Source organism: Gorilla gorilla, chromosome 10 (assembly GCF_029281585.2).
Source record: "Gorilla gorilla gorilla isolate KB3781 chromosome 10, NHGRI_mGorGor1-v2.1_pri, whole genome shotgun sequence".
Lineage (NCBI taxonomy): Eukaryota > Metazoa > Chordata > Mammalia > Primates > Hominidae > Gorilla > Gorilla gorilla.
The window spans coordinates 142784254-142928432 of record NC_073234.2 but is presented as its reverse complement, the minus strand read 5'-3'; the positions used below and the strand labels follow the sequence as shown (position 1 = coordinate 142928432).

The 144179-nt window shown below is 42.0% G+C and overlaps 1 protein-coding gene and 1 long non-coding RNA gene across 3 annotated transcripts; one reads left to right on the top strand and one right to left on the bottom strand.

Moving 5' to 3' along the window:
• Positions 1–12213: 12213 nt before the first annotated feature.
• Positions 12214–22611, bottom strand: LOC129525832 (uncharacterized). The gene is made up of 2 exons (XR_008670337.1): positions 22401–22611; positions 12214–12520 (listed from the first exon to the last, which is right to left on the bottom strand). It is a non-coding gene; the product is annotated as an uncharacterized lncRNA (long non-coding RNA).
• Positions 22612–70686: 48075 nt separating this feature from the next.
• LOC109023102 (transmembrane protein 132E-like) lies at positions 70687–119064 on the top strand. 2 transcript variants are annotated; one of them, XM_063694491.1, is made up of 6 exons: positions 89610–89696; positions 91961–92116; positions 107427–107570; positions 110873–112447; positions 117691–117787; positions 118599–119064. In XM_063694491.1, the coding sequence occupies exons 1-4, from the start codon at positions 89667–89669 to the stop codon at positions 110900–110902; spliced, it is 360 nt and encodes a 119-aa protein (XP_063550561.1). In that variant the 5' UTR covers positions 89610–89666; the 3' UTR covers positions 110903–112447; positions 117691–117787; positions 118599–119064. The 2 variants fall into 2 exon arrangements, 1 of the variants encoding a protein (XP_063550561.1); XR_008670185.1 differs by lacking the exons at positions 89610–89696; positions 91961–92116 and adding an exon at positions 70687–71058 and having other exon boundaries at positions 117691–119064.
• Positions 119065–144179: the final 25115 nt, after the last annotated feature.

The window sequence follows — 144179 nt, the reverse complement described above, 5'->3', positions numbered from 1 at the left end:
AAACAGTGGTTCACTTTACAGTAATTCTTAAAGAGGCCCAGGAGGATGTGCTTTGGTCTTTGTGAAGAAGATCACTTCCCAGTACAGTTCAAAACAATAGGCCAGGCAAGGTGGCTTACACCTGTAATCCCAGCACTTTGGGAGGCTGAGGCAGGCAGATCACCTGAGGTCAGGAGTTCGAGACCAGCCTTGCCAACATGATGAAACCCCTGTCTGTACTAAAAATACAAAAATTAGCAGGGCGTGATGGCGGGAGCCTGTAATCCCAGCTACTTGGGAGGCTGAGGCACAAGAGTTGCTGGAACCTGGGAGGCGGAAGTTGCAGCAAGCCGAGATTGCGCCACTGCACTCTAGTCTGGGTGACAAAGTGAGTCTCTATCTCAAAAAAAAACAAAAAACAAAAACAATAAAGCACAGGCAACTGGATTAAGAACATGGTTGATGAGTGGATGCATTGGTATTCTTTGTCCACCTTCCCTGTACAAAATGCATTGAAGTTACATAACTTATTAGATGTAAGGTAATACCATTGTATCAGTTAAATTGAATCAGCAGAGCAGCTATGAATATTATAGAATAAAATAATTACTATAAGTCTTTTACAATGGTGAGTGAAGCAAAAAAATAAGGGAATGGAATAGGTCATTGGAAGATCAGAGAAAGTTCACTAACAAGGCCTCTGGAATGATTGGGCTGTGAACTGGGACAAAGGAACTTCCAGGTGGATGTGGTGGAGGCTGGTGGGCATCCAGGAAGCCACACACACCCAGCTGCGGGAGTGAGACAAGGAAGGGGAGGTGGTGGAAACACCTGAAGAATGGCCACTTTTCTGCAGTGACTGCTTCTGCAGGTGTGCAGCTCAGCTGCCAGTGCTGAGTCTGGGGCTGTTTGTCAGTGGGGCTGGCCCTGGGGTGGAGATCTAAGTATGCATTTCATGGTGAGGTCAGGCTGGAACCCACTGCCACTTCTCTGTGTGTCTGTCACGTCTTCTAGCACTAATGAACTTTAGATACCAGTAGGCTGATCCTTCCTTTCTGTTTCACTCATCATGCCTGGATTCCTCTTCTGGCCAATTCCAACCTGGGAATTACAGGGAAGGGAGTTCCAGGAAAGATGATCCCAAAATTAATCAAGTTGACCATGTACAAATAGCCACTGTCATCATATAATCAAAGTTTAGAAACATGACATTTCAGTAAAATGTGAAACCTCTCCAGTGGAATATGTGGAGGGAGATGCTGCCTTTTAAATGAAATAAGGTAAACATGTAATGGATTTTTTTTTTTTTTTTTGGTGAGGATGAAATTATGGCATCGTATGGAGCTATATTTTAGCTGAATTCCCAGGATGCTCTGGAAGAGTAAGATGGAGTTTAGAGACACCTGATCAATTTCAGGAGCACAATATCAAGAAAACAGCAAGTACACCAACCAGGCTGCACAAATAATCACAATGAGTGAAGGATGTGCTTAGGTGCTGCACATCAGCTAAAGACCTTGCTTTCCATCAGGAGCTATCTCAGATAAATGCAGAAAACTGTCCCCAGACGCCTCGCTCCTGGAGCTCTCTATCTTTGTGAGACAGCTGGCATTGCAGGAATGTGAATCTCAGGGGGAAAAAGTAAAAAATAATAAGAAATATTTGATTTTGTTGCCAACTGCCAAGAATTCAGACTCAGGGAAGAAAACAATAGAAATTTTATGTGTGCACTGACATGAGGAAAAGGCCACGGCCTTCTGACAGATGGGCCATTTTAGCTTGTAAATAAGCACCAGGGTTTTTCTGTGTTTTAAAATACCATCAAGAGCTGTAACATGGGGTCGCGTGTGAGATTTCATGGGTCAGATTATATGGAAAATCATTAAAGAGGTCAGAAGTGGTCAGACTCCTTGGTTCAAAAAGAACTGGGGGTGATTGCAGAAAAATAACAATAATGAAAAGCCAGGAGATAGCCGAATACAACACTCACAGTTGTTGCTGAAAGTTCAAAAGGCAGTAATTGAGTTCGGGATAAAATAGGCTTCATTTTGTTGTAATAATGTTAAAAAACAACCACAAGAAGGATTTGCTCTTACTTCTATGTTTTTATTAGCTGTAGAACATGGGGAGAGATACCTAAACTGTTTTTTTTTTTTGTTTTTTTTTTTTGAGACAGAGTCTTGCCCTTTCGCCCAGGCTGGAGTGCAGTGGCGAGATCTCGGCTCACTGCAACCTCCGCTTCCCAAGTTCAAGCGATTCTCCTGTTTCAGCCTCCCAAGTACCTGGCATTGCAGGTGCTCACCACCACGCCTGGCTAATGTTTATATTTTTAGTAGAGATGGGGTTTCACCATGTTGGCCAGGCTGGTCTGGAACTCCTGGCCTCAAGTGATCCGCCCACCTCGGCCTCCCAAAGTGGCAGAATTACAGGCATGAGCCATGAGATACCTAAAATCTTTAAGCCTCATTTACTTCAGCTCTAAGACAGGAATACTACTATTACTATTTCATAAGGTAGACGTGAGCATGAAAGGAAATGATGATGCAAAGTGCATAAAAGAGTATGTGGCACAGAGTAAATGCTTATTAAATCTTGGAAAATACTATTATTATTTGAGCATTGTTCAGACAAATTCATGATGATTTGAGTATAAACTCCATAGCAACATTATCATTTTACTTAGATGTCAGAGTGAGTCTTTTATGTTTTATACAAGGTGTATTAATTTAACTTCTCCCTAGAAGTGGCAGCCAAGAAGGGATATGAACCACTAGAGATCTACTGGGAGAAACACCTATGAAGGATAAATGGAAGGGACCCAAGAAAGTGGAGAGACTCTTCAGAATGTGATGCAGGGCTGACTCCTGTGAAAGGTGGGGAGGCAGGACAGGGGACTGGACAGAAAGTAACACAGCAAAAAGGACAGGGAATCCTCAAGCCAAAGTCCCTGCAAAAGGAGTCTGTAGCTTGCAGAAAGGGGCCTGCCTTAGCACCGGGGCCATTGTCAGTCATGATCTAGGAGCAGGTCCAGGAAGCATGGTCTCTGCAGCTATGAGGGGGTGGCCTTCAATCAAGGAGGTGCTCACTGCCGCAGAGCTGAGCAGAGCATTTCCAGGCCTTCATGGCTCACCGCCTGTGCCACATGGGCCCACCTCTCCATGCACGCCCAGGAAGCAGCTCTGCCGTGGATTCGTAGGACTCTCCTACAGAGGGGAGTGGGACAACCACATCCCGCGTTCCTGCAGTTGGCCTCAGGATCAGATCAGTTCTCATCCTCTCACCCCCCCACCAGGTATGCTAACTGCCCCTCACCCTTAGTGCTCTTCCCAGATCTCAGCAGCCCACCTGGTGGCAGGACTTGAACTTTCCTTCTGGAAGCATCAGAGTTACTGCACATTTTCATTCCCAGTTAAAGTGGGACGAGGGAGAAGTAAGAGGCAACTCAGATGCACCACTGGGTCCCACACAGACTTCTCCCTATGCTTGTCTGGAAAAGCAGCCTCACCTCTTTCTGCCAATCAGGGTCAATGATGCTACTGGGATGGCAAATGTTCTTAACTCCAGGTCCCTGGACACAAAGGACCCAATGTGCTCTGATGGCATCTTCCCTTGTAGTCCCTGACACTCTCCCTGTGTTTCCCGGGGGAACAACGCATAGGAACAAGCTGCAGGTGAGGCACTGACACAAACATGCTGGCTCCACAAGGCTGAGTACACATGCCGCGATCACCCATCAGTGCCCTCAGACCTGCTCAAGCTGAGACCCAGATGTACCTTTTACTCCTTACGAAGGACAGAGGCTGGGCCCTTCAGAGCTGAACATTAGTTCTGACAGAACCCAACCAACCACCATGAACATTTCCGGACACATGGCCACTTGTTTCTGGTGGTCAGGGGTTCTGTCTACCAGGGCCCCACACAAGCTGCTTCTTTAAAAATGGACAGGATGCTGCTTGGGTGGTGGGGACTTGCTCCAGAACCCCAGGGGCCTGTGTTGTGACTCTCCTGTGGGAACTTCCCCCACGAGCACCTCCAACACTACAGAGTCCTCCTGGTGGTTTGGCTCAAGCATTAGGGCTGATGGCACCAACCCCTGTGCTAACTGCGGTGTTCTTTCCTGTTGTCTGCGCCCCTCAAAGCTGGCAGCTGTGCACATCACATGGTATGCGGGCTGCTGCAGTATTGGATGTAAAACCTGAAGAAGCCCACCAGACACTTCTCTTCCTTCCTTGTGGTATTGGATGCAGCAAGTTGTTGTTCAAGTCAGAGAGGAAATCCTGCAGGCCTGTGACCACTAGGCCCTGAGTCCTTGCACTCTCTGGTGCACAGGGGCCTTCCTAAGGTCTTCAGTACACTCATCCTGTGTTACTCAATTTGTTCAACCAGAACGATGTCATCAGTGCAAGGAATTCATGTGATATTCAATGGGAGGCACAGGAAGGCAAGAGGTCTGTGGACTCTGGGGAGTGTGAGCCTAGCCCCAAGGCAAGAATGTAAGTGGGCATTGTTGTCCATCCCACATGGATGCAAAGATTGTGTGTGTGTGTGTTCTGAGAGCCATGCCAAATCTACTGAATCTTGTAAGTTGAAGTTGAAATGGGAAGCCAAAGCTTCAGAGTGTGTGCCTGGCAGTACACTTCCCGCATCTGTGGGCATTTGTATCTTTAACTTCCTGTGTTGTCAAATTGCTCCCCGAAGTGCTTGTACCATTTGGCAAACTGCACTCAAGGTTAGAAGGTTTTTCAATGTTCTGAAATGGGAGGATTTTCCAGCAGCTTGTCCTTGTATATCTTAGTGTAGGGTGACATACTGCTGGCTTGGTTTTATAGATCTGCAGTTCATGTTTTGTTTTTCAGAGAAACACTCATCTTTATGGCTCACCATTTAATTTCCCTGCTATCAAGAGGCAGAATTAAGTTATTCCTCTTTTTAAAAGAATGACATAAGTAGGGAATAATGAATGCAAAATGCTGTAGTTAAACATCAGCAGATAGGCTGATGGATAGGCTGTCACTTAGATGATGCTATAAATGGAAAGAAAGTGATATTTAATCATTTGCAAAAAATAAAAACAGTGATGATGGATTTGGTGTACTTTGAGTGACTCACTAGGGCAAATTGTTATGTTCCAGTTAATAAAGAGAATAAAAAGGGCAAAGCAGAGAAAGTCTTTGCTTTCCAGAGCCCGCCAGGTCTCCTGTGCTGTTTAAACACATAAATAGTTGCTGATTCACTGTTATGGGCCAAATTGTGTCTTCCTAAAATTCCTAAGCTGAAGTCCTAACACCAAGTACCTCGGCATGGGACTATATTTGCAAACAGGGCCTATAATCAGGTAATTGAGGTAAAACTAGTATAGGATTGGTCTACTTATAAGAAGAGGAGAGTAGGGTGCAGACTCACACAGACAGAGGGACAGTCAGGCAATGACATAGGGAGAAGACAGCATCTGCGAGCTGCAGAACAATCAATCCCGCTGACACCTCAATTTTGGAATTGTAGCCTCAAAAACTGGAAAAAACAACTTTCTGTTGTATCAGCCAGTTGGTCTGTGGAACTTTGTTACGGCAGCTGGAGCAGGACAATACATTAGCATTAGTCAGACTGGAGCCTCTTTTATCTGGGTTGCAAATTGGTAACTCATGAACGTATTTTGATAGACCTGCCCAGTGTTGTTATTGCTGTTGTTTTGTTTTGTTTTAAATTTGGACTAACATTACAAAATCAGAGGTGGGTGTGGTGGTTCATGCCTGTAATCCCAGTGCTTTGGGAGGCTGGGATGGGAGGATCACTTGTGGTTAGGAATTCAAGACCAGCCTGGACAACCTAGCAAGACCCTGTCTCTACAAAAAAAAAAAAAAAAAGCCAGGTTTGTGGTGGTGTGCACCTGTGGTCCTAGCTGCAGGTGTGCACCTGTAGTCCTGGGGAGGCTGAGATGGGAAGATCACTTGAGCTAAGGAGGTTGAGGCTGCAGTGAGCTATGATTTCACCACTGCACTCTAGCCTGAGTGACAGAGAGAGACGGAGAGACCCTGTCTCAAAAAAAAAAAAAAAAAAAATCAGGAGATTTGAAATAAAAGATGAAAGTACAGATTTCAGGCTACACTTGAAAAATGAGAAGATCTGTCATATGGGGCAAGGCTTTGTGAATGGCCATGACTCCTGAAGTTGACATGTACCACTGTCTCCCTGACAACGGAGTTGGGTGTTAGTTGGCATGTATCACTGAGTATGCAGTGGCTTTATTTATTATTTATTATTATTATTATTATTATTTTTAGATGGAGTCTCGCTTTGTTACCAGGCTGGAGTGCAGTGGCAAGGTCTCGGCTCACTGCAACCTCCGACTCCCTGGTTCAAGCCATTCTCCTGCCTCAGCCTCCCGAATAGCTGAGATTACAGTCATGCGCCAGCACGCCCAGCTAATTTTTGTATTTTTTTTAGTAGAGGCGTTGTTTCACCATGTTGGCCAGGGTAGTCTCAATCTCCTGACCTCATGATCCACCTGCCTCGGCCTCCCAAAATGCTGGGATTACAGGCTTGAGCCACCGTGCCCAGCTGGCTTTTTAAATTTACAGGATAGGTGTGTTTTTTATCTCACCAATTATTAGCTATGTGTCCTTAAATGAATTACTTAAACTCCTTGGCCTCAAAGTTTTTCATCTTTGAAACAGGAAAAATATTGTACAAATGTGTACCATTCTTTTGTGGCTGCCAAAACAACCTGCCCCAAACTTGGTGGCTTAAAACAAGAGTAGTTCCCCATGGACTACTATGCAGCCATAAAAAGAATGAGATCATGTCTTTTGCAGGGATATGGGTGGAGCTGAAGGCCATTATACTTAGCAAACTAACACAGGAACAGAAAACCAAATACTGCATGTTTTCACATATAAGTGGGAGCTAAATGATGAGAGCACATGGACCCACATAGATGGAACAACACACACTGGGGCCTGTTGAAATGTGGAGGGTGGGAGGGGAGAGGGGATCAGGAAAAATAGCTAATGGATACTAGGCTTAATACCTGGATGATGAAATAGTCTGTATAACAAAGCCTTGTGACACAAGTTTACCTATACCTATATAACGAACCTGCCCATGAGTCCCTGAACTTAAAATAAAGTTCTAAAAACAGACACACTTGGGAGGCCGAGGAGGGCGGATCACGAGGTCAGGAGATCGAGACCATGCTGGCTAACACGGTGAAACCCCGTCTCTACTAAAAATACTAAAAATTAGCCGGGCGTGGTGGTGGGCGCCTGTAATCCCAGCTACTCGGGAGGCTGAGGCAGGAGAATGGCGTGAACCCAGGAGGCGGAGCTTGCAGTGAGCCGGGATAGCGCCACTGCACTCCAGCCTGGGCTAAAGAGTGAGACTCCGTCTCAAAAAAAAAAAAAAAAAAACAGACACACACACACACACACACACACACACACACACACACCTGACAGTAATCCTTTCTCTCACAGTTCTGGAGTCCAGAAGTTCAACCTCAGCTTCACTGCACCGAAATCAGGGTGTAGCCAGGACCATGCTCCCTCCGAAGGCTCTAGGGGAGAATTTGTTCTTCCTTCCTCCCTCTGCCAGGGTGTGGGCATTCCTTGGCTTGTGGCCACATCACTCCAATCTGCCTCAGAGGCTGCATGGCCTCCCCCTCTTCTACACATCAATCTCCCTCTGTCCCTTTCTTGTAAGCAGGCACGTGATGTCTCCCAGGGCCTGTGTTAGTTTCCTGAGGCTGCCGTACAAATTACCACATACTTGGTGCTTAAGACAAACTAAATCTATTTTCAGAAGTCTAGAGGTCAGAAGTCCAAACTCAAAATGTCCACAGGGCCACGTTTCTGCCGGAGGCTCTAGGGAAGTGTCCTTCCTTGCCTTTTCCGGTTTCTGTCAAAATTCTCTGCAGCTGCACCTCTCCAATCTCTGTCTCCACCTTCTCAGGGCCTTCTCCTCTTACGATAAGGACACTTACTGAATTTAGCATCCACCTAAGTGATCCCCAGATCAGCGCATCTCGAGATCCTTCACTTAATTACATCTGCAAAGACGCAATTTCCAAAGAAGGGCACATGCATAGGGTCCTGGGATTAGGATATGCAGATGGCTCCTTTAAAGCCATTATCTGCCTATTGCATTACCTGGTAGGGTTGGGTAGATTACACTATTTCACATATGCACACAAGATTACACTATTATACTATTTCATATATGTGCAGTGCACACAACAGTGTCTGACACTGTGGCTCGTAAGTATTGACTGAATATATATTGTTATCATGCACATCTGTCCCAAAAGTGGAGAGAAAATAGACAGAGTGATATTGTTTTAAGGTAAATGAGAAAGCACATTTTTCTGTAACACAGGATAATACTTTTATAAGATTAATATGCAAACAAAAGTTTTCATGTTGAAAGAAACAATTTAAAACACTTTTTGGAAATGAAACTTACGGCTGAGTGCAGTGGCTCATGCCTGTAATCTCAGCACAGTGGGAGGCCTAGGTGGGCAAATCACCTGAGGTCAGGAGTTCAAGACCAGCCTGGCCAATGTGGCAAAACCTCATCTCTACTAAAAATACAAAAATTAGCTGGATGTGGTGGTGCATGCCTGTAGTCGCAGCTACTCAGGAGGCTGAGGCATGAGAATCACTTAAACCCGGGAAGCAGAGGTTGGAATGAGCCGAGCTAATACCACTGCACTCTAGCCTGGGTGACAGAGCAAGACTCCATCTCCAAAAGAAACAAGAAAAAAGAAATGAACCTTAGTACCACTGTGACACACAGAAAAAATATGTGCTGAAAAATGTAATCAACAGATAAAAGCACTTAGATTTTAACAGAGTTTCTCTCTAACTGCAAATAGGCCGAGTCTTTCTTCTGTGGAAATGGACTTGTGTGTTACACCCGTGAATCTGTCTCGCTCTGTGAGGGTATCTGCTGGTCCTTTGAGGTGTCTGAGTCCTTTGCAACCCCCACCTGCCACTGGGCAGTGTCAGAAGCAGCCCAATGTGATCTGAGAAGAACTGACTCAGATCCAGGGAAAAAGGACTGTTTCAGAGGGAGATGTAGCCAGGGATTGGAAGGCAGAAAGCTGGAGTCGGTGGTGGCTCTTCCATCTCACATCAGTTGTATGAATTTACTCAGATAAAAGACTCCGATATCTCCTCTGTGGAAGAGATTCAAAAAATGGAGATTTTGTTGCAGGTTCAACAAGATTAAATGAAGTAACAAATAAAAAGCAACCCAGCCTTTGTAAACTTTGTTCTTTTTTAAAAAAATTACTGCATATTGACAAATCATTATTGTATGTATTTATGGGACACAAAGCAATGTTATTATCTAATTATTTGAGGTGGAGTCTCGCTCTGTCACCCAGCCTGGAATGCAGTGTCATGATCTCGGCTCACTGTGACCTCTGTCTCCCAGGTTCAAGGCTGAGCTCTTGCCTCAGCCTCCTCAGTAGCTGGGATTACAGGTACGCACCACGATGCCTGGCTAAATTTTGTAATTTTTAGTAGAGATGGGGTTTCACCATCTCTACTAAACTCGAACTCCTGACCTCAAGGGATCCACCTGCCTTGGCCTCCCAAAGTGCTGGGATTACAGGTGTGAGCCACCGCACCTGGCCGGATGTTGTAATATATGTATATAATATGGAATGATGGAATGGAGCTAATGGAATGGAGCTAATTAACATATTCATCAGCTCAAATACTTATCTTTAATTCTGAAGATTCTGTCTAACTGAAACTTTATGCCCTTTGACTCTCTCCTAGTCTGTCCCCCACTCCCTGCCAGCCTTTTGGCTACATTCCATTTTCCTTCTAGGAGTTCAGCTGTAGCCAAATTATAGAATCAACTTATATGTCCATCAGCAGATGAATGTTTAAGAAACAGTGGTATGTATGCACGATGTAATACTATTCAGCCTTTAAAAAGAGGGCAATTCTGTCATTTGTGACATGGGTGAACCTGGAGGACATTATACTAAGTGAAATAAACCAGGGACAGGGAAACAAATACCGCAGGTTCTCATTTATCTGTGAAATCTAAAATAAGCGTTGCTCTTCTTAATGGTTTCTTCTCTCAGCAGAAATCGACCCTAAAGACTTGGAAGATACTTGAATCCAAATGCAGAATGTTGCTTTTGGTTTTAATTTCTTCCTCATTTATGAAGGCAAAACTGATGTTTTAAAACTGAAGACACCCAATTAGGTAAATGAATATAGATCTTCAAAGAGAATCGCATGCCATATTTTGTTTTTTTTTTTCCCTTAGAAATCTCTTTGGGTTCTAATTTTACCTGCATCAAAGGCGACAATAAATTAAGCAGTCGCTTTGACAAAGGCCCAGACCACAACAGACTAAGCCTTCAGTAAACAATCTTCTCAAAAAGATAAACCAGGAGTTCTGTTTAGGAGTAAGGACCAAGAGTCTGACGAGGGACTTTTCCCCGTCTGAGTCGAACCAGAGGAGGGGTGTTTTTCCATGGTACCTTTTTCATAATCATGCATAAAATCAAAGTCTGTCTTGTAAAGGGAGCGGAGTTCCGAGCAATACAAATGCATATCTTTGTGTGACTATAATTTAAGTTTTGGCAGATGCTGTATGGACGTAACAAAGGAGATGAGGGGGGTCTGCGCTGGCCCCTGGTCTCCATTTGGCAATTCTGAAATACTGGATGATTCCTAAGAGTAGGTGGTGTGGTAAGGAATTTAACCATTTAATCTCCTCAGAAAGAGGTCTGACCTTGGTCCTCAGCTTCAGGAAGGTGATTTATGTCATGCCTGATAGGAGTGTCTTCATTTAGGGTAGCAACTAGACATACTGCTTAGGGTGGAGTTGCCACACCTGAAAGTCCTGGGGTCGGGGCTGAGTAAGACAGAAAGATTAGCCATGTGATTTAGGGTAGTGCTTTGGGTCATAAGCTGTTGGGTAACGTGGAGATTGAGTTCAATCAATCATGATGAAGCCCCAATAAAAACCCTGAATACTGAGGCTCAGGTGCCCTTACCTAGTTGGCCATACTTGTGAATATTGTCACACTTGATGGCAGGAGGGTAACATGTCCTGACTGCACAGGAAAGCACAGTGAAAGCTTCCTGGGAACCCTTCCAGACTTCATTCTACACACTTCTTCTTTACCTGATTCTGATCTGTGTTCTTTCCCTTTAATAAATAGTAACTGTGAGTCGAAGAGCTTCAGTGAGCTTTTAATCCTTCAAGCCAATTATTGAATCTGGGGATGGTTTTGAAAACTACCCAAGCTTACAGTTGGTGTCAGAAGATAGGATGATCCTAGGTGGGACTGTGATGCCCGTTAAACTTGATTTCTGGCTCAAAACTTTGCCATTTGCTAAACTCTGCGCATAGGCCAGTGGTAGATGTGGCTGTCTGGTTTCTTCTTAGCGTAGGCTACATCCAGATTTCCAAGTATAATTGTGAGTTAGTGATTATCTTACCTGCTGATCAGCACCTCAGATCTTGAAGGGCCTCCCTTGCTGAGAGAGTCACACTGAGAACACGGAGTCTCTGAGCAGCATTTTGGGGAGCTGTGTCTGCCTTGGGTGAGGCAGCTGGGGGTGCTGCTATTATTTTTCTTCTCGAAGGTTGAAAGTGGCCTTCTGTTGGCTACTCTTTTACTTACACATAGCAGGAGACCCAGGTGTGCAGTGGAGGACTGTTTCTTATGGCTCAAGAGAAGATCACCATTGTCAACTGTTGTGGGGAGAAGAGGGCTGGTTGTAATTTTCAGGTCTATAATTAAAACAGTTATGAGGCTTTCTTTGGTATTAATTTTGTTTGGTGCAGGGAGGGATTGTAGGATGGCCTCTTTCTCTGTGAACTCCAGTGAAGCCAGAGAACTTCATGAGGATGGGGAATATGGGATGGCATGTTGATTTGGTCTCTTCTGTGATTAAACATCAATCCCTGAAAGACTCTTAAGTGGCAGTTCTGGGATTTTTCCTGGGAAGAGCTGACATAATTCTCTATTACAGGGGGCTTTAGGGAGCTGGGTAATGACTACCTCTCTGGGTATTTTTTCCACTGTGGGTAATAATTCTTTCTTACGATGGAAAGTGAATTTATTTTACATTTAAATGAAAACAAGTTATAATTTGACATTTGAAATTAAAGCATATTTATCACTAAGGTGGTTACATTTTTCATTGTGAACAGATGCCATTAAAGTTTAATTTACCACTAAAACTGCAAGAAAAACATCTATTACCGTTAATAATGGTTGTCTTTATTCTATTTGTTTTCTCTGGTGCCTTGGTGACAATAAAATAGAAGATAATCATGCACTGTGAAATGGAGCTGAATTGGAAGGAACAGTGTTCATAAAAAGCATTTTTCCCCATGGGAGAATTGACTGAAGTTGTCATTCCATCAGCTGGAAAAGTTTCCTCTATTTGTGGTGTTGGCTGGCTTGGAGAAATAATATATTCTCTGTGCTATGATTCCTTTCTTCTTTTTTCCTTAAATAAGTGGCAAAGTAGTTATTTTCATTTGCATCTGTAAGTCTTGGGACCTGTAATCGAATGTAATCATTCCCATGATTGAAGTAGTATCTCATTTTAATACATTCTGTGCATTTGAAATCTTTTTAAAAAAATTACTTTACCTGTGCAATTTTAAAACTAACACAAGGTACCATATGAACCAGCAATTGCATTTTTGGTCATTTATTCCAGGGAAGTAAATGCCTACATGCACACAGAAACCTATATATGAAAATCAATAGCAGCTTTATTCATAAGATTCAGAAACTGACAGCAACCCAAATATCTTCTATATTGTGGAATACTATTCAATAATAAAAAGGAAATAATTATTGATGTACACCAAAAATGAGATAAATCTCCAGGTAATTATGTTGCGTGTAAAAAACCAATCCAAAAGCTTCCATACTGTATTATGCTTTTTATATGACATTTTTGAAGTGGTTGTCAGAGGTTAATTGTGACCATGTTGGAGAAGGTGGGCATGGCTGCAAAAGGGTGGCATCCTTTTGTGGCAATTAAATTTTGCTTGACTGTGGTGATGAGATTTTTCTTAACTATGGTGGCGAATACACAAATGTACACTTAAAAAAATCTCATAGAACTAAATACACAAAGACACACAAATGAGTATACGTAGAACTGGCAAAATTTGAATAATGTCAATGAATTGTATCGATTTTCACTTCATGGTGGTGGTATCTTACTATAATTATGCAAGATCATATCATTGCATTAAATTTCGTTAATGGTACATGGGGTCTCTCAACATTATTTCTCACAACATTGTATGAGTCTATAATTATCCCCCCCAAAAAATATATATATATAGCTACAAAATTGGGAAGCACAAAGTATAGAGAATTAATATCAATGTTTTATTCTAACCCCATTCAGTATCTTTATTCCATTAATATATATCATACTTGCGTCTCGGGAATGTTATCTCCAGACTTCTTGTTATGAAAAATAATAACTTATTTTGTTGTATAGAATGTGTTTAAAATTTTGTATTATGTTACTTGAAGGCCAGACTTCCTCATGGGTGCACCCTTCACGTGGTTCATTCCTCATAGTCCTCATTGAAATTGACAGCCTCTCTCCATTATAAAATGATTGCAGGATTTCGTGCCATAAAAAACCAAAAAAGTAATGAGTAACCCATGTCCCAAACTACCTGAATGTGTTTCTCATGTTGTGCTGTTCTCAGTATGTTCTTGAACATGAAAGTCGGCTATCTCCAGAATGAGTGATCTAAGACAGAGCGTGGCCAAGAAAGAGTGAGCCTAAGATGGAAGATGTGGTTCATACAACCTCGTTTTGGAAGTGACACCCTATCATCACTTCTGCCTTTTACTATTGGTCACACAGACCACCTCTGGCACAAGGCAGGAAAGGACTACCCAAGAGGCTGTGAGCATGGGGGGCCATCTTGGAGGCTGGTGCCCATGAAGTCAAGCATATGAAAGTGGATGTGTAACCTCTCCATGCCACACAATAGGACTCTCTGCCAGTGTAAACAAGAAGGAGGATTTTTATAAACAATGATTTTCAGAAAATACTGTTAAGTAAAAACATCTACCTTTTGTGTAAAGAAGGAATAGAAAATAAAAACCAATACATGTGTCTGCTTATCTTTACTAGAAAAAAAAATGCACAGAAAAATAAGTCAACCAAAATGAAATTGGTTACTTGAAAAAGTTGAGGCTGGAGTGGGCAGGTGGAATATGAGAGAGAGTGAGACAGTTTTATACTTTCTTGAATAAATTTTGACTTTTGGAAGCACAAAAAATTAATAAAGATGCAAGGGGGATAAAAACATTATAAAACTGAATATAAAATTAGCAGACTATGTATTTTATATGAATGCTATAACAACACTGAAGGGAATCAACCTAAACAAAACTAATCAGTATAACTTACGAACACAGTGTTTCACTATCCACTCACAATCTTTAATATGGTTAATAGGTTTGTTTCATGTTGCTGTTTTTGTTCTAATCTTCTGAGAACATTTTGGAGTATTACAGAATTGAACAGAGGAGTGAACATTGTTGTTGTCATTGGGAGTCAGGGTTTTCACTATGGAAGGAAGAACACACCGATATGGACATGGGAAAGAACCCTGTGGTAATGCACTGTAATTTGGATATTGTTATAAACTCATAATTTCCAAATATACATGTATCTGCAAGTATATAAGTACATGTGTAAGTATGTATGTAAAATATGTGTGAATGTGTATTTGCATGTATGTCTCTATAGATGTAAATAGGTATATTGATACATATATTTCCTTACTCTGTTCACAAAAAGGCCTAAAAAGCAAAGCTATGTCAGTATCAATACTCACACTTTACACTCTGCATTTGGTCTCAAATATAATTCTCCTCTGAGAAGAACTACACTTCCTCAGAGAAGTTGCTTATTACAGGGCTGGGCCAGGGTAGGTATAAGATAAGCTCAGAATAACATGCTGTACCTGAACATAAGAAAGTGTTCTTTGTAGATTCTGGATATTAGCCCTTTGTCAGATGAGTGTAAATGATGAGTTAATGGGTACAGCACACCAACACGGCACATGTATACATATGTAACAAACCTGGACATTGTGCACATGTACCCTAGAACTTAACGTATAATTAAAAAAAAAAAAGAAAATGCTGGAAAAAGTGGTGGATGCATGTCTCAAGAAAACAGGAACAAGCTTGAAGGGACTCTTACTGGCCAAATATAGGACAAATAACTTAATCAGTCTAGATAGGATAGATAAATAAGATAAAGATAGATAGATAGGTAGATGATAGATAGATAATAGATAAGACAGATGATTAGATTGATATATAAGATTGACAGAAGATAGATAAAATAGATGATGATAGATAGATAGAAGATAGAGAATAGAATAGAACGGAATGATGAATGGATGAATAGATAGATACGATAGATGATTAGATTGATAGATAAAATAGATAGAAGACATATAAGATAGATGACGATAGAATGATATAGATAGATTAGATTAGACCATAGAATAGAATAGAATAGAATAGAATAGAATAGAATAGAATAGAATAGAATAGAATAGGCCGGAAGCCACCATTCTCAGCAAACTAACACAGGAACAGATAAACAAACACCACATGTTCTCACTCATAAGTGGGAGTTGAACAAAGAGAACACATGGACACAGGGAGGGGAACATCACACACCGAGGCCTGTCAGGAGCTGGGGGCTATGGGAGGGAAAGCATTAGGACAAATACCTAATGCATGCGGGGCTTAAAACCTAGATGACGGGTTGATGGGTGCCACAAACCACCATGGCACATATATACCTGTGTAACACACCTGCACATTCTGCACATGTGCCCCAGAACTTAAAGTAAAATAAAATACTATATAAATTAAAAAAAAGAACAGATGGATGAATGGATGGATACATAAGATAGATTATCAGATTGATAGATAACAGAGACAGAAGATAGATTTGAAAGATAAGATAGATAATAGATAGATGATAGATAGGTAGGTAGATAGATAGATAGATAGATAGATAGATAGACAGATAGATAGATAGACAGATAGATAGATAGATAGACAGATAGATAGATCAGATAAAGAAGGGGGTGCTTTCTTCCAGCAGAATGCCAAAGGCCTTATGACAAAAGTGCAGAAAGTGCTCAAGTTAGATAAATAAGCATTTTGCAACCATCAGAGTAGCATCATATCAGGCAACAATGATCAATGTATGTGAAATCCAGGGAGAATTTTAATAAAGGGTATGATATTTGCCTGGTCATAAGGTGTCTCCTCACACATTTCTTATTAATTGGTAGCGGAATAGTGGTAATAAGAAGAGAAATTGGAGAACACCCTCCTTGACCAGGTTATCAAAATTAACAGCTTCCCTTAGGTCCAGATGAGTATCCTATCTGAAGGACCCAGCACAGCCTATAGAGTATTCGAGCCAGCAGTGCGTACCCTCAATTACATCTTGAGGGAAATCAGAAAAAAAACTCCAAAGAAGTGAACAGTTCAGTCATCTCAGTACCTCAGCTGTTTAAACCTTCCCATGTAGGCAACAGGAAAGACAAAGGCATGATAACTGAAAAAGCTCAGGGGACAATGCATTCCTGCCAAGCAGAAGTTTGTCTCTCGCTTAAGAAAATATGCTGGGAGGGCGTTGCCGGGAGACAGAAAGCAGCCCATTCGGGTTGATCTTACTGAACTTCCAGTATACTTGCCTGTATTTGAGGATGTTCTATTTCTTTTCCTGTATTTCTCTTGTACTAGAGGATGCGATATCTTAGTTAACGCTTATATCAGTCATGAAAGAAATTGCAGAATATCTCCAGGATAACAAATGAAATGTTAAAGACTATGCAATGATTCTTTATCCGTCTGGGAAGCTAACAAAGGACCTGGAAGTTTTATTTTTAAACATCTACACTGAACTGCATTCATTGAAACTTAAAATATACTTTATCTTTCCAAGAGTTAAACATATGGAATAAAGTGAAAGATGCCCTGTGTATAAAAAGAAGAAATGAACTGCTTGGGTTTAATAGAACACACCAGAAAATAAATCAATGATTCAAGAGAATTCTAGAGAGACTTCTCATTGGGGGTGGGGACGTTGGAAGGGAACTTGGAGAAAGTTTTGCACATTTTAGGAGTGGGAACAATAGGGCGGAGATAAATGGGGTAAGTGGAAAGATGAGAAAGGCAGGGCTAAGGGGAGAGAAGAAGAAGAACGTAGAATGTTGAGAATCACAAAATAATAGTGGCAAACACAATGTTGACAGCTGAAGGAACTAAATTGAAGTCAAGAACAAAATGCTGATGAAAATCAAGGCTGCCACTTAGTGTAACATTTGTGGGCATACAAGCTTGCACTCAGTGGCTACAATAAATCATTCGACTTTCTGCCCAGATGGAGAAAACACAGTGGTCCTTCCTAAAGGGGGTAAGAGAAATTGGCAACACTAGGTTTCTGCCTGGAGGATCAAAATTCTTACCAAAGAAAGGAAGTGTGTGTGTGTTTGGGGGTGGGGGGTCCTAATTTTATCTTTGCTCTTCTCTGAGTTTTCTAAAAGTTCACAGACTACTTTTATATATGGTTCTCCCAGGATAGACTTTTTTTTTTTTTTACAATATGCTAAATTCTTTAAAACACCAGATATCTGAGGCGATGGAATACCCCTTGAGGAGTGGGTTCCCAATTCATTAGTTGGTGTGAATACTTCCAGCCTCCTTGTGGTTGGCAGGGCTCTCAGCAGAAAGGTGATGAGTCCCTCTCATGGATGAGCTTTTGCTTAACAGTGCAGAGCTTTCCAGAACTCTCCCCAATAGTGATCATTCTAGGAATAGAGAAGAGAGGAACAGAGCACCCAGTTCCCCCACACTGGGTACACAGCACACAGTGAGAAATAAACCCTTGTCCCAAAGCCACCCGAATACTGTGTTTGCTGCTGTGGCACCCCTGAGCCCATTTCACTGACAAAAGGTGAAAAGAAACCAAATGTGCTTCTGGTTTTATAAAGGAAGCAGCTTTCCTGGGAAGATGGCCAGGATCAATCCCCAGACCATTACAGTTAAACCTGCATTTATTGATCACCAGCTGTATGCTCATAACTGTGCATTTTCACAAAGCTTCCAAAACAGGTCCCAGGAAACAGTCTAAAAACGCCTCCTTGCATGAAGGATTCAAGAGGCTGCCAGGGCACTCACTGTCAGGGCCCTGCTTCTGGGAGCCGGGGTCTAGGGGGGTCATCCTGCCTCCGCCCTCTGTGGGGCTTTGCCTGCCGAGGAGCCTTCAGCCCTAAAGGGAAGAGGGAGGTGCAGGGTTTTAGTTGTTTTAAATCTGCCTCATTACTCTCTTACAGGTTTCTTCTGAGTCCTGGGCTGTTCCTACCTGGCCACCCACCAGGCTGCATCAGGTTCTGCTTATTCCCAGGCCTCCTCCCTGCAGTCTCTCTGTGATCCCTGGAGGCAAAGACCGTGTCTTGTTCATCTCTGTGTCCTCAGAGGCTGGCATATGGCAGGGGCTTCAGAAAGACCTGTGGACCCCAAACCTTACATCTGAACTTTGTGAATTTTATTTGTATTCTATGGCAAGCAAAATGTATGTTTGCTAATTTTTATTAAAAAATCTCATTTCTCTTTTGGCTGGGAGTCCCTCTCTGGAGCTCTCCTGTCCTGCCTCCTTTGTGATTTTCTCCTTCCCAACCCTGGAGACACACACCCTCCCCTCCCCGCTGCAGGCAGGTCTGGCTGGAGACGGTCCTGGGTGGGCTCTGCTGCCTGCAACCTGCCCACCTGCCCTTCGAAAGCTCAGGCTCATTCTGTGGCTCAGGGGGGCTGTTTATTCACTTGCTCTGATGATAAAGCTGCATGTACAGCAAGTGACAGGAAGCTGATGGACGGGGAGTGACCCAGGAAACGTGTCTCAGCTCTTTCCTTCTCTCCATGTCCTTCTCAGGGATTCCTAGTTTCTCCCCTAAGACTTTTTTTCTACTGATTTTGCTTAGTTTGAGGATTTTCTTTCGAACTCATGTCTGCCAATTTAATTCCACCATTTTAGCTCCTAATTGGGGTGGAGGGTGAATCGGTCTCCTGTGCTCAGAGTTGGAATTGGGATCTGCATTCTGGGGTCCCTTGATCTCTTTATTAAGCACACCCAGCCCTTACAGCTCATCTGGGCACAATTAACGTCATCCAGAATGTTTGCATTTAGTTTGGGTGGGACTCTTGCAGGGGCCTGGGAAAAGAGAAAGAGTAAAATGCAATTCTTTATCTTCCGAGAGACCAATATGCAAGGAGAGGCTTAGAGAGAAGAAGGAACCACCAACCTGACTGGGCAGATGATTGTACAGTGATACAGAAGCTACCAGGCCTCTCCAGGGGCAGGACTGAAATTTCAAAGACCATCCTCAGGCAGAAGAAAGGGCGGAGCAAAGGCCCACGGACAAGCAAGGGCCAGGCAAGCATAATGCAAAGGCCCACAGGTGTGCACATTCAGGTGATCTTGATGCAAAGACCCACAGGTGTGCACGTCCAGGTAAGCATGATGCAAAGGTCTGCAGGTATGCACATTCAGGTGTGCTTGATGCACAGACCCGCAGGTGTACACATCCAGGTGGGTGTGATGGGAGCATCAGGAGCCAGGCCTGGATGGGCAGATGGGGATGAGGTTACCCAAGTGTCCTCCTAACAGAAACCAAAGCCCACTCTGCGCATGGTGTGGGGTGGGGGTTAAACAGAGCTGTGGCAGAACACAGGTTAGGGTGATCCCTCGTGGGTGTGAAGAATGGGAGGCAGAGGCCTGTCATGAGGCAGGGTGAGTAAGGTGTGACGACGGGGAGGAGAAGGTGGATTCCAGAGACGGGTCTGGCTAGAACCAGCAGGACTCAGGAACAGAGTCTGTGTAGGAGATGGAGCCAAGTACAAGGCAGTGGCGTCCCTGAGGCAAAAAAATGGGAGCCTTGGGATGGAGCCTGGGAAACAAGTCCTAATCACCTGTGTTTATTATAAAGTGTGGCTCAGCGGCTTGTGTCCAGGATGGAGTCAGTGGCCAGCCTGGTCCCCACCCCTGCCATAAACAACTAGGAGCCCAAACAGAAGCCAGGAAACAGCAGTTTTCAGACACTACGCAGGCAGCACAGGTCTGTGATTCCAGAGAGAAGGAAACAAACCAGGCTGGGACCCCAGGCAGCCAGCAGGGGTCATTTGGTTTGAGTGGGGCCTTGCAGGTCCTGGGGAGCTGAGAGCTGCACAATTCTCACAGCTCCCTCAGGGCTGGGGGATGGTCACATTCAAGCGGGCGGGTGGAGATCAGGTCACACATGTAGCCAGCTCAGGATCCCCGGAAATGAGACCCACGTCTATGGAGCAGCGTCCCTCGCACCTGCGTCCAAGGACAGCCCGGACTGGGAAGCCAATGGAGATGGCCCGCCTGCACTGCTGTCACACTGGCCAGCGTCGTCCGGGTCACCCACGTGGACACTCATCACTGGAGCACAAATGAGTGCAGAGGAGGTTGGGTCCTCCTGGTTGTCCAATGCCAAGTTCTTTCCAAGGAAACAGGTTTTCTTTGAAGGGGTAAAGCAGACTTTACTTTTTTTTTCTTCCTTTTACAGTGCAAGCTCTTTTCCTTCTCATGAGTGCAGAGGGGGTTGGGTGTCCTATACCTCCTGCGTGTCCAGTGCCAAGTTCTTTCCGGGAAAACAGGTTTCTTTGAAAGGGTAAGGCAGACTTTGTTTTTTTCCTTCCTTTGATAGTGCAAGTTCTTTTCCTTCTTATAAGCATAGAGAACTTCCCATCTTAGTGAGGTCGTTCTTTAGTGTAACATGTGTATGACTGTGTTCACAGGCTTCCTCCTGTCTGTCTGTGGTAATCAGAATTATGATAATAGTGGCCTAAGGCCCCTGATGCCCCAATCTCACGCCTGCTTCTGTTTCCTGCTCACACACCTCGGCACACCAGCCCCTCCTCGCTGTCCCCCAAACACACCATGGCATGCTCCTTACTGCCTGGGGCCCTCGTGCCTGCTACTCCCAGTGCCTGGAAAACACAGATATCCTCATAATTCCCTCCTCGTCTCCTTCTCATCTTCAAACCATTTTACACTGCGCACTTTGGTGGTATTAGGCACATTTACAATGTTGTGCAACCATCACACCTATCTAGTTCCAAAACATTCCATCACTCATAAGTAAATCCACGGCTCACAGCTATTATGCGGTCACTCCATCCTCCCACTACCCCAGCATCCACCAACTGCATTCCTTCTGGATGGATGTGCCTATTCTGCACATTTCCTATAAATAGAGTCATGGGACATAGGATCCTTCCTACTGACTTCTCTAACTCAGCGGGATATTTGCCAGGTTCCTCTACATTGTAGCCTGTGCCAGCACTTCATTATTTATCACGGCTGCCTCCCTTACAGAGCCAGAAGCCCCCTCCAGGAACTCTGGCCCTCCCTATCCCTTTCTCACTTTATTTTTTTTTCTCTGATGGTATCTGCTAATCTAATTATTTCACTACCTGCTCATGAGTCACTACCAGCTAATCTAATGATTTCAGTTACTTACCACGGTGAATGTCGAGTTTTGCCCCCTAGAATGCAAGCTTCACAGGAGCAAGAAACATTGCTTAATTCCACTGCTGCATCTTCAGTGCCCCAGACAGTGCTTGGTGCTCAGTGGGCACTCAATCAATATTTGTTGAACGAATGAATGATCAAATTATATTACTGAGTCTTGCCAAGTGCCTGGACTGATGTTATCTCCTTAGTAGCTAAGGAACCCTGGGTTGCTAAGGTCACGCAGGTAGCAGGAGGTAGACGCAGATATGAACCCAGGCAGAAATGCTCTGAATATTTCTGTTGTCGCTATGATGCTGCTCTGCCTCACTGTGAACTTGTGTTTTCCTCTCTGTGCATCCAAGCATGCATAATACAAAGGCCCACAGGTGTGCACATCCAGGTGAGCATGATGTAAATGCCCCACAGGTGTGCACATTCAGATAAGCTTGATGCAAAGGCCCACAGGTGTACATGTCCAGGTGAGCAGGATGCAAAGGCCCACAGGTGTGCATGTCTAGGTGAGTGTGATGGGAGCAGCAGGAGCTGCGCTTGACAGACAGGTGGGAATCAGGTGACTCGAGTGTCTTCCTAATGGAAAGCAAAGCCCACTCTGTGCATGGCGTGGGGTTGGGGTTAAACAGAGCTGTGGCAGGATGCAGGACAAGGTGGTGGCACAAATATTGATTGAGTGCTCCCGTGTGTGTGTGCATGTGTATGTTTGTATGAGTTCTAAACCTGCTTCCTCTCTTGAAGCTCTGCTCAGCCCACAGAAACCTTTCACTTCTCTGAAATCCTTCAGCCCTAATGCTGGCTAGGTACCGTGGCCTCCACTTTTGTGCTGTCTTGAAGCAGCATTCATTGCCCATGCAGGCACCATGCTCACTCAGCTGGACGGTTAGTTCCCTGGTGTAAGGAGGTGAGCTTTTTATGCTTCCTTTCTGCCCCAGAGGTATATGAGGATTGCTAGGAGAACAGCCCATGTTTTCAGATTGATTTCTGTGGATTTCATTTCCTCCTCTTCTTCCGGAAATAGAGCCTGAGAAAAATCAAAAAAACTCACTTGTGCAACTAAGACAGCTTACAAAAGCCACCACAATGGCATACTGAACCTCATCATCCCTAGATCTGGTGGTCTTTGTTCTTTGTTTTCTTTTCGTGCTGTGATCACACCTATGAGCACAGATGAGGGGCTTCATGGATGGGCAAATGCCCACCTCCTTCCAGAACAAGTCCCTCCCGTGCCTGGCTGGATCCAGAGAGCCCTCCTCAGACTCTGTGCTAATCGCTGCTTTCCACGTGGCCATGTCTATGTGGTCTCTACATGAGGAGGGGCTGAAACGGGGGCAGCTGGGAAGGCCACCTCACCTTCAAATAGAGGAACCCTCTGCTTCATATGGGGAACCATCGGCGTGTCATTGGCGCAAGTCTCTCTGGAGGACCTGAAAGTGTGAACTGCAGCCTCTCACTGTTATCCTGTCTGCTTGTCTAAGGCCTTGCTGACCAGGTCACATTTTCTAAAGCTACTGAGAGCAAATCTTTTTTTTTTTTCTTGAGATAGAGTCTCACTCTGTCACCAGGCCGGAGTACAGTGGTGTGGTCTTGGCTCACTGCAACCTCCGCCTCTCTGGTTCAAGCGATTCCCCTGCCTCAACCTCCTGAGTTGCTGGGACTACAGGCAAGCACCACCACGCCGGGTTAATTTTTTGTATTTTAGTAGAGACAGGGTTTCACCATGTTGGCCAGAATGGTCTCAATCTCCTGATCTCATGATCTGCCCGCCTCAGCCTCCCAAAGTGCTGGGATTATAGGCGTGAGCCACCACGCCTGGCCTTATTTTTTTATTAAGCCAAATACATCATCTCTCCTGCAGTTCAACGCATTTCACTCTTGAACAGTACTGTTCAGCCATTTGAGTATCTGTGGGCTTCCTCTTCTTAGCCCATAGCACAGAGTCAAAGGAGGAAATAAAACTGAGCCAATTCCAGACCACTGGGGCCAGCATCATCAGTGTGTATCACTGGGTTGAAGGGAAACCACTTCATTTGAGGACCAGCTACAGGCTGGTCACTCTCAAAGCATTGGCCAGGAAGGAGCTGTAAATTTACTCTCATAAAATCTAAACTTAGCCATTTTCTGTATCTTTTAATTCTTTCTTTTTTAAAGATCCTTCAACATAAAGGGTTTTTCTTTTCCTGAAAGTTTTTTAAGACTTTTAGAAATTCTGCTTCTTTAATTCTGTCTTCATAAAATGAATTTTCTCACACATCCTATAATTTTCATTAATAAAAAAAAGAAAAGGCACGTGGGTCATTGCCCCTGCAGAATAACCTGCATTATAAGACAGTTTACGCAAAGAACTTCCTAATGCATTTGAATAATAAAGATGTTCAGGAAGGTGATCTCAGTGAGAAATAATATCAAAGTTAGATTGGAATACTCAGCAGGGGAGGCACTGGCAGTACCCAGGAGAGCCAGAGCTGGGAGGCTTATGGACCTTCTTTAGGCGGGGCTGTGAGTCCTCCCTGAATTCAGGGAGATGCATTTGGAGGCTGTGAGTCTGATGGGAGGAGGAGATTATCTTAGTTAGGGTCAGTCCCACACATGCTCACTGTGGCCAGGGAGATCACAGGTACTGAGACTGGAGGGCTGGTGCTGGCCTGGGAGGAGGAGTTCCTCTCAATCAGGGTCAGACCCACACATGCTCGCTGTGGCCAGGCTAATCACAGGTAATCAGACTGGAGGGCTGGTGCTGGCCGGGGTACCCCTGCCCCTCTAACGGAGAGATGCCCTCAGCTTCAGCTGATGGTTGCCACAGAGGGATGTGGCGCCAGGACCACACCAACTTCTGTTGCTTGTTTCAAGAGAAGTCAGACATCTGGATTTGAGGTAGAATCTCTCAATTTTTAAATGTTGACACTTTAGAAACACCATACAGGGCAACAGAAAACACATCTTCATTCCAGTTTGCAAACTTCATCCGAGAACTGGTTATAAGCGGCCCTCTCTCATCATCTGCCAAAGGTACTTTGGACTCTGTTGTTTTCTTCTCTCATGAACCTCAAGTCTCATCCCAGTCCTTACGTCCAGGGTGTTTCCTCCCGGCGCTGCCAAGCCCACCTCGCCTTCTTCCTCTGCATCCCGCTGCTCTCCTCACTTTGAGTCAGGAAAGCTGCTCCCTGCCTCGTCCACCCGCGTCGGTCCTAGGCCTCACTGTGCTGTTCCTCTTGTCCCCCATATGTCCCCTCCTCTTCTGTCTGTGACACAAATCCCACCCACCCTTCAACCCCAGCCCAGTTCCAGCCTCTTCTGAAAAGTCCTCTTCCATTGAATTCTAAATTCATTTTGTCCTTATTATGTACGCAGTGTGGCTTGATTGAAAATACACTGGTCTCAAGTTCCCTTCACTGGTGTTTTACTGCGTACTCTCTTTAAGAAACAGAAACCCAACTCAAATGGCTTAATCCATAAAGGAAACAAATTAACTCACAAAAATCATTCAAGGTTACATCTAACCTTGGGCATAGCTGGATCTAGGTGCTACAATAATCTCATCAGGAATCTGCTTCTCTGTCTTCCAGTTTTGTGTTGGCTTCATTAGTTTCCATGGGAGTAGCAAGATGACTGTCAGCGCCTGTAGGCTTTTGTGCTATCGGTTCTGCAATCTTCGGAGAAAGGAAAACTTCTCTTTCCCAATGATTTCAGGAAGACCTCAGCTTAAATCTCATTGGCCCAGGCTTAGTCATGTGCCCATCCCTGAACCAATCACTGGGACCAACAGAATGGAATATGTTGATTGGCCTGGCTGGCTCACATGACAGTCCCTGTAATTGCAGATGGTGTCAGCTCCAGCTGAACCACATGGACCAAAGTGTGGAATGAATAAGTTCCCAATGCAAAAACTGGAATGCCGCTATAAGAAGAAAGGAATAAATGATGCTAAATTGGCTAAAATTAACCTAAATTTAAAAATTCCACCCTTTAGATTTTTCTAATCTCTTAGGTTTCATTTAGACTATTTGTGTTTGTGTGTGTGTTCGTGTGTATATCTACATGTATGTGTTCTGTGTGTATATCTACATTTTCTTAAGTAGCTATTGTTTACAAGGCCCTGTGCTGGACTGTGGGGCAGTGTGCTGAAAAAGACAGGTGCAGTTCTCATCCTCATGGACACATTTGGTGATGGAACTATAGAGAAAGAATTACCCAAATAATTAATTAGCCTTTCAGAGGTATTTTGAAGGAAAATACAGGAAATTTTAAGAGCACTAAACAGGGAGATAGGATGGTGAATAAGGGGCTAAAAATGACTTTTTTTTTTTGAAGAGGTTATCTGAGAATATCTGAATAACAAGTAGCCATCACCTGAGAAGAAAGGGTGAGGTGGGTAGCTGAACATTCTCTACATGTGACCACTAAACTCTGAGTGGATGTTGGCATGTCTACCAGCGTGATAGAGACTTATCAACACGTTTCCATAGAAATGCCTAAGGATGGTAACCACCAATGCAATTTGGTGTCTTTTCCCTGGAAGAAAACTTGATTGATCCACTGCTCATACAATTCTGTGTATTTACTTACATTAGTGTGGTCAGATTGTCATAACAAAATACCACAGACTGGGTGGCCTAAGTAACAGAAATTTCTTTTTCACAGCCCTAGAGACTGGTAAGTCCAAGATCAAGACGCGTCAAGATGGTTTTACCCTAAAGCCTCTTCTCTTGGCTTTTAGGTGGCCGCCATCTTGCTGTGTCCTCACTTGGCCTTTCCTTGACACAGGTTCAGAGAGAGAGGACTCTGATGTCTCTTTCTCTTCTTACAAGAGCATCAGTCTCTTTGGATTAGGGCCCCAACCTTATCAGCTCATTTCATCTTTATAACCTCCTCACAGGCCCTATCTCCAAATACAGTCACATTGGGGTTGAGGGCTTCAACGTATAAGTTGAGGGAGGGGGGACAGAAATATGCAGTTCATAGCAGTGCTATGCAATCATGTAGGGTTTTTTTTTCCCCCAGTTAAGCCATACACAAAACCTCATGCCAAAGACCTAAGGGTCCATGCTAATGAGTTGAAGAGCTAAGCTGAGGGATGGAGGTTGAGACCCAAAAACCTAGAAAGCTCGCTGGTCCCCAGGCTCATTGAAGCTTCCAACTGCCTTAAAGGTTGCAGGGTAAGAATTTATCTTCCAAATATTAAGTACACTAAAAGCAATTGAACTACTTCTTAGCTAAATGAAGCTTCTACTTGATACTTCTAATCCTCTCCTGACCCCGACTACTTTACTGAAATCCTACTTGTGAAGCAAATGGGTTTTCATAAGTGGCAGGATATTTTAAAAGTGCCATATTTGTAGTCCTCCATTAGCCAACCATCCCTCGAGACTGAGTAGGAATTCACATTGTGGTCTGAATTGCTACGTCCTTCTATTGCCACAATCGAAATGGATGGCAATAGGGGTGTGCTCACAGTGTGATGTGCTTTTCTTCTCCCTAAGCACGCCATTAGTTATTTATAGATTTCCCCCTCTTTGTGCTGATAACTTTTTACATTTTTCATTTATGAAATCAATTTTCTGTTGTACTTTTTCTGTTTAGAATTGTGATTGCCTGGACTGACTGTCTTTGGGAACCCATGACTGCACATTTGGAGAGAGATTAACAGAAGGAATATGCAGCCACTTGTCACAGAGTCCTTGGGATCTCAGCAATCCCTGGTTTGACAGGAAGCTCTGGAGTCATGACCTACCTCAAGTTTCTCATTGCTGGGAGAAATAGAATTACACAGATGGTGAGTGAAAGGCAGTTTATTCCTTTTATCCTTGTTCTAGGAAAGGCTCTGTTAATATCCATCCATTTAAAAGGTTGCCCCAAAGCTAATGGTAAATAATATCAACCTGAGAGCAACTAAAATCCTTCTCAGCCAGGGGTCACATCTGCTCGGAGCAGGACATCAGTGAGCCTTCAGCAGCTGTGAGATGAGATGACTGGACTCTGTGGGCTTTTCTCTGACTCAGTCTAGGATGTCAAATGTCTGCTTGGGACAGGCCACCTCCCTGTTTAGCTTTTGGCTTGGGAGATGGGTAGGAAGTAGCCATGGCTTTCTCTGGGTGTGTCCATAAGTGGTTTAAATGTTGCATGAGTTGAAACTGCTTTAAGTTCTCTCCAATACAGACTGTGGCTTGTCACTGCCTCAAGGGAAGTCTGTGCTTTTTAGCAAAGGTCCTTCCATGGGCTTGTCGGCTTCTCAGGGTCAGGGCGGTGTTGCCCTGGTATACACCGCATCTACCGCAGGGCCTGGCCCTAAGCAGGTGCTCAGTGCTACTGTTGAAGTGGTGACTTTCTAGTCTTCATGATTCCATCCAACTTCAGCATACATAGGCATCACTTGTGTGGCCTGGGGTGTACCCAGCAGCTTTGCAGGTTTGCGCTTTGTACAGGCGTTGCACTGGAATTGCTTTCAGTTACTCAGTTGCCCTGAGCATGAGATTTGGAATTGATTTCCAGACCAGACTGTAAGAATATTAACCCAATACCCAAATTAATAATCAGCCTTAAGCGTATGGGGTAATTGTTTATTTTGCTAAATAGCACAGAGAAGCTCTAGCTTAATTATAGTGATTTTGTTATGGAAAAGAGTGGTGATATTTCTGTATCACAGCAACTCATTTATGGAAATTTGATAATGTTTACTGACAGTCCTAGGTAGTGCCCTTTGGTGTGAAATTATTTTCTAATTTACTAACGTCATTGGCAAAAAAAACAAAAAACAAAACAAAACAAAAAACAAAACAATTCTTCCTTTTTTCTTTTTTTAGATAGGGTTTTACGCTGTCGTCCAGCTAGAGTGCAGTGATGCCATTATGGCTTACTGCAGCCTCAACCTCCTGGGCTCAGGGAATCGTCCCACCTCAGCCTCCCAAGTAGCTGGATCACAGGCACACACCATCATGACTGGCTAATTTTTGTATTTTTTGTAGAGATGAAGTTTCACCATGTTGCCCAGGCTGGAAAAAAGAACATTTTCAAACAAACACTCTTCTGGACATCACATATTTGTGCTATATATATGTATATATACACACACACACACACACGTACATATGCCAAAATGTGAATGGGTTTCAAAACTTGGCTGTAAGAAACATATTATCTTTGACACACTTGTGTTTCTCCAAATCATCCACAGTTGGGTTAAACCCAGCATCAAGAACCCCCAGTGTCAGGAGTCTCTCCCACAGGAGAGACTAACCTCAGGGTTTCGCTCAGAGGCTAAACCCACCAACAGTCAATGCTTGAGTCCCAGCTCTGACTCTAGGTAGCCAAGTGGCGTTGGGCAAATTATTTAACACTTCCAGTCCTCGTTATAATAATCTGTAAAATAAGTGAGTTCCTTTTTTTATTCAAATATTACTTGAGTGCCTCCTGTTTGCTAGGGACTGTTGAAGGTAATAGGAATACAGTAAGAAATAGAATTGGACACGATTCCTTATCAACAGGAGTTCCTATTCTAGTGGAGAAGGCAGACAGTAGGCACATACGTGAATGAAATAAGAGAATGTAATTGAGTGAACTGTTAGGATGCAAATAAGAATGCAATTGAGACAGCTGGTGTGGTGTGTGCATGGTGCCTCTGCCTGAGGGAGAGGCATCAGGGAACGTCTCTCTGAGGACGGTGCATTTGGGTGGAAACTAAATGAAGAGAAAGAGCGAGATCTACAAGCTTTGGTGGAGTGCTTGGCAGGCAGCAGGAAGAGCAGATACACGGCTATAGAGGCAGGAGCTTGGAGGTCCCTGAAAGTTCTAAAATCAGAGATTTGCGTACCAGGCATTACAAACCATATTCTGTGGTTGTTCCGCGTGGTGGATGTCATCTCAGATCTTCAGTTGTCCTGGGTCTGATTCTGGTGTCCTTCCAGAGGTTTAGTTTCTATCCCAAGTGCCTTACTATTGATTAAATATCACCCCTCCACCCCTCTTTGCTTCAGGCATTGTGTTTCCACCAAGTAAATTTCAACCTGGGGTGGCCCTGTCCAGCCCCTGCAGTTACCTGCTGTTCTTGACCAGTTAAGACACAGGCAGTAGGGGCAGGCACGGTGGCTCACACCTGTAATCCTAGTGCTTTGGGAGGCCAAGGTAGGAGGATCACTTGAAGACAGGAGTGTGAGACCAGCCTGGCCAAGAAAGCGAGACCCTGTCTCTATAACAAAAAAAGTCAGTAAATTTTTTAAAAGTTATGTGAAAATCCATGTAGTTGAGAAACAGGAAAATCCCTGTACTATCATCTAGTAGATTTCCATTTCTTACTCCCCTCCTAATGGTCAGAAACTGCCCGAGAAATATATGCAAGTTAAGGTTGTAATTCACCTATTATTTTCTGTGAGGTCTGATGATAAAATGTTTTGGCATTTCTAACAGTGTAGTTGTAATTGAAATGGATAATGATGATTAGGAGAAAAAGCAGCTATTACATAATCTATGCCTGGTAAATGCAAGGCACTAACTCTCTTATGGAATATATTACGCCTTTATGTGTCTTCCTGATATCTAGAAATAAACTACTCAGTGCTAATTTCCTACCCAACTTAACCATTGCTGAGGAATGAATGAAGAAGAGTGTCACAGTCTGGTCCCCATCATTCCTGGTCCTGGTGGGACGGGAGTGAACGTGAAGTTACCAGGTCATCCAGGCCGGTGCTTACCTGGTTTTACAGAGTAGCTCAGAGACCAGCTATAAAAACCTGTGGCTAGACTTGATTCAAAGCTACTCCCTCCCACCCTAGCTTACCACCTTTTAGCCCTTGAGCACATGATCAAGGTCACCTTCAAAGAGAGACCTTCCCTGACAACATGTCTAAAACAGTCCCTGTGGTGTTGGACACACATGTAAACAAATAAATGAAATACAAATGCTAAAACAAAGACAGCATGGTGGGCTAAAATAAAGGCATACCTAGCCTGCTTTTTCTTTTCTTTTGTTTTTTTTGAACAGTCTCACACTGTCACCTGGGCTGGAGTGTAGTGGTGCAACCTCCACACCCCAGGTTCAAGCGATTCTCCTGCCTCAGCCTCCCAAGTAGCTGGGATTACAGGTGCCTGCCACCATGCCTGGCTAATTTTTTGTATTTTTAGTAGAGACGGGGTTTCACTATGTTGGCCAGGCTGGTTTCAATTCCTGAACTCATGATCCACCTGCCTCAGTCTCCCAAAGTGCTAGGATTACAGGTGTGAGCCACTACACCTGGCCTTGGCCTACTTTTTCTACTGGATCAAGGAAGACTTGTAAGAGAAGCAGCTATATTTTCATTTGATAGTCTACAAATATTCGTTGAGCACTGTTTCAGGCACGTGTTACTACAAAGAAGATGCCCTCCATTCCAGACCTCAGTGGATGAGAATAGCAAATGTGCATTCTCAAGCTCTCAGGTGTGCAGTAGAGTGGGCTTGGTTGAGCTAGGCTGTGTGTCTCCACTTGGGGCTGCGCACTGGCCAGCTTGGCTTCTGGCTTGTATGGGTGTGGTTTAAGTCTGTTCTTAATCTCTCCATCCTCCTTGGACAGTCAGGCTGGCTATGCTGTGTTCTCCACATGGAAATGGCAGAAGCATAAGAGGCCAAGCCCAGCTATGTAAGACTAGTCCACACCTGGTTCTCATCATACTCACGTATCTCGTGGATTGACCAAACTTGTAGAAAACTTCTTCTTGCCTCCAGAACCCTGGCCTCCCTTTTCTTGGAGCATTTACTTTAGAAAACTTGTCACTGAAAATTGCTTCTTTGCCCCTTTCAGATGTACATTTTTTCAACAGCCTGTTGCCAGGTTTACAAACCTTGGATGTCTTTATTGAGGACCTGATAGCCATCCCTTTGGAAATGTAAAGATCAAGGAAAATCGTGCCCCCAGCTCCCTGCCTTGCGTGATGGTAGAAGCCCAGGTGCCCCAGGCCCCTAGCTTCAAGTTATAAAACTACCAACCTCCTGCCTGCAGATCCTGGGGAATTCTACTTTGCCTTTTGGGTAAAGCCAATTAGCAAACACAGATGGCCTAGAATGCAAAGACCACAGATTTTAAACTACTCTCCCGTTCTCTGTTGCAGGATAGTGGAATTCAGACTGAGTTTGGACCTCTTCCCTCTACGAATAAAGTCATCTCTGTTGGTATAACTTGAGAACAGTTTTTGTGTTGACATTTGCTAATATAACATTGGCTAAAAACACAAACACATGCTCAAAATGGGAAGAGATTAATTCTGCTCCAAGGGAAAGGGTGGTAAGTATTGGCTGAGCAACACTCCAGCCTCTCACGGGATAGCACCCACCCACCTATGTCTGTGGTACAGCAGTGATCAGGAAGGAAGGGTCTGTTCACCAGGAGCTCACCTTCTGAAGATGGGGGCAAGAAAGAAAATAAAAACCTAAATAAGATGATCTCAAATAGTGATGCTTCCTAGGAATACAACAAATAATGCAATCAGAAGTAAGCAGGGTTACAGGCCCGGGGCTGCTACAGATGCAGTAGTGACAGGAGGCCTCTTCTGCACTGGGGGCAAGGATAAGGAGGAGCTGGACAGGGAGAAGCCAGAGACGACAGGTAGAGCAGGAGCTCCAAGACAGGTCAGCTTGTGTGTTCTCAGAACAGGAAGGTCAGTGTGGCTAGGAGGGTAATAGTGATGCAGGATATTTATCTTGACCCCTTAATCAGACTTGCGACAGGGGTGCCCCATTTACTCAGCCAATTGTGCTCAGCCCCTTGAGGGAGGGAGCATGTGAGTGAGCGAGTGTGGGATCCAGCTGGCTGGCCGGCAGCTTTAAACACCAGCAGGTGTAAACTCCATGCAGGCCCTGGGGCAGCACCCAGGTGGGCATGCCTGTGATCCCTGAAGCCCCAGAGGGTGTGTTACAGTGCTCTCTGAGCTCCACTGTCCATAGGCAGCAATGTGTTATAAGCTCTGTGGGCCCTTTGCCGCATCACGTGGGGCAGCTGCCCTCCATCAGCAAGGACAAACAACCAGTGTGACAGCCCTTTTTGGGGACCCAAATACTTGTCCAGTGCCCAAGAAGAATGAGGTCATGCAGATGAATCGAAAGATGGTGAATATGGAGAATTTTCTTGAGTGATACAAGTGACTCTCAGTGGAGAGGAGAGCTGGAAAGGGGTCGGGATGGGCATGTAATCTTCCCCCAAAGCCTGGCCATCTCTGGCTGGTTCTTCTCAGAAGTCAAGTCATCAAGCTGTCTCTCCTCCAAAGTCCAGCCGTCCCTCTGAAATCAAGTTACCTCTCTCTGAAGTCAAGTCACCTCCCTCTCTACTGACTGAGTCTTGGGTCTTTATAGGCACAGGATTAGGGGTGGTGTGGGCCATGGGTAGTTTTGGAAAAGGCAACATTCAATTGGTAAAAAGACATTATTCAGAAAGAACTAATCAGGAAAGAGTGGGCAAACAGGAATAGGAGTTCTCACTTTAAGCCACAGGTTTCAGGCAACTTTTGACCTGAAGTTGGGGTTTTCACTGGGGACCAATCCCTGGCTGCCTAGAGTTTCTCTGCCTCCTGTTGCTGTCAATAATTACAACACCAAATAGGCAGGAAGAGGCCAGATTGTGTGCATTCTTGGAGAATACCTTGCAGGGCATACAGGTGTTTATTCTAAAATGCAATGGGATTTTGGGGTGCCATTTTAAACCAGGGAGTTAAACGTTGTAAGGAGAGTGAATAGTGGGGGTGTGGGGACAGAAGCAGAAGGAAAGTCAGGAAGGTTCTGTTGTCATCCCTGTAGAGATGAGAGGAGCTCAGGCCAGGGTGGGTCTAGGGGAGGAAGATTTCAACTCAAGTTTGGAGGTGTGTCCAAGAGGACATATGGGTAAATTAAAGGTAGAATATGAGCAAAGGGTAAAAATATAAAATCAAGTGTAATAATGGCAGTTAGAATATTTTATGAACTGAAAGCCTCCACTTCCATTGCTCTCGCAGCCTTTTGTGGGAGGTGAGGCTGGACTCCAGACCCTTGGAAGTCAGAGGTAAGAAACTCTGAAGATAACGCTTCAGCGTCAGCCACCTCTCCTGCCTCCATTTATCCAGGTTTCCTCCAAGGACTCAAGGCCCTAATGATGAGCACACATGGTCCTATAACTGCAATTGATCATGATCATTGTTTTTTCCACTCCAGTCTCTCTCCACCCTACCGTTGTGCTTTGTCTCATGGTGAGCAGCATGGGAATGGCTGGGCATAATTTTTGGTATCTGGATAAGGGAAAATTGGGTTAGAGATATGATAGGATATATCCATATCCATACCTATATACATGAATCTATATCAGCTATATAAGGTGGCATGTAGTTAGTGTGTAGTTAGGTTATTGTGAGCTGCTCTAATGTAGGGAGGCATCCAGGTTATTCTGAGTCACCATGCTGACTCATGGGGTGATGGGCTGTGTAGCTGCAGGGCTGGTGTTGTATACTCACACGAGTACACCCTGTGGTGCCTATCATAGGAAGAAAGTATAGGATTATGTGTGTGTGCACGTGTGCACCTGCGATCATGAATGCATTTTGGGGTAAGAGTGAGATATGAAGTGTGCAGAACCTCAGCTATTCCGTGGAAAATTCTTTCAAACCTTGCATCTCATGTATAAAGTAAATGTAATAAAGTTTTTCCAAAAAGGACAAGACATTTGCAAAATATTACCAAGGATGAGTTTCCAAGGTGAAAGAAAACAAATTTCCATCAGCGATGGTGGAGGCAAAAGTGAATTGTCCTTCTGTTATTTGCAGAAAATATATATTTTTAAAAGTTGTCATGTGAAGATATAATAATAGATTGCAGCAAAACAATGAAAGAACAGTATTATAAAGGTGCATCAGGTAGTTCTGTTATGGGAAAGGGATCTCGATCCAGACCCCAAGAGAAGGTTCTTGGATCTCACGCAAGAAAGAATTCAGGATGAATCCAGAGAGTAAGGTGAAAGCACATTCACTAAGAAAGTATAGTGGTGAAAGAACAGCTGCTCCGTAGCCAGAGTGGGGCATTCCTGAAAGTAAGGGGAGGAATGCATTCACCCTGGGTACAATACCCATTTATATAGGATAAAAAAGATTGTGGGGAGAGTGCTCTGCTACAAGGATTTGTGATAAAGGATTGATCTTCTTAATTACTATATTTTGCAAGAATCAATATTATTATCTTTAAAGAAAAATTAGGAGTGCATCTGTTCTCAAGATATTGGGATATCAGGACACTCCTAAGTCTGGGTCTGTTTAATAACCTTATCAATCTGTTTACTTAACCATATGTAGGGGTAGGTTGCCCCTCCACACCTGTGGGTCTTTCTCGTAAGGTGGAATGAGAGACTTAGGAAAGAAAAACACACAGAGACAAAGTATAGAGAAAGAAATAAGGGGACCCGGGGAACCAGCGTTCAGCATATCGGGGATCCCGCCAGCCTCTGAGTTCCCTTAGTATTTATTGATCATTCGTGGGTGTTTCTCGAAGGGGGGTTGTGTCAGGGTCACAAGACAATAGTGGGGAGAGGGTCAGCAGACAAAAGCGTGAACAAAGGTCTTTGCATCATAGACAATGTAAAGGATTAAGTGCTGTGCTTTTAGATATGCATACACATAAACATCTCAATGCTTTACAAAGCAGTATTGCTGCCCGCAGGTCCCACCTCCAGCCCTAAGGCGGTTTTTCCCTATCTCAGTAGATGGAGCATACAATAGGGTTTTATACCGAGACATTCCATTGCCCAGGGACAGGCAGGAGAGAGATGCCTTCCTCTTGTCTCAACTGCAAGAGGCATGCCTTCCTCTTATACTAATCCTCCTTAGCACAGACCCTTTACGGGTGTCGGGCTGGGGGACGGTCAGGTCTTTCCCTTCCCACGAGGCCATATTTCAGACTATCACATGGGGAGAAACCTTGGACAATACCTGGCTTTCCTAGGCAGAGGTCCCTGCGGCCTTCAGCAGTTTTTGTGTCCCTGGGTACTTGAGATTAGGGAGTGGTGATGACTCTTAAGGAGCGTGCTGCCTTCAAGCATCTGTTTAACAAAGCACATCTTGCACCGCCCTTAATCCATTTAACTCTGAGTTTGACACAGCACATGTTTCAGAGAGCACGGGGTTGGGGGTAAGGTTATAGATTAACAGAATCTCAAGGCAGAAGAATTTTTCTTAGTACAGAACAAAATGGAGTCTCCTATGTCTACTTCTTTCTACACAGACACAGTAACAATCTGATCTCTCTTGCTTTTCCCCACAACCGTAAACATCTAGAGGCTGGGAACACCTCACTTCCTGCAAATCCAGCTCAGCAAGCCCCAGCCTCATTTTCCAGCCCTCACTCAAGATAGAGTTGCCCTGGTTCGAACGCATCTGAAAGTTCACTGAAAATATTGCACTGTTAGTTTTCTAAAACTTGTAAACTGTTGTGACTTCTTTTTCAATTGTAAATAACAATTTTGGGCCTATGGGTGTGTTAGCATTTTTGCATTGTTTTGCTTTTTAAAAGAGCTCTTACCAACTGGGGGAGTGCTTTAACCCCCAGAGCCTGGGTCTTCCCTGTCCCTGGCTGTGTGTCCTGTTTGCAAGCTGAGCTCATGGGTAAAATGAGGTTTAGAGGGAGGATGAGAGGGAGTTCCCAGCTGAGAATCCCAGAGAACATCTCCAGTGGGAACCTCCTTTCTGAAGCTTCTCAGGGAAGCAGAGGTCAGTGGAATCAGCCACCAGGGTGAGGGATGAAACAGTCTGTCACCTCACATTTTATTTTCCTAATTTTTTTCCCACTTCATTCTTTAGTGATGGAGCAATGTCTAGTGTGGGGAGGTGAGATGTGCATAGAACAATCTTATTTAATTTGTTTCATGAAATGTACTGTCTGCTAAAGCTTAATAAAGTCAAATTTCTGAAAAGCAGGCTCATTAAAACTTCCAGAGTAATAGATGAATTTAATTACTTTGACTTAAAAGAAGGAGTACGTTTCTAGGTGGCAAATGAAGAGAATCCGGTCTCATACTCTTACACTTATCTGTTTCTGTTATGGAAATTAAGAGCATTAGACAACTAACAGCAGACCAATGCATATAAACCAGAGTTGTTGCCAGGAAAAATATAGTTAGAAGACTATTAACATTTTTTCTCCTTTTTTTTCCCCTCCAGTATTATGGAATAAATAAGTTAAAAGAGCCTTATCCTTCAAAGTAATTAAAATTCAGAATTACCTTTTTTGTTTCAGAAGTGTCTGATTTGATTACTTTTTTAATGTACATAAGTCTCTGAATATTTAGAATCTTGACTCCCACTTTCCCTCCTTTTCATTCTCACCCTCCCCCATCCCATTCACTCTACTGCTAACCTTGACTACTGCTAACCTTGACTACTGCTAACCTTGACTGCCAATGCTGATTCCCTGCTGGTTCTTAGGAATCACTCTGGCCAAAGATCATCCTCCAGGCTTCTCTCTGCTTCCAGCCTTTCTCCCTCCCTGGGACACAGGTGTGGCTCACAGCCAGGTGCATCTGCCCCTTGTCTGCCTCACAGAGCATCTACATAATGCATGGTCCAAAGTCCAGTCTTTGTGTCACTCAGGCTTTCCACACTAGAGGCACCAAACCCGGTTTCATTATGAGCCGTATCTCAGTGGCATCTCTAGCCAGTACTCAAGATAGGACAAAAAGAAATAGCAAAGAAAGTTGTAAAGAAAAGTCCCAAGTTAGTGTCATTTTGAAAATAAGGCTGGGTGCAAACCCAGACACCAAGGGTCACTGCCTCACTCGTGGGCTCACTGATGTGTTCATGGGTTAGAATAAGCACATGGTTTGGCTCCCTTGAACTTCTGAAGTGTACATTCTTCTCTGGGAGTCACTGTTCCCTGCTTCAGTAATCCTGTCTCCCCTGCACTTCCACAAGCGCTCATCCTCACAGAGATCAGGCTCAGGGGAGGAAGACCCCCTTGGCTGGCTGCACCTAAATTACCCAGGAGCCTCCCCTCCACCTGGCCAGCCCTGGTTAAGCTGGAGGTTGCACCTTGACAGCTTTCCTTGTGCATCTGGGACAGCCAGGACCTGGCCAGTGCCCACGTGGCTGTGCCCCAGCAACTGTGTTGACGTCCCCTGCTTGCAGCAAGGATGGAGAACATCATAGTGCCCCATGGGCTCAATCATTCCGGCCTCTATGCCGCATTCACTTCCGGGTCTTGGCCAAGCAGAACATCTCTCTGTTATTCCTCCATCTACTGGAAACATTGGCATCTATCACATTTAGTTGGGACATATTGGTCACCTCAATTATGTATGAGCTTCCTGAGGGTTGCAACCAAGTCTGGGTGATCTTCATCTCTATCACACCAAGCCCAGCACTGGCACTTGGCATAAATTAATAAATCTGTCAAATTAAATGATGCTATTTCAATTTACCAAAAATGTACACTAAGGCCCCATTTTAGAGTCCTGTGAAGTTACTATATAGTTTTGTCAACCAGCCAATAAGCCTGGGTCAGTTAATGGCCTGGGTCTGTTCTCTGGAATAGTCTTGGAAGATGAATTTTGGCACTAACTCTAGTGACGTTAGCGGGTTGACTTGCACTAGGGTCCTCACACAGCTACTCCATGGCTCCTCGTGCCACGCCGCTTACTGCAAATGGAACTTCTTTAAGCCTCTCTTTCCTCCAGCGCTAATTCTAATAACCAACAACAATACTATCACAGGCCTGTTAACTCTCATGCTTTTTTTTTTCTACTAGTTTCCAATTAAAAGCTCCACTTGCCATTCACTCTAAGTGTTGGGAAGAAAATTAAAATTGATGAGAACAGAAATGAGTAAGTATGTGTGAGTGTGTATGTGCGGTTATGTGTGAGTCGGTGTGAGTTTTGGGGGGAGTGTGGCAGGGTTAAAGAGGTAAAGAGAACTGGAATATGACTCTGGAAAGGGTGTGGCTTCTCCAATATATGAGACCTGTTTGGCTTAGAAAAAAATATTTGCTTAACAAGGAGCAGGTAAAGAAAGCATGGGTGTAAAATAAGGTATGATGCCTGCTTTATTGTAGTGTATGATTATATTGTATGATATTATTATTGTCTTATTCTATTAATGTATTAAGAGTGTTAGTATATTATTGTTTTGTGCATTGGTTATAAGTAAGGATTGTGTGTTAGAATATTAGGGAGTAAATCTTGGCCCTGTCATTTGCTGGCAGTGCGATCTTGGGTACGTTGAAATAGCTTCACCAAGAAATGTATTTTTCAATGGTAATTAGAACATGGTGATTAGTCTTACGTCACTCTCCTGCTGAGTTCAGAATTTCTAGCCTGAAGGAATATGAGCTCTATATGCATCTTGCTATCGAGCTCCAATGCGTTGGAAATTTGACATCAGAGGCATCAATGGCTATGGAAATTACTCTTGAAATCCCACAGGAGTGTTATTTTTCCTTTGAATAATAATGCCATTGAAATGTGAAATTTTCAGTGTTACAAAAGCCCCTTCAATTGTTCTATTTTTCTGTGTCAGATCAGTGGTACATTTAGGGGAGTGGATGGAATTATTTTGTCTCATATGATATGATAGTTTCATTGATTATAAGGTTTTTATTTGTTGTTTTTTTGTTTCTTGAATGGCCTTCTCCCAGCTGAAGTTATGAGGACTGTAGATTGAGAGGAAAGCAAATGATCTGAAGACCCTCAAGAATGAAAGCAATCCTGAGTAGCATTGTTCTCTCTCCCTTTGGTGCGGCTGTAAATAGGTTTTTAATTCAGTTTAAATTTGTATTTTGTGTTGAAACCTCAGGAAGCCTAAACGCCATCACCTGAGGATGCTGAGGGAACTACGTTTTTGTCTTCTCGGGACTAGAAAGCCTTAGTCTTTTTGTTAGTGGAGATAACTTGTCAGACATGAGCGGGGGAAGGGAGGGGAACTGCCACCCCTAGGAATGTCAGGAGACCATCAGGTGATGGACAGACAGTTGTTACACCTGTATCTCTAAAATAATAATCGGTCACAGCTGGCGCCAGGGAATGGCCGTCTCCCAATAGATAGAAAACACGGAAACATGATCAGCAGCTTCCCAGTGAGATCTCAGGAGCTGGAGGAGTGAGCTTGAGCATGCACACTAGGAGGCAAAATGGCGGCATTTAACCGGTATGACCTTCCTCTAGGGACACCAGTAAGGGAAAAACACCTACAGTGAGCATGCGCACAACTTGAGAAAAGACACTGCGCAGGCGGCCCCTCCCAAGTGCTAGCAAGCCTCGGTGCATGCGGACAGTCCTTAGAGAGACAGTGTAACAACCGCCTGACCATCACCTGATGGGCGCCTGACATTCCTGAGGTGATGGCGCCCTCCCTTCCCCTGTTCATGTCTGACTAGCTTCCTAGTGTAACAAACAGACTAAGGCTTTCTAGCCCCAAGGGAAGAATCAGGGGAAAAGAGATGGAGACCCCAGAAGCATGCCAACGCAAAAAGCCCCAAGCCAGAGGTCAAACGGTGCACTTGATCTCTCAAGTCACCCACTTGACCCTCTTCCAAGTGTACTTTACTTCTTTTCATCCCTGCTCTAACGCTTTTTAATAAACTTTCACTCCTGCTCTAAAGCTTGCCTCGATCTCTCACTCTGCCTTATGCCCCTCGGGCAAATTCTTTCTTCATTCTGCTAGAATTGAGGTTGCTGTGGAGACGCATGGATTTGTGGCTGCTAACACACTTTGGTGCTGCGTGACTCAGATATGTTTCCCAGAGCTAACATGTTCTCCACCTTTTACTTTTAAATACTCTTTAGCAGATATGTTATGATCCTGTTATTCAATAACCTTGATGGATTGTAGATTTCTTACAACAGGTACATCACCCTTCACAGAAAATGGGAAAATGATTCTTTTTCTCTTAGATTCAAAAACTAATGCTGCCTTTGATCATAGAGAGGAGGGAAGTAGGATTCTAGGCCACTGGGCGTAACACAGAATGGCTGATCAGAAAGGAATTCACAGGCATATTTAAACTACTGGACTCTCATGAGTCCAGGTCATTAATGAGAGACATTGTTGCAATTCTCAAATCTGAGATGTTCTACAGAGTCTAATGAGATATGGATGGATTTCCCGGGGCAGCTTCCTCCAAAGTGTGACTCAGGGGACTGAGCTCTTCTGTCTGAGGGCTGTGCCATCCAGAATCTGTGCTTGCCAGCATACCATCTTGAAGGTGCTAGAAAAAGGCTGGAAAATTTCACAGAATTCTTTCAAAAGAAGGCCTGGAAGTAGCTTATATTAACTTTACCCACATTTAACTAGTCAGTATACAGACTCATGGTCCCAGTGAAACTTCAAGGGGTTCTGGGGAAAATGGTCTTCCTATGGCCTAGGAAGAAGAAGATGTATTATTGTCTTGACATGGTTGCCAGCAAGTGCTGCGGTTTTCTGCCTCCATGCTTTGATTTTGTTCTTGCCGCGCTCTCATTTCCGTCTCCCTATGTATTTTTTAAGCCAAACTCAAGTTTTTCTCTGAATACCTATTGAGCTTGAGTTCGTAACTGTAATGTGTATCATTTGATCTAGGTGTTCTCCTGTATTATGTTTGAACCATTTTTTATGACTTGTTTATGTTTCTTCCATTGTTAGCTCCTCAACATGATCTCAAAGTGGTTTGCTTGAGAAGTTTCTCATTTGTCCACAAGTGGCTGATCAGTGCTTAAAGAGTTAAGGACAGTCTCTATTTAAGCTTCTAATTTATGAAAAACTCCTCATTATGTAGGAATAAGAGGAAGCTGTATTAATTTGAAGCAATATCTACTAGAAACATAATCACCATACCTAATAAGAGATCAAAGTTAGGAACAAGAAAAGAAAACCTATTCTGGCATTTCACTGAATATCTAGCCAAAGAAATAATACATGGAAAAGACTTGAGTTTTATGGTCTGTGTATCATTTAGCTTTTGCTCCGTAACAAACCACCCCAAACATAGATGCCTAGAGGAACAAATATCTATTTAGCATGTAATTATGTGGGTCTGCAATTTTGGCTGGACTCAGTTGGACTTTCTCTTTGCTGGACACAGCGGCACTCACTCATGCCACGGCCTGGACAGCTGCTTGACAGTTGATTGATTATTCTTTTAAGCTATTAAGTTTTTGGATGATTGAATAAAGAACAAAACCTAACTAAAAGAGATTCGAAGAACAAAGAGTAAGTGGGCATTATTTGCAGATGATATTCTAGTCTTCCATAAAAATCTGATATTGAGATCAGGCTGAATTGGAGAAATGCAGCTGAATCACACTTAAGAAATGAATTTTATTTATACTTATCAGTAAATGTTTGTCACTTGTTGGTGCTGACAGCCTTTTCCCCTAATATAATGCATTTGTGACTATCAGTACCATTTGTACCTCCAATCCCTGTGATTTTCTTTCCATTCATCTAAATAGATTTTCTCTTACCCTAATCTGAGATAACCAAGTGATAAATTCAGGGAAGGGTGAGATAGTTAAATCTTCACGGAACCTGAGAATTCATATAGTTGGCACCCTGGCTAAGAGAGGTTAAATGACTAAGCAAAAATCACAGAGATAATAAATAGCAAACATATTTGTTATTGCTATAAATATTGTACTGCAAGGTCAGAAACTGAATTCAATGCTTCTGTCATAACATGTGCAGTATTTCCTGACTTGTTTCCATTCAAAGGCAGAGGGGCCAGCCAGAATACTCTTAGAAGGAGAAGCACTGATGTGTGAAGTAAATCAATTCTGGTGCCTTCTTATGGGAGAATCCCCCAATACATTTCTATGCATTTTTGATAATTAGTTAGGCTAAATGTTATATGCAACTCAGAAAGTCTTAAAAGCAGCACTGATGGTGTATTGTGTTGTTATTTGTAGGACCCTGTTCAAGACATAAGATCATATTTAAAAAATAATCAGTATGTGCTAAAGAAAGCAATTATTCACATGCAAAAGAATGTAACTGAACTGCTACTTCACACCTAATACAATAATTAACTTAAAACTCATCAACAGTACAAATACAACAGCTAAAACTGTACAACTCTTAGAAGAAAATATAGGAGTAAATATTTATGACTTGGATTTAGAAATTAGTTCTTGGATATGACACCCAAAACACAAGCAGTAACAGTAAAATAGATGTTAGATTTTATGTTTCTACATCAATGTACATTATAAAAACATTGAAAAGACAACCTACAGAATAGAAAAAAAATTTTCAAATCATATGTTGGATAAGGGTCTAGAATCCATATTATATAAAGGACTCTAACAATTCAACAACAACAACAAAAGGCAAACAATCCTATTTTTAAAAATGTGTAAAGGACTTGAATTGACATTCATCCAAAGATACACAAGTGGCCAGCAAGCATATGAAAAAAAGATATTTACAATCATTAGTCAGTAGGAAAATGCAAATCGAAACCACAATAAGATACCATTTTATACCCACTATGATGGTTATAACAAAAAATAAGGAAAATAGCAGGTGTTATATATTCTTTAAATATAGCAAATAGGACTGTAAAAAATGCAGCCAATGTGGAAATCAGTTTGATTGTTTCTTGAAAATTTAAACATAAAATTGTTATATGATCCACAACTCCAGTTCTAGGTATATATGCAAAATAACTGAAAACAAGTTCAGAAACAAACACTCATGCATGAATAGTCATAGCAGCACTATTTGTAATAGCTACTATAGAAACAACCTAAATGTCTATCAACCAGTGAATGGATAAATACAATATGGTATATCATGCAACATAATACTATTTAACTACAAAAAGAACTGAATACTGTACATGCAACAATGTGGTTCAACCTTGGAAATGCTATGCTATGGAAAAGAAGACACAGAAGGTCACATATTTTTGATCTTATTTATACGAAATATTCTGAATAGGTAAGTCCATGGAGACAGTAAACTGATTTGTGGCTGCTAGCAGCTCCAAGAAGAGAGGAATGGGGAGTTACCGCTGAATGGGTGGAGTTTTCTTTTGGGGGTGATAATGTTTTGATACTAGATAAAGGTGGGTTGTGAAACAATCAGAATGAACTAAATGCCACCAAGAAGTTAATATTATGTTATGTGCTTTCCACCTCAATTTTTTAAAATAGAAAGAAAACATAGATGAAAATCTCCATAAACCTGGATTAGGTAATGATTTCTTAGCTATGACAACGAACACTCAACAAAACAAAACACTAGATAAACTGCATATCATCAAATTAAAAATTCCGTGCTTAAAAAAGACATCATTGAAGCTAAAGAGAGATCATGTGGGATTTTTCTTTCTGTGCCTGGCTTATTTCACTTAGCATAATGTCCTCTAGGTTCATCAATGTTGTTAGAAATATTATAATTTCCTTTAAAAAATACTAAATAGTATCTCATTGTGTATATATTGTACTGTCTTTATCCATTCATTCACTGATGCACACTTAGGTTGATTCCAAATCTCACTAATATGTGAAATCTAAAAAGTTGAACCCGTAGAAGTTGAGAGTAGCATGGTAGTTACTGGGGGCTGGGATGGGGAGTTGGGGAGATGTTGGTCAAAGGGTAAAAAAATTCGGTTAAACAGAAGTCATATGTTCAAGAGATCTATTGTACAACATGGCAACTATAGTTAATAACAATGTATTGTATTAGCGAAAATCAGAGAGTAGATTTTGTATTCTAGCCACAAAAAGTAAGTATGTGGTATATTATGTTGGGGTTGTTTTCAGCACAGATTGACTCTGCTAAGAATAACAAATGCCTCCCTTTATTTTATTTTATTTTTTTCCTTGAGACAGGGCTTTACTCCTGTCACCCATGCTGGAGTGCAATGGCGTGATTTCAGCTCACTGCAACCTCTGCCTCCCAGGCTGAAGAGATTCTCCTGCCTCAGCCACCAGAGTAGCTGGGACTACAGGCACATGCCACTGCACCCAGCTCTATTTTTTTTTTTTTTTTTTTTTATTTTTTGTAGAGAGAGAGTTTCTTCATGTTGCCCAGGCTGGTCTGAAACTTCTGAGCTCAAGTGATTTACCCGTCTCGGCTTCCCAAAGTGCTGGTATTACAGGTGTGAGCCACGGCACCCAGCCCCTTTATTATTAATAGTAATTAAAATGTTAGCAATGATGGGTTGAGCTCATTGTAACAAATACATATATTTTATCTACCTACTTTACATTATCTGATTAAAACCTCACAATCCCTAGGTGATGTAGTTATTGTTATTCTAATTTACGGAGATGAAAACAGAGGTATGAAGAGGCTAAATCCAAGGTCAAACTATCACTAAGTGACAGAAAAGGAATTCAAACCCAGGGCTCTCAAGCCTCAAAGGTCTAAATTCAGCTATCATTAATGTTTGCTCAATAGGCCAGTGGTAGTTGTAAAATAGGCACAAACATTATTTTGATAATCCTCCATTCAAAAAATAGAGCTTCATTGTCTTTCTCTTGCAGGCGGGCAGCACTTAGTGACTCAGTCCCAGATAATACTGTATGGTAGAAGTGATGGTTGTTTCCAAGCCAGGAAGAGAGGCCTGGAACAGATGGTTCCCTCACGTCCCTCAGGAGGAACCAGCCCTGCCGACACACCTTGATCTTGCACTTCTGGCCTCCAGACCTGTGAAACTATGCATTTCTGCTAACTCACCCAGTCTGCAGTACTTTGTTATAGCAGCCCTAGCAAACTAATAAAGATGGGGCTAGGGCTCTGCAGCCAGCAACGTTCACTGTTGCAGCTGGTATCTGGAAAGTCCCTCACCTTGCTGGGATGTTGTGAGGTTGGATGGAACAGGCCTGTATCACTGGTGCCTGACTCTTTAGGCTGACGGCTGGGTCATGGAACTATCTGCAGATGGACTGTGGGAAATGGTTCGTTCACCCTCTGTCTCCTATTTTTAACTCCACTGTGAGTTTGTGTAGGTATTTGTGTGTATGTGAGTGTGTGTGTACACATGTGGGAGTGTGTGCATGTGTGTGCTCGGTTTGTGTGTACATGAGTACATGTGAGTGCACGAGTGCATGCTCGTGCAAAGTGCATTTTTGAGTGTGCACATATATGTGCACATGAGCTCCTGTGTGTGTAGGTCTATGTGCATAGAGACGAGTGCATGCCTGCAGTCACTGTGTGTGCACATGAGTGCATGCATGCAGGAGTGTATGTGTGCCTGAACATGTCTGTAGAGCATGGGCACTTGAACTTGGCAAACTTATTACCATCTGAGTGCCTTTGCCCTTGCTGTCTTCCTAGTCTGGACCATTGATTCTTGTCCTCTCTTGATGAGATCTCAAATGTTACTTCCCCAGAGACATTTTCTTTCACCATTTTCCTAAATTATCACTCTCACCATCACTTTACCTTGTTTTACCTTCATCTCTGCATACCTCTGCAGCAGTCAGTGTAGGCTAGTTCACTCTGTGATGGCAAATGCCCCAGTGGATTTAAAGAACAGAGATTTTTCTCTTACTATGGATCTGTTGTCTGTTGAGGCCAGTTGAAAGGCTCTGATCAGTGTGGTAGCTCCGATGGCTGAAGAGGCAGGGTCATCCCCTTCATGAGCTGGGCTGGAACTAAAGCAGAGAGAGGTTTGAGAAGTTTTGCGCCGGCAATAAAATGCTCTTGCCTGGAAGGGAGACACAAAACTCTGGCTCATAGAGCATTGTTCAGAACCCGTCATCTGCCTTCACCCAACCACACATGGGCCAAGAGTTCCATCTTATCCTTTGGGAAGTTGGACGGCCCAAAATTTAGGAGAAAGCACAAATGGCTACCACATCCACTGTTTAATAACTGTCTCGTTTATTTTTTTGTGTGCTGTCTCGTCTCACTAGAAAATAAGCTCCAGGGCCGGGGTGGTGGCTCATGCCTGTAATCCCAGCACTTTGTGAGGCCGAGGCAGGCAGATCATGAGGTCAGGAGTTTGAGACCAGCCTGACCAACATAGTGAAACCCCATCTCTACTAAAAATACAAAAAAAAAAAAAAAAAATTAGCCAGGCATGGTGGCGGGCACCTGTAATCCCAGCTACTTGGGAGCTTGAGGCAAGGAGAATCGGTTGAACCTGGGAGGCAGAGGTTGCAGTGAGCTGAGATTGTGCCATTGCCCTCCAGCCCAGGTGACAGTGTGAGACTCTGTCTCAATAAAAAAAGAAAAAAAAAGGAAAAAAAAATAAGCTCCAGGGGAGGAGGAATCCCATCTAACTTGCTGATCACTGTCTGTGCGCTGAGAACAGAGCTTGGCACACGGAAACTGCAAGGAAACTACGTATCAAATGCTCTAATGAATGTTAAAAAAAAAACATTTAATTAATGTTTTAATGTTTTAATGAATGAGTTATATCCAAAACATGGAACCCCAATGAGGAGTGTACATTCACAGTATTTTGAAGAATTTGAGACTGTAGATTATTGTGTCTCTAGTTTTCCCTTATATCTTCACTGGTGCACTAAACTGCATTTTATGGAGATTCCTAACTTTGAATGTTCTGTTTCTCTAAGGAGTTCACACTCATCAGACCACATGTCTTGAATCAAGGTTCAGAAAATTCTGTCCTCACACTCCCAGCACCTCTAATTAGGATGAGTAAGTCGACCTGGATCAAAGAAAAGGAACACATTATCACCTTAGGACTAAATAGTGTTTTCAAGGAATTGGCTTTGTGGATCCTGATCTTGCAGGTTCAGAGCTGAAGTCACAATCTCCTGCCTTCATTTGGACACTGGAAGCACCACCAGGCTATGCTTTGTTCCCAGCATGGTTCTGACTCTCCTTAGTGGCCATGGGTTGAGGGGGAGGATGATAGTTACGTCAACGATCAGTCTCTCAGAATGTCCACCGTATCACCCCAGAGCCCTTCATTAGTGCACGGTTGGGATAACCAAGCTGGTTCAGATTTCACTTTTCATTCTATCTTTTTAGGTCAATTCGTCGTTTTTATCCTCCAAGGGACTGACCTGGTGCTTACCACATCCAGATGTCATCATTATCCAGACTTCATTTCCATTTCCTTAGAAGGCTCTTACGATTCCATTTCGAAGGCTCTTATGATTCCATTTCTTATACTGAGGTTTCTGAGTTCAGTTGAAATGACCCGGGCCTTGGGCAAATTCACAGGTACCAGCACCTGAACTCTACATGAATCTGTCTTCGCTTTCCTGGAACCCAGAGAAATGGCCACTCCAGTAATGCACATAATACTCATTTCCTATCCTGGGCCATCTTATTTTTGTATTCATCCCCTGGACTTAAGCACACTTTGCAAGACAAAACATAAGTTTTTAAAATATAATTTTCCATTTTTTATACACAAATCTGGCTCATACTTGCTCAGTGAGACAAAATAAATTCATAATAAACAGACTATCGATAAGAGCACATTTCCATGAAAAGAACTTCAGGAGTGCTTGAGTAGATCTAATTAACAAAGAAATTAGAGAAGTCACATGTACTCAATCCTTTTAACTGTGGTTGACTTAAGATCTAGTTACTTTAGAGTAATAGGCCTATAAGAAAGCTTGTGAGGCTGTTGTAATTAATATAATGGGCCAAGTAGGGGATGCGATGAAATCATAGAGTTTTAATTAATTGGACTCAGGGAAATGCATGTTTCTTGAAGGAGACCTTCTCACTTGGGCAGATTTATACACTTTTGGATTTCAGGAGCCTATACAATTTTTTTTTGTCCATTGAATTTCTACCCACTTGAGAAGTATTGAACAACCATCAGATAAATAGACAGTTATGAAAATAACATGACTGTCAATGTTATGTTTATCAGATAAACGTCTGATTTTTTAACTGAAATGTCATTTAGCATATCAATGTACTTTTGGGCTTCTCTTAACAATTCTACTAAAAATGAGGATTGATGAGAATGAAGGTCCTGTTTGGGCTCATCTTAAAATGTCTCAGAGTACTTTCACATTTTAGGTGTTCAAGGAAAGTGGATTGAACTGTTTTTTACCTATGGATCATTTGGGTTTTTTTCTTGGCTAATGTTTTCTTTCTATCTCTGCTGATCTTGCTTTTATTTTTTTAATTTGCTTTTGTGCTGTTAAAATAATCACATGTGGTATTGTGTCTTGTTGTGAGGTTCCATGATCATTAGTGATGACTGACTCAAAGGCAGATGCCTTTGTTGGAGAAAGCAAATAGTCACAGTCATTTTGAATCTTCTTGAAATCCCCCTTAGGTATCACAGAGTCCGTGGTAACAGGAGCTGCCTTTAAGACTTTAACACTGGTGAGGCTGCTTCTGCTAATGGCTGGGTGAATCTTTTCAGATTAATGCTTTCAATTAGAAACTATATATAAAACAACAACTAACTGAAGGCAGTGGAGTGTACACAAAAGATTGAAATCAGCATTTGGAATTACAAAGAACTTTGAATAAACAACACAAAACCTGAAAAAAAAATTGTAGAATCATACAAACTGATTTCAAAGCTTACTTTCAAAGATTACTTGACAGTAATCAAAATAGTGTGGTTTTGGCATAAGCATATAGAAATAAGGCTGGGCGCGGTGGCTCACATCTGTAATCCCAACACTTTGGGAGGCTGAGGCGGATGGATCACCTGAGGTCAGGGGTTTGAGACCAGCCTGATCAACATGGTGAAACCTTGTTTCTACTAAAAATGCAAAAATTAGTCGGGTGTTGTGGTGGGCACCTATAATCTCAGCTACTCAGGAGGCTGAGGCAGGAGAACTGCTTGAACCCGGGAAGCAGAGATTGCAGTAAGCTGAGATTGTGCCACTGCACTCCAGCCTGGGCAACAAAGCAAGACTCTGTCTCAAAAAAAAAAAAAAAAAAAAAAAAGAAAGGATATACAAATAGATCAATGGAACAGAATTAAGAGGCTAGAAATGTATGCATATATATATATATATACACATATATACATATGTGATCAACTCATTTTCAAAGTCATGACAAGCTAAAGATGAAGAGAAAATATCTGCAAGGTATATATCTGATAAAAGATATATATGCAGACTATATAGTCCAATGATAAAAAGTACTTTTAATGCAATTATAAGGAAATAAATGACCAATTTTAAAAGTGATCAAAATCTTAGAACAGATACTATAGCAAAGAAGATATACACATAATTCATAAGCACATGAGAAGATGGTTGATATAATTGGTCAGTAGAGAAATGAATTAAAACCACAATGAGATACTGCTTCACACCGATTAGGTGGTTCAAATGAACAAGACTGACAATTCCAAGCGCTATGCAGGATTTGGGAGCAACGAGACTGCTTATGTATTGCTGATGGGAATGCAAAATTGTTGAAAAGCACTTTGAAAACAGTTGTGCAGTTTCTTACACAGTTAAACATGCCCTTAAAACAAGACCCAACACTTTTACTCATAGGTGTTAAAGCAAACTAAATATGGCCCAAGAAAGGCTCTGTACTTCTTTATTTGAGTCTTTGTGGATGAACTGCAACCTAACTTAATAGGTAGACACGATTGAAAACCGAACTTAGCAGTATGTGCCTGTAACAATTGTTGAGTCTTGGCCAATCCCAGCAGTCATACTTCAACCAGTCATACACTGCTGAGTGTTCAAACTGTGTTCAAATAAGACAAATGCTGAGCTGTAACCAATCCAGCTGTTTCGGTACCTCACTTCCGATTTCTGTACATCACTTTACTTTTTTATTTTTTTCAAGAATTTTGTTCTGACCACGAGGCACCCCTGGAATCTCTCCAAATCTGCTATGATTTGGGGGCTGTCTAATTCGTGAATCTTTCATTGCTCAATTAAAAACCTTTAAATTTAATTCAGCTGAAGTTTTTCTTTTAACACAGCTGTTAACTAAAACTGTATGCTAACACTATGTTCACACAAAGACTTGAACATAAATGTTATTGCAGCCTTATTCACTACAGCCCCAAACTAGAAAAAACCCAAATGTCTAGGAAGTGAAAAGTGGATAAATAAATTGTGATTTATCCCCACAATGGAATGCCAATCAACACTAAAAAGGAATATATAATAGATGAAAGTGCGTGATTGAATCTAAAAAGAATTATGCTATTTGAAAATGCCAAACCAATGACTACATACTTTATGATCTCATTTATGTACAATTCTTGAAATGCGAAAACTATGAGAGAAAGCATGTTAGTGATTGTTGGGGTTGGGAGGGATGCAGAGGATATTGAATACGATGGAGCAGAGGAGAATGTTTTGGGGTAATGGGAAAATTCTATAGCTTGATAATGATGGCTGTTACATGACTGTATATATATTTGTCAACTTTCATTGATATGTATAGGTAAAATGGGTGAATTTTATTGTACATAGACTTTAGCTAATATGGCTGATTAAAAACAATAAATTTCAATGTGACTAAAATAATCAACTTTGCACAGCATAAGTGTTACATTCAGTCGCTCTCAGCACAGACATCTGTAATCCCAGCTGTTCAGGAGGCTGAGGCAGGAGAATTGCTTGAACCCGGGAGGCGGAGGTTGCAGTGAGCCGAGATTGTGCAACTAAGTGAGACTCTTTTTAAAAAAAAAAGAAAGAAGAAAAAAAGATATACAAATAGATCAATGAAACAGAATTAAGAGGCTAGAAATATATGCATATGCCTATGTATGTATATATGATCAACTTATTTTCAGTCATGACAAGCTAAAGATGACAAGAAAATATCTGCAAAGTCTATATCTGATAAAAGTGAATCCTGGTGCTCTCCTTCACAGCGGTGTGAGCCCCCTCTGCCAGGGCCTCCCGGTGCTTTCATCACGAATGCCGTTCACCACTTACCTTCTAGGCACGTGGGGAATTATCCTTGCTGGCCCTGGGGTCAGAGGGAAACATGGGACTGGTTACAACCTCACTTCCAGGCCAGTCATTTCATTGTCACACAAGAAAACAACAAAGCTCTCATACCACAAAGATCACATGTTCCAGATGCAAAGCTGGGTCCATAACGTGCAGCATTTGTGTAAAGACAGGCAAAGCCTCAGACTTGGTGTTTGTAGAAGCATCGAATGAATAACTCTGGAAGGCTAACAAGACAATGGATAGCAACTTTGGCTGAGGATTTGAGAGGCAGCAATGGGAGAATAAGTTTTCAGTTATCCTTTATGATTTTTAATTTTGAATCATTGGAATAGATAATTTATTCAGAACATTGACATTGTATTATACAAATCAAAATATACATTTTCCAGCAGGATACTCAGGCAAACATGAAAACCCATGGATGTTTGTCTCCCAAAATCTTTACCCAGGGACCACCGAAGAGTTAACAAGGTCCAATAGCCCTTCTACTGTGCACTGTGCACCGGCAAACACCGCATTATTTTTTAAGTCACCCAAACCAAGATTTTTTTCTAGTTTACAGAGATTTAAATAGAAATTAATTCATTAAGTCATTTTACATTTTATTAAGGGTAATACTAAGAAGAAACAAAAAGAGGGACTATTCCTAAAAGTTGCATTTAGGAAGTTAGTTTAAGATGTTTCAGGGCCATCATTTCCTGGAAGGGTTTGAGATATTGGGAGAAAGAAACAGGCGAAGAAAAAAATAATTACACCAATTGTCTTAGCTGTCCCCAGGCTTGTCAGGATGCTGCTGATAAAAACCAGCTAAGCTGGAAGTGAGTGTGAATTGTTAACTTGAGAAATAGCTGTGGATTTGGCAGCCGCGAAAGTGGAGGTGCCCAAAGTATTTGCTCATTATTAAGATTTATCGTTTCCAATTCTGGGAAAGTGTTGGCTAAGCAAAATAAGGCCATTCATACCAGTCTGCAAGGTATATTTTACTTTAAAAATAATAAAATGAGAAGAAAAGGGAGGATGAGGAGAAGGTAGGATTATCTCCTGTGATTTGGAAGTGGGGTAATGAGTTAGCTGAATTGTTAGAAATGGAGTAAAGAGTCAAATAGGACATTTCTTAGAGTGTTTATACTGCAAAAATGTATTTAAAATTGAAATAACAACAGCAGAGTTGACCAACTCAGAGATTTTGGTACAAAGTTTCAATGAAGAAAACAGGCCAGTTTGTAGAAAAGTTAGAAAATAATAAATATACAAATGCCTTATGTACCCAACACCCAGCTTCATCAACTCTTAATATTTTGATGTATTTCCTCTGGCATTAAGAAAATATTACAGATAAAATTGGAAGTCTTATGTGCCTTCCTGATTTCATTCTTTTTATCCATTTCCCAAGACTGATGATGGATTTTGTGTATCAACTTGACTATGATGAGGGATTCCTAGACAGCTGGTAAAACATTACTCTGGGTATATCAGTGAGTGTTTCCTTAAGAGATTAGCATTTTAATTGATGGATTGAGTAAAGGAGATTTACTCTTACCAACGAGGGCTACAATCGATCCTCTAGCTTTTTGAACATAGGTAATACAGTTGTAACTCTTGAGTGTCGATTCCTAGTAATTACCCATACCGGATATGTACCTCATTGTTTTCATCGACTAATTTTTCTGTTCATTCAGGGTCACGTTTTTCTTCTTCTTTGAATTCATGGAAATCTTTGGTTGGATGTCAGGTGTTGTGGATTTTACTCCATCGAATGCTGATGTTTTTGTATTCTAATAAATATTCTTGAAATTTGTTCTTGGATGCATTTATGTTACTTGAAAATTTATCCTTTTTTACTATTTCTTTAGGGATTTCTCAAGTGGGACGAGTACTGCGTTTAATCAAGGATTCAATTTTCCCCACTACTGAGACCACAATCTCTTCAACATTCTAGAAAACGGTGGCATAAACACCCTAGGATGGCCCCCAATGAGTCATACCTTTGTGTAAACCTCTCTCCTCCAGTGTGGGCAGAACATGTGTGTGATTTGCTTCTATCTGATACAACACGGCAAAAGCAATGACAGGTCACTCTTGTAATTACATTATGTTATATAGCAAAGGTAAAGGGTTTGTCAGATGTAATTAAAACCTCTTATCAGTTGGCTTTAAATTAAACAAAAGGGAGATTATCCAGTTTGGCCCTGACCCTTTAAGCGAGGGTCTTGAGGTCGAAGACTCTGTAGCAGCAGTTACTTTCTCTCTGTTTCTGCCTTTGAAGAAGCAAGCTGCTACTCATCCTACAGCCTCGAGGCAATTAATCCTGACACCATGAGAGATCTTGGAAGGAGATCCTTCCTCGTTTGAGCTCTGAGATGGAACACAGCCCAGCCAGTACTTTGATCTCAGCTTTGGGAGACCCTGAGCAGAAGGTTCCCCATCCACAAATTCTATGAGATAGTAAATGTGGTTTGTTTTAACAACCGATGTTTATGGTAACTTGATACACAGCAGTTGAAAACTAGTGCCATGAGATTTACCTGTCTGATGGATTTTTTCTATTTGATGGAGATTTAAATAGAAATTAATTCATTAAGTCATTTTGAATTTTATCAAGGATAATACTAGGAAGAAACAAAAAGAGGAACAATTCCTAAAAGTTGCATTTAGGAGTATAGTTTAAGATGCTTTTGGAGCCATCATTTCCTGGAAGGGCTTGGGATATTGGGAGAAAGAAACAGGCAAAGAAAAAAATAATTACAACAATTGTCTTAGCTGTCCCCTGGCCTGAGGTGTGTTCTCTTTAATCGTTCAGGTGATTCTTTCTCTGTTGTAGGCTAGCTTCTTCATTCATATATCCACTGGTACTCTCGAATTCACAACAGGGACCCACTGCTGGTCTCCAGAATTCTCTCCCAGGGCAGTCGTCTCTTATTTAGTGCTCTGTTTTTTGATCAGCTCATCGGTGTTCTCCCTGTACCTTCATCTCTGTCTCATCAACTCAGTGCCTGCTGGGCATAGTCTGGGTTCCCTTTTCCTAAGCCATAGCCTGGAAACTCCCTCAAAGGGAGATACCAGGGCAACTAAACATCTCAGCTCATTGGTTTTCCATCTCTCAAGCAAGGAAGGATCACTTTCCTTCACTGTCTGAAGTCCAATTTCTTGAAATTGATTGTTTTCTATATTGTTTCTGATTTTCTAGAAAATTTGTTTCAGGTGGGAGGGGACATCCGGTCCCTATTATTCCACCTTGGTTAAAAATGGATCAAAATTTTATATTATAAAGTCATGTTAAACATAAGCAAAACCAAACAGTAGTGGGTGGGATTCATATTAAACATGTTATTCAATCCAATATAGCCAAAATATTAACATTTCAACACGTAATCAGACTTAAAAATATGAATGAGGTATTTTATACAATTACATTTGCACTAAGTCAGCCATATCTTCGTGCATTTCACATTTACAGCACATCTCACTGCAGACTAGCCACATCCCACATGTTAATATCATCTGTGGCCAGGAACTACCTTATTGGCAGCATAGCTCTTGACCTTCGAATACCAATGACTGCCTTTCCTGTCAACCTGAAATATTATTTTCACAGCAAGAGCAGAGAAAGCATAACCGCCCTTGACAAAATGGAAATGAGGATGTGGTGCCTGGATTTTATGCAATTTCAGGAGGAGGTGATTTGCTCATGTCTGATTCTCAGAGCCAGCCATTAGATCCTGATGAAAAAATAGTTGTGTGAGTGGGAGAGAATTAGATGAAACGACCTCAGGGCCATTGAAGGAATCCGTGAGCGGGAATGTGCCCGCTCCTCTCCAGGACACCAGTGTTGTTGGAGACTCAGGGAGTGGGAAGGATGTCAGGAGGGGAAACGGGGGTGATGAGGGGACCCCACACAGTGGGGCTGTGGCATCTGCCTGTCGTCAGGCCCAGTCCTCAAAGCTCAGCCACAGCCCAGCCTCCCCGGGAGCCTTCCCTGGCCTGCCCGCCTATGCAGGTCTGTCTCCTCCACTCACCTGCAGCTCAGGGGCTCTGCTGCACTCGGCACATGCTCCTCTGAGACCCACTCAAACTGTGTTTAACACTCATTCATTCATTCAGCAGAGTACCTCCTACGTCCCAGAGAGACTTCATTCATTCAGCAGAGTACCTCCTACGTCCCAGGCAGACTTCTACGTTCTGGATACATTAGTGAGCAAAACAGGCAAAAATTCCTGCCTTCAAGGCATTTCATTCTAGTAGAGGAATGGAGACCTTGCGCATAACAATATCTACGTTGATATGTTAGAAGTGAAATGATACAGAAAGAAATAGGGCAAAGAATGCAGGGAGTTAGAATCGCAGAGCTAGAGAGCTCACAGTAAGACTGGGTGCTCAGAGTGTCGCCAGGACGTGACCTTTGAGAAGGCATGTCCTTTTCACTTTATATTCTCTCTTTGTATTCATGCCAGTGAGTTGGGATAATTACTACACTGCCAGGACCACTTTTTTTTCTTAAGTTAGATTTACTCATTTGATCTGTAAACACTTACTGGGGATGTGGCTGGCTTCCACTCATCCTTCAGGTCTCAGCTCAAATATCACCTCCTTATAGAGACAGTCCCTGAACACCCTCTCATGCTCTCCTATTGTAGTTTATATTCTGTGGGTGCAAAAGTAATTGCGGTTTTTGCTATTACAGGTAATTGCAAATTACTTTTGCACCAACCTAATATTCTTTTATAGTTTAATTTATATTATTTATATTATATCTTTATTTTAAATTCAAATTTAATGGTCATATTATTATTTTTATTGATATTATTTTAAATTGACAAATCATTGTACACATTTATGGGGTACAATGTGATGTTTTGATATATGTATACAATGTGAAATGATTAAATCAAGCTGATTAATACATCCATCAACTCATTTACTCATTTTTTTGTGGTCAGGCTTTGACATTTACTCTTATTTTAAATTATACATTACTATTGCCTGTGGAATCTAAAAAACGTCAAACTCATAGAAGTAGAGAGTAGACAATGGCTATCAAATTTAAATTTGTATTTAACTTTTGAAGCTTTATATTTCAAGATAATTGCAGTTCACAGGTGGCTGTAAGAAATAATACAGAGAGATCCTGTGCAAACTTCACCCAGTTTCCCTCAGTGGCCACATCTGCATAACTATAGTACAGCACTTAAACTAGGACATTGAAATGGACACAATCCATGGACCTTATTAGAATTCCCCACTTTTACCTGCACTTGTGCGTGGTGATTATTCTATGTAGTTTATTCTATGCAATTGTACACATGTGCAGACTCATGTAATCACCCTCATACTCAAGATTCAGAACATTTTCTTTCTCCTTTCATAGCTACAACCACTCCTCTCCCTCCCAGCTTCCTCCCTAACCCTTAGGAAGCCCTAATTTGTTCTTCATTCCTATGTTTGTGTCATTTTAAGAATGTTATGTAAGAAGAATCAGATAGTATGAAACCTTTTGAGATGGTCTTTTTTTTTTTTTTTTCCATTCATTGTAATTCCTTTGAGGTCCATCCAGGATGGTACATGCCTCAATAGGGTGTTTCTTTTTGTTTCTTAGCTTCTCTGGTGCAGATTGTTTAAATATTTAGCAGTAAAGAACATTGGTTTGTTTCTAGTCTGGGACTATTACAAATAAGACTACTCTAATCATTCATGTACAGGTCTATAAGGGATCTACTTTCTTTGCATTCTCCCCAGCATTTGGTATTATTATTATCATTAATTTCTTTTTTTTGAGAAACAGTCTAACTCGGTCACCCCAGCTAGAGTGCAGTGGCACGATCACCACTCACTACAGCCTCGAAATCCTAGACTCCAGCGATCCTCACACCTCAGCCCCACCAAGTAGCTGGAACTATGGGATGTGCTGCCACACTCAGCTTTTTTATTATTATTATTATTTTGTGGAGATAAGGTCTTGCTATGTTGTCCAGGCTGATCTCAAACACCGGAGCTCAAGTGGTCCTCTCGCCTCAGCCTCTTAAAATGTTGGCATTATAGGTGTGAGCCATTGCAACTGGCATTTTGTTACTTTTTAATTTTAAGCATAAGTGTGTGTTGGTATCTCATTGTGGTTTTAATTTTCTATTTAACTCTCTAAAAATTAAACTGCTCTGTTGGACTTTTATTATAGCAATTATATTTTACTTGGCATGATTTTATTTATTAATACCTATTAAAGGCAAGGGAGACTTGTCTGTTTTGTTTGCCTCTGAATTCCCATTTTCTGGTATTTAGTAGGTACTCAACAAATAAATAGTACCCTGTAGATAAATATGCCAGTGACTGTGATAGCCCCCGGGGTGACTAAGGTGTTAATAACAGGCTTGGCCTTTAAAATGCTTACTGCATTATGCAGAGTTTCTTAGCGTTGGCATGACTCACATTTTGGGCCAGAACATTATCGTGGGTGTTGGAGAGATGGCTGTGCTGTGTTATGGGATGTTGAGCAGCATCTCTGGCCTCTACTTACTAGATACCAGAAGCATCACCCAGTTTGTGATAAATAAATTTGTCTCCAAGTATTGTCCAATGTTCCCTGGGGGTTCAGATGGCTCCCAGTTGGGAACTAATGTTTTATTAAGAGAGATAGATGTGTTTTCCATGAAGTCAAGTGTATATAAATATACTTACCAGCTAGGTGTGAGGATATGGCTCAAGACTCAATCAACTAGTCATTTCTTGTCTCCCAGAATGCAAATTACATCCCCAGAATGTCACAGAGTATCCTGTCAGACCTTTGAGTATACTCGATGAATTAAACAAACACTGATTAGAGGATTCCTACACTTTGCCAGGCACCATGCCAGCCACTACAGATGGTGCAGGGAGCAATACACACATAATCTAGTCCTCAAGGAGTTATTGTCTACTGGGGGAAGTCAGAGATTGATCAAGTTATCTTAAACATGATGCTCATTGGGAGGCCGAGGCAGATGGATCACCTGAGGTCAGGAGTTCAAGACCAGTCTGGCCAAGGTGGTGAAACCCTGTCTTTACTAAAAATACAAACATTAGCCAGGCGTGGTGGCAGGCACCTGTAATCTCAGCTACTCAGGAGGCTGAGGCAGGAGAACTGCTTGAACCCGCGAGCCGAGATCACACCATTGCACTCCAGGCTGGGTGACAGAGCAAGAGTCTGTCTCAAAAATAATAATAATAATTGTTATTATTATATTATAGTTATGATGCTCACTTGGGAAGTGAAGTGAAGTCAAGGGTGCTTTGGGGCTGCTTACCAAAGAGGTGGGCTGGACTGGCCTGGGAGCTGTTATTAAGAAAGATGAAGACTACATAAGTAGAGAAGATGGGATAATGACCTAAATCAGAGGGCTTTGAAGATATTAGCATACAAGGTTTAGTTTAAGACTGGTCAGCCCATGGTTTTCATACTGAATTCCATAGGACCATATAATGCAGGAAAATGCACTGGTGGACCCTATTGGAATAAAGGAAGTGCCAAGAAGTCATAGCCATAAGTCTCCTTCCCTAAGATTCAACAGAACAGCCATACTTTTATCTTTTTTACAGTGGAGTTGCATTTTGGTGTGGTGGTGTGCGTCCTGTATTCTAATATTGGCTCATAGGATACAGATAGCTTAGAAGCAAAATGATCCATGAAAACCTATGCAGGAAAACATGGTGCAGAAGACAGACACATTTATCTGTCCAATTCAGCATCAGTAAGTCCACACAGCCAGCTCTTCCTCAAGGTTGAGCACAGTCCTTGGGTTGAATACCAGGTGGAGCTGGTGTAGGCCTGGGCACCATGCTGCCTACACAATAGACACCACTAGTAGGCTACAGAATAGCCTAGGAGCACACTCAGTGTAGAAAGAGGCTCCCATCCTAAGAAGTGCCTGGATGCTGAGCCTGAGTGAGGAAATGACAGGTCCTCATCTTCCAACCCAGGCTCACTGCAGGACACTTGTATGTTGAAGGAGACTGAGCCTGCTTTCCCCAGATATCCTCATAATTTATACTCCCTTTTTCCTCCTCCTCTCCCTTAATATTGTATGCTGTATGTGTTTTGGGGGGAGGAGAGAAGAAGCTTGGTGGGTTCCATGTAAGTGAAAAAGACAAGGGCTATTCTTAATATTTTAATACACAAGGCGCCCCTAATTTGATAAATTGCAGGCTATTGCACTGTCAAAGAAGTCACCTAACAGAGTTAAAACAAAAGCCATCCAGCACAGGATTGTGAATGACCCCGTTTCCATCACCCTGAATTGAGCTTTACCCCGATCTAAGAAAGGCGATGGCAGAGCAACTGATCCACAATCTCCCTGAGGCTGGAATCACACACGCCAGCTTGCTCCTTCTCTGCCAGTGTGCCCGCCAGGGCCAAAGTAGGCTGAGAGATGTTCTATTCACAGGGAAGCTCTTTAAAACTCAGTGCCCAGGGTTTTTACTGTGGGCCAGTCACCTAGGTATCCCCTGCCTAGCGGATTCCAAAATTCCAGACCCCTAGAGAGAAAACGAGTGTTCAGCATGAACCATATTGTTTGCACAAAGAGATCAGGCATAGTGAGGGAATGGTGGGAAGCCTCCTCCTGAAATCTGAGTTCCTGAACATGGGCGAAGCATCAGCTTTGCCAGCAGGCTTTCTAACGAGGGCATACTTAGGCCTCCTGCCATTAAGAAACAGGATAAACAGGTGAATATGTGGGGGAATTCCTATGACAGGGAGGAGACTCTTGGTCTGAGCATAGTGGGTGGGAAAAGGGGTGACTAAAGTCCGTAAGTGAGTGTCCTTTTATGCACACGTGGGAAACAGGGCTTATGGGAAGAAAGCCCTTTTGGAAGAAGGCTGTGTGCTCTAGCTTGAGGGAGAAACAGCCAAGCAGTGTGGCCACTTCACACCTGACCCCTTCTAGCACACACACATTCACACACACACACTCACACCTGCGCTTCACCCCAGCAAAAATGCCTAATGCATATCTCATGGCTGAAACTCTGATAAAAATTCCTCAAAGGCAGTGGTAATTATTAAGTTGAGAGTATCATGAAGCACTTTTCTAAATTGGAAAGGCTTATCAAGAATAGATCATGAGCAGATGAAATTAATAGCTATGAACAAACTTCCATAGAAATGGACTTATTAGCAAGTATGTCTACTCCCCAAAAGTACAAGAAGTCTTTCCTCTGGATTGAGAGAACCAATTCAAAAAAAAAAAAACCCACTTTACATAGAAGTGGCTCTGCCTTACTTGTTATTCCATTCATTGCTGGACTTGGGCAGGTTCCCGCAGCTGGTCCAGTTCACAGGCTGGGAAGTCAGAGAGCAGCAGGACGTGCCCACAGTCAGAGGGGCTGACCCTGTCATGCAGACCTACCCTCTTTGCCCAAAGACTGGCCACTTCTCTTTCTTTACCCCAGGACCAGAGTGTGAATTTAACAGGATGAAATGGCTGGTGGCAGAGCTCATTTCTCCTCTCACTGGATCTTTGCTTCTCTGGCATTAGCTTCTCTGAGGTCTACGGAATGCTGAGAACCTGGCAGGTATTGGAAGCAGTTCCCTAGTTCTGGTTACAAATCACAGTGCAGCCCAAAGAGAAATTGAAAATTTGATCTTACAGGACCAAGCATCCCTTGTAGGAAGTGATTTAATCGATGGATTCGTGGAGAATTCCTGTGACTAGGGAAGAGGCTTTTTAGCCTGGAATGCTGTGGATGGGAAATGGTGGGGTGGAGGCTTCACAGAAAACTGGACACCTAAGTTTCTAAGTTCCTGCATCTCTTCATCAATTCAAAACTCAACCCTTAAATTCTCTTTTTATTTGTCTTTTCACTAAAGATATCAAAGTAAATAGGGGTCCTCTAGTGGGGAAGATGGTTCCGTGTGTATGCACTTTCAGTTCTCTCGTGGTTCAGAAACCCTTATTCAACACAAATTTTCTTCCCCATGCAAAGTAACTTGTACCAATTGATATTTGAGGAATTATAGCACCCATGTATCCACACCCAGCTTGGGCTCAGCTGGGACCATTTGGTTATGTCATTTCAATAAATTTATATTTCAATTTAAATAGCCACTTCTGGTTGATGGCTGCAATATTAGAGCAGCATTTGGAAGTTTCTACAACCTTAGCTAAGTGGAAAAAAGTTGGATATGACCAACCCTATATGAAGTCTAACATAGCTCAATTGGGGGTAGAATTTGATATTAGGCAGGACAGTGCAAATTGGTTTTGTCAGTGCCATGGCTATATTCCAGTGTTCCTCTGGTACCTCTTGGCAAATGCAAAGAAGCAGACAATTGTGGTTTCCTCACCCACATTCCTACAGAAGTCCCAGGGCAGGGAGCTGTCCGTGGTAGGAGATTTCGTTAGACAAGCAACAGGCAGCAGGTTCTTTTTCAAAACTCTTTCCTCACAGGTTGGGAGTTGGGAGCCCAGACTGCAGACCTTGCCTAGGCCCCCAGAGGCAGGAAGAGACTTCTCAGCCTACATTGGTCCTGGCAGGCTCATTGGCAGAGAAGGAACACCTGTGTGTGGCTCAGGCCTGGGCGGAGCTGGTGGATCAGCCGCTCCGCGGTCACCTTCCTTGGATCTGGGTGGAGGTGGATTCACGGGGACAGAAAGAGGCTGATGGAACAGGATCATTCACAATCCTGTGCTGCATGGCTTTCTGTTTTAACTCTGTTCAGTGACTTCCCTGACAAGGTGATAGCCTGCAATTTACAAGTCCGTGTCAATGACAAGGGGCTCCCTGCACATACAAATACCATAATCACACTAGTCTTTTTCACTTATAAAGAATTCACCAACTTCTTAGCTCCCCCCTGCCCCCACCTCCAAACACACATACAATGTTGCCATTCTATGAACTAAGGCAGGTGGGATTTTCTTGCATTACTTCTAATCCCATTTGGTGAAATGAGAAGGCTAGTGTAGTACCTTCTTACATTGCTCATAGTTTATGTAGCAAATCGTGTAGTGTATGAAGTTCTTTCTCACGCTTGGTCTCCTGATGCTTCCACATACCATGAGGTCCCCACTATTCTCTGCAAATTCTAAAGCTCGGGAAGTTTAAACCTCTGGTCCTTAGACCCCAGGTAAGTAGAAGCAGCAAAGGTCAAGGTCCAGGGTGTGCTTTGTGATTGGAGGAGCGGTGAAGCTACATGAAATGATCTGGGCGGTTTTGTGTGTGTGGAGCTAGGATTGTGGCATGCCCATGCCTGGGCTGGGGAGGGAAGAGCTATGCGTGGCATGCACAGAGGTGAAATGCTGGCTGGGTTACTCATCCAGTGAAGGGCAGCCTGCTTTCCACAACACGGAGCCCTAGAGATGGATTGTCAGCCCATTCTGAGCTGTGGGCTGCTGATGGGCAGCCGTGTATTAGGCTCCACAACACTGCCACGTGACTTACTGAACTTGACAGTCATTCTTTTGGTTGACAAAGAAGAATGTAGCAATTTATTACATTCCTGACGTTCTACTGAGTCTCAGATTTTAAATGGAACATTAATATGTTTGTTTTCCAGAACAAATGGCTCCTTCTGTTAAATCTTGCACCATACATGGCCTTACCAGGGCCCGGCAAATTACCTGGCTGGGGAGTCCCTGACTGAGGACTCCACGAGTGAGCTGGTCGTCTCTGAGATCTTCATCGGCCAGACAGCCTTTGTGGGCATCATCCCTCTTGCCATGGTGAGAAATTGGGCCTCAGAAAAAGTGTCACAAAGAAGTCTTTTTTGCATATGCTTAATATTCACGAAACATTAAGCATTTTTATAACCTGCTGTTTTCCAAGCACCAGATATATTTGTTTAAACAAAGAAAATACAGTTAAATTAAATTTAATTTACCTGTTTCTATAATGGCTCCTTAGAAACTATTTAGGGTCTACTGTGTAAATCCCTTTTCATTTGTGTATATTGTGGAACTGTTTCCTGGGGAGCCCTTATTCTTTATTTTCTCAATCTGCGTGCATATCAGGACCAAGTGCTGCACCGAGTGAAGACGACTGTTGAAATGCATCAGGGTTACATGGTGGGAACAGCAGCTCTGTATGCCAAGTAACTGGCCCCTTGTCAATTGGTTTTGCCCAGAGAGTCACCAGGTACCTTGTGGACTGGAAAATTCTAAAATGCAGATGGACTGAAAGAGCCTTGCTGGGAACTGACCACCTTAAGCTGGTAGAACCCCGGCATCTACAAAAGTGCCTGTGTTTCTGTTTTACTGGCCTGGAGGTGACTGGACTTCATTTTCTGATCTTAGCTGAAGCTCTACGCATGACCAGGATTGGGGCCAAATCTGAGAACAGGGTCACGGACAAGGTTGTAGAACCTAAAAAGAATGGTGCACTTTGGGCTGTGGAGGAGGGGCATTATAGGGATAATAAACCAGTGGGAGCACTTATAGTGATATGGAACCCTGGAGGCATCCTGGCGACCCATCTATGCAGGCCACATAGGAAGAGACTCCAGCTGCAGCTAATGTCAGTTTTGCTACAACACCTTACGGCCCTCCAGGAACACAAGAGGGTGAGAGGCTTAAGAAGAGCCACTCTGATACCAGGCATGGGGTGGATCACACCTGAGTACTTTGGGAGGCCAAGGCAGGAGGATGACTTGAACCCAAGAGTTTGAGACCAGCCTGGGCAACATGGCAAAACCCCGTCTTTACAAAAAATACAAAAATTAGCCGGGTATGGTGGCATGTGCCTGTAGTCCCAGCTACCCTGGAGGCTGAGTTGGGAGGATCACCTGAGCCCAAGAGGTTGAGGCTGCAGTGAGCCATGATGGCAGCACTGCACTCCATTCTGGATGAGAGTGAGACCCTGATTCAATAAAAAGAAGAAGAGCCACTCTGAGACCATCTCCTGCTTACCTCCCTATATGTCCTGGGAGGCTGCCATGTGGGAGTTTCTCGTCACTTTCCAGGTTCCTATGAGGTATGAATTGTCTGTCAGGCCTCCCTCAGGAAAGAGCAGCAGAATAGAAAATTCCTTAGTAGCAGCCGGGCATGGTGGCTTATGCCTGTAATCCCAGCACTTTGGGAGGCTGAGGTGGGTGGATCATGAGGTCAAGAGATCAAGACTATCCTGGCCAACTTGGTGAAACCCCATCTCTACTAAAAATACAAAAATTAGCTGGGCATGGGGGCAGGTGCCTGTAGTATGAGATACTCAGGAGGCTGAGGCAAGAGAACTGCTTGAATCCGGGAGGCAGAGGTTGCAGTGAGCTGAGACTGTGCGACTGCACTCCAGCCTGGTGACAGAGTGAGACTCCGTCTCAGAAAAAAAAAAAAAAAAAAAGAAAGAAAGAAAGGAAGAAAGAAAGAGGGAAGGAAAGAAAGAAAATTCCTTAGCTGCAATTTAGGGTTGGCTTCTCAGCAGTGGCATAGCCCATGGCTTGCAAAGCAATCATCACACTTCTTGTGTCTTGGCATTGTCCTTTCTTGTGTGGGACAAGGGCCATTGAGAGCTGGCACCTTTGAGCACTCTTCCCTCCTCTGTCCATGGAAGTAGAAACTGTCTGAATCTCAGAGCAGTTCATCGTATCTCTACACGCTGAGTCAGACCTTTGCCTTGGCCTTGGCCTTGCCTTGCCTTGTGTGTGCCTGGCAGAGTCATATTTATAATTCTGTGTGTCAAACCTAGGAAAGGCCTGGATGTATTCTGTGCTGGTTTGACTTTCCTTTCTGGGACTAAAGTGTGGGGGTATGAGAGCAATTTGTCGAGTTTTCATCACCCGTCGCTCAATTTGGTTGCTGGAATCAACATCTTTGCAAATGAAAACCCTTTGTCAGACAGTAGATTCTGCATCCCCGCTTCTTTGTACTTCATTCTTCTTCTTGTGAGAAACACACTTTCTCTACACTCCCCATCTCTGGCTCTTCCTCTTCATTCAGGTTCAATTCAACTGTCAGAGGAATCTAAATAGGACCCCCAGCCCCCCTCCCCCCGCCGCTCCCACACCTGTGGCTGTCTTTCCATCCCATTACCCTGTTCTATGTTCTTTACAGGCCTATCATCGTATAAAATTTAGGATTAATCATCAATATTCCTCACCAGAAGGGGAAATCAATGAGCCTGAGGTCTCGGTCAGTTTTACATATCTATGCTTCCAGCACCTGGGAAAATGCTCATCTCAGTTAATAGTTGTTGAATAAGTGAGTCATATGCTTAATTCAAGCTACCAGGGCCATTGAGTTCTGGGTTAAAACTGAAGGGTGTTGTCCCAGGCAGCACTGATCAGCATTCTTCTTTGACAGAGGCCACAACTTGGCAGAAAGGGGCAGTATTAAAGAGGAGAGATTTATTTATTTATCTATTTATTTATTTATTTATTTATTTATTTATTTATTTATTTATTCTGTTCAGAGATGGGGTCTTGCCACATTGCCCAGGCTGAACTCAAACTCCTAGGCTCAAGTGATCCTCCCCCTTCAGCCTCCCAAGGAGCTGGAATCGCAAGCACATGCCACCACATCTGGCAAAGGGTGGAGACACACTCAAATGTAAAACTATAGAACTATAGAGAAATAAACAAATATCTTTGGGAGCTATGCTAGGTGAAGAGTTCATAAGCATGACACCAAAAGTATAATCCTTAAAATAAATACTTTACAAAAATAGTAAATTGTACTTCATCAAAATTTATAACTTTTCCTTGAAGATCACCTTGTTTACAGAATAAGAAAAATAATCAACGAGCATGGAGAAAATATTTGTAAACCACATATATGACTAACGTTTTACTCCTAGAATATATAAAGAACTAGAAAAAAGTCAACAGTAAAAACAACAATGATAAAAACAATACAACTGGGGGAGGTGTGATGGCTCATGTCTGAAATCTCAGCACTTTGGAAGGCAGAGGCAGGTGAATAGCTTGGGTCCAGGCATTTGAGACCAGCTTGGACAACATGGTGAAAACCTGTCTCTATAAAAAAAAAAAATACAAATAAAAAAATTAGCTGAGTGTGGTGGCTCTGTCCTGTAGCCCCAGCTACTTGAGAGGCTGAGGTTGGAGGATTGCTTGAGCCTAGGAGATGGAGGTTGTAGTGAGCAGAGTTTACACCACTGCACTCCAGCCTGGGTGACAGAGTGAGACCCTGTCTCACAAAAAAAATAGAATTAAAAAGTGGGAGGGAGGCATAAATAGATATTTAACCAAGGAAGAACTATGAATAATCAACACATGAAAAAATGTTCAGCATCATTAGCCATTAGGGAAATGCAAATTAAAACCACCATGAAGTGCCAGGAGTCAGAAGGGCTCTAATAAAAAGACAGTAACAACCCCAAGTGCTAGTGAGGATGCTTTCGTATTGCTGGAATGAAGGTAATACCATAGCTGCTCTGGAAAACAGTTTGAAAGTTTCTTATAAAATAAAACATTTACTTACCAAAGAGACCAGTAAGCCTCACATTATTTGGCATTTATCCCAGAGAAATGAAAACATGTTCACACAAAACCCTGAACACACATTTTGTAATTCCTTCACTTAAATTGTCAAAATACTGTAACAACCCAAATACCCTTCAGTGGGCTAATGGTTGGACGCACACTGGTGCATCCATAAAAAGGAATATTATTTAGTGATGAAAAATAATGACGAGATACAGAGAACTACCTAGATGGATGAGGAAGATATTACACTTAGTGAAAAATACCAATCCAAGCAGATTACATACTGTGAAATTCCATGTATAGAACATTCTTGAAATGACAAAACAACAGAGGTGGAGAACAGAGCAGTGGCTGCCAAGACAAATGGGCAGAAGTTTGGTGGGTGTGAATACAAAGACAGAGCACAAAATAGATCTCTTGCAATGATGGAAGAGTCCTGTATCTAATTTTGCTTTTTGCTACACAAATCTGTGGATGGGATTAAATTGTAAATAGAATCACACACATGCAAATGAATGCAGGTTGAAAATTTTTGAAAATATATCAATGTCAGTAGTCTGGTTTTGATAATGTACAATAACTCTGTAAGATATCACCACTGGCAGAAGACTACACAAGATTCTTTTTACTACTTTTGCAACTTCCTGTGAGTCTATAATTATTGAAAAATAAAATGTTTACAAGTAAAAAATAAAATAAGTGTAAAGTAGCTACGTGACTCTAAGATCAGTAGTCAGGATTCTCCCAGGAAGGCTATCTTTCAGCAGTTTATGAGATCTGGAGACAGTCAAAAGTTCTAATTAAAAATTAAACAAATTCAACTTTTCCAGATTCAATGTGTAAGTGATATAATGTGGTCTTTGTGTCTGGCTTATTTTACTTAGCATCATATCCTCCAGGTTCGTCCACGTAGTCACAATCACAGGACTTAAAAATTGCTAGAAGAATGATTTTAAATGTTCTCACTACAAAAATAGTAAGTATTAGAGGTGATGGTTATGTTAATTAGCTTGATATAATCATCAAGCAGGTATGCATATATCAAAACATCATATTTCACTCCATAAATATATACAATTATTATCAATTAAAAATTTAAAAAGGCAGGGCACAGTCGCTCACGCCTGTAATCCCAGCACTTTGGGAGGCCGAGGTGGGTGGATCACCAGGTCAGGAGTTCAAGACCAGCCTGCCCAAGATGGTGAAACCCTGTCTGTACTAAAAATACAAAAATTAGCCAGGTGTGGTGGTGGGCACCTGTAATCCCAGCTACTTGGGAGGCTGAGGCAGAGAATGGCTTGAACCCAGGAGGCGGAGGTTGCACTGAGCCAAGATTGCACCACTGAACTCCAGCCTGAGGGACAGAGGAAGACTCGGTCTCAAAAAATAAATAAAAATAAAAATTAACAAAAAAATGAGTTAAAAAAAAAAAGGACTACCAACACCAGTCTTACTCTTTTCAGTAGCTTTAATAACTTGCCGTCATTCCAGAGCCAATTTCACAGTAAATCAAGAGAGTCATCATGACACACACACCACCACCGCACCCTCAAACTTGCCAGGTTCCAGCAATGGGTATTTAAAACCATATACACTTCCGTGCTTTGGCAGAAAAATTCTCCGAGTAAATATCAGCTCCTGTCAGAGAAACGCAGCCTGTGTAACACGAACAAAGCTGACCTCCCCAGAGAAGAAAGAAAACCCAGAAAGCATCAGAGGAGAAGAAATCACAAATGGATGCGGTTCAAGAGCAGAGGGCAGCCCGTGGGTGTGTTGGGGGGCGGGGGGGTGGGTGGGGGTGAGGGAGTGCGGCTTTCTGTGATTTGTTGTCATGTCGTTTTTAATCAACAAACTGCTGTTAGGCTTACGGGCTGCTGGGTCCTTGACTGGATTCCCTCCATTCGTCATATGGAAACCCCTCTTGTCTCAGCGACTTTCTTTTCCTGCCTGCCCCAAACCAGCCAGTGAATACGCTGTTCAAATGACCAGCAATAACTGTCTTTGTTGGGTGATATTTAAGGGCATGCACTTTGTAAATGTCGCTGTATGCAGTTACCGCGCAGTGGACCGCAGCTTTTCTATGGGATCCAATGCAATTCAACTACTCACAGGTAACACACAGGAGCACCAGTGAGCACTTCCAGGGAACTGATTACCAAACTGTTCCCACAACAGGGATCAGACGTTACACCATTTCCTAACGCACATTCAAAAATATAGAGGCAGCCCAGTGCAGTGGCACATGCCTGTAATCTCGGCACTTTGGGAGGCGGAGGCGGGCGGATCACGTGAGGTCAGGAGTTCGAGACCAGCCTGGCCAACATAGTGAAACCCAGTCTCTACAAAAAATACAAAAATTAGTCGGGTGTGATGATGCAACGGTAATCCCAGCTACTTGGGAGGCTGAGGCGGGAGGATCACTTGAACCCGGGAGGCAGAGGTTGTAGTGAGTTGAGACCACGCCATTGCACTCCAGCCTGGGTTGACAGAGCGCAACTCCCTCTCTCTCTCAAAAAAAAGTATTATATATATATGTATGCCCAAAAGGATTGATCCCAGAATGCAGGTTGACATCAGCTAAGTAGAAAAGAAAAAGGGAAAAAACCTTAGATGTTTGGTTCAGTTGACCTGCAACTATTTGGGAAAACCTTTGCTGATGTATAATTTCTGAAGGTGAAAGGGAAAAATAGACCCAACTAAGAGAATTCAGGAAAGAAACAGGAGTGGTTGTCAGTCAGAGCAACAAAGTCGTGGAATTCCGGGTGCTTCAATGGCAGGGATGTGAAATGACACATTTTTTAGACTCTGTCAATACCATTAATATTTATGACCCATCTCACACACACACACAAAAAAACCAGCTGTCGTGTGGCGCATCCATCAGAGACTTCTGCCCTGGAATTGTTCTGCTTCGTTGGGTGATAAGCCCTGAATCACAAAATTGAGGACAATGATATGAAGGATTTTATGCTGCTGTTTGTACACCTGCTTAAAGGTGGTAAAATAATCAGAATTCTGTATTCTGAAGCAGTAACTTTCTTTAAAAAGTCACCTTTACTGTTGACAGGTGAACTAGATTACTGAATCACAGTGCGGAGTCATAAATAAGCACGTGTTTATGAGCAGTGAAAGAGCTCAACTTGCTCCCGAATTGCACCGTAGTCTCCTTTAATTCTGAGATTCTGCTAAGAAATGCCAAGCCTGAACCCTTGCCCCCAACGTATTTCTCTCCTTCTGTATCGTTCAATAAAGGAACAATCTCTTCTCCACAGCAGGAGAAATGTGGAAATGCTTGTGGTTAAGTGAGGTCAAGATCTCTTGGTTTAAATCTTGCCTCACCTGTTACTTAAGCCTTATGATCTCAGACCTGATCCTCAGCTTTCTGGAGTCTTGGCCTTTTTTTTTTCCTGCAAAATGGGTAATAGAATTCCTAGAACAATTATTTTGAGGTTTAAGTGAGGAAATTATGTATGTACAGTATGATACAAAGTATATTATAAATGACAGCAACTTTTGTAAAATTAGGATTTCAGTGTGCTTAAAAAGGAGGGGCTCAAGAGTAGTGGTGAAATTGAAATGATTTAATGAGGAGGGTGGCTTGGTCCCTGACCATTAGGAGAGACGTGTCTATTACAGCCTCTCTGCCCTGACTCCCACCCCTTATCCCAGGGCACTCCAGCTGCACATCATCCCCGCCTGAGAGAAACAGCTAGGGAATGTTCCTAAACACTCTTCTTTCTTGCGTAGCTGATTGCAGAGCTCAGTAAGCCTTTCGCTAAATGACTTGACTTTGACAAGGAGTAGAGATGGCGTTTTGATTGGCATCAGCTTCTCTTCCGGAGAAGGGCCTAGTGGGTGACGGTCCCGGCGCGCCCGCTAGATGCCGCCGCAGACCGGGTTGTGACCGCGCCGGCCGCGCGCCCTCCCCTCCCCGCGGAGGCTCCCAGAGCCCGTGCCCGGCAGGTCCTCTCCGTGAACTCGCCGCGTCCTCAGGACCTGCGATTTCCAGCCCTTCCCGGTTTCCACCTGAGTGTGAGCAAATGAAGCCTCCCTCCTGCAGCCCGAGCCAGCGCTCAGCGCAGCCCCTGACCCCTGGCTCCTGGCAACCTGCTTCAGCCAAAATCTTAAGAAGCTTTATTACTTTTATTTAAAATGATGCATGCTCATTATAACATTATTAAACTTAGGAAGAAAAAAAATTCTAAGCGCAGCGCCCTCCAATACGACCATTAGACGCATGGATAAGTAACTGACACGTGGACATTATAACAATGAAATCCTACTCTGTAAGTTGCATTCTATAAGTGTTCGTTTTTATTTATGATTATAAGAAGACAAAAAATCCAAAGTAGAGTTGATGTGTTTCACTAAAAATAGAGTATTCCACTGTATATGGTGTGTGTGTGTGTGTGCGTGTCTGTGTGTGTGATCACATTTTCTTTACCACTAATCCATCCACGGGCACATCGGTCATTTCTATTTCTTGTGAATAATTCTGCAAGGAACATGTGAGTACTGAGATCGCTTTGAGACGGTGATTTTCTTTCCTTTGGATATATAACTAGAAGTGGGAATGGGAAATCATATGGTAGTTCTATTTCTAATTTCTAGAGGAACATTCATCCTGCTTCCCATAATGGCTGTATCAATTTACATTATTCAGCCTTTAAAAAAAAGAAAGAAATCTGCTATTTGAGACAACATGGATGAACCCGGAGGACATTATGTTAAGTGAAATAAGCCAAACAAAGAAAGACGAATACTGCATAATCTCACCTCTATGTGAAATCTAAAAAGTCAAACTCACGGAAACGGTGGAGGAGTGGTTACCAGAGGTCGTGGGATGGGGAAAAAAGGGGAGTTAGTGGCCAAACGATGCAGACTTGCAGTTACAAAATGAGTAAGTTCTGAAGACCTAATGAACAACATGGTGCCTGTAGTTAATAACATATTGTTTATTTGAAATTTACTAAGAGAGTAGAGCTTAAGTATTCCCACCACACAAAAAAGAAAAAAATAACTATTAATATATGAGTTGATGGACATGTCAGTTAGCTTAATTGTCTTAATCATTTCACAGTGTAAATGTTTATCAAAACATCACATTGTACATTTTAAATATGTACAGCTTTTTTTTTTTTCTTGAGATGGAGTTTCACTCTTGTTGCCCAGGCTGGAGTGCAATCGCATGACTCGGCTCACCACAACCTCCGCCTCCTGGATTCAAGCGATTCTCCTGCCTCAGCCTCTAGAGTAGCTGGGATTACAGGCATGCGCCACCACGCCTGGCTAATTTTGTATTTTTTTAGTAGGGATGGGGTTTCTCCACGTTAGTCAGGCTGGTCTCGAACTCCGGACCTCAGGTGATCCACTTGCCTCCGCCTCCCAAAGTGCTGCGATTATAGGCGTGAGCCACCGCACCTTGTGAATTATACCTCAATAATGTTGAAAAAATACAAAAAATCCCCCAGAAAACATATTAACTGACATTGATACATTTTTAATTTTTAAAATACCCTGGTAATACTGAGGGAAAAAAAAGCTTGAATAAAAAATAGATCAAGGTGTGGCACAATTAAGTCATTATTATGATCACAGTGGCTGCTCTCACTGCTGTGGCTCCTAGCACCTCCACCATCGTAACCTCTCCTTTCTATTCCTTTCATGACACAATTTTAGCCCATAGGATTGACTTCCTGTTTTGCAAGTGGAAGAAATGGCACTCTGAGACTTCACCCACTTCTCCTGTTAGATATTCATTAGTTTTGTCATTTTTTTCGTGGCCGAGTTTGTGACATGGGTAACCTCTTATGGATCCTAATTCACCCCTTCTGCTATCGTTGTTTCTCTGCTGGGGAACTATGCCAGGCTTATCTTTCTCGTTCCGTCGGTCACTAACAGGCCATCTGATTCTTTCCATCCTCACAGATGACTGGCATCTTTTATCTGCTGATAGCCCTATTTTGTTGCGAGATCACAACTTTCTGTTCATTTATTCTCATGTCAATGTGATCTAGAGGACAGATGACATTAATCCAGTGATCAGTCCATAGTGTTCCTCACATTCTTTTAAACTGTGAAATGCTGCTGAGATTTAAGGTATTGTTTGGCAGTCATTCCTTACACACACCTTCACCGAGGGCCTGTGTGCTGACACTGGGCTGAAAGCTGGCATTGGATGAGGGAGGCCCAGTTCTTGCCATCCGGGATGTCAGCAAGGTTTTCTGCCAAGGAACAGAGTTCTCCTAATTTTTTTTTTTTTTTTTTTTGTAAAATTCCTTTCACGAATGAGGAAGAATTCTATTCCATGATTAAATACCAAGCTTAAACACCACGAGTAAATACCAAGCATAAACTCTGAGCTCCTGGGGTGGAGTAATCGTGCCTTTATGCATTTAGACTCAGTTGGAAAAGCTGCTGGGCTCTTTCCTGAGACAGACAAGAAGCAAGAGCATTTAGAAAAGACCGAGAGAGGGGTCACTGTGGACCTTGGGGGAGACATTTCTCACTTTCCCCAGAACCACCTTGGACTCTGGAAAATGTCCTCTTTGGCCGGTGATGGCTATAGGGTCCCACCCTCTCAGCAGAGGAGAGGATCTTCAGTTGTGTCCAGTACTTTATGGAGAAGAGTCCAGTCTTCTTTTATACCATTTTTTTTAATACTAAATGTGGCTTTGAAGCCACGAAAAACAGGTGCCGCTTGGTGAACACCTCCTGGGCACCAGGCAGGAGTTAGGCTCTGCAGTGCATGTCCACTAATCTCACATGCATTTGCTTTTCTATTAATATTTTTAAAAGCACCTTATTGTCGTAATCCACACACCATAAAATTCACCTCTTTACATGTACGATTAAATGATTTTTACTAAGGGTACAGGGCTGTGCAACCGTCACCACCATCCAATTCCAGGAAATCTCCATCATCCCTAGAAAATCGTGGATGCCTGTTTGTCTTCCTTGCTCATTTTGCCCCATGAATCTCATTTCTGTCTCTACAGACTTGCCTTCTCTGGGTCTTTTATATAAATGGAATCTTGCAATATGTGGTATTTTGCATCTAGTTTCTTTCACCTAATGTAATATTTTTGAGGTTCACCCATGTTGTAGCATGCATAAGAACTCAATGCTGTTTCTTGCTGTCTATGCTAATGTGTGTAAATATCATATATGCTTATCAGTTCATCAGTTGATGGGCATTATTTTCCTATTTTTTGGCTCTTCTAATTAATACTTCTATAAATATTAGTGTACAAGAAGTTGTGTTGATGTTTTTTATTTTCTCTTGGATAGACAACTAAAAGTAAAATTTCTTCGTGAGAGTAAATTGTGTCCAAATTTGTATCTATTCATTTATTTTTAACTTTTTATTTTGAAATAACTTAGACTGTATTTTAGTTACACAAACAGGATAGAGGGGTCCCCTGTACCCTTTAACTGGTTTATCCCAATGATAAGATTTTGTATAACCACAGCCCAATTTTCAAGATCAGAAAATTGATATTGATACCTTATAGACTTTTTATAATGTCATAAGTTTTTCAGTGCACTGTGTTGTGGCTTTGTTTTGTTGGGTTTTGTTTGGTTTGGTGTAAAGTTCTATGATATTTTTTCTGCATGTACAGTGTCACATAACTGTCACCACAATCAGATATAAATACAGGGAGGCAGCAATTCATAGTCATCCCTTCCACATAACCCTAATGCCTGACAACCCCTCATCGGTCCTCCACACTATAATTTGTCATTTTGAGAATGTTCTAGCAATAAAATAATATCATAAGTGTATTTTGAATCTTTCCCCGTTCAGCATAATGGTCATTGAGATCTATCCAAGTTATTGTGTTTCTCAATACTATTCCATTTATAGATGTCACACAAGTCATCACTTGCCCACTGAAGGGCATTTGAATTGTTTAGGGCTTTTAGTTCTTGCAAACAAAGTTGCTATGAACAATTGTGTACACACTTCTGTGGACATACCTTTTTATTTATATGGGCTAAAATAATAGGGGTACACATGTTGGGCCATGCGATGAGTTTAACTGTATAAGAAAGTGTCAAACGTTTTGCAGACTAGTTGTATCATTTTGCATTCACACCAGCAATACCTGAGAGATTCAGTTGCTTTGTATCATCACCAGCACTGGACAATGTGCAATGTGTAATTCTAATAGGTATGTAGGCGTATATCACTGTGGTTTTAACTTGCATTTTCCTAATAGCTAATGATGTTGAACATTTTTTCATTTGCTTTTTTTTTTTTTTTTTTTTTTTTTTTTTGAGACAGTCTCGCATGTTCCCCCCAGCTGGAGTGCAGTAGCGTGATCTTGGCTCACTGCAAGCTCCGCCTCTCAGGTTCACGCCATTCTCCCACCTCAGCCTCTGGAGTAGCTGGGACTACAGGCGCCTGCCACCAAGCCCAGCTAATTTTTTTTTTGATTTTTAGTAGAGACGGGGTTTCACTCTGTTAGCCAGGATGGTCTCGATCTCCTGACCTCGTGATCCCCCCGCCTCGGCCTCCCAAAGTGCTGGGATTACAGGCGTGAGCCACCTCGCCCGGCTTCATTTGCTTTTTTGCTATGTGAATGTATTCTTTGGTGAAATGTTCAAGTCTTTTGCCTATGTTTTAATCAGGCTGTTAGATTGCTTATTATTGAGTTTTGTGAATTGTTTATACATTTTAAATGTTAAAGCCTTAGTTGGATATGCAATTTACTAATATGTTATTTCAGTCTATAGCTTGTATTTTCATTTTCTTTATAGTTTCTTCCGCAGAGCAAAAGATTTTAGTTTTCACAAAGTCTAATTTACTGAATTTTTCTTTTATGGATCATGTATTTGGTGTTATGCCAAAGAAATAAAACCCTTTATTATAACCCCAGGCCGCAATAAATTTTCTCTTAAAAGCTTTATAATTCTTCATATTATTTATAGATCTATGAACCCTTTTGAGGTAGATTTTGTGCAACGTTTAAGAATTAAGTTGTTTATTGAGGTTTTTATTTTATTTAATTTATGTTTTTGCATGTGGATATCTGCTTGTTCAACTTTATTTATTGAAAAGACTATCTTTTCTCCATCGAATTGCTTTTGCACCTATGCAAAAGAATTAGTTTGCCATAGTTATGTGGTTATATTTCTGGGGTCTTTATTCTGCTTCATTGACCTGTGTGTTGACCCCTCTGACAATCATAATGTTTTAACTATTATTGTCCTCATCTGGGGTGACTTTGCCACACAGGTAACAATTTAGCACCATCTGTAGACATCTTTAATTGTCATGATTTGGTAGGCAATATTGCTACTGGCATCTAGTGGGTAAAGGTCTGTGATGCTACTCAAAATTCAATATTGTACAGAAGAGTCCTGCACAATCGCTAGTTATCTGATTCCACAGTGCCTATGTTGGGAAATCCTCTGTAGCTACATACAAAGTTTCAACATTGGACAACATGGTTTTTCTCACTTTTCTTTTGCAAATTGTTTTCACTATTATATTCCATAGTCTTTCTTTATACATTTTTAAAATAAGTTTCTATGTCTATAAACAATTTCTGCTAAGATTTGGAAAGGAATAGCATTAATCTTACTCATATATTTGGGGAGAATTTTCATTTTTCTGATGTTGATTAAAATGAATGAATGCAGTATATCTCCATTGTGTTTTATCACATTTTGAAGTTTTTAGCATACAGACAATGTGTTTTGTTAGACTTATATATAAATCTTTCATTTTTGTTGCTACTCTAAATGGGATTATGTTTTAAATTCAGTTTCCGGTTCCTCATTCAGATAGAAATACGTTGATTTTTTTCACATTGTCCTTGTATTCTGCAACCTTGCACAACTAATTCCTTTTATGTTTCTAGCAATTTTTGTATAGATTGCTTGAAATCTCCTATGAAGATATTTTTATTACCTGTAAACAGAAACACTTTATTTCTTCTTTTCCAATCTGTGGGCCTTTTTACTTATGTGTCTTGCCTTATTGCACTGGCTAGGACTTCAGTCACTACGTTGAATAGTAGTTGTAACAGCAAACAATCTTTTTCTGTTTTTTTAAAAGGGAAAATATTCGGTCTTTAATCATTAAGTATGTTCTTAGCTATTAATATTTTTAGATACTTTTTAATTGGGGTAAAGGAATTGAATTTTATTCCTAGTTTGCCTAGAATTTTTCTCATTAGCGGCTGTTGAATTTTATCAAATGCCTTTTCTGCATCAATGGACAGGATTTCGTGTGTGTGTGTGTCCTTTACACTGTTAATATGGTATATTACTTAATTGTTTTGTATTTCTGGAATTAACTCCTATTTAAATAGACATCCTGCTCTTGACTTTGGCTCTGAGAATGGATATCATAACTGGGACAGAGGAAGGGAGGGAAGGGAGAGAGAGTGAGAAAAGTGGGAGGAAAGGGAGGGAGAGGGAGAGAGAAAGTGAGGTAAAGAGGGAGAGAGAGATGAGAGAGAGACTGATTGGTTGATGTCATTCCTGGCTGTTTCCACATGACAAAGGCAGAGGGGAGCAGAGGTAGAAGCTGAGTCAGCTTCTTCCTGGATGGGGACATCTGGTCCTGTTCTTGTCTTGGCCAGGCTGAGCAGGGAAATCTAGGAAGTGGCATATCATGGACCACAGATGGCAAAGCTCCTCTAAAACACGGAGTTAGGAGTATTGGGTCCTAGAGCCAGGCCAACCTGGCTTCAAATATCTGCTCTGCCACTTATTGGCTGTGGGACCTGGGGCAAGTCCCTGGATGTCCCTGAGCCTCAGTGTCCCCACCTGCAACACGGGGATGACAGCACCTCCCCAGAGGCCACTTGACTCCAGAGTCCACACATTCATCCACCACTCCGAAACTCTGCAGATCTCCACACTGCGCCCATCCCCAGCCAGGCCTGCTTCCCCCACGTGCACGCTCGGCTCCTGGTGGCGTCAGCGTTGCCATCCCCATCTCATGTCTCCGTCCGCTGTGTTTCGGCAGCTGAAAGCCCACAGAGTGTATCTGATTTGTATGGAAACATTGTTGATCATCTAATTAAGGTCACCCTCCCAGGGAAACTGAGGCACGGGGTGACCTTTCCCAGGTCATTTATCCTGTTATTACTCTGGTTCAAAGAATGTGTTTATTGTACCCAGCCAGGCAGCGCCTAAACAGACCTTAAAATCCACACCTTCCAAGTCCCAGTTCTTTCCTCTGAAATGTTTGGCAATCGGTGATGAGGGCCAGGCACTGTTACTGATTTCAGTGATACTGCTGTCGGCTGTCACATTTCAGATGAGACATGCAGACCTTCTTCAGTGGCACACCAGCAAGCACACTGCAAGTGATCAGCTGTTAGACAGTCACTTGGCCAGGGGCCATTTGTGTTTTCACCAGAAATTCATTCTTGTTCCATTACTAATCGATTCAACTTTCTGCTCCCAGTCCATGGGCTGAATACTTAGTGATTCTGATGTGAGTTGCCGTTCAAAGGGCATCATTTGTAACTCTAAGAACAAGCCTCTCATTCAGTGAAATTCCTGTTAATTAACTCTGCCTGTGGCATTTGTTTCTGGGAACCTAATTTGTAAAGGGTTTACTAAGCTTTCGGTAATTCCACAGTTCATGAGGTTCTTCAAGTCCCATTTTTGTGTTGACAGAATTTTCCATCCGTCTCCCCTAATCAGCAAATGGCACCACCATCATCCCACTGCTTGGAATAAAAATAGAGGAGTCACCCAGGATGCTTCTCCATTTTCAAGAATCATATTCAGTCCATCAGCAAGTTCTAGTGGCTGTAACCTCCAAAATATATCCAGAGTTAACCCTCTACTCTGCCTCACCACCAGCAGTGGAGCCGGCCACCACCATCTCCTGCCAGATGCCTGTCCTCGTCTCCTGCCTGGTCTTCCTGTCCTATCTTTTTTCTTCCTTTCATGGCATTTAGCACTGTTCTAAATCTTATTACATTTATTTGTGTGCTGACTTTTCTCTGTCTTCAGGAGAACGTCAGCTCCGTGAGGGCAGCTCATGTTTATCTTCATACTTATATTTATTTTATTTTATTTTATTTCATTTTATTTTTTGAGATGGAGTCTTACCCTGTTATAAGGCTGGAATGTAGTGGCACGATCTCAGCTCACTGCAACCTCTGCCACCTGAGTTCACGCGATTCTCCTGCCTCAGCCTGCCAAGTAGCAAATTTTTGTATTTTTAGTAGAGACAGGGTTTCACCATGTTGGCCAGGATGGTCTCCATCTCTTGACCTTGTAATCTGCCCGCCTTGGCCTCCCGAAGTGCTGGGATTACAGGTGTCTTCATACTTTCGTATACGCACCACCTGGAAGAGAACCTGACATCTCATGGATGTTCAACAAATGTATGTTGAAATAAGAGCTGAAAGAGAGATGGAGGTAACAGTTGCAGCCACCTTGGCTTTTTGGATGCCACCTTCTGAGGAGCATCCATTCAGCCTGCCTCCCTCTTTCTCTCACTCCTTTTTCTTTTTTCCTTTATTTTAAAAATATTTATCTTTTCTTTCTTTTTTCTCCTTTCCCTGTCACTTCTTCTTATGTCTTCTGCTCTTGCATTTTTCCTATGACGGTTGCATTTGGGGCTGGTTGGTGGGTGGTAGAGGACTAAGGTCAGCTTAACCCTGGAAAAACACATGGGACTTGGTGGCAGTGTGTGTGTGTGTGTGTGTGTGTGTGTGCGCGCGTGCGCACGTGTGTGCGTGTTGGAGGAAGACATTCATCCCATAAGGATCCCACTAAACACGTGATCAAACACGCAGTGGGTGCCCAGTTGACAGCTGTTGAATGAATGACAATCTTGAATGGGCTGACTAGACCTAGGGAGCATGGGGAGAGCATTCAAGGCAGGGAAGAACAATTCAAATGCTCTGCGGCAGGACAGAGAGAGCAGGGGACGTGCAGTGTTGTGGCCAGATAATGGGTACAGGGAAGAGGTTGTTGAGAGGGGCCAGATGCAGCTGGGATCTCAGATGGGTCAGAGCGGGAAGGGCCCTGAAGGCCATAAAGATTGGAGTCTGCATCCTGAGCTCAGTGAGAAGCCATATGACATTAATGCTGGAGGTGCCATAATCATATGTGAGCTTTGAAAGGATTAAGCGATGTGGCTGCAGTGAGGAGAAGAGTCTTCAGACTTCAGGCGGGAACAGGGAGCCCACTGGGAAGCTCTTGCAGTGGGAAGTGCTGCTGGCTTGATCCTGGTGGTGGCACTGGTGTGGGGAGAAGAGGCTGGGTTTGATTAAATATTTCTCAACTGAAAGGACTTAGGAGCCTCGATGTGGGGGCTCAGGATAAAAGAGAAAGTAGGGGGTACACATAGGATTTTGTCTTGAGCACTTGGGTGGAGAATCCAGAATGGCAACTGGCATTATGCCCATTTTATAGTTGTGAAAATCAAGACCCACAAAGCAGATAGATTGGCCCAAGACCACAGCGCCAGGCCCCTGCGTTCCAGTCAAGTGTTCCTGGGAGTGACATTCAGCATACACCTTCGATGTGTTCAGAATAAAGCAATTAGCCTTCTAGTTCAGTTTTATAAAATTATGTTTTATTGTGGTAAAATACACATATAAAATTTACCATCTTAATTATTTTTAAGTGCACAGTTCAGAGGTATTAAACACATTCATAATATTGTATGACCATCGCCACCATCCACCCCTATAACTCCTTTCATCTTGTACAACTGAAATTCTACATCTATTGAAAATTGCTTCCATGTATCTATATAGATAGGTAGATAGAGATATCCAAATTGTTTTGCTTTACAAGCAAAATACAGACTTTACACAAATAGGCTCTGTTGAGACTCATGCTTTCTTTCCTGAAATAATGAGCTTCTAATTCTGGTTTAGGAAACCAGAAGGAGAGTAACAAAAAAGGCTTTCTCAGTCACCCCAAAGAGTTTTGAAGTGTCAGTTTTCCAGGCGAGGTGCTTCCCAGGTGGGAGAACATTAGAGGTACCCCAGGTGGAAGAACATTAGAGATACCCCAGGTGGGAGAACACTAGGGGTATCCCAGGTGGGAGAACATTAGAAGTATCCCAGGTGGGAGAACATTTCTGGGGTTCCGGGCCCACTGGCTGCTGGCAGTGTCTCTGGAACACAGCAGGGAGTGTTGTCTGCGGCCACAGCCCGTGCCAAGAACATGGACCTCAGTGTAGAAGAAAGTCAAGAACACTTCTGTGTACAAAGCTCCTGAAACATTTTTTTAAAAAAGAACACTGCAGAATAATTAATCCCAAAGTGTCCATATCCCAATGCCTGGAACCAGTGATTATGTTAACTTACATGGCAGAAAGGACTTTTCAGATGTGATTAAATTAAGGACATTGAGATCAAGGAGACAATCCTGGATTATCGAGGTGGGCACAATCTAATCGCAAAGCCTTTTAGATAAATAAGGGGAGGCAGAGAGTCAGAGAAGGAGGTATTATGACAGAAGCAGAGACCAGAGTGACACAACCCGAGGAAGATGGTGCTGGGCATTGCTGGCTTTGAAGGTAGATTCTTCCCTGGACCTCCAGGAGGAATGCAGTGCTGTGGGCAATTGATTTTAGTCTGGCGAAACCTGATTTTGTCTTCTAACCTCCAGGCTCTCAGATAATAAATGTACGTTGCTCTGAGACACTAAGTTTATTACAATTTATTACAGTACCATGGAAAACTAATAAAAACAGGGTTTAAAAAGTGTGGTGTTATTTAAATGTTTATGTTTATTACACCAATGCCTTTAACCCAAATAAAAAATACTAACGTGATTCAAAAGAAAATTATGGGATTTATTTTCAAAAATAGAGTTTCCCAAATGTGCAGGGCTGATATTTCTCTGTGGGCACTGGTGTGTGTATACTGACCTTTTATGTCTGACTTCCACTAGTAGTATGGGCAGGTCCGTGCTCTCACAGCTTTAACTATGGTAGATATCACCTCTGCAAATATACAATAGATATATGACACTGGGACTCAAGTACACATTTAGGTGAGACCATATTCTTATTCTAATGCTGATGAAGTGTTTCTGTGGCTATATACCCTCTGTGTACATGGCCTTATTTGGAGATAAGATACAATATCTATCCTTGAGGTTTTTCCTTAGTTAAAACTCAGGCCAATTGTCCCATCTGACTTTTAGTTCTGACGCCTAAAAGTCTTTGAGCAACAATTCCTAGCTTGGAAGTGGAACCTACTGTCAGCATGAAGTGTTGTGTGTGTGTGTGTGTGTGTGTCTGTTCAGTTGGAGATATTTGTTTTGTAAACACCTGTGTTTAAAGTAAATGAACCCTGCTCACAATTCATGTAATGACCCAAGTCGCAGTACATAAAGTTCCCCCACCACAGGGAGATCCTGGGAGCTCATGAGTGGGTGGTGTGCCTGGAGCCAGGCTCAGTTTCAGGACACCAGGTGCAGAGGTGGTGACCGATAAGGAGGCCGGGAGAGCCTGCTCAATGATACAGACCTGATGCCACATCCCAGACCGCTTCCTGGACTGGAAAAGTTTAGGGGTAAGAGACCAGCACTGGCATCTGGTGAGTATCACTGCACCCTAAAATCCCAAGCCTCCTTCTACCTTTTCCCAGTGGTGGCCCTTGTGGACAGGGCTCATCAGCCCATAGAATCCCAACGCCATTCTAGTTTTCCCTTCTAGAACCTCTAGGGTACAGCAAAAATACCATCCTTCTTGTCTGAGGAGGCTGGGAAAGAATGACAACAGTGCTCTATCTGCTCTTTTTAGAGGAAACTGCAATACTGACCACAGACTGGCTCTCGCTGAATGCTGCTGACCACACAGTGGGGTATGACGAGGTGTGATGTGGAAGGCAGGCTCTGGTGCCAGACCACTGGCTCAAACCCCAGCTATGCCACTCATTTGTTGGATGAAGTTGGGTGATGTCACCTTCTCTGTATGTCAACTTTCTTATGTATAAAATAGGGTTCATATCAACACCTAGTGGATCAGCAACTGTTTGAGACAGGCACATGCACTGCTCATCATATTTTAGCTGTTTAACTTTAGGGCATGTGGACTGATGCCCTAAAGAGCATCTGGACTGATTGTGTCCACAGAATTCATATGTTGAAGCCCTTACACCCAGTGGGATGGTACGTGCAGGCAAGGGTTTTGGGAGGTGATTAGGCCATGAGGATGGGGCTCTCAAGAATGAGATTTGTGCCCTTAGAAGAGATAGGAGACAGATGACCTCTCTCTGCTGTGAGAGGAAACAATGAGAAAGCAGCTGTCTGTACACCAGAAAAAGAGCCCACACGAGAACCCAGCCATGCTGACAGCCCATTTTTGGAATTTCAGCCTCCAGAACGATGAGAAATAAATGTTTGTTTTTAAGTCAATGAGTCTGTGGTATTTTGTTATAGCAGCCAATATTGACTAAGACAGGTGGGGCTGCATTTCCTTACTGTCTAAGTGCTAGGTGGGGCCATAGAGTCATGCAATGTTGACCACTGATTCGTGAACAAAAGTAATAACATGTCACTCATGCTGCAGGGCATTTAATCACTGTGGCATCCATAGTTTTTTTTTCTTTCTACCATGATGACTAGCAATATTCCAGTTTCACCTTCCTGGGTTTTCTGTGGTAACAGTGTGGTTGGGAATTTTCAACTAATCAGTCATTGGTACATAGGTCAAGAAACCAGTGAACAAGAAAAACATCTTTGTGTGTGAAGCAACTAAGGTTTGCTGTGATATTTGCTACCAAACTAGGACTGAGAGATACACTATCTCATAGGGTGAGGTAGAGTCAATGGATTAACACAAATAGTGAACTTTAGCAGTACCTACCACATAACAATGACTTAATTAATTGTAACTATTACAATTATGTCAGCTAACTAGGGCTCAGTCCTCATTTTTTATGGTGAGCCTGGCCTTTTTCATCATTGTTGGATGAAGCCCGTGGAGAATAAAAACAATTTGCTCAGAGAAATTGTTGCTCAGAAAAATCCCCATTCCCAGACTAGGACATGGGTCCTGATCTGCAGTCTGTGACCTGTTGATTGTGCCTGTACCAACCACACTCAGTGGAAAGGGCTCTGAACAAAGGGCTGGGAGGCCCAAATTGTGTCTCCTGAAGAGGTGCCCCTTAAGCTATCTGAGTTTTAGGGTCCTGAGCCAAGGTGTGCAGGGTTGAAGTAGGTGAGTTCTGAGGCCCAGGTATGCCCAGACTATGGTTTCTAAACTGTTCCGTGAGTTTCATGCAACCGATTCAGATTCTCACATCAATAGACAGCAGCACTGCTTTCATCAGTTTTCTATGTTGTAGATATTTCTAAGATTTGGTTTGATTAAGGTGAAACCATTGTGTTCAATGTTTGATAGAAGTATGGTGTGATGGGAAAAGCATGTGTAAAGCCTGGAAAACACAGCTAAAATCCTGGCTGTGCTGCTTTTCAGCTATGCCTGCTCAGCTAAGACTTGTAATCACCCTGAGCTCCAAGTTATTCATCTCTAAAACCCAGCAAGTAAATTTATTTAGCAATCTATTTGAGACACTAAGTGCGATGCTGTTTTATGTAGAGTGCCCATAGAAGTCTTTCATGGAAGCGTAAGATGCTATTTCAGCAAGACCCAAAGGAAGTGCAAAAATGAATAAAACTATTATTTTGGAGACATCCATTCCAGGAATGGGAAACCACAATTAGCAAGACCTTGAAATGGATGCCTATTTGGTGTCTTAAAGAAACAGCAAGGAGCTCTGTGTGACCAGGGTAGCATGGAGAGCACACAGAGGGAAGATAGAGGAGGCGATGGGTACAAAGTGTTGACAGATCATGCACGGACAATCAAATGGGGATGATTATACACAGGCATCACAGCGTTCCAAGAATTCAATAACACAGTAAGTATTGAATACCTAGCAAGGCCCCTGTCTTCCAGAGAAGAATAGAATTAGAACAAGGGCACTGAGTGAGCAAGACTCAGGTTTGAATTGATTGCTGTTATTGGTTAAATGGCTGCATGACTCAGTGACTATAAGCTTGGGCTTGACTTACAGGAGAGAGGCACTATCAAATGCTGAATAACTTCAAACTTCAGGGCTGTGGGGGCGCCATAATCACAAGGGGAGGAGGCTCAGTGTTGGCATATATAAGGTGACACAGAGACTGCTGTATTGTGGCAAGGACCATGCATGTGGCTTGCTGCCCAAGATGAGTTAATGATGGTATAAATGAAGTGACTCAAAGACTATTGCACTTTATACTGCGTCAGGAACTTGCACATGCACTTGCTGCCCATGAGTTAGGTAAGAGGAGCCTTATGGAAATTATTTGTAGTTTGTAGCTGGAATAAATCCTTTCATATCCACTGCAATTGTTGTAGCCATGAGAATCCATGAATCGTTTAGAATACATCCTCAGAACATGGAATATGGCCATAAAAGGTGAGCTTGCTTTTCCTTTCCCAATCATAACACATAGAATGATGTCCATTGCACTGGCCTGCTGATTATGAATTCTTCTGGTCATAACACTCTGATTTTCCTTTGGGAAACCATCTCTTCCTGGCTCTTGGACCATGAGGTTTAGCTGGTGATGGTTCTAGTCAACTGGCATATACTATCTCTCTAGCCACCGTGATTGGTTCACATCACTTGGCCTATGATGGCCCAGTGATTATCAGTCCCAAGGCTATTGTCAGAACAATGAAGCTTCCAGCTGCCATCTTCCTGTGAAGGGATAACCTGCCTGAGAGGAAAACCCTCACTGAGGAAGCACGGGTGAAAGATGAAGAGAACAAATTCCCAGTCGATCTTTGACGCCTTAGATTTGTCCATACTTAAAGCTATCTCTGGCATGTTCACTTACAAGAGCTTATGAATTACTATTTTTTGATTAGGACAATAAATGGATTTTTTTCTCTTGTGATCAAAAGAATCCTGATTTGTAATGGTTTCAGGACATTTTAAAAACCAGTTTTATTGAGATATAATTTGCCTACAGTGAATTTCATCTTTCTTAGGTATACACTTCAATCAGCTTTACAAATGTTTACAGCTTTGTAACCACTACTTCCTAGAAGATAGACAATATTCCCATCATATCCCCCAAATCTCCCTATGATCTTTTGATAGAAATCCCTGTTCCCTAACCCCAGACACAGGCAAATGTGATTTGCTTTCTGACATTACAGTTTTGCCTTTTTCTAACATTTCATATATAAGAAATAAATGGAATTTTTATGTTTGTACTCTTTTGCATCTGACTTCTTTTACGTAATAATGTTTTTGACATCCATCCATGTTGTTGTATCAGTAAATCCATTCTTTATTATTCCGTTCTATTGGAACATGTTGTTATGCTATTCTCTGTTTCTTGTTAAAATGGGCTGTTAATTGCTATCTTGTTTCTTTCTATGTAACGTGTCTTAATACTTATTTTTTTTTTGGCTGAGTTCAGTATTTTCTCTTTCTCTTTGGTGCTTTGCAGATTGACTATGATGTACCTTGACGTGGTTTGCTTGTGTTTAAACTACTTGAAGTTCGTTACACTTCTTAGACCTGTAAGTTAACATTTTTCTCCAAATGTAGTGAGTTTTGACTGTTATTTCTGTATTTCATTTTCCTTTCCTTGTCTCTTTCTCTCTTCTGGTCTTCACTTGGTCTCGGATGAATTACATGGATGTTGGGCCATTTGGTATTGTCTCAAAGGTCCAAGAAGTCTTGCTAATTTATCTTCAATATTTTTCTATTTATTCTTAAGATTTAATTATTTTTCTTAAGGTGTATTCAAATTTACTAATACATATTTTTGACATCTCAATATGTTGGTGAGTCAATACAGCAAATTTTTCATTCTTGTTATTTTTCTTTTTTAACTCTAAAATTTATATTTTTGTAGTATACATTTCTCTGTTACAATTGCTTTCTCTCATAAATACCATATTTTCCTTTATTTCTTTGAATACGTTTTTTTCTTTAATTATTTGTATATATTTACAAAAGCTTCTGTAAATCCATGTCTGCTAACTTCAGCATCTGGGATCAGGCAGGATCTTTTTCTATTCACTTCTACTTTCCGAATTATGGCCCACACTTTTCTGTCTTTTAAAATATCCCCTACTTTTTGATTGAAAAAAAGAACTTCGTAGACAACAAAATGTAGCAACTGTAGAATATGTTTTCTTTGTCTGTAGATCGTTAAATTTTAAATTTACTTTTGTTTTAGTTGACAGTTAACCTCCCTAGACTCAAACTATGAAATCTACCTCAATTTTTTGCTGTGTTTTCTCCCTGGATTTTTACCGGTCTTCCCTATGCCTCTGTATTTTATCATTTAAGCAATGCCTGGAGCAGAATTTGTATTATGATTTGATGCCCCCTCCCTTTATGTGATTTCCTGTTTTTCTTTTGTTCCCCCTAGATTTCAGTTTCTCTGAAAGTCTCAATTACTGTTCTCTAGATGGCATCATTAATTAAGACATAAAGTACTGATGACTGGTTACAATTATTATCATTGAAGATCTCCTTTAAACTTCCCATTAGGCAACAACAACAATTAGCCCCAAGGAATTTTCAAAAATAAAGCATTTAATACCAACTACATATGTAAATATCGCATCATCAAACAGATTTTTGACAACTGTTGTTACATATTGTTTATCACTGTAGAGATAAAGTATGCTTGTTGTGATAATCATAAAGTATATTGGAACAGCTGCCAAGCATGTTTAAGTTTAATCTCTGTTATTAATTAAGACAAATGCTTCTCAATGACTCTACATCCCCAAAGGCTCAGAAAATCACTCTTCCTTTCACAACCTCTTATGTGAGTTGAGGAGCTTTCCATGAATGTGCTCATTCATTTTATCACTGGAAGAAAGTAGTTGCATTTGTTCCTGTTTTATTATGGAGAGAAAGTAGAAAAACATGCAAGTAGTCCCCATTTCAAAAGTGAATTTCAGCTGTCCTTGTCCATAAGAATTAAGTACAAAGATGTTTAAAGTCTTTTAGATATAGTTAATTGCTCTATTATCTTGATCTAAAGACCCATGGGAAACACAAATATGAATGAATGTCTTAAGCACTTCCATAAGAGACAGCTTTTATTTTATTTTTTTCACTTCATATTTGACATGCTTTGTGATGTTGACTACTTATCTTCTATGTTTTCATTTGCTCCCTTGAAAATTGAGTTTCTGCTAAAATGAATTATCATAACCATCCAGTACATCTTTTCAAATAGAACTGACTCATTGATAACAGATTTAGAACGTTCAGAATAACAAAGATAAAATTAACACCATACATAGTGTTGCAAGGTATGACAGGAAATTTCGAATACGGATGTTCTTGAACTTTCTAGAAGAAGTAATTCTGCCAATTCTGTTTGCTGCCTGTCAGCTCCAACTCCACCCGTCTGTCCTTGCTTTGTGGTCTTGGAGCTGGACCCTGTAAATATTTCTGTTTTGTTGATGCAACATTGGACTTTTCCAATGGGGGGTGCTAGAGAGACAGTGAAAGGGACAGCTGAGGAAGAGCTCTTCTTCCTGATTATAGTGTCTTCTTTCTGTTCCTGTGGCATAGCTCCCAGCAGCCTGCAGAGGCCTGGTGGTGTTCACTGTTCAGTGAGTTTCACTGGCCCACCAGTGGGTAACTTGGCTCATTAGCTGGGAACCAGCTCTGGCCCAAGACACTCAGCACACTTCCCAACCGGGCAATGGGGTACAGCCACACCAGCTCAATGAGGTCTGAATTTCAGCTTGGGAGAAAGTATGCTTTATGTTTTTTACTTCTTGGGTACGTTCCTTTAGCCCTACAAGTAGTAGCTGCTCCTTCCATTTATTATTCCTGTTCAAAGAGTCTTCAAAAATTAGTGGAAAATGCATATTTATTGAAAAATTATGCTTGGATTTCAAGCCATTTTTCGCATCAAAATAAATTCATACTGACTTTTTGTAGCACATCTGAGCAGGATTTAGTTTAAGGCAGCAAGAATTAAGAAGACATCAGTTTGAGAAAAAGCCTCTGTGAGTGCAACATGAATTCTGCAAACATTGAAGCAAAAACATCAAATTTATGGTGAAACTTGGGTGTAAGAATGGTGAGATAATTGATGCTAAAAAATGTTTATGAGAATAATGCCTAAAGGAAATTAGCAGTTTACAAATGGTTAAATCATTTTAAGAATGAACAAAATGATATTGAAAATAAAGTCCACAATGGCAGACCATCCACAACAATTTGCAGGAAAAAAGTTCTTTTTGTTTGTGCCCTAATTGAAAAGGACTGATGGTTAACAGCACAAACAACAGTCAACACCATAGACATCTCAAGTGGTTCAGCTTACACAATTCTGGCTGATGATTACAGTTGAGCAAAGTTTCCAGTCAGTGGAGTCCAATCAGTGGATGCCAAACTTTGCCCAGATCAGCCACAGAGAACAGCAAAGCTTTCATTCATTGGAAATTTTAAACAAATGGGATCAAGATCCCGAAGAACTGCATTGAGTAATTGTGACAGGTGATGAAACATGGCTTTACTGGCGCTATCCTGAAGACAAAGCACGATTAAACCAATGGCCACCAAAAGGTGGAAGAGGTCCAGTCACAGCAAAAGTGGACTGATCAAGAGCAAAGGTCATGGCAATGGTTTTTTGGGATGCTGAAGGCATTTTGCTTGTTGACTTTCAGGAAGGCCAAAGAATGACATCTGCTTTCTATGAGAGTGTTTTAAGAAAGGTTGCCAAAGCTTTGGCAGAAAAACACCCAAGTAAGCTTCAATAGAGAGTCCTTCTCCGCCATCACAATGCAAAGCTCCTACTCATTCCTCTCATCGAACAAGGGCAATTGTGCAGCTGAGCATGGTGGCTCACATCTGGAATCCCAGCATTTTGGGAAACCTAGGTGGGAAAATTGCTTAAGCCCATGAAGTTTGAGACCAGCCTGAGCATCATGGTGAGATCCTGTCTCTATAAAATAATAGTAATAATAATTCCTTAACTGGCTATGGTGGCGTGCATCTATAGTCCTAGCTACTTCAGAGGCTAAGGTGAAAGGATTGCTTGAGCCCAGGAGTTTGAGGCTGCAATGAGCTATGATTGTGCCACTGCACTCCAAACTGTGCGACAGAGGGAGACCCTGTCTCAAAAAAAGAAAAAAATAATAATCAAAACAAAAAAATAAGGAAAAATGGCAATTTTGCCAGTGTTTCCACGGGAAATCATTAGGCATCTACCTTACAGTCCTGATTTGGCTTCTTCTGACTTCCTGTTTGCTAAAATTAAAAAAAAAATCTATATTTAAAGGAATCTATTTACCTGTTTTTCTCCAGTTCATAATTTGAAAAGACTGCATTGACATGGTAACATTTCCAGGACCCTCAGTTCTACAGGGATGGACTAAATATCTGGCATCATCACTCACAAAAGTGTCTTCAACTTGATAGACTTCATGCTCACAAACACAGTTTATATTTTTTACTTTTATCTTTTAATTTTGTTTTTCCACAAACTTTTTGAAGTCCCCTTATATTCTGAAGAGTTTTCATCCCTTTCAATAGATAATTGTTATATTAAAAGCTTAATGTTCAAACTAGTGATGTAGCGTCTGTGTCCTGACTGGAGCCCGATTGTTACGAACACGTATGAACACATTCCGCAAATATATGCATTTTCCCACTATGAATTCTTATTTATCTGTTGTATTTAAACATATTTCCCAAGGCCATTTGTAAGTTACATTTTTGATGAATCGAAGAATGATCTTTTTAAAGCTGGACTTAAGTAATGTAAATACTTGAAAAACATTCCATGATTTAGACTGATGGTTTTCATACTTTAATGGGATTTAGAAACATCTGGGAATTTCATTTAAAATGTGGACTCCAGGGCTTCCCTCCCAGACTGATCTGGGGCAGTGGGAGTGAACAGAAGCCAGCATTTAAAAAAGTATTTCAAGTGATTATGACATAAGTTGTCACTGGACCTCAGGCTGATGTTACTGTGAAGTCAAGTGACAACTTATGTCAGAATCACTTGAAATACTCACGACAAGTCATTCAGGTTCTTGGCATTTTGAATAAACAACTGCACAAAATGCACAAACAAAGCAATAAAAGAATGAAGCACTGAAAGCAGAGATTTACTGGAAAGTACAAAAGCAGAGATTTACCCTCTGGAGTGGGCGCAGGCTCAAGAATCCTGGTTACAGAATTTTCTGGGGTTTAAATACCCTCTGGAAGTTTCCACTGGTTAATTGGTTACACCCTATGTAAATGAAGGAGTGGCCTGGGACCACCAGTCTGATTGGTCGCAGTAGGTGACCAATCAGAGGCTGAAGTGAAGTTACAAAGTTGCACCCCTATGCAAATGAAGACTAGGCCTGTGACCAGTATGATTGGTTGTGGGAGGGGACCGACCAATCAGAGGTACTTTCCATTTCTCATCTGCAACACAGAAAGCGGGTCGGGTTGCAAAGGGAGTAGCCTCTGATCCTTTTGTTACTTGGGCATAGAAAGGTGGGGTTTTCCTTTTGATTCAGTTCTAGGAAGTCAGCATAAATTGGCCTTAGGTTCCCTGCCTCCAAATCCTATTCTCCTGCTTCACTGAGATATAATTAAAATTTGGATTATTAAATGACCTTCCTGCATAAATGTTTGTATTTCCACATAATCCCTACAGTTGCCCTGTTAGGTGTCTTAGGCTTGTTTCACTGCTCTGTTGCTCAGAACAGTATCTCCTAGGCAGATGGGGTTGAGACAGAAACCTATCCCAGGATTTTTAATTCCAGATCCAATTTCTTTTTCCCACTAAACAACACTGCTTTGCTACCGTATACCAAAACCACCTCTCTCTACCATACAAATGACACAAATGTACTCTGTCAGGGAAACAATTCTAGTTTTGTTTTTTACTGATTGTGAAAGTGACTAATGTTTTTGTTAAATGTGGAAAATTACAAAGAATAAAATTTTAAAATATCTATTTTCCCACTGCCTTGAGATAATCACAATTAACTTTTGACGAATTTATTTCTAGTTTCTTCTCTGCATCTATCTTTTTCTCAAGAAGATGAAAGCATATTTACTATGGTTACCATTCTTAGCATGCTGTCTTTTTAAAGTATACAGCTGTATTGGTATATTATTGTATAATAAAATACCCTTAAGTTCAGTGGTTTAAAAGAGCAGTCATTTTTTTTTTAATGAATCTTTCCTACAGACGATCCTGGTGAGTTCATCCTGGGGACTCAGCTGGGGTGGCTCGTGCCACATGTCTCATGTCCTTCTCCTGGGACAGCAGTTCAGCCTGTGTGTCTCTCTCAGGATGATGACAGAAGCACACGAGGGCCAACAGAAATACATGAGACTCCTACAGGTAAGGTTCAGGACAGCCTGACTGCTTTCAGTGTTTCATTCTTTTATTGCTTTGTTTGTGCATTTTGTGCAGTTGTTTATTCAAAATGCCAAGAACCTGAATGACTTGTGGTATTTCAAGTGATTCTGACATAAGTTGTCACTTGACTTCACAGTAACATCAGCCTGAGGTCCAGTGACAACTTATGTCATAATCACTTGAAATACTTTTTTAAATGTTGGCTTCTGTTCACTCCCACTGCCCCAGATCAGTCTGGGAGGGAAGCCCTGGAGTCCACATTTTAAATGAAATTCCCAGGTGTTTCTGAATTCCACTAAAGTATGAAAACCATCAGTCTAAATCATGGAATGTTTTTCAAGTATTTACATTACTTAAGTCCAGCTTTAAAAAGATCATTCTTCGATTCATCAAAAATGTAACTTACAAATGGCCTTGGGAAATATGTTTAAATACAACAGATAAATAAGAATTCATAGTGGGAAAATGCATATATTTGCGGAATGTGTAGGTAGCTCCTCTACCTACCTGTCATGGGCCAAAGCAAGTCACTTTGGAAATTTTAAGTTTCCAAGCAAATCAACAGGGTTGAGCCAAAAGTCAGAGGGGTGGAAAGTATATCCAGCCCTGAGGAGACCAGGGCTCATTGGTGTATGCTGAGATGGAAGAACTGAAGCCATTTCAGTCTGTTGTAACAATATATTGCAAGCTTTTCTCTCATGTTACTAATACCTTTCTAAATATGATTTTAATGACATGTTATATCTCACCATTCAGCTGAGACATGCATCATTTGGCTAATCCTTCTATTGTTGGGTATTTAGAATATTTCTTTTTTTATATCATTAACAATGCTGCAGTGAATATCATTTTAAATATTTTTGTTCATGTCTCCAGTTATTTCCTTAGGGTGATTTATTCATATGAATTACTGGACCACTTTGCATAAGCAATGTTAAGACAGTTGCTAAATATTGACAAAGTTTTCTGGAGCAAGACTGTGTTAATTGACTTTGAAATAGATAGTATAGGAAATGTTCCTTTCACTATACCCTCCCTGACATAGGATATTACTTTATAAAAAATAAGTCTTTACCAGCTCAATAGTTAAACATGGTATTCCATTTTAATGTTCATTAGTTTTAATTCTGAAGATCTGAGTGTGCTTAGCCATATGTATAAAAATCACCTGCGTGGTAGCTCATGTCTGTAATCCCAGCAGTTTGGGACGCCGAGGCGAGTGGATCACCTGAGGTCGGGAATTCGAGACCAGCCTGACCAACATGGAGAAACCCGGTCTCTACTAAAAATACAAAAAATTAGCCTGGCGTGGTGGCGCATGCCTGTAATCTCAGCTACTAGGGGGGCTGAGGCAGGAGAGTCGCTTGAATCTGGGAGGTGGAGGTTGTGGTGAGCCGACATCATGCCATTGCACTCCAGCCTGGGCAACAAGAACGAAACTCCATTTGAAAAAAAAAAAAAAAAAGAATTACCTGGAGCTTCAGTATCCAGTCTGCATAGTTAACAATATTGTTCACTCATTTGTTCATTCATTCAACACCCATCAATGGGGCACCTCATCTATTCTAGGAACTGGGGATATAGAAAAGAAAAAAATTAACAGAAATCCCTGGCTCTGTATAGAAGAAAGTAGATCCAATCTATAAATATATAGACTGTTAGACAAGTTGCTAAGGAGTAAAATAAAGCAGAGAAACATGAAATAATATTTTGATATGTAAAGATTCATTTTTCAGGGAAGTTGCCCTGAGAAAGTCAACTAAAAATGTAAGGAAATGGTTAAAGAAGTCCTGCCAACACTTGGAGAAAGAGCAGTCCAGTAGACAGTGTGACATGTGCCAAGGTCCTGAGGCAGGAACGTGTCTGGTGTGTTAAAGGAATACCAGGGAGAACAGTGAGACCAAGGGGAGAAGGAAGAGATAAGTCTGAGAGTAGGAGAGACAGGGAGAGACTGTGTTGAACATTATAGACTCCACTTCTATAAACACTTTGACTGTGTGTGTGACATGGCTTGAGAAGAAGAGGCTGATAGACATTTTAACAGGATTACTTTGCTGTCAAGCGAAGGCTGACAAGTAATAAGGGCAAAAGCTAGGGCTACTTGGGAGTGCACTGCAGTGATTGAGGCAAAGATGACAAGGGCTTGAGTCAGGGAGGAAGCTCTGGAGGTAGAGGTGGTGAGAAGTGTTCAGATTCTTAATTCATGAAGGTAGAGATGAGATTTGTTGATGGATATCATCTTAGGTGTAAAAAAATGAGAAATCAAGATTTTTTTTTCTTTTACAAACAGAAAATATAGAGCTGCAATTAATGGAGACCAGAAATTTTACAGGAGAATTGATTCGGGGAGGGTTGGAGGAATATTCATCTTTGGCAGAGGCCAGAAAACTAAAGCCCATGGACCAAGTCTGGTCCACAATGTTTCTGTAAATAAAGTTTTATTGGACTGATATGGTGTGGCTCTGCATTCCCGCTGAAATTTCATCTCAAATTGTAATCCCCACGTGTTGAGGGAGGGAGGTGACTGGATCATGGGGGTGTCTTCCCCCATGCTGTTCTCATGAGAGTGAGTGAGTTCTCATGAGATCTGATGGTTTTGTGTTTGACAGTTCCTCCTTCACTCACTCCTCTCCTCTTGCAGCCTTGTGAAAAAGGTGCCTGCTTCCCCTTTGCCCTCTGCCTTGATTGTAAGCTTCCTGAGGCCTCCGCAGTCAGGTAGAACTGTGAGTCGTTTTTTTTTTTTTTTTTTTGAGACGGAGTCTTGCTCTGTCGCCCAGGCTGGAGTGCAGTGGCACGATCTCGGCTCACTGCAAGCTCCACCCCCCAGGTTCACACCATTCTCCTGCCTCAGCCTCCCGAGTAGCTGGGACTACAGGCGCAAGCCGCCACGCCAAGCTAATTTTTTGTATTTTAAGTAGAGACGGGTTTCACCGTGTTAGCCAGGATGGTCTCGATTTCCTGACCTTGTGATCCGCCGGCCTCGGCCTCCCAAAGTGCTGGGATTACAGGCGTGAGCCACCGCGCCCGGCCAGAACTGAGTCTATTAAACCTCTTTCCTTTATAATGACTGTCTCAGGTAATATTCTTTATAGCAGTGTGAAAACGGACTAATACGTGGACCACAGCCATGTCTCTTTTTTTATGTATTGTCTATGGCTGCTTTCAGCTACAACAGAATTTAGTATTTGCAACAGAGATTCTATGGCTTGTCAAGATATTTACTAAATAGAATAGGCACTATTGGTTCCTTTTAAACTCCTGACCTACAGTACTGACAATTATTCAATGAACTGAGTTACTTAAAATTTAAAAATGGGGTCATTTATGAAATTCAAAAGTATCCTATGTGTAAAAATGTGGAAATAATGTTGGATGTTGCATTGTGGAAGCATTTTTTTTCAGGAAAAATTTGGATTTTGAAAATCATATTCAAACCTGCGTGTCTATATATGACTTTTTAAATGAATGGCCACAGTTCAGTTTGTGACTGTAAGTCTGTGTCTTCAAATGAGAGAAAAGCTCTCTCTGTCAAGAACGACAAATGGTTCCTTTGCCTTTCTATGGGCCTCCAGGTTCCTCTGTAAGAAGTAAACTTCCAATTTTCTCTTCAGTTCCTTGCAGTAATAGAGGCTGTCACTTTGTATTATATATTAATACCAAAGATCATTTAAAACTTCACCTGATAAAATAACCTGTGTAATTTTCTCCTCAGGTAAAAATGAGAAAAAAAATAATGACCACTATATTAGATAATGGCACCGTATTGTCTGTAACTGACTCTAAACTCCTGGTGAAAATGCAGATGAAGCAAGTCACCTGCTTGTGTTTTTCTCCTGGACTAATGCAGAGTATTGGGTCCCTAGAGGCTCACGGGTCACCGTGAATGACTGCACACTTTCTCAGGAGAGATGAAGAGCGGGGTGCCCTATGGTCTGAGCTTTGGGGAGGGCAGGGGTGAAGCTGCCTTAGCCTCCCTCCGTGTCTAATCACGTCATGGGGGCAGCATAGTTTGGAGCTGTGATCTAGACAAAGCACAGTTCTGACCCCAGAGAGTCATTGTATGATGCAATCCCATCCTAGGAAAACCAAAAGTCGCCTTGCAAAAGCCACCTCATCATACTCCCTGGATCCTCCCCATGCCTTCCCTCACCAGAGGGGGCTTCCTCCCTTTGCTCAGCTCACTTTTCCCAGAATGTCACTGTTGTATTTCCCTAAAAGATTTGTGGCATCTGCTTTTTGGATGATGGGTTAACCTCATGATGTGGATGAACTTCTAGCTAGTAGCTACTTTGTGTGATTTTACTTGAAATCCATTTTACAGTTTTAGAATGTAAAATGTCTCAGTAGATAAAGCCACATAGGGATGGCCTGGGGAATCATGAGCACATTCCTCCAGTAGAGGTCAGTGGAGGGGCACAGGGCCATCCAGCCTGGCTGCAGTAGAATCAGGTTCTGTCCCAATGGAGTGGCTGCCCAGCCTAAGCATGTCTGAACACACTCAGGACTGCTGAGTAGGGTTGTGCAGGTTGTGTGCTGCCCATGGACATGTTTAAGGCAATGTAATTCACATCCTAGACATTGTAGATGTATGAATTTAGTAGGACAGCTGTACAAAAGATGGCAAGAAAGTGTCTTGTTCTACCCAAATTGGTATATAAGGACAATTTTGTCAGGGTTGGAAAAGGCACTATTTTCTAATTTGCATAGGCTCTTCAGGGACTATCTCTATGTCATTGGGGCACAGGATCTGAAAAGCCAAAGCTTCCGAGTCCCTAAAGAGCCAAAGGTCCCAAGTCCCTAAAGAGTGCAGCTTTTCTGCACTCAATACCCTTTAGGGAATGTACTATTTCCTGCAGTGGCCCAGAACAGTCATTCATTCAACAACATTTAATGAATGTTAAATGAGCATCTAGTAGACGCCAGTCCCAGGGCTGCGCTGCAGGATGGAATGGAGAGCAAAAGGAACAAAGAGCCCCGTCCCTATGATCCAACAGAAGGCTGACACGAAGCAACCAAGAACACAGTTGACGATGTGAGTGCAATTCTGGCTACTGTGGTAGTGTGGTCACTACCAGGCCAGTCTCGGGTGTTATGAGAGCAGAGAGTGGGTGTATGGGCAGGTCTGCTGGGGCTCGGGGGAAGCTCTGAACATTGAGAGGAACACTGCATCAGAGGCTGGATAATTCAGGTCCGGTGGAGTCTCACAAGGAAAGCCGTGAAGGCTGAGGGTGTCCCCAGGTTGAGAAGAATCATCCCAGAAGGTACTACGAGTTCACACAGTGAACAAGCCCAGTGTTAAATAAAACTGAAGCATGTAGAGAGAAAACTTTAATTGTCTTTCAACCTTTATGATTGGTAAAGAACAGACACTCCTTTGGATTGTACTGTGTATTTAATAATTCTAACATTTTCCAGTATCCCTTTTTAACAGACATATAGTAGCCCTTTGACCCAACAGTGGAAGCGAGAAAACCATCACTTTCCTAAAATTAAGGCAATGGTGCTGGTTGCACCCCCACCTCCCTCCACCTCCACCAACACACACAAAGCAGGAAGGAATAACAAGACTTACTACATAACAAAGTTTTCAGAGGAGATCAGGGCAGGCTTACAAGCAGCTGCATAAATGTTTGGGGAGCACAGAAACAGATGGCCAGCTTGGGTTATATGCTGGTTAGGATGGGGCTTCCTTGTGTTGCCAGGACATACGTGGTTCAAACTTCATGCCAGCACCACGAGAAGCAGTGCACAGACTTTTTTGCTTGTGGGTTCTGATGTGGGGCAAGGCAGGGAAAGGAAAGAGTGAGGACTGACAGCTTGATAAAAGATTCAGGCTCTTTTGACGTTAGTAGTAGTTTAGTGAAAACAAGAATACTTTGGCGGGCCCACTTAACCACCCAGAAAATTATATCTGCTCTTCTGTGAATATTTGGGCTTTCTAAATCCTGACAGTTCATTAAGGTCTGGAACCAAAGAATATAGGTTGGTCACTGTTGTGGCTTCTCAGGACCAAGAATGGCCCAGAGCCTGGAACTGCCCATTTATGAGGAAGCCACGAGCAGTCCTGGCTTTGAAATTCATTTCCCTAAGCACAGGGAGCAGGGGATAGCTGGATTAGAGAATGATGCCCTCATCAACAGTGTCAGACGATGCACATGAAAGACCCGTGCAGGCCCTCCCCAGTTGTGGACGAGGCCACTCGTTCTGGGTCCTAAATAGCCCTGTAGAACAGTGGATGATGGAGCTTACCCAGGGCAGTTTGGAATACGCAGTTGCTGGCTGTAAGGCAAGAGGGTCCTGAGAAGCTTGGGACTATCTCTGTGTCACCAGGGCACAGGATGTGAAAAGCCAAAGCTCCCGAGTGCCCCTCTCATGCAAAGGTCCTTAGGAAGCTTGTGGGTTACCTGCCAAGATGGAGCTCCGTTTAGAGAGTACTACTAACTTCTCAAGTACAGGCCAGGGCTGCCTACTGCCACAGAGACATGGTGGGTGAACAGGAACCATTTAACATAAGTGGGTCCCTATATATTTTACCAGGACTAAGACCTCGTCCTCTGAGGAAGAGGCAAAGTAGTATTATTACTTATAATAACTATTACCACTTGTTGAACATGTACTCGAGGCCAGTAACTCTGTTAAGCAGTTCATTAGTTCATGAATTCAAACTTTCAACCAATCTTTGCTATGCATCTACTACATGCCAGACACTAAGTACTGGGCATACAGTGGTGAACGGGAGGAGGGAGGAAGGGAGCTGGCCCTGGCCGCACAAAGCTGACATTCTAGTGGAGGAAACAGACAATCATGCAGAAAAATCGATGTGATTTAAGTCTGGCAATGAGATGGGGACAGACGTCATGAAAAAAAGATAGGAGGTAAGGGAGTAGAGAGATGGCTGGGTGTGGGTGGGCTGAAGGACTCTAGAGAAAGGATCTGGGAAGACCTGTCAGAGGAAGTGGTGTTGGTGCTGAAACCTGCACAAAAGAGGGACGAGGCATGCCGAGATCTGAGGGTAGAGGGTGCCAGGTAGAGGGAACTGCAAATGTAAAGGCTCAGAAGGACAAGGATAGTGTGTCTGAGTTTACGTAGACTCTGGCATTCCATCCTGACACTACTGTAAGAATATAAGCCCTATTTTCAAGTAATAAAATGGCATCTCACACAAGGTCACCTGGTTAGTGGTAGGCCCAGAATTCTAGGTCAAGAATGATCCTAAAGTTTGTTCCCTTTGCTACAGTGCTGTAGCGCAGGTGCAGTGTTGGGAAACAGTACGTCTTACTTTTTATTAAGAGAAATAATAATAATTCCCCAACAGAAATATTTACCTAGAATAGAGAAGATGCAGGTTCTTGCCCTGGGAAGATTTTGTAATCTTGAACAGGCCAGACGCCCTCCTGGCCTCAGCTTCCTCCTCTGTGTGATGGGGATGCTGGGACCTTCGCTGCTGACCTCCCGGGGATGCTGTGACCCTCTTGACATGAAGGTGGTGTGAACGGCGTGGTGGCTGTGGAAGCTGAGTCCTATTACTTTCAGGGTAGGGAGGAGAGTGGCAGGTGTGGTTAGGAGAGGAAATTGCTGGAGTCAGTTATGTAGACTGGGGCTCCCGCTATGCCACGCACAGGAAGGCTGGCTTTGTCTCCGATGGAGACGCACGTCCTGAATGACGGCTCCACATTAAATGAGGCGGTAGCTGAATTCAGCCCGTCCTTGTTCCCGAGTCCACCTGAAAATTAGATGAGACAGGAACCTGTAGGCGGCTCCACGTGTGAGAAAGAACCCAGTGGAAAGGACTGGAAGCCCATGGCTCTAAGTTTGAACCTGGCACTGCCAGCATCTCTGGGCTCCCGCTTCTTGATGCGAGGAAGTCACTCCCAAGTCAGAGGCCGCTGCCAGCGTCAGACCTGGGGCTTGCCGAGGACCTGGGGTCAAGGAGGCTGTGCTTTCCCAGCTACAGGAAGCCCCATCTGATTGGTCCAGCTGTGGTCATGTGCCAGACCATGAACCAATCACTGGGGCCCAAGGAATGCCAGGTGCTGATTGGCTGCTGGCTTGGGTCCCCGAATGCATCTCAGGAGCTGGGGGTGGGGTCAGCTCCAGCTGGAAGTAGTCAGAGCCGGGTCAGGGGTCAAGTTCCCTGGACAGAAGAGAGAGCAGATTTAGAGCCAGTGTTTATCTGACCTTAGGTGTCTGAGCATAGCCAGTGTTCATCTTCCTCGAAATTTTTAATAAGTCACTCTTTCCTCTCTCTGTTTGGGATTCTGACCATTCAAAAATAATTTCCAAAATTTATCAAAACAAATAAATGTTGAAATTACATCAGCTCTGGACATCAGTGAGAAAGAACCCTGAACGTTACCATCTAAATCACTGAGATCAGTAACTCTCTAACCTTCAGTCATGCTTCTTCTGCCTCCTGATATCGAAAGCAACTCCTTAAATTCAAGTATCAAGTAAGAGGATGGGTTTTTCCCCCTACTGGTAATAGTATTAGCTCAAATCAAAAGTCCACACTGCTCAATGGGTGCCCCCTTGCACAGGAAGTTACCTGACAAGAAATCACTTAGCTGCATTTGGGTTCCTGCTCCCATGTCGGCATAAATATTCTCATTTTCATTCTGTTCCAGCAGCTGGCAGAGTCACCATCCATCCCAACATCGTGGATGGCCTGGCACGGTGTTATAAATTGCTGTCTCGGACCATCAATCCCTTTCCACCCTACTTTTTAGCCAATGGCACATCCTGGAGAAGTGCCTTGGACGGCATTGGATTGGAGAGAAGTACTTGTTGGAACAGCAAAGTTAACACTCTCATTTCCCATGAAAACGGGCTAATATTATTTTCTGGACTAACTTTTCAAAGGCACAAATGAAAGCTGATATGGTTTGGCTGTGTCGCCACCCATATCTCAACTTGAATTCCCACGTGTTGTGGCAGGGCCCCAGTGGGAGGCAATTGTCTCATGGCAGCAAGTCTTTCCTGTGCTGTTCTCCTGATAGTGAATAAGTCTCATGAGATCTGATGGTTCTAAAAAGAGGAGTTCCTTTGCACAAGCTCTTTTTGCCTCTTGCCATCCATGTAAAATGTGACTTGCTTCTCCTTGCCTTCTGCCATGATTGTGAGGCCTCCCCAGCTGCGTGAACCTGTGAGTCCAATTAAACTTCTTTCTTTTGTAAATTACCCAGTCTCTGATATGTCTTTATCAGCAGCGTGAAATGCACTAATGCAAAAGCTCTGAGTCCTCCTAAGGTTTATAGGCTAATAAGTACTATGATTCAGGAAAGGAAATGAGAGTTGTATTAATTTTCATTGCCCTAAAAATCCTCTATGCTCATCCTCTTCATCCCTTCCTTTTTGAAACCCCTGGCAACCACTGATCTCTTTACTGTCTCCATAGTTTTGCCTTTTCCAGAACATCATATATTTGGAACTGTATGTTATGTAGCTTTTCCAGGCTAGCTTCTTTCACTTAGTAATATGCATCGTTTCGTCCATACTTGGAGACATGGCTTCACAGTTCATTTCCTTTTAGTGCTCATTATCATTGTCCGGATATACCAGTTTATTTGTCCCTTCACCTACCAAACGACACCTTGATTGCTTCCAAGTTTGGGCAATTATGAGTTAAGCTGCCATAAACATCCCTGTAGGTTTTTCTGTGACGTACATTTTCAACTCCTTTGGGTAAATACCAAGAGGCACAACTGCTGGGTTATATGATAAGAAAATGTTTAGCTTTGTAAGAAACCACAAAACTCTCTTCCAAAGTGGCTGTACCATTTTCATTCCCACTAGCAATAAATGAGAGTTCCTATTGCCCCACATCCTCACCAGTATTTGGTGTTGCCAGTGTTTTGGATTTTTACTATTCTAATAGGTGTGAAGTGGTATCTAATTGTTGCTTTTGCTTTCATTTCCCTGATGACATGTGATGTGGAAAATCTTTTCATGTGCTTATTTGACATATGTATATCCTCTCTGGTGAGGTGTCTTTTAAGATATTGGGCCCATTTTCTAATTGGGTTGTTTTCTTATCGTTGAGTTTTAATAGTTCTTTGTATAATTTGTGCAATAATATTTTTTCATACAGGCATTTTGCAAATATTCTCTCCCAGTCTGTGGCTTATTATTTTATTCCCGTAACAGTGTCTTTCACAGAACAGATTTTTAAAAAAAATTTAATAAAGTCTATTTTATTAACTTTTTCTTTCTTGGATCATTCCTTTGGTGTTATATATAAAAAGTCATAGGCAAACCCAACATTATGTTGATTTTCTTCTGTGTTACCTTCTAGGAACTTTATACGTTTGGATTTTATATTTAGGTCTGTGATTCATCTTGAGTTAATTTTAAAAAGGGTGTAAAGTCTGTGTCTGGGTTCATTTTTTGTATGTGGATGCTCAGTTGTTCGAGCAACTTTTATTGAAAAGACTATCATTTTTAATGGTATTTCCTTTGCTTGTTTGTCATAGATCAGTTGACTATATTGATGTGTATCCATTTATTGGGTATCTGATCTGTTCTATTGATCTATTTGTCTATTATTTTGCCAATACCACACTATCTTGATTATTGCAGCTTTATATTAACCCTTGAGGTCAAGTATTGTCAGTTCTCCAACTTTATTCTTTTCCTTCAATATTGTGTTAACTATTTTGGGTCTTTTGCCTCTCCATATAAACTTTAGCATCAATTTGTGGATATCCTCAAAATAACTTCCTGGCATTTTGATTGGGATTACATTAAATCTACAAATCAAGTTGAGAAGAACTGACATCCTGACAATACTGAATCTTTCTGTACATGAACATGAAATATCTCTCCATTGATGTAGTTCTTTTTTTCATCAAAATTTTGCAGTTTTCCTCATAAAGATCTCATACATATCTTAGATTTGTACCCAAGTATTACATTTTTGGGGGTGCTAATACAAATAGTATTATGTTTTTAATTTCACATTCCACCTGTTCATTGCTGGTTTGTAGGAAACTTACTGAAACTTGTATATTAACCTTATATCCTGCAACGTTATTATAATTGCCTATTAGTTCCAGTATTCTTTTTTGTTCACTTTTAGTTGATTCTTTCAGATTTTCTACATAGATAATTGTGTCATCTGTAAACAAAGTTTAACTTCTTCCTTCCCAATCTGATTTCCTTTATTTCATTTTCTTTTCGTACTGTGCTAGCTAGAAATTCCAGTATGAAACTGAAAAGCAGTGGTGAGGGTGTGCATCCTTGCCTTGTTCCTGATCTTAGTGAGAAAGCTTCTGGTTTCTCACCATTAAGTATAATGTTAGCTATAGGTTTTATGTATATATTCTTTATTGAGTTGAGGAAGTCCCCCTCTATTCCTAGCATACCAACAGTATTTTTGTGTTTGTATGCAAATTATGAACGAGTGTTGAATTTTTTCATATGCCTTTTCTGCATCTGTTGCTATAAGCATGTGATATTTTTTCTTTTTTAACCTATTGTAATGTATTACATTAATTGATTTTTTAGTGTTGAACCAGACAAGCATACCTAGGATTAATTCCCCTTGGCTGTGATGTATAATTCTTTTTATACATTGTGGATTTGGTTAACATTTTGTTGAGGACTTTTGCATCTATGTTTATGAGACAGATTAGTCCCCTGAGTCTGTGGCCAACAGAAAATCTCGGTGGATATGACATTGTAGCAAATCCCTGAGGTGCTCCTCATTTGGGGGGTTGCTCTTCCCAGTGTCCTGTCATTATGAAGAGGAGCCTCAGTAATGGGCCGGAGCTACCTCAGCTTCAGCTGAACAATCACAGAACACACCCATCAATAGGCTTTGACTGCACCTGCATTCCTTTCATGAAGCCAAAGGCTATTCAATTTTTTCAGAGCACCGAGGTCTCTGACTTGTGAGATGTCAAGACCTTTCTCTCCATTTCTTTGTTCTTGTTTGCTTGCTACCTCTGATTTTCCACCTGCCATTTTCAGCCTGGCTGCCTCCCTGTCGCTGCCTGCGTAGCTCTCTGCCTTTCTCCATTTCCTTCTCACTAAGTGTCTCTATCCTTATGCTTTTCCTCAGTTTATTTCCCAGCTGTTCTCTCTCTCTCTTTCTCTCTCTCTCTCTCTCTCTGATTGTCTATTTCTGAATCATTTAAGCTTATATGGTCTCTTTATACGGATATCTGCTTTCTCTCTCTCACCCCTTCTCCTTCCCTATTGTGGGAAGTCAGGGACCCCGAATGGAGGGACTGGCTGGAGCCGCAGCAGAGGAACATAAATTGTGAAGATTCCATGGACATTTACCACTTCCCAAATAACACTCTTATAATTTCTTACGCCTGTCTTACTTTAATTTCTTAATCCTGTTATCTGCATAAGCTGAAGATGTACGTCACCTCAGGACCACTATAATTGTGTTAACTGTACAAATTGATTGTAAAACATGTGTGTTTGAACAATATGAAATCAGTGCACCTTGAAAAAGAACAGAATAACAGCAATTTTTAGAGAACAAGGGAAAGCAACCGTAAGGTCTGACTGCCTGTGGGGTCAGGCAAAAAGAGCCATATTTTTCTTCTTGCAGAGAGCCTATAAATGGACGTGCAAGTAGGGAAGATATTGCTAAATTCTTTTCCTAGCAAGGACAATTAATATTAATACTCTGGGAAAGGAATGCACTCCTGGAGGGAGGTCTATAAATGGCCGCTCTGGGTGTGTCTGTCTTATGCGGTTGAGATAAGGACTGAGATACGGTTGAGATAAGGACTGAGATACGCCCTGGTCTCCTGTAGTACCCTCAGCCTTATTAGGATTGGGAAACTCCATCCTGGTAAATTTTTGGTCAGACCGGTTCTCTACTCTCGAACCCTGTTTTTTGTTAAGATGTTTATCAAGACAATACGTGCACCACTGAACATAGACCCTTATCAGGAGTCTGCCTTTGTCCTTTGTCCTATTTCCTCAGAAGCATGTAATCTTGATCTTTGTTCTGCTTTTTGCCCTTTGAAGCATGTGATCTTTGTGACCTACTCTCTGTTTGTACACCCTCTCCCCTTTTGAAATCCTTAATAAAAACCTGCTGGTTTTGAGGCTCGGATGGGCATCATGGTCCTACCGATATGCAATGTCACCCCCGGTGGCCCAGCTGTAAAATTCCTCTCTTTGTACTCTTTCTCTTTATTTCTCAGCTGGCCGACACTTATGGAAAATAGAAAGAACCTACGTTGAAATATTGGAGGTGGGTTCCCCGATACCTTCCTCCTTCTTCATCTGTTTTTCTGCTTTGGTTTTCCTTCCATCTTGCTCTGCTCTGCCTCTCTCCATCTCCATCTATCCATCCATCCATTCATCTGTCCATCCATGGGGCCTGACCAAAGGACTGGGAGGCAGCCGGAGCCTACAGCTAAGACTCTCACTGCTCACTGCAGTCACCAAGGCACCAGCCAATTCACAGCAAAACCCCACAAAAGAGTTTATTCATGTTTAAATAAGGCATTAACGTGGACTTGAGTTTCAATAGTTCTATGCTTTTCCTCTGGAGTATTTCTCTCAATGTGGCCATCTAATCAGGTTTAGGTTTTAAATTTATTGAACAGCTGTCATTTGCTTGCTGGTTCTGTGGCAACTTGAAGCTTTATTAAATTTTAATTTAGCCATATAAGTAAATTTATTTAAGGTAACAAAATAACAGTTGTAGTTAAGCACAGCTTTGCTGAAGTGGTCATTGTAAAGCACAAAGAAGGAGTTAGAGAAAACGCTTTTATAATTGTGATTTACTGTCAGGGCTTGGACATGTAAATCAACAGGGTCAGCAGAATCAGGAGAAGCAAAGGGCACAAGAATGCAGAGAACACAGGCCAAAATGTAATCTCTTATGTTCATCCCCCAACCCCCAACACACATACATACAATCTTCACTGAAACAGAGGGCAGGCTGATTTCAAAACCAGGCATTCTCATTCCCAGAGCCCATACATGTGCCCTGTCTACTGCTCTGCTTTTCACACACCAGATATCATCCTGGGTTTTCAGCACAGAGATGTCTCATGCCCCTGTGGAGTGTAGAGTCTATTGTGTCTAAATGGTAAATATCATAAACATAAAAGTTATTATATAATTATAATTTTGGTAACAACCATGCAGGGAAATACCTTGAAACCTAGTAATAGGAGTGTCTTAACTCACACCAAGAGCAGACAGACACGTCCTTTTCCTGAGCAGTGGACATACATGCAGAGATCTGAAGGATGAAAGCACAGCCAGGTGTGTTTAGGTGGAGGGCTCTGCATTTGAAAGCTCAGAAGACAGAATTTAGATTGTGCTGTTGGAAGAACTAAGAAGACTGCAGTGACGGACAGAGAGAAGGGAGCAAGACAGAGCTAGAGAGGGGGGCTGAGGATGCATCACTCCATGTCAGCAGGTTTGGATTTTACCTTATGAGAAGCTGAATGCTTTTAACTTGTTTTCAGCTAAAATAAATAATCTGAATTATATATATATGTGTGTGTGTATATATATGTATGTATGTATGTATATATGTAAATATTTAAAAGAACATCTTGGTTGTAAGGAGACACAGAGAAATCAGTTGTCCACGTGAGAGATTACGGCTTAATGTGGGAGTTGGTAGAGTGGATGAAGCATGTAGACAGATTTGAGATAAATTATCATGATAAAAACTACAGAACCCCGAAGCGATCATCAGAGGAAGAAATAAACTAACCACTTTGTGTGTAGAAGTACCTGGGTTTGGAGGGAGATCTCTGGGGGTTCTGGAGGTGTCAAGGAGATGGGGTGTGGCGGTCAGCTTGGGTGTGCAGAGATTTGTAATGTTTGACTAGTGCTCTTTTGTTGTTTCTGCTGTTGTCTTTCCTAATTTAAAAACACAATGAAGTCTATGTTCACTATGTTAATAAGTCCAGAAGATAGGTAGTCACTTCCCAAATGATCCTTGAACCAAGATTTGAAAATACTGAAAGGAACTCGTGTGCTATGTGTGAGTCTGTGAGACAGAGGGTGGCAGGGGGTGGAGTAAGGGAGAGGAGGTCAGGGAGAGGGAGAATGACCCTGCACCTGGGTACTGAGAAGACATTCCAACCAACCATCAGGTTTGATATCTCAGTCTGGGATGGAATGCTATCCAATTGTTTGGAACCTTCCATTTTGTGTGTGCTTCGTGGCTTCATCCCTCTGGACAACTGTCTAAATTACAGAATGAGAATGAAGGCAGTAGGGAGCTTGGTGGACACCCCTCTCCCTCTTGCCCCAGTGGTGTGCACATTTGCTGATCTGAGCCCTCTCCTCTCCTGTTTAGGACGCTGAGGTTTTGAACACTGCCATTCTCACTGGAAAGCCTGTTTCAGTTCCTGTCAAAGTCGTGAGGGTCCAGGAGGATGGTTCTGTGGTCTATGTGTCTGAGTCTGTGGAATGCAAGTCTGCCAATGAAGATGTCATTAAGGTAAGGGGAGATTTATCTACAGAAGTCCTAAGTGTTCAGAGCTTTTTGTCGTTCCTTCTTTTGTCTCCAAGGTGTGGTTCTGACTGAGCATCCCATGCTCTAAAGGGCTGGAAACCAGAATGACCTCATGAAGGAGGAAACAGCTGACTGCAGAGACTCCCCGGAATCAGCAGGCGGCTGGAGCAGGCGATGCTGCTTCCCTCTCCCTTGAAAGGGGAATCCCTGACCTTTAATCTCCAGCAAAAAGAATTCCCTCCCTCCCTTCTATGTTCCTTCCTTCCCTCACTCCCTATATGCATGAAACTCAATGACTATTAAAAAACATTCATCCATGTGACAACTAACCTAATATAATATTATCCACTGGTTAATCCTTATATTAGGTTAATCAAAATTGAGGAAATTGAGCCATGGTACATTTCTGCTGTTTTTTTTTAATTATTATTCCAATTAGCTGGATTTATGGTCCTAAATTCAGCCAGAAATCAGCCCATTTTTGTTTTCTTGTTCTTTGTAGGTGTCTGAACAACCCAATTTAGTGTTCCCACCTATTTTCTTTTTTTTCTAACAAAGACCTCATGGAGAAAGGATTTAAAATTTTAGAATCATCTTTTCTCCTTTAAGTTGCTAAGAGAACCTCCAGGTTCAATCTATTCATTCATTTTAGATAAATACAATAATGCTAAGCTAAGTCCTTCATGCCATTCCACTGGCTCCTGTTTAGAGGTTCAGTGAAACTTGGTTTCAGTCTTAAGAACTTCATGGTAGGCAGAAAGTCCTTTAGGGTATTCTCCCATGGTAGAGCAGATCTGAGAGCAGTTGATTTGTTCATGTTTTAGATCACAGCTTGGTGAAGGCTTCCAGGGAGGCTGTGCCTTAAGCCAGATATGGTTTCCATAAAGAAACAATGCTGTTTCCATAAAGAAACAACATTAATTTTTAAAATAATAATGATAATAATCCTGGGGAAACAGAAATTTTATACAGTCTGTTTCCTGGGCTTGGGAAGTTAATTTTTCCTGAGATAGAAGGTGAAATAGCTTAACAACTTTATGCAGCCCTGTGCTGAGGCTCCTGGCAGTTCTGGGGCTCCTGGCAGGTTTAATTAAACAAATGAGGGGCCTTCAATATTTGGAGTTTAAAACGGTCTGAGCCAAGTCACAGGCAATCATCTGCTCAGGAACAAAATAAAATTGATGACTCATTTTCCTCGGTTGCCTCTGACGATATTCATTATTTAGCGTTGCCATAGCATTAATTATTACCAAAGGAGCCAAGAATTGTGGTGTTTAGAGAAAGACTGTATCTGCAGGCTGATGCTACTATGGACCAAACAAATGACTTGCCTCTGCAGGTCCTCTCCAGAGAGCCTGGTGTGGAGCCCCACAAGGTAGAGACCTCGATCTCTTGCCCTCGAGATTCCACCCTAAGAGAGGCAAATCCAAGCTCTTGGAGAGTTGGATTCCGTTATGCACTGTACTTAATTGTCTCCATTCTACAGAAACATACTGAATACCCTCTCCCCAACCTGACAGATACGTCACTTTGGAAAACGGGAGTTATGTGCTGCATGGTCACTGTTGTAGCTACCTGAATATGGGAATTTCTTGGCAGAAAACTGAAGCTTGATCTCCAGGAGAACATATTGAGTTTGCAAATCACCAAACATGGAGGCTGCTTCATCACCATTCTAGGTCCAGGTTCTGTTCAACTCCTGGCCTGTATAAATTGAGGGGACTTAATAAATCAGATGTATTGTAGTTTTCCAAGGTGTACTGCCCATATTAATGATGCATGTTGCCAGGACTCCTCGAGGAATGGACTCATCCTCAAAGACGTGCTTTCCTTAGCGTTGACCTTGTGATATGCCAGGTCATTGAGGACAGTGTGAACCCTCAGTAGCACCTTTTGGAGCACTCTCCAGTCTGTGGAATTTTCACTCTCATGTCAGTTCAGGAAATGCCGAGCAGTCCCCAGGGAGGATACTCCACAGATAGCAAGGATCTTATGGAGCTTCTGCAAGAAAAGTGTGGACCGAGGAAATTCTGTGGATTGGGATACAGGGAAGGGAGAAAGTGTGAATTTGGAAAAATGTAAACTGTGGTGATATGAAGAGAATATCAGCATTTTTGAACTCAAAAGTATCTGAGACAGATCTCAATCAATTTAGAAAGTTTATTTTGCCAAAGTTAGGGATGCGCCCAGTGCCTAAGGTTGGCGAGGTACGGCTTGCTTTTATGCTTTTTAGGGAGGCATAATACATCAATCAATACCTAGAAGATGTACATTGGTTAGATCTGGAAAGGCAGGGCAACGGCAACTCGAAGTCAAGGGAGGGGGGCCAAGTTATAGGTAGATTTAAAATGTTCTAATTGGCAGTTGTTTGAAAGAGTAGAGACGGGGTTTCACCATATTGCCCAGGCTGGTCTCTTGGCCAGTCTGGTCTCGAACTCCTGATCTCATGATCTGCCCGCCTTGGCCTCCCAAAGTGCTGGGATTACAGGCGTGAGCCACCGCGCCCAGCCATGTTCATCCGTCTAGTCCCACCCTGCCCTCCCTTGCCTGCCCTGGCCATCCTAAAGACCTAAAACCATAAAAACCCTAGAAGAAAACCTAGGCAATACCATTCAGGACATAGGCATGGGCAAAGACTTCATATCTAAAACACCAAAAGCAATGGCAACCTGAAATCAACAGAAAGGAATGTCTGGTTACTATAATAAGGAATAGAGGAGTCAAAGATTTGTCATGAAGATGAAGCCTGCAGGTAGCAAGCTTCGGAAATAATAGATTATGAATGTTTCTTATCAGACTTAAGGTTTGTGTTGATGTTAATGCTGGTCAGCTTTTCCTGAATTCCAAAAAGGAGGAGGGTATCACAAGGCATGTCTGACCTGCTTCCCTATGGCCTGAACCAACTTTGGGATGCCCTTGGCTGAGGAGAGGGGTCCATTCAGATGATTTCAGGGCCTTAGGATTTTATTTTTGGCTTGCACTTTTTTTTTTTTTTTTTTTTTTGAGACGGACTCTTGCTCTGTTGCCAAGCTGGAGTGCAGTGGTGCGATCTGGGCTCGCTGCAACCTCTGCCTCCTGGGTTCAGGTGTTTCTCCTGCCTCAGCCTCCTGAGTAGCTGGGACCACGGCCACATGCCGCCACGTGTATTTTTAATAGAGACGGGGTTTCACCATGTTGGCCATATTCTTTCTGAAGCTTGCTACCTGCAGGCTTCATCTGTATGATAAATCTTTGGACTCTCTACTCCTTATCATAGTAACCCAGACATTCCTTTTTGTTGATTTCAGGTCTTCAGCATTAACATCTCCATCTCTTGAACTAGTGATCTGCCCACCTCGCACTCCCAAAGTGCTGGGATTATAGGCGTGAGCCGCCACGCTGGGCCTTGGCTTGCAGTTTTGATCTCAGGATTGGTATGACTTTGGAGAAGACAGAAGACACAATTGTTAAAGAGTCCAGAATCTGGGAGAATAAAATAATTTTCAGAGACTGGAACCTCAACCTAGTCTGGCAGGTGGAAGAAGGATAAAAAGTTCTACTCTTAGTTTAAGAAAGTTTTCATTAATTTCAAAATATGCAGCATAACAGCAACATCTGTGTGAAAAAATCTTGGCATCTTTATAAATAGTAAGAGCCAATGAATCAAATGAAGCGGCCACCATGAGGCTGATGTGATCTTCGTCAGCATTAATCAGAGCGTGGTCCCAGCACAGGCAACGCTGCTGTACTTCATGCCAGATCTGGTCCAGAAGGGTTGTGTGTGTGTGTTTGACTTTTTAAAATTTGAATCCATTTCCAGCATGCAAACATTGTTAAGTTCACATCTGGATTCCGAGCTCCTCTTGAAACACCATGTGGTCAGGTTGTCCTGCGCCCATACTCCTGCCTGTCATCATCATCTGTAGTGGACCAGTTGTCTACAGAGGCTCTCCACTCCCCACCACTCCAACTCACTGTAATCTCCACCACTCCCTCTTGCCTTCCACACTGAGGGTGAGGGGCACTTGTCATTTCTTGTCACATTTGTGCTACTGGCTTTCTGACAGCAGATTTCAGAGTGATGTGAGATATTTCTTTTACACTGGTCTCCATCAAAAATGAGCAACAGATGATAGCCCTCACTCTGTCACTCCAACAGAGAATTCTTTCTAGGTCATAAGCAGAACAATGGGAAGTCAGATTGTGTTCTGCTGAAGAGTGTCCATGGGCTGAAGGCTTTTGAAATCAAATCACAGTAGAATTGCCTGAAGGAAGTGAGAGTGTATAGCCTGATGCCGAGAAGAAAAAGCCTGGGGGTAACATACAGAGTGAGAACTGACAGCTCTTTTTAAGTCTTTCAAGGGCCGTCATGTGGAAGATGGAGTAGGTTTGTGCTTTTTATATTCCAACAGGGGAAGTTAAAAAGGAACCATTTTTAGCTTACTTTAAGGAAAAAGAATGCAGAGCCACTGAATTCTTTGGTTAAGCTTTCAGACAGATAATGTTGGTCCAAATCCTGGTTCTATCTTCTATGTATTTGATCTTGGGAAAAATTACTTAAATTTCCCCAAGCCCAGTTTCCTCATTTGTAAAATGGGAATGACAATGCTGAGGCGCAGAGCTACCCTTTCTAGAGATCTGTTCTAATGACAGTCCACGAAGCAGAACTGACACTCATCCAAGAAATCCTTGAAAATGTTTTGGAGAACATCTAGGCTTTTAGAGGTTCCCAGGCCAATTGGTTTTTGTCTTTGCTTTAATTTCTTCTTGTATTTGACCCATGTGCAAATTTTATGGGGCAGTGTATGGTCCTCACCATACACTGGTTTTACAGGCAGTATTGAATGGAGTCATAGATAAGAAAGATTTGGAAGACAATGAAGGTAAGTTAAATTTTTCCCTCTCTATTTTATTCTTCTCTCTTTCATGTCTTCTGATAATAAACTGTTGTCAGGTGGAAATCTACAGAGAGGCTGAGCACTGATAAATAAATTATAATTAACTAGTTTAAATGTCGTATGATGCAATACCAGTGAAATTTGGGGGAGAATGAAATGATGTTTGTAAAAGGGTCACACAGTGCTTGACCTCCACTACATCAGTAAATACTACATATACATCTATGTTACATCCATATTCGTATCTTCACCTCTATCTTCTAACCTCTACTTGACTGTAGGACCCACGGAGTCTGGGCTATGTCCCTTTACTAATCACGTGTCCTCTGTGCTTGCACAGTGCCTGATATATATATATGGTGCTCAATCAGTATTTTGAACATAGGAATGAATGAATCCAGAGGTGAAATAAACCCTAAGAGTGGCTGTCCAATCTTTGTTGGACTATCCCGAGTGGACTTAACATCACTGAAAATCTTCAAAAAGAGGCAGAAGGGCTTATGTGTCAAACAGATTTGGCAATGGGTGGAGACTTGGACCTGAGTTCTAAGATCCTGTGAACCAAGTCTTCCCTTGATCTTACTGAGTGATTTTAATCTAGATATACTGATTGAACATATATAATGTATAGGAAAGTGTATAAAATGTTGTGCGAGTCACAAAGATGGAATGGATATGGTTTCTGCCGTTGGGAGCTTACACTCTAATGAATATTGATAGCTAACACTGATTGAACAGTGAATATTGATAGCTAACACTTATTATGTGCCAGCTGCTACAAGTGTTGATCCATTTAATTCTCATAACAGTCCTTTGAGGTAGAAAATACCACCTTTCACAGTCCACAGATAAGGAGATGTAGATGGAGGTGTAGATGGTTTAATTAAAGTCATCTAAGGCCACTCAGCTAGTGAGTGTAGCAACCATATATTCAATCTGAAAAGACTGGCTCCAGAGCCTGTAATCTTAACCATGGAGAATTATTGAGCTGTTATTCCTTGTAGTTGTGCAGGACATGCTTAGGGGAGGTTCTTATGAGCTAGTATCAAAATGCCATCCCTATGGTCCCCATCAGAGGAATCAGTTGGTAGTGGACTTGTTCCAAAGTATTTGTAAAATACTTTGTTAAAAAAATAGCAGGAAGACATGTTTTCCTAGCTTTCTCAAGTTTCTTTGTACATCTTCACAGGGAGGACAGAAAATGTGGTTTTTAGAGTAAGATTCTCTTGTAATCTCTGAGGATCTATCTTTCTAATATGTTGGCTCATGTTTTTATTGGATTAGTAATTGTATTTTTGTCAATGAATGATGGTTCCCAGAACCCCATGCATCATCAACAGGAGATGAGCATCTTTATTCTTGGAAAGAAAAAAAAACATAGAATCATGCTGATCTCAAAGATGGTGCCCTCCTTTTTACCCTGCAGTAATTCAGTTTCTCAGCTTCCAGCGTCAGCTGGGCTAGCAATGAGGAGATTCTAGAGGGCTAGTAAAAGGACATTAGTGTGCAAAAGCCTTCCTATCCCCAGGGAAACATCTTGTTTTCAAACTTAGCCTTCCAGTGGTTAAGGCAGAATATCTTCTGATGGATGAGCTCTCAAGGAAATCTAAGGTTCTCCTGCTGCTTGTTTGGCAATGTGTGGAAAGCTGGTTACTAAATAGAACCCAATGTCACCTCTGGTGAAGATCAGCAGTTTTGATAGAGCAGCTGCATTTCCGGAGCTAATTTTCAGCAGCTACAAAAGGGCTCTGTGATGAGGTTTCCTCAAGTTTTTAAATTTTCAGATTAAAATATGGAAGGAAATATATATTTTTTTGAATTAGTCCTTTAGAGAGGCACATTTGAACTGCAGTCATTGAGCTAAAGGAATCATTATTCAGGTGGAACAGAGTAGGACAGGTGTGATAGGTAGTGAGATCTGGCAGGGATAACCTGAATTCCCTCACTAGCTATTTGTGGGCATTCTGTTTGCCTGTTTGCAAATAACAGAAATCCAAATATAACTTGCTTGAGCCACTGAAGAAAAGTGTAGTGGGCAAATAACTAGAAGAGGTAATAATGACTTTAAGTTGGATCCAAAGGCTCCTTAGGATTTGGTTACTCTCCATCTCTTATTTCTGATATCCCCATATGTTGTCTTTATTCTCAGATGGATTATTTCTATATAGTCACCCGCAGCAGCTAAGAGGTTTACATCATTTCACATTCAGGTTCACAAAAAGGAAGATTCTGTTCTCTAGTGCTTCCAACAATATTTCCAGGTTTAAAGAACACTGGGTCTCATGCCCATGACCATTTTTGATCTGGTAGATCTGTGGCCATATAATAAAATAGGTGGATTGGCCATGCCTGGGTCATGTACCCACCTCTGCAGCTGGAGGTGGGATTGGCTTAACTTGAAGCACATGGTCAAGGAGTGAGGATTGATTCTACAGGAAAATTTTCATCTTCCATGAGATGCTCCCTGTACTGTCAAAACACTAGGACCTACTTAGGTATCAAATTAAGACGAGGTTTTGTTCATGGTTTTCCCATGCTCGTGCGATTCCCTGCACTGGGAATCCTGTTCCCACTCCTTCACCTGGATACCTCCCAGTCACCCTGAGACTTGGCTAAAGTGCTGCCTGTTTTGTGCAGCCACCTTCCTGTTGCTCTCCCTGCCAAGGAATCTCACCTCTGTGTTTCCATTGGCCTGTACAGACACATTAGGGACTCAGCACTTTGTATGTCTTTGTGCATGTTGATGCATGTGCCCCTTGGAGGTAGGCGCCATGCCTTGTAAATATTTCTATCCCCACGGTCTATTCAAATACAGTAATAGCAACAAGGACAACACCGTCATTACAACACCCAGTGGTACTGTGCCAGAACCTGTTCTACTTTGTAAAAATACATCACAGCATTCAATCTGTACAGCCTTCCATGAAGTAGATGTATTATCCCATTTTTCAGCTCAGGAAACTGAAGCACAGAAAGGATTTTAAGTGTGTGTACTCAGTATATTTTGAATAAACATTAGTCTATTACATGTCCAAATTCACAGTACCTAAAAATGGACAAAAAGTTCCTTCTTACTGCTATCTCATTTAAAAACAGATGTTTCTGGAAATGTAGATTTTATGCAAGATTTTTGACTTGAAAATCTCATTCAATTGAATAACATTGCGTGTTTGGCAATGTATAGAGAACTGGTTACCTTTTTAGTTGGAAAAGGCCTATGAATACATTCTGCCTGGGCACTGTCAGTCTGATCTCCCCCAAAAGTTGTGCACTGTAGGATCAGGTAAACAACATAGAAGCTAGAGGCTCAGCCACAGGCAAGGGTGGAATTGAGAGTGTTTCTGAGGAATCCACAGGTATTGATGAAGAGAAAGAAATGGGTTCAGAACAGACTCTTTGCATTGGCTTATCTGGAAAAGGTCCTTGTCTTCTATGGGCTTCCAAAGAAACCCTCTGACTGATTTGAATTTTATTTGGAAGAACATATAGAAAAACTCAAAAGAAGTTTCAGGCTATTTCTTCTTTTTCCTTTAGCAATGATTGGCAAAAATTCCTACAAAAAAACACTGTCATTCTATTTCTGTGCATAGATTTCTTTCCTTTGCTCATCACTAGGAGCCAGACAGCTAAGAATAAGTTGTCAGGCAGTTTGGATGTTATTGCTTAATTTTGTCCTTTATGCTGGTAATTTGGACTTTTATTGTTCCATTCTAATTAGATATGTGCCATGTTTTTCCTGTTGGCCAGGAAAAGATATTGCTGCATTCTCAACCTTTTGTTCCTGTCAGCTTCACTATGATTCTAATATTAATTAGATTGTTTGTTAATTTCTGTCTTTGGCATCTCTAATTAAGAACTAACAATCTGGAATTGTTTCTGCATAATTCAGGGAAACCTTGGAATGAGCCAGTGTAAACCTGCATGCCTCCCAGCTCCACCTGCCCAGTAAACATGGCCATGTGCTTCCTTCCCTCCTCCCCTGGAAGCCTTTCATCTGCTCTTTCCTCAAGGCCCTAGAGTCTTGTGTTTCTCAGAGCCATATTTGTTTTGTGTATATTAGGAGAGAAGGTGACTCTCATTGATATTTTGGGGCTTGGTTCACACTTTAAACTCCTGCCATGCAGCTTTGATGGTGGGCAGGGAACATCAATTCTCTTTACCATAAAGAAGAACTGCTTTGTGGGATTGGGACTTGTTAATGAGTCAGAGCAGCAGAGATAAGACATACGTGGCACTCAATCCTAGCATGTGCCCATGGCAGACATCACTAATCAATACCAGCACTCCTTCCTGCTAAACCCTAGATTCTCTCCCGAGCAGAGCTCCTTTGAGCCACAACTATAAATTGACTTGCCTTGGCCAGTGAGATGAACTTATTTCCTGTTTCTGGTAGACCTTCTCACAGCCAGCGGAAGTTTTTAATAAGGATTGAAACATGATGTCAATGAGGCAAAGGTATGTATGAGGAAGTCTGATATACTGGAGGAAAACAAAGAGAACTCTTTTCTGTTATGATTCTGGAGCAAGTGATAGGGAAGTCTTTGTATTTGCTTTTCCCCTTTCCTCGTCTCAGAGATAAAAACTCAGCTGCAGATTTTTACACTTTGATTTCACAATTCACAGCATTCTTTTTATAAAAGTTTCTTTTCTAAAATAAATTTTCATAAGTAGTTTTAAAACAAGTTTGGAAAACACACACCCTGCTTTCTACCCTGAGAATATGCTTATCCTGCCAAAGTGTTTATCTTTTCTTTGACTAATTTATGTGCAAACCCTGAGCAGCTAAACTTGTGGCTTCAGCACCTGTACCAATGGCACCTAATTAACGGCAGGTTCAGAGAGTGCAGCTAGAGCTGGAGCAGGGAGCTGGGCTGCACCATATGCTGGGCTTTTACCAGATAAACAACCCCCAATCCCTTCTGCGGCACCTTTTGATGCATATGAAATGCCTGGATCTTTTCCTAATCCAACAAGTGTTGGTGGCACTTTTTAAATCTCCCAATGTCATGAGATAAAGTGCTAAAATGAAAACAGCTCATAAATAAGCATCTAATAGATGCTGTACTGTGTAATAATCTTGGGCCTAAGTTGCAGGTGTACAATTGATAGGGAGAAAAATTTTCATAGCACTTGTTTATAAAGGTGGAATCAAACCTTGTTTCATGTGATTTGGACAAGGCTTCTTCTCAAAGGGAAAAATAACCAGAATTTTTGTTTTCTTCATATAGGAGGCCCAGCAAGCAGATTTGAGAGATTGTGCTCTGTACTTGTGCAATCTAATTGTGTCCTGTTAGAAAGGAGATGTCCTGGGAAACTCAAATTAAGGTGAGCAGCAGCCTCTTCTTGTAGTTCAGGTGGACAGAACACAGCCACTGAGGCCTGGCATCTTGTAAGCACTGTGAAAACCGTACTCTCCTGCCAATCACTGTATTTTACAGCGTTTTGCACAATTCTGTGTCCTTCACTCAGTTGGGCCTCCTCCAGGGCATAAGCTCTCTGATTCCCTCTGTGTCCCCAGAGTCCTGCCCAGATCCCACCACATAACATCACTGGCCCTGAGCCAGGCCTGAGAATTAGCCTCAGGCTCTGTAAACTCTGTGCCCTTTAAAATGGTGACTTGTCCTTTCTGGGCTATGTCTCTTCAAAGTGGGCACAGATCAGATCTCTGAGGTCTCATTCAGCACCAGGACGTTAAGATTCTATGATGGAGGTGTGTGTTGAATGAGATGGGAAGGGAAGCTGTGCAGTGGTCCCTGTTCTGCCCACCCTGCCCCTGAGGTCCACACTTGCTGGGAGGCCTGGACATTTCATCAGTTACAGGATGAGTGCTGGCCAAACCACCATGGAGAGATGAAGAAATGGCACATCCAAGCCATGGTCCAACCACAGAGGCCAGATCAACATATGTGAATAAGGATTGATAAAAAGAAATACAGCCAAGCGCAAAGCATCACAATCACACCTCAAAAGGCTGGGCTAGGGAGGTCTTTTGGAAATGGGGGCTGAGAGTGACTTCCAGTGCTGGTGAGGGAAGGGAGGGGCTCACGGGGCCTGCCAGTTGCCAGCTGTATGATCCTGGACAACCTACTTCATCTCATTTACTCTGAATCATTCTTGCATGTCTACAATGTTCCAGGCCCCATCCATGACCCTGGACTTCAGAAAGTCTGATAAGGCAACAATCTTGTCTTCCAAGGACATGCATTACAGTCCAGAAAAGGCAGAGAAGTGTTAATGAATCAGTCTTAGCGTGTGAAGATACAAAAACGGCTCAAGGTTCCTCAAGTCCCGGGGTCCATGGACTTATTCACCTTTTACTCTCTGTGATAATTATTTGACTTTGCACATGTATTATTTATAGTACTCTAAAGGATATGTAAACAACTTTTACCATGGACACTACCCCAGACTGTGCTGCTGTATTCGAACAGTCACACATGCAGTCGTGTTCACTGTCATCCTGGGGTGCACATGGACTAGGGCTGTGTCCCATAGAGTTTAACTCCTGAAAATTCAACTGTATGCTTTGAGCCCAAATTCATGCACATATGTGAGATGAATATATGGATATATGTATATAAATTCATATATAATTAAGTATATTAATTCATATGTGATATATATCATGTATGGTAAATATATGTAATACATAGTATATGTAACTAAATAAAATATTAATTCACATATACATAATTCACAGATACATATATTAGAAACTATGACTATTATAGTGGGCAGACAAGTGAATGGTGGTAATGATGGGTTTAATTACCTTATCTTTTCAAGAAGAAAGTAAGGAATCCATTGTGAACCCGAGAAAAGCCCTACACTTGGGAAGTGTTAGCTGAGCCATGGATGCTAATACAACAGCAACCTCTGTCATTGTATATTCCGTTTCCTTGCTCTATTTTTTTCTTTCTGACCCATCTCACTGCCTGACATTATATTTCGTATCTATATGTGTGTTTAGTTTGTCTCCACCTTTAGATCATCAGTTTCATAAGGACAGGGATTATGTTGTTCATTGCCCTATTTCCAGGGCCTAGAACACTTCTTGGGTCTGAGCTGACATTAAGTAAATACTTATTTAATGAATGAATGATTTATTCTTAGTTTATAGACAAAGTCTCTGAGGCAGAGAAAGCTTAAATTATCTCAAAATGTATTGGACTCTGGGCTTGGTCTCTAAATCCTCTAAATGAAAGAAAGAACAATGTGAGAGCTGGAAAATGTGGGTACCCTCAGGTTCACAGATGTGGAATATGAGTCCCAGACATTGGAGACTGACCTATTCACGCCTGGGGAGGGGATGGGTTGAGATAAGGACTCAGGTTTCTGCCACTCCCAGTTCCATCTCCCTAGACTTGAGGACTGATTGTCAAACTCATCCCTAACTAATCCATGCCTAGTGTTTAATGGCAGAAAGCACATCGAGGTTGCCTGGGACCAGAGTTAGAGGGAGCTATGTACTGAAAACAGGCATGGCATCTTTTGGGGGTGACAGGAATGTTCTGTCTAAGGGTGTGGTGGTTTCTGCGGTGGACATTGTCAAAATCATGAAATTGTACGATTTAGCTGGATGCAGTTTATGGAACATCAATTATACGTAAATGAGGTTGATCAAAAGCCTTGATGTGTGCATTTAGGTCATGCCCTTTCATGGTCGGCCTCTCATCCTCTACAGGCATGGTCATGTATTTTCCTTGAGTGGGCTGCTCTAAGGTTATAACACAGGGTGCTGAGAAACCCTCTGGCACAGAAGACCTGAGTACAAATCACTGCTCTGCCCTTTAGCAGCTCTGATCTCTGGACAAGTGTCTTCCCCAATTCCTTGGTCTCCCCATCCATAATACAGAGACAGAGCAATTAACATTCACAGTGTTTGCAGGATTTAATGGGTATAACTCTATGCAAAGTTTAATAAACAATACATGGTACATAGTAAGTATATAATACATGATAGCTATTATTGTAATAATGATTGTTATCATATTTCTAGAAAGTGTAAAAACTCAGGAAAAAAAAGAAGAATTTTGAGTACCTCTGCACATGACACAATGCTAGAGTTACTGAAAAAAGAGGTCTTGATCCAGACCCAAAGAAAGGGCTCTGGGATCTTGTGCAGAAAAGAATGCAAGGTGAGTCACACAGTGCAGTATTGAAAGCTACTTAATTACAGAGTAAGACATCCCCTGAAAGCAAGCAGAGAGATGGCCTGTCTTCAAGTTTTTCTTATGTAGGGGTCTTCTCTATGTAAAGACTAAGCTAAGTTCTGATTATGTGAGGGTGATCAGATAGAGTGACAAAAATTATTATCCTATTGATTCAAAGAAAACTATCCTTGGCATTTTAGTGTGTGAGTACATCAAAGCATAACTATAATTATCTTGAAAGTATACATTCTTATGGGTATTGGGACATCTGGATTCTCCATTGTTGTAGGAGTGTGTCCTTATAGGTATCTTCAGGCTGTTTCTTCAACTACAAATATCTTATCACCATGGGTCTTGACTGGCAAGGAGTGCGCCCTGTTGGACTCAAGGTGGAGGTGATTTTAAAATGGTGTCACTGTGGCTCTCCTAGGCTCCTGCTTCACTACCACTAGGACTTTGCTAAACTCTGTAATTAGTGATAAATATTTGATCCTGATGACCAACTAATTACCAACTTTTTAGGCCACGTAGATACTTTTTTTCCTTTTCCTAAATTAGAAAGTCTGCTTTTTTAGTATATTTGTAAGAGACATACCATCTGATTCTGTAGCTTTTCTCTCTTCTACCTTAGTAGCACATTTCTTAGGTCAAAGGCAGGGTGATGGGATTGAATTTTAGTGCATGGTTAGGTTTCCATCCATGCAGACAGATTGGTCAATACAGTGACAAACTCAGTGGGTGCTATACAGACAGATTCAATTTTTTCTTCTCTCCTAAATAGAAAACAAAGCAAGGGATGTTTCTTATGGGATCTTCAGAGGAAACCCGTCTTCATTCTAAGAATCTTTTTCTCCCCCCACAATTACCCAAGAGTAATGTTTGGCAAAAGTGTTAGTTTGGTAGTGAAAATATTATGCTCTAAAGACAACTTTTCATAAATGATATTTATAGGCCATCTTGCAAATGTTAAAAATTAAAATGGCATAAAATGTCTGTTTTCCGTTTCCAAGTTCATGTTTTCCTTAACTCTTCTCATGACAGAATTTGCAGCAGTTGATTCTCCTATTTTCTCCTACAGCTCAAGAGAGCGTAGAAGGTATCAGAATGGCTGTTTGATTGTAATCTTTACCCTGGTGTGTCTTTCTATCCCCTCCCATACCTCACCCCCACCCAACACACACACACACCCTCACTCTGTGACATCGTGTACAGAGGTCAAATCACCACTGGGAATCCAAGATCTCACATTTACCAGATTTTAGACCCCAGACTTCTTTTGCCTTTGGTTCTTAAGTTTCTTCTCCTGGTCTGTGTCTTCTCTCATAATATATGAAATCACTTTCATTTTTCTTAATGCCATTACCATGATAGCCTTGTGTGAGTCACCTTCTTTGCCTTCTTACATATACACACACTACTGGTGGTGGTGTACAGAAATGATTGTGTCCCAGAGGAAACAGCTGTGACATATTCATTCACACACTCAGCATCTACTTATTGAACACCTTCTGTGTGCCCAGCACTGTCCTATTAGCAGAGATAGTAGGGAAGAGGAGACAGGTCACGGTCTCAAGCAGATTACCTTCAGGTGGGGAAGAGAGATAAGAAACAACCAGGAGGGTTCCGAGAGTGGTAATTACCATGAAGGAGTTCATCATATAACAGAGCAATCTGGTGTGATTAATACAGTGTAAGTGACATGATATAAGCAATACGAAGAGTCTAAGTAATGCATCAATGTTGTAAATATCAGTGTACACAGTAGCACACACAGCAAATTAGATACAGGAAAATAGTGTAATGTAGACAAAGAGTAACCAGAGGAGGGTGCCAAGTTTAAATTAGAAATGGCTCAAGGAATGTATACTGAGGAGTGGCATTTGAGATGAGGTCCTGTATCATTTATAATCCTTTTGGTGGCAAGTAACAAAACCACATAGATCCAGATGGCTTTACCAACAAGAAGGGCATCTCATAGTGGGGAGGTTCCAGGCAGCTGGTCCAGCAGCCCCTCCAGGTCATCAAGTCCTGAGTTCCTCTGTCTTTCTGTCCATCTGAACTCGCAGGGTCAGCCTGGCCCATTTTGGGCTCCCTCGGGGCTCTGGGATCCCTGGGGCAGTTCCTGTTGTCATTTCCTATGTGACAACATCCTGTAGGAGGAGGAGGCACCACTTCCCATGAGTCTCTTTGACCAAGTAGGTCTTTCCCAGAAGCCCTGCCGTGGACTTCTCACAGCTCATTGGCCAGAGTAATAGCACATGCTTTCCCCTAAATCAATCACTGGCAAGGAGGATGGGGGTTTAATTACTGAGTTAGAGGGGCACGTGGTGAATGGAGGGTTATCTGAAGAAAACCTTATTACTATTAAAAGAGAGTGTGAGAGTGTGTGTGTGTGTGTGTGTGTGTGAGTTGGGCAGAGGGGCTGGTGTGTGGTCACATGGCTACTAAGAAACAGTTTTTTTTAAGAGAATGCATATCCCATAAGAAATAACTCAAATAATAATCACGCAGAATTGCCAAAGCCTCTCACTTAGTCACATTTTTCACTTATTTTTCCACGTGGGCTATCTCTCAATTCCTGAAAGCTGAGGCAAATTTATGTCTGCGTGTGCTCTGAAAGAACGCCGAGGGTCACTGCAATGTGATTTCATTTCTTATGTACAGAAAGGGCCTCAAGATTTCTAAAGTCGATATGTTCCTGACAATCGAATGTGATTCAGAATGATTTGAAGTAAAATTGGTGGTGAGGGCAGGGAGCGAGAGGGAGTATATATGGTCAAATCAGAATTTTCCACAAATGCAGGAATGTAGAGGTCTTCTCTACAGGAGATAGGATCAGGAAGTCCTTGTAGTAGGGGACAACCACCAGAACAATGGAGAAGGTGAAGAACTTCCTAATGCATCCATTGCAGCCTTCTTGTTTGTAGCAAGCCCGGCTATTTTCATGGAGGTCTGCATACCACATGCAAAGAACACATCAAGTCCAGGCAGATTTGGGAAGCTTCTCTGAGGAAGTGACTCGCGCTTAGATAGGAAGAAAGAATAAACGCTGAGCGAATAAAACAACCAAGGCAGTCATGGAAGTGTCTGTTCCAGGAAGAGGGAATCACATGGTCAGAGGCCCTGAGGTTAATGGTTATGGCACAGCCCCTGGAGATACTAAAAGTACCTCCGTGGGGCTGGATCATTGAGTGACCAAAAGAAGGTGGGAGAGGAGATTTGGAAATAGATAGGGCTAATAACGGAGACTGAGTCAGAGATCCTGAAAGCCAAGGGAAACCATCAAAGGGCTGTAAGCAGGAGATCATATTTGCATACACAATCTCTCAAGGGAGAGTAGGGCAGTGTGGGAAGAGGGTATGTGAAGAGAGCAGTTTTGAAGTTGTGGCAAATGTCCAGGTGGGAAGTGATGGAGGTCTGGGCTAGTATAACAGCAGCGAAGAGAAATTAGTAGGCACAAAAGACATCTAGGAGTAAAACCAAGAGAACTTGAAGTGTTGCATGTCGGTGGTGAAGAACATGGGTGGAATTAAAGAAGACATCGTGATGTTCAATTTGTTCTGCTGGATAAAAGGCAATGTTAGTTATTGAGATGGAAGACTGTGCTGTGGGGGAAATAGGAGATCGTGAGTTTGATTTTGTATGTTTGGCAGCTAAGAAACTATTGAGCCTTTCATCTGATGATGTCAAGAGGCACATGCATCTGGAGCTCAGAAGGGAGGTCTGAGCTGTAAATAGATACTTGGGTGAGGAAGAGAAACATCAAGAACAGTCCCAGTTTGCAGCTTGCTAAAGAGGCTGCATGGCGGCACCACTTGCTGAGATGGAGAACTCAGCCAGCAACCAGTCTGACGTTGCACCCGTCAACGATGTGTGTCATCTTGAGCCAGCTATGCCACCTCGCTGGCTTCAGTTTCTTCATCTGTGAAATGGCATTGCAGGCCCCTTACAGTTTTATGAATCTGTGGTGAATTGATGGCTTATTTTGCATCCTCCTTCCTCTTTCCTTCTACACACATAAATGCATTTTCCTGATGGTCCAGGAGAGAAATTCAGCAATATTTTAATAGCTTATCTGGAAGATGTGAAGTGAAATGGGGGCTTAAATTGCCTAATACTTAACCTGCCTACTTACGCACGTTAAAGAGGCTAATCCTAAGTCCCGAATAAAGAGAATGTAATGAAATACCACAGTCTCACTTCTTTTCCACAAGATTACAGTTTAATGGGGGCAAAATATTGATATTTCCAGTGCATTTTGTGAATATTTTCTTATCAAGATTTTAATCTAGTGCAAAGCTCTCATGATCAACAAAAAAGTGATCCCCTTTATGGGTTGAATAAAGTGATTTTTTGGTAACACATGGCCACCTTTTATATATTTTCCAATATGGTACAAGAATTTTTGTTTGATTAACAGTAGGTTGAGCAGACCTGTTATAGAACACACACACACACACACACGCAAACACATATGTGGCAACAAAGCTTATATTACTTTATGAAATTATATGTATGGTTCTACTTGTCAGTATTTTGTAATACCAAATAGTTTTCTTGGTAAGACAAATACTTTTTAGTATTTGTCACTAATCAGTGCCTACAAATTACCTTTTGTACAAGTCCTGTTCTTCTGGTTGTCTTGGTGTCTTATAAATCAGAACTATTGTGTCTCATGAACTTTCACTATTTTCAATTTTTGCTGGTGCTTTTCCTGTTGATGTATCTCAAGGTTCTACCTCCTCCCCAAAGGTTTCTAGCAACTGTGAATCCATTTTATGAATGGGAAGGAAATGAGGCACATGGTGACCTTCACCTGCAGCACCTTCCCTCTCAGTATGAGGCCACCATCTGGACGCCAAGACTCCCTTGGCAGATTGAGATCTGGAACATGGAGTGAGCTACAACAAGGGCTGGAGAATTTTAGTGGCCTCCAACAGACGCTGAGAAACCAGAGAGGAGACTGTGGATCTGATGCTCCTGGGACTCAGAACCTTTAGAACTCTTTATAAATGGGATAAAACTGGCTCTCCGGGGCTCAGACCCTAGGAAAGCAAAATCCACAATAGTTAACAATGGTCTGGGCTTGGTCAGATGGATCTGACTTGCATACTTACTAGCAATTTGATGTGAAAAAATTAAAATGGGAAGAATAATCATGTCTATCTCATAGGATGGTTATTAAGTTTAAGTAAAATAATGCAATACTTAGAAGCACGAGCACAAAACCGGGCCTTTAGGCGATAGCTGTAGTTACTTTTATTCTAATTTCCCTATTGTTCTTTCCTGTGTTATTCATTTTCAGCTATTTGTGGATGCCAACCAAAGTCCATAGACTTCAGTACGTTGGGTGAGGGTGTGGAGTCTGGAGTCAGACTGCCTGGTGTTACTCCTGGCTCTGACCCTTATACCTGCATGGCTTCAGACTTGTTATTTAACTTCTGTTTCTCAGTTTCCTCACCTACAAATTGAGGATGAGAATTATACTTCCTAGTTGTCCAGAGAATTCAATGAAATATATCTGCGAAGCACTTAAAATCATACCTGGCAAAAAGTAAGCACTAAAAAATTATTGAAAATTTCTAGAAATTACTATTGTATTATTGCAAGTATGCTAAAATACTGAATCAAATATATTCCTGATGTATTATAGATCAAACATAGCACAGGTTTTTTCCAGCTTACTTGGTAGTCCACAGTGGGCATTCCTGAGTATGAGGTAACTCTCCTCAACGGCTGCAGAGCTCCAGAGGCCCCAAGAGCCTTCCATCCTGAGGCTCTGCCATCATCTTGGGCTTTATCGTTGTCTGGGTCTAACTGCAGGATGGTAAAGAGAGCATGGAGGAGGCAAAACTACTTGTTAAGATCTTTTGGTCCAGAGGCAGCATGAATTACATGAATTATTTTTATATTTCTCCAATTCTATTGGTTAACATGTCTCATGTGACTATGTCTACATGCACGGGGTGCTAGGGAATGTGAGCCAAAGCAAGGCAGCACATTTGGCAAAGGAGGCCCATTTAAAAACAAACAATAAACAAAAAAGCACTCAAATTATAGATAGATGATGATACCTATGACAGAACAGCTACCTCTCCACCAAAATCATTCTTCCTCTTCCTTGTCTTGGGTAAGAACAAGGAGAAGAAAAAGAAGATGATGAAGATGGAGGAGGAGGAAGGGAAAGAGTAAGAAGGGGGGAATGAGAAGAAGGAGAAAGAGGAGGAGACAGAAGAGGAACTAACTGATGGTGTCGTCAGAGACCTTTTGAGACTTCATCGGCCACTGAGAAGAAGGTGGCACTTGAGGGTTATAGGGCCTCATCAGCCTCAAGCAGGTTATTTATATCATGCTTTGGCTTCTTTCCAGATCACCAGTGTTTGTTTCAGTGATGTTTTCTTTTTCTTGCAGAGGACAGAAGCCCAAAACTAAGCTGTATAGTCAAAAACGTCTGGCCGGCCGGGCGCGGTGGCTCACGCCTGTAATCCCAGCACTTTGGGAGGCCGAGGCGGGCGGATCACGAGGTCAGGAGATCGAGACCATCCTGGCTAACACAGTGAAACCCCCGTCTCTACTAAAAAATACAAAAAATTAGCCGGGCGTGGTGGCGGGCGCCTGTAGTCCCAGCTACGCGGGAGGCTGAGGCAGGAGAATGGCGTGAACCCGGGAGGCGGAGCTTGCAGTGAGCCGAGATCGCGCCACTGCACTCCAGCCTGGGTGACAAAGCGAGACTCCGTCTCAAAAAAACAAAACAAAACAAAACAAAACAAAACAAAACAAAAAAACGTCTGGCTGTTTCTTGTAGCAGATTGTGCCAGTAAGCGTCGCTGAAGAGTAATTTCAGGGGCTGGTGAAAAGATAAGATAAAACACTGATTACAGGATGACAGGTTTTCTCTGCTCAACAATCTTTGAATTATTCAGAAAACTTTGCTTCCAGAGTTGTATATTAATAATACACCTAAGCAAATATTTTGTTGCTTAAGCTGAAAGGCATTTTCTCCTTGAAGGGAAAGCTTCTGAAGATGGTAGTAGATTAACATACCCAAATATCTTGATATCCTCAATAGGAAGAAAGTCAAGTTAAGTTTCCTGATCTAAAGAGTCCAGGAAATTAAATTCTCTCTATGTTCTGTTTCTGAAGTACTGCAGAAACTGCTCAAGATGGAAGGATACCAGAGAAGAAAAACATTGCTCAATGTTTAAAACTTAGTTTATTTTTTGAAAAAAGAAACATAATGACTTAGTCCAAAATCAAACAACATAAAAAGTATACATTGAAAAGTTTATCCTCACCCTATCTACTTCCAGCAATTTCCTTCCAATTCTATCTGTAGTATGTTTTCATTTTTCTTTGTTTTTTTTAAATAAAATAAAATAAAATAATAATGCACATTATTATACCTTTTCCTTTTTCATTCTTGCACTGAATGGAGTACGCTGTATACACCATGCTGCTCTTGTTCGGTTTTCTCATTCCACAGTAAATCCCGGAGGCTTTCCATGCCACGGCCTAGAAAGCAACCTCATTAGTTCACAGCCACTGTGTGTTCCAGGGTGGGTTTGTTCCTTAGGTGTTCCTGAGCATTTTATTCCACTTTTCCTTAAAAGCTTGCTTTCCCTTTACCCCACTCAAAGCAAAACACAGTCATGTAACTGAGATGTGGTCCGCCCTTCACCGTTTCCAAATTGCTCTGATTTGATGCTTAGATAGTAGCTTTGTGAAGCTGAGAATGAATACCCTCTATTCCAGTTGCAGGGCCTGAGGCTCAGAGGAATCCTACCATGCCTGAGGTGTCTGCAGCCAGTGGCAGAAGCAACTACAAAGCTCCCCTAACCTCCCCACACCACCACCATGCCTCTGCTCTCAGGGACATCACAGGAAGGACCCAAGTAGCTGATGGTCCCTCTGTTGGCAGCTTCTTCAATCCCCCCTCACATGCAAGGAACTTGAACTGAGATATCATCCATGCTGTTTAATTCCTGGATGGTTTTGAGTAGGAGATCAGGCCTTTCACAAATGTGATTCTACTTGCTTTGGTTCAAGATTCTATTAATAATAGAATGGGCAGGAAACCACATTGCAAGGTCAGCTCTTCAGGTTAAAAATAGTGAGTTTGCCAATATTCAGCCTTCCAAGAAAAGGGGAGAATAGAAGTGAGGAACCCATTAAACACACATGGAATTACAACTATTATTATGTTTTAATATTTTTGTAATGTCTCCCTCCCGTTTTCTAAAATATAAGCTTCCCAGGCACAGAGGACAGATCTGTTTCACTCACTACTCCTTCCCCAGAGCATAGAACCTGGCCTGGCACTCAGTAGGGCTCATGGAAAATATCTATTGATCAGTTCATGATAAAGAGGAGGAAGCAAAGTTCTTTGGGCCTTCAAGAAGAATGTTTGCTGGATCCGGCTGGCAGCCCACAGAGGCTGGGAGTGCCCTGCACATATCTGGGGTGGGAGGACAGCGTGGGTCTCCATCACCCTCTCTTGGGACCACCTGTGTCCGTGCACCTCTTTTCATATTCCTGTTGCCTGTACATTGCAGCCAGAGCCCTGAAGCTGTGCTTCCTCCCTGGGCTGGGCCGTGGTACGTGGGGAATGGGTTGTATGAGAGTTTTTGCTCCACATCTCTCATCTCTCTCTGTTGCCATCTATACCTGGTAATTGAAAAATGGCATGCCTTTCCTGGGTTAGAAGAAGTAATTAAAAGTAATTTTTCATTGCTAGTTACTGAACAGGAAGCCTCTAAGTCCATTAATGAAACAGAGAGGGAAGTCTGGTTTGTACGAATGAAGCTTTCGCCTCTAAAGGCAAAGGAACCACTGAGAATGGCACATTTGGAGGAAGATTGTGCACATTTTGCTTTTTAAGATGGATGTCACACTGCAAAAATATCACAACAATGCAAGATAGTTAAAATAGTTAAACATATTTTTAAGTGTATTTCCGCCTAGTGCTATAGGCCATGGAGATGCAAAGGTGAATAAAAGTGACATAGAGTTCACAGGTGTCTACAGAGTTAGGGTACAAAACAAAGATATGATATTGAATATGGTATAATATGTCTTAAAATAGACCTCTGATATGATTTGGCTGTGTCCCCACCCAAATCTCATCTTAAATTGTAGCTCTCATAATTCTCACGTGTTGTGGGAGGGATCCAGTGGGAGGTAATTGAATCATAGGGGTGGGTCTTTCCTGTGCTGTTCTCATGATAGTGGAGAAGTCTCATGAGATCTGGTAGTTTTATAAAGGGGAGATCTGGTCTCATGAGATCTGATTTTATAAAGGGGAGTTCCCCTACATAAGATCTCTTGCCTGCTGCCATGTAAGATGTGACTTTGCTCTTCCTTCACCTTCTGCCATGATTGAGAGAACTCTCTGGCCACACAGCCATGGAACTGTGCATCGATTAAACCTCTTTTCTTTATAAATTACCCAGTCTTGGCTATGTCTTTATTAGCAGAATCAGAACAGACTAATCCAACCTGTTTTACTTCCATTTATATGGCAGCTCTAAAACTTCATTTATCCACATACCACTTTCAAGATACTTCCTTTCTCAAATGGCACCTTTATTATTGTTCCTGTTAAGCTCTTTAATCCTTATTTAAATTAGGGTGCTTCATCTTACTGACACACAAAAATAGTACAATCCACCATGTAATAAAAAGTCAAATAAAAATGAATTTGGAAAAAATAAACTGATACTATTAAAAATCTGAGTAGATACTATGGTCTGCCTATGTCTATGAGTTTGTCTTTATTAACTAATGAAGAACAGCAAGGGTCAGAGAACTGTTGAAGACATTCCAGCACTGAACAGAGACTTTTTCCTAATATCATTGAAAGGATTGAGATAATAACTTTTCCCTCTGTTTTTAAATGCTATGTTCCTGCTACCTATAATTTTTTCATCGAAAATTATTTGTTTTACCCACTGAAATATTCACCTTGCACTTTGGGAAACCCAAATTGCTGTTACTATGCTGGCGAAAATTTTCCTATCACTTAGAGCTGCAGCTCTAAGGAAGGAAGAAAGAAGCCATGATTGGCAAAAGGAGAGACACATTTCAGATGTTTTAGCAGTAATACAAGTAAATGGTTCTCGAAGTGTGCAACAGACAAGCCTCGCCCTGGGAAAACCACCTTCATGATCATGGTATCTTCCCTTCCAGGTAAGTGTAATTCTCAGACCTTACAGGGAGGCAGAACAGCATATTGTAAAGAAGTTGGGTTTCAAAAGTGAAATGGAGCTGGATCCCAATGTGCTAATTCACAATTATCTGGGCCACCCATAAGCCTCTCTGAGCCTTGGTATCTTCATGCAAAAATAAGGATGTATTTCATACCTGTTGAGAAGACAAATGGATTTAGCTATAGAAAGGAAGAGGTCACAACAGGTGGTCTACCTGGGCACAGACCCTGCTTCTGCAGATGACCAGCTGTGTGGCCCTGGATGGGTGGCCTCTCTCTGCCATGCCTTGGTTTCCTTATCGGTAATATCAGAGAAATAATTCAACCACACTCTTTGAAGTTCTGTGAAGCTTACATGGGTTGAACATGCATGGCTGTCCTGGGCTGCTGGGGAGGTTGATGTCAGCTCTCTTTCTCCCATGAGCACATGCAGCAGGGCACCCAACAGGTCTCACTCAGCACCCATGAGTCGCTCCTCTTTCTCCCCTGCCACAATCCCCAGCTACTAAACACACAGACTAGGCAGTGGCAACCAAACAAAGTGTTCTCATAAAGGGACACAGGACAGCTACTTCTTGAGGGGAAGTTTCTGGAGTTGCAGAGCCAGAGAGGCTGTTTCAGGGTGGGTTCTGGACAGGTGAGGGTCAGAGTAGAGCATGTGCCAGAGTGAGAGGAAGGGCTGGAACCCCGATGAAGGAAGAGAGAAACCAAGATAGGCAACAAGAGAGACACATTTCAGATGTCTTAGCAGTAATACAAGTAGCTTAGCTCAGAGAGCAGTGATTTTTGATTAGGGCAGGATGGTGGAAGGAGGGGGTCCTCTGGCAACCTTAGGGCCATAAGCTCAGAAAGCTGCTTCTGTACAGACTAGAAGGCCTCTGACAACAAAAGTGATGGTGCAGCAGCCCACACAATGATCATTACTGTCCCATAGTAAACATCTACCTGCCTGCTGGAAGGACTATGAGCAGAAGAGATATGAACACCATTCCTTTAAACAGTTTATTGCAATTCTGCAATTTTTGAAACATTAATCCCAGTTGATGGGAAAATGTTGTTCTTTGAGCATTCAGTATTTCTAAATGGGCTGTTTTGAGTTATTGTCCCTTAATTAAATGAAGTTCTCAGAAAATGTACTGTTATTGTTATCATATATTTTTACCAATAAGGAAAGAAAATGGACTAAGATGATACTTTCTGAACTCCCTTTTAAATTGGCAAGTGTAATGGAATCGTAGAATAACACTTTTCTAAGGAATTCCCACAAGCATATGCATTGAGCTGAGGGCTGGGAGAGCACTTTGTTGGGAGCCCTAAGTTAAGGGATTCATGGTGCTTATGAGGAACAGAGATGCACTAGCCTCCTTGCCTACATTTCAGGTCTTCTTGCCACTCTCGGACTCCATCCTGGCTGAGAAGATGGTGATTGTCCTGGATGACTGACTCACCGTCACAGAGCTGGGAGTGCAGCTCGTAGCTGGCATGTCTCTCTCCCTGCAGCCTCACTCAGCAGACAAAAGGGCCATAATCTGCACAGCCACTGCCCTGGATGTTCTTCATTCCCCACAGCAGGTGAGTGTCCCAGGGGCCCTGCATCCCTGGTCAGTGGAGATGACTTCTCTCTCAGTTAGCACATCCTGCAAAGGAGAGCAGGAGAGCCCTCACGCCTAGGACTGGGGATTCTTGAAGCTTCTTGCTTCTTATCCAGGCCACCCTGTCTCTGAGAAAAGTATTCAGTGGCTTAGACACATTTCCTCTTATGTGCTTTTCCACGCCGACCATATCCCCATACACCATTTGCTTTGCCCTGGGCTTATCTGTGCTAGGCACAGCCTGCTGCTAGATCATGACCAAAGGATCACATGTTTTTGCTTTTGCCAAAGCACGTGGTTTGCAATGCTTAGAAATTCCATTTCAGCTACTTGAACAAGCATGGCTAATAGACACTAAATTGCTACTGTTTACAGCAATTATTGTCAACTCTGAAACTCTCTCTCATCTTTAAACTTGTACAAATCATTTTTGAAGATACCAGGGCCACTGTGCCATTCAGGCCAGCCAGCCTCATAATACATCTTCCTGTGTCCTTCCAGCCAGTGCCTGTTTTGCTTCATCAGCACCAGCTTCCTAATGAAGAGCATTCAAAGTAATATTATCTTGAACACCTGATTAGTTGCACCTGAAATTGATTCAGATAAATTGCCTGATCTTTATAAATGTTTTTAAAAAGGTCAAAGTCAAATTCTGTTGTACGCATGCAATAAATTAATTTACACTTTCATGCATTTATTAAAGAAGTCTATTATTTGTTCCTCATACCAGAGAGGCTACAGCACATTATTGATGACAGTTCAAGGAATAACAAGAACTCTTCAAGATTATAAAATATAAATGTCTATTTTTCTCAGACTGTATATTTAGAGAACATTTCATTATAAATCATTTTATATTTTTGATTTGTAGGAACCTGATTATAACATAATACTTTGGTTTCATTTTCCTTAGGAAGCAATAGTAAGTTCTTGAACTTTTTTCAGTGATGGTTTGGTGACACCTTTAGACATTTATGATTCCAAGGATTTTCCATTTATTGTCTCATCATTGAAAGACATGGTGGTGTCTACCCAGGTTCAAACCTTAAGCTCAAATGGTTGTTATTGCAGAGGACCCTTAAGTTAGACATGATGATTAGTGAACCTGTCAGAAGACCAAGAGGAGGAGTGTTCTTACACTGAGTAAAGAAAACTTCAAGGTCAAATTTGAACCAAGTAGTGATAAGCACCAAATATTTTTGTTTTGTCTTATTTTTACACGTAGACAGTAAGAATTTTTTAATTGAAATTTTCTTAAAGAGGCGGGAATGATATTGAGAGCATAAATCGGGAATATAAAGACCAACTCAGTGGTTCCGTAAAGCACGAAGGAAACCAGGAGAGACCAGTCCAGGAATGGTTCCACCAAGGCACACCTGTTGGCCAAGAGGAAAGTACCAACAAAAGCACAACCCCCCAGTCTCCTGTGGGGGTTTAGTGAGGATGGTGGGAGAAATTGTAAAATAGACACAAACCTTCTCAGAAGGCCAGAAGGTTTTGCAAAAGCCTCAGGGAAAGGTTATGGCTGAAAGCAGCTTAATCGTCTTTGAGCTAATAGCAAGGGTAAATAACAAAGGAATGTAAGGGAGTTTATCTAAATAGCTTGTTTACTCATGTGGTCCTAAGACAAACCTTTGATCATCTATAGGACTGCTCTCTCCAGGGGAGGGTAACAAGATTAATTACCCACAGGCGTGTTGACTCAAAGTCTTTGTCATTAAATCTGTACTAAATAAATGCAAACTTTGCTGGCTTATCAAGGTGATGCTGCAAACTCAGAGCAGAGCCCCTTATCAGGACTGACAGGCAAAATACCTGTGTCAGTGTATGTCTCTCATCCATTGCTGGGTCAAGGTCTGCGGGTTGGACCCCCACAGCCTCCCATGGATGGAAATAATAAGCTACTCAAAAGTGGTGGTCCAGATACCTTCACAAGTTTCTCCACTCAAGGGATGTCACCAGATCCCAGTAGTCCTGGTGACCATAAAGTGACCTCAAGGGGGCTAACGGACTTGGAGATTGGCATGTGTGCCCTGTTCTGTGTGGGGGTGCAGAGATGCTTTTACCATACAACACATACACATAAACATATATATATATAAGGGTATGTGTGTGTTTGTGTGTGCATGTGTAGCTGTGTGTGAATACTGAAGAGCTGGATAATAAACTAGTTAGTGAGATCAACAGTGACTGTCAAATATTCTCAGATTTGGTTGGTATGGATGTTCTTGAGCATAATAGGATTATACTGAATATTTTTCTGTTCTAAATATTTTCTGCCTATTATAAATCATGGATTATATCACCTCCTTTTGGCTAGTCAATGTAGAACCATTAGGTACTATGTCCATAATATCTAAACCAAAATGGTGGGAAAATATAAATTAATAAGTCTTGAAGTCCAGTTTTCTGGGTGTCATGCATCTGCCTGGATTTTCTGCCATTTTATGACTGAGATATCCAAATTATCAATCTTGATAAATAACCTAAGCCAAAAAATGTGTATAAAAGCCATTGCCTTCCCACAGGAATGGAAAGTTTAAACTCCCCCTGAGAGAGGCACCAGCAAGCCTCTTGACAGAGCACCTGGCTTGAATTCCATGGCCACTCAGAGGGAAGCTCAGAGGCTAAATGAAAACCACATGACCTGGAAAAATTGAAAATGGCCAACCACCATCTCCAGGGTCAAGATTTGCTGTATGAGAGGCCAGAGAACAGGAATTAAGAAGCAGCTGGCACAACAAAGAACCGGCGCTTAAGCACACAGGTGGGTTGCCTTTCAGATAAAGCAAGAAGGAAACTGGAAGAAATTTCCAGAAGATGATACCTAGCAAACCCTAGAAAACACTATGTATACCAAGAAAAGGAAAAATCGATTTGGTAGCTCTTTTGTATTGCACACTGGCAAAGTTAAATTCCCAGAATATAAGTATCCTTAAAATCTAACCGGAAAGTGTGAAAAATAGAAAGCATCAATGCAAGGAGAAAAACTGATTTTTTTGTCTTATTTTTACACTTAGACAGTAAGCATTTTTAATTGAAATTTTCTTAAGATAATTATAGCTCTACATGCAGTTTTAAGAAATAATTCTGAGACATCCCTCCCATATGTTTTCCCAATGGTAACATCATATAAAACTTTAGTAAATATCTCATCCAAGATAATGATACTGATACAACTTGCAAATCTTATTCAGATTTCCCCAATTTTTCTTGAACTCATTTAAGTTCTATACAGTGTTATTGCCTTTGTAGGTTTAGGTATCCAACAGCACAGTGGAGATAAGAAACAGTCCCAGCCTTACAGGGATCCTTCATAGTCCATCTTATAACCACACAAACATTCCCATTTCTCCTGTTCCTGGCCCATGGGAACCACTCATCTACATATCTAAAATTTTGCCACTTCAATAATGTTATCTAAGTAAAATATGTTATATAAGTAATTTACTTATACAAGTTATATAAGTAAATATGTTATATAAGTAATAAGCAATAGCATTACATAAGTAAAATCATACAGTATGTAACCTTTCGGCACTGGGTTTTTTCACTCAACATAATTCTCTGGAATGCACATCTTTACTATGTTGAGTCTTCTAATCTATGAACAGAGAAGTTTCTCTACTTATTTATGTATTTTATGTCTTCAACTAATATTTGGTATTTTTCAGCATACAGATCCTGTAACTATTTTGTTAATTTTATGCCTAAGTACTTTTCTTTCTTTGGAGTGATTTTAAAAGATACTGTATTTTTAAGTTAGATTTCTTCATGCTTCTTGTTAGTACATAGAAATAAACGTGATGTCTGTGTGTTAATCTTGTATCCTGCAGCCACGGTAACTCACTCACTTATTGGTGATAGGCACTTTTTAAAAATGATTTCTTTTTTAAAATACATAGAAATCATGTTATCTGCAAATAGAGTACTTCCTCTTTTGCAATATGTATGAATTTTATTGTTTCTTGCCTTGTTTCAGTGTCTAGAGCCTCCAGCATTATGTTGAATAAGACTAATAAAGGTATAAATCCTTGCTGTATTTATGATTGAAGGAGGAAAGCATTAAGTGTTTCATCATTAAGTACGATGCTAGCTGTAGGATTTTTTGTAGATGGTTTTATATAAAACTGGAAGTAATTTCCCACTATTACTAACTTGCCAAGGTATATATGTATGTATTTTTAAATGGATGGATGTTGGATTTTGTCAGACGCTTTTTCTGAGTCCATCAGTAGGGTTGTACGATTTCTTACTATACTACTAGCATGTTGCTATGGTGGATTACATTAATTGAATTTGAATGTTGAACTATCTTGCAGACCTGGAGTAAATTCCTTTTTGGTCATAAAATATTATTGTATTCCTATGCAGCTGGATTCAGTATGCTAATATTTTTTGGAGGATTTTTGCATTTAAGTTCTTTTCTGGTACCATTGTGTGGTTTTGATATCAGGGTAATACCAATCTCAAAAATTAGTTGGAAAGTGTTCCTTCTTCTAATTTCTGGTAAAGATTGTATATAATTCACATCAACTTACCTCTAAATGTTGATAGAATTATTTAATGAAACTATCAGAGCCTGAAACTGTCTTTGTCAGAAGGCTTATAATTATAAATCCAATTACTTTAATGGATACAGAGCTATTCAGAATGAGTGAGGTTTGGTAGTTTTATCAGAAGGTGATTAATTTCTTGTAAGTTACTAAGTTTATGAATTTAAAGCTCTTTATGACATTCCTTTAATATCTTCTTAGTGGCTGCAGACTTTGTAGTGATATTCCCTATTTTATTTCTATTATTGGAGATTTGCATTTGTCTCTTTTTTTGTCAGTCCTGTTAGAAGTTTACTAACTTTTGGTTTTTTGAAAGAACCAGCTCTTTGTCTCAATGGACTTCCCTGTTGTTTTTCTATTTTCAATTTAATTGATTTCTGCACTTCATTATTTCCTTCCTTCTTGCTTTGAGTGCATTTTGATCTCTTTCTAGGTTCCTGAGGTAGGAACTTAAGTTACTGATTTGAGACCTTTCTTCATTTTTAATGTGAATATTTTGTGCTATACATTTTCCTCTCGGAACTGCATTACCTGAATCTCCTATATTGTGATACGTGGGTTTTCATTTTCATTTAGATATATGCATTTTTAAATTTCCATTGACTCTGTTTTTCACCCATGGATTATTATGTGTGTTATTAAATTCCCAAATATTTGAAAATTTCCCTGCTGTCATTCTGTTATTGATTTCTCTCCTCTCTCATTCCAGCTTTTAAAAATTTGTTTAGACTATTTTCATGGAGCAAGATGTGGTCTATCTTGATGAATATTCTGTGGATACTTGAAAAAAAAAAAAGCAAAGCATTTTCTGATTTCGGCTGGAGTACAGTAAGTGTTCTTAAGCTTGACAAATCTTATTTTTAAAAGTCTGCTTTTGTGCATTTTGATCGATATTCTTTTTTACCTCTTTTAGAAAATTACCTTCCTAATGTTGGGATATTGGGATCACAGTAAAGTCTCTATCCATCAGAGAACTATCCAGGCCAATAGCAACAACCGCAAAGGGCTGTTTTATCTGAACCTTACACAAAACTGGAAATTTTTTATTTGTTTGTTTGCTTGTTTGTTTTGAAGCAGGTTCCTGTCACCCAGGCTGGAGTGCAGTGGCACTATCATGGCTTACTGCAGCCTCAACTTCCTGGGTTCCAGCGATCCTCCCACCTCAGCCTCCTGAATAGCTGGGACTACAGGTGCGTGCCACCATGCCCAGCTAATTTTTTGTATTTTTTGTAGAGGTGGGATTTTTCCATGTTGCCAGGCTGATCTCGAACTGCTGGGCTCAAGTGATCCTCCCACGTAGGCCTCCCAAAGTGCTAGGATTACAGATGCGAGCCAGGGTGCCCAGCCTGGACAACTGTTTTTATCCAGCCAAATCATGCTATAACGTATTTTCAGTTCTCTATTTCAGGCTTCAAATTGATATGACAAATGCTTTATAAACTCAGAAATTATATTTTCCATTAAAACCATAGCTGTAAAATGTAATACCTATCTTTTGTTCTTCTGTAAGGGACAACTTTAAATGAATGGTGAAAAGGCTATGCTAAAATATCCATTGCAGATTTGTGCTAGTGTGCTATGGGAAATGCATGGAAAAACTGGGGCTTTTGTTGTAATTTAAGTCAACATGTAGCTTAAGTAAATTTTTTAAAAATTTTACTATTATTATACTTTAAGTTTTAGGGTACATGTGCACAAAGCAGAGCAAAGCTGAAACATTTAAATATTCAGATATCTCCCTCTAAAATATTTAAGCCAATGGGGGATGAAACATTGAGTAATAATATTGTGAAATATGTGACATAGAATTTTGTCCTAGAAAGTACCCATGTTAGGAATGTTTTTTTTTTTTTTTTTTTTTTTTTTTTTTTTTTGAGACGGAGTCTCGCTCTGTCGCCCAGGCTGGAGTGCAGTGGCGCGATCTCGGCTCACTGCAAGCTCCGCCTCCTGGGTTCACGCCATTCTCCTGCCTCAGCCTCCCGAGTAGCTGGGACTACAGGCGCCCGCCACCACGCCCGGCTAATTTTTAGTATTTTTAGTAGAGACGGGGTTTCACCGTGTTAGCCAGGATGGTCTCGATCTCCTGACCTCGTGATCCACCCGCCTCGGCCTCCCAAAGTGCTGGGATTACAGGCGTGAGCCACCGCGCCCGGCCCCATGTTAGGAATGTTGATGGGACCACCAGGGTCATAGTGATCCTTCTCCACATGGCTTTCAAATTTTCTTCTCCTTTTGATGAACATTACTTCAGAAATAAAGTGACCCCATTTTCCAGAATAAATATACCTTTTAAGCATGGGTAACATTATTTTTAGCATGGAAATAAATATTGAAATTTTCAGTTGTCTAATTACTTTACCCCCAAATATCCCCTTTTGAATTTCAGCATTTTACGGTAGGAGAGAGAAAGTAGTATCATTTCCTCACCCTTCACAAGGGTCACAGCTAACAACCCTGTAATAAAAGATAGATTAGCAAGAGAAAAGCATATTCATTTATTTAATCAAAGTTTTACATGTTACAGGAGTCTTCAGATGAAGAGCTGAGGACCCAGGAAAACTGCGCGGCCCTGTAGAAGTATGACTAGACAAAAAGGGAAAGTGGCTTAATGACAATCAATGGGAAACTTAGTAAGGACTTTGTGTTCAATTCTTCTAGGTCTCTCTGTGTATCCTCTCTTCCCTCCAGGAATGGACACCAGCAAATGGGCCAGGACACCTGTCACACGACGGCCTTATGAACTACTTTCAGGTGATGTTGGTCAGAAAATTCCTTTATGGCCAGCTTTTGCATACCCAAGTGAGGGATGGTCTGAATGACCCTCTTGTTTCTGCAGCTTTCTCAGTTCTCAAGGTGCCGTATTTTGCAGTATCGTGTTCTGAGCCCTGGCAGCTCGTACACAGTCAAATTGTACATATATCCATGTACATACACACATAGATACACATACACACACACATATATACACACATGGAAAGGCACATACATAACTATTTGTATATTTTACAATTCATCCAGATTTTTTTACATCCTTCATGCAAAATTTGCGGTAATAAAAATATTACAAAAAGGAAATGTTCATTAACAATGACAAACAACTATACTGTTTAAAAACCTTTCATCTTTTCTCCTAGCAGGCTGGGGAAAACTTCTTTCCAGATGCCTCAGAAAAAGGGCTTCTGTTTCTTACAGCTCCATCCAGGGTCAAATGATGTTGAAAGTCAGTGCTGAAATGCACGATGCTGCAGGAGTTTGAGAGCCTTTGACCTCTGTCCACCCTTTAGTCTTGCTTATCAATGGCTTGGTTATGTGTATGTATTTGGAACAGGGGCTTTGTACGGGCTCAAAGGCCCGGGGTGCTGAGGTTCTCAGAACAGGCAGAGTTCTGGAGACACAAGGAAACCACAGGACAGGTGGGGATTCTGTTCGGGAAGCTGATGTAGATGTTTCAGCTGAAAGTTGGGCCGTGCATTTGCCAAGTCCCTAGAGGCTCACTGTTGGGGTGTGAGTGTATTTCTTGAAACTGCCAGCATCATATTTGGCATCTTAGCAAATGTCACTCCTTGCTTTCAGGATGAATAGAGATGCCTCTTTGGCACTAACTTGACTTATCATAATAAATGCCTCATACCAAGCCTGCACTTTTTTCCAGGCCTTACAAATATCATTTAATTAACTGGATAAAAACACAGGAGTTGGCTTTGAGAAATCGAGGCTGTGGAGTAGCAGGCTTTCCTGCCACTAAACTGTTGGCAGCAAAAGAGCCAAAAATGCACTCCCAGGTGCACAAACCCAGCCCCATCAGAATTACTTCTCGCACTTTGGGTAACTGTTTTTCACTAACAGCTTCCTCCTCCTCTTTTCCCCGGGAACATGGGAGAATTGAGCTACAGAAGTCAGCGGGTTCTCCCCAGACCTCAGCGTGCATATGTACAGTTTAGTAAAACCAGTCTCAAAGAAGAAGGAAAAAAGGAAAGTTTGAAATAAGATGAAAAGAATGAATCTCTTAAATGAGTTTTGCGTAAATGCAAACACAACATTGAAAATGTATTTGTACATTGAAATTCTTAGTACCTCTTGATTTTTTTACTGTTTTATATAATTTACATAGGTCATACCAGATTTTTGGAATTTGCTTTTAGATTTTTACGAGCAATGTAGAAAGAGAAGAAAACACTTTAACTGGTTTCAGTGTTGATAGACTATTCTTTGCCTGTCACTTTTCACGTGGGAAATAACGATCAAAGTCCGTTAGGGAAAATGCTCTCTCAATGGATGAAATCAATAATGTTATCAATAGACAAAACTGGGTAATATTCATGCAGTATGAGATGCCGTCAATATATACGTTTTTTTGGCTTTAACTGTTGTTTGGAAACAGTTTTTTAATATAAAGCATTTTTCATTTTATTTTAAGGTAGAGATGAGATATAAAAAGTATAAAAAGGTAGAGATGAGATATAAAAAATCATTTATTTATTAATCTATGCTCTCCATTCAAATAAATGACCTTCAGAGATAGATGCTGCTTCGGAAGTGGGGGTCCATGTGATGCTGGCTTTCCCACCCATTTGAACAGATTGTATTTCTTTGGGATAAATTAAATCATTTCTTAAACTGAGACTTTCTTTTAGTTTTTTGGGCCGAAGAGCATGTGCCAGTTTGAGAGTTAAATCTCAATTTACTAATTTTATTTATAAGGTTAGAACTGAAATGAGCTTCTTCTTTGTTCTCAGTTGCTCTGAAACTAAGTCTGACTCAACAAAGGAAGTAACACCTAGGGCAAGTGTGGGAACTCGCACGTGATGCAGTTACTTCCCCTACAGACGCTTCCTTAGACAGGGTGCCCATCACCATCATGTTAGGATCTCTTTTATCCTTGTGGATTCCCACTTAGTATAAGCATTTTCTGTTCCTGTAACCACCGTAGACTGATGAGGAGCACATAGCTGGCACTGATAAGCACAGATCTCCTGGTACTCAGCCCTCTCATTTCATTTTCCCTGTTGGTGGCAGTTTCTTCTGGGCACCTCTGGAAATGTGCATGGGACCCACTGCATCTCAGTTGCTCTGGTGCAGTAAATCATCCTGCAGCAGCCAGCTCACATGCCAAGTTCGAATTAATGTAAAATGTCACCATTATTGCCGTCCCAGCAACTCTAACATATCTGGGCTTTTAACATGTCCTACAACATACAGCAAGCTTCAGAGCGTGTCTTCCTCCTTAGGGCCAGTGAAAGGCAGCCCGCAAGATACCAGCCTGTGCTATAGGGTCGAGGGCCCAGGGTGCTGAGTGCTATAGGGAAAGAGTGGGTCTCATCCTTTTCTCTGTAATTTGAGGTCCTTTGTCTTTAAGCCTTTGACCAAATCATACTGGAAGAATTTCTCCAAGAATTTCTTAACAGTCCTGGGGAGCTGGAGATTTCTTACTAAAACAGAATTTGTTGCATATTAAAGGGCACCCTCTGCTCCTGAATGTTAATGATCCTTCCTAAGTATTGATTAGATGGGGACCTCAGGCTTCTGCTAACCACAAAAGATCTCCCTCTTCCGTGATCACAGTTGTCACATATTTCATTACCAAGTCATTATCTCTTATTATAAACAATCATCTGAGGAATATTCTTCAATACAACCTGGGTTTTCTCAGAAAGTCAATGTCTGTTTCCCTTCCTTCTCTACCGGTTTGATGTTTCCCAATGGGCAAGTGTATCTTCTACCATCAGTAAATCTCCCATAACAGGCCCCAGTACCTCTGCACTCCCCCTGGAGAACAGTGACACCTCTGGCCTGGATATTCAACTTGGGAAGAGCAATTCAATAAAAAGGGAGCATCTTTTTAACTGACAATCGCTGAACATTTGGCAGAGGAATCATCCCATGACATGTGGGGACGTATTATGACCATGATGGCATTTGACCTCTAAGCAGGAGTCACAGTGAGAGTGTGTCCTGGCTGCTGAAGGTGATTTCACTGGCAAGACTATAAACAGTAGAGCATCACGACTGACCACCTGTGGGGGTCTGGCACTGTGCTTGCTATACACCTGGCACAGGTGTGTTGTTCTGCTCCAACCCTCAAAGTAGATACTAAAGGCAATAAAATAATGGCAGTGTGATTTGCAGCATTTGCCTGGGGACATTAATAATCCTCCCCCTCAGCGTTACTCAGAAGGCTCTTCCCTAGACATTCCCCCAGACCCCCTTCCAGTCTGTTTTAGCCTCTGCTTCAGTGTCTCTTCCAAGGAAACCTTCCCTGACGCTCTGTCTAAAGGACCACCCGCTTCCCTTCAGCTCCAGTTTTTACCCTGAGTTAATTTTCTCCATGGGGCCATGGCCAGCTGATTTCATGGTAGTTATGGGTGTATTTATTGAATTCCTCCCACTAGCCTGTGGTCAGTGGGTTCACAGGCATTGTGCCTGGAAGAGTGCCCGGCACACAGTGGGCCTTCAGACTGTTTGCTGAATGGATCCCTGTTGCCTGTGTTAGTTTCTTAAAGAAACAGTGGATGGTCAGGTTTCCTTAAAGCAGAGCCTGAGATGGGGCAGATGATTTACTGAGGGTTGGGGTTTCTCAGAAGACATGTGAGTGATGCAAAAAGGGAAGAGATGTGGAAGGGACTGATGGAGCCTGGGAGAGAAGCAGGACGAAGACGTCGGCCTGGCTGAAGCCCAGCTGAAGCTGATCCCATGGGAGCTTCAGAGTGTGAATGCTTCCAGAGTGTGAATACCTCCAGAGTGTGAATGCCTCCAGAGTGTGAATACCTCCAGAGTATGAATGCCTCCAGAGTGTGAATACCTCCAGAGTGTGAGTGCTTCCAGACTGTGAATGCCTCCAGAGTGTGAGTGCCTCCAGAATGTGAGTGCTTCCAGAGTGTGAGTGCCTCCAGAGTGTGAGTGCCTCCAGAGTGTGAGTGCCTCCAGAGTGTGAGTGCCTCCAGAGTGTGAATGCCTCCAGAGGGTGAATGCCTCCAGAGTGTGAATGCCTCCAGAGTGTGAATACCTCCAGAGTGTGAATGCCTCCAGAGTGTGAGTGCCTCCAGAGTGTGAGTGCCTCCAGAGTGTGAGTGCCTCCAGAGTGTGAGTGCCTCCAGAGTGTGAATGCCTCCAGAGTGTGAGTGCCTCCAGAGTGTGAGTGCCTCCAGAGTGTGAGTGCCTCCAGAGTGTGAATGCTTCCAGAGTGTGAATACCTCCAGAGTATGAATGCCTCCA

Bases quoted from the DNA above. Each gene is read 5' to 3' on its own strand.
- LOC109023102 (XM_063694491.1), top strand. From the start codon at position 89,667: ATGAAGTTTGAGACCAGCCTGAGCATCATG. The intron at 89,697-91,960 runs GTGAGATCCTGT...TCTTTCCTACAG, and splicing joins AGACCAGCCTGAGCATCATG to ACGATCCTGGTGAGTTCATC. The intron at 107,571-110,872 runs GTAAGGGGAGAT...TGTTGATTTCAG, and splicing joins CCAATGAAGATGTCATTAAG to GTCTTCAGCATTAACATCTC.